Raw genomic sequence first — 144179 nt, forward strand, 5'->3', positions numbered from 1 at the left:
GTTACTGCAGCAATTGATAACTTGATCTCTTGACATAAAAAAAAGAAACAAAAAACGTGGTGCTAAAAACCGCATCAATAAATATGGTTTCAATCTTAAGAGAGAAAAGAAGAGGAACGTTAAGGATGACATTCATACCTGGATATCTATGATTCCAATTAAAACAAAATCCTTTCCTTCATGACTAAGGGCCTGATTCAGCATGGAACGCAGTTGCTAATACGCACGCAATCGGCCGATTGTTGTGTACTGCGCATGTGTATGAATCGCAGTGCGCAAACTAGCCATTGCCATCAGGTTTGCGATCGCAGTGACTACGCAGACTCATTGCAGAATGATTGACAGGAAGTGCCGTTTGTGGGTGGTAACGAGGGTGTGGTCGGCTGCATGCAGGTGTGCCAGTGCGTTTGAATGCCTTTGCACGGGCGTGCATAAATTATCCACTGCGATGCCCTACGCAGCCTGAGGCCTCGTAGCGTGCAATGAAGTTAGCAATTCCTGAGTAAGGTCAGACTTGTGCAAGTGTGCGTGAGTCTGCGATGGTTCTCGATTGTAGTCTTGCTTAACATTACGGATGTGTGTAAGGTAAAGTGGGCGTCCTTATGTAGTTCTGGCGTGGCATAGTGATCGCAATGGATTAGCATACTATCGCAGTTGAACTGCGTGCATAATCGCTATTGCATTCACAGTTTCAAACAGCAGTGAAACAGACCCTAAGTACACAGTGGGCCTGATTCAGACCCGGTCGCAAGCGCTCGCAACCGGGTCTTAGGTGGCCCACTGCGCATGTGCACCCCGGAGCCGGCTCCGACGTGCACATGCATGAGACCCGGCTAGCGACGGGCTCTCCTTCGCTCCGGGTCTCGCACCAAAAGGGGCGGCTGTCGATTTTGATCGACAGCTCGCACCATTTTGGAGGTGTGGTGTGGGGGTGGCTTCACAAGCGGAGGCGTTCCCATGCGAACGCCTGCCGTTTGTGGGCGGCCCCACTGACATCACCAGTGATGTCAGTGGGAGAGCTTCCGGCTCTTTTAGAGCCAGAAGCTCTCTGGGGCTTGCGGCCACAAGACCCTACCACAAGGGTCTCGTCGCAAGCCCGATGGTCGCGATGGTCAAGACCATCGCGACCATCATCCTGGACGCTCGCAACAGCTGTGGGTGGTCATCCACAGCTATGCGGGCGGCCACTCCAAAAAACAAAAAAAAACACCCTGATTCAGAGCGAGCGCTCTTTCAGAGCGTCCGTCTCTGAATCAGAGCCAGTGTTCACATTTTAAATCAATATTTTCAAGTGGAGGTTTTGGAATTGGTGGCAAGAAGACACCATAATGATTCACTTTTGAAATTCACAGCTATTATTGTGAACTATAAAGGGGTAAACCAGAAAAATGTTGCCGATTACAAAAACTAAACCTTAAATGTAAAGTAGTAATATTGTATAATGCCTCTGGTTAGGCTTATGCAAATCTCTGTTACAGGTTCCATCACTTCTGAGAATACAATTTACGTTATAGCTGTAAAAAAAAAGATACGGAGTCCTTTTAAAAAATAACAGTAATTGTTAGTTTATGCTTCTTTTTGTGATGCTGAAAAAAAGGAACATATATGGAACAGACATTTATAGCTAAACAAAACGCCGATCGGGAATGCTGTAGTAATATACAAACGCACGGGCCGAATGTATCAGGGTGAGAGATTAGCAGTAACCTGTCACATTGGTCGAGTTTTATCTTCAAAATGGGGAAACATCTGGATGAGAGTTTAAATCCTGAGAGGTTTTTGAGTCCAAAAATATGCGAGTTTGCCTGTTCTCGGGCTCTATTACATTGGGCATAGTTTAAAATGTGGGAGGGGTTACTGCTAAAATCTCAAATTTTCTAAACTCTCACCCTATTACATTTAGCCCCACAGGTCACAATGGTTATCATTATAAACTGTAAGGATATACTTCAAAGAAATCAGCACAGTTGAATTTCTGAGGATGAGGGGGGGGGGGGGGGGCATTGCATATATATATATATGGATTACCGACCCAATTATATACTCTCCTCGTAGTCTCGGTTTACCGTTGTTTTTTTATTTTGTTTAAATTTCATAAGATCTTGTTTATATTTCTCGATCTGACTGGTAAGTTTTATGATCCAATCACTGGAGGTGTCTGTAGATAATTTAGGTAGGTGTATCGTTTCAAATGCAGCTATTTTTTCTTTAGTAGCTTTTAATTCTTTCCCCGATTCCTCCACGACCAGGAGTATTAAGTCGAATGATGCCATATTAAGCACTGCAACCCATCTTCGACAGAAGTCGGTATTAAATCTGCCAATGGTAGGTGTGTTTCGTATCCGAAAACCACGGGGGATTTTTTAATCCCTGTAGTAGTCAGATAAAGTTATTCCGTGAAGCAGAAAGTCTATTTCTCTCTTCTTCAGTTTAAGCAGTTGATGATAGATAATTTCTATAGAATCAGCACCTGATGTAGATGTAAGGTCTTCTTTAAATAAGATGTTTTCGGCGTCTGTGTCCGAAAAATGACAATATGTCCCCCAATGGTAAATCAATATGAAGGAACCTGTGATATCGGCGTGATCCTGTGAAGTAGTCATAACAGGACCACCAAAAGAATCATAAATAATAAAGCGCTAATACAGAACGGTAAACCTCCAGTGATTGGATCATAAAACTTACCAGTCAGATCGAGAAATATAAACAAGATCTTATAAAATTTAAACAACATAAAAAAACAACGGTAAACCGAGACTACGAAGAGAGGAGAGTATATAATTGGGTCAGTAATCCATCTAATAAAGGGTCACAAGCCCGTAATTTCTTTAAAAGGAAAAACAAGCGGTTCGCCCTAGAAACTGATACCTCGAGTGGGGGCCCATCGAATAGTGACTGGCCCTTCGGGAAACATATCCACATGCAAACCCCCTTTAAGGGTTATGACAAGGGCCAAAAGAGACCCCGTCAAAGAGTTTATACTAGAAGAGGACAGCAGTGTCAAAGGGAGAGGAAGGCGCACTTTGAAAAAGAAGAAATAGTACATAATCTTTGTTCACGGACATTTACCAATGATGAACTTAATGTACTCAATAAAGGACTCAGCTTTGTGCCGACCACTACACATCAGGGTCTTGACAGCAAAATTGATTTATGCAGACTAAATCGTCAACTTAGACTGAAAGAATACTTTGGTACTCAGACGGAACCATTGAATATGAGTTCTATGGATTGCCCAATTAAAACCAAAAACCAAGTCTACCTTTCACCCAATATCATCAAACATGTCGATAAAAAGCTTTACCAAAATAGTTAATACATGTATCGATTCTCACAAAACAACTAAGGAGATTGTTCATTCAAACCTTTCTCAACGTGAAAAAATGGCCTTAAAAAACGTAAGTTCATATGATGACATCGTATTCCGCCTCACGGACAAAGGAGGCGGCATCGTTATTCAGGACATTGAGCAATATAGAACTGAAGCACTGAGACAACTCAATGATACGATGGTATATAAAAAATTGGAACAGGATCCGACACCTATATTCACTAAAGAATTGTACAATATTCTTCAGACGGCAGTAGAAGCGAATATCATTCCTTCAAGTACTGCTAAGGCTTTATTATGCGACTCTCCACGTATACCAGTTTTATATACACTGCCTAAGCTGCATAAACACCCCACTAGACCGCCTGGAAGACCAATCATATCGGCTCAAGGTTCGCTCTTCTATGATATTTCCAGATATTTGGACTTCTATTTACAATCAGCTGTGTAATCAGAGGGAACTTATTTGAAGGTCACTTTTACCTTTCTTCAAAAAATAAAAAATTTGCAGGATTTACTATCTCAATGCTGGATGTGCACGATCGATATCGTCAGCCTATACACCAACATTCCCCACAGCCGTGGATTGGAAGCCGTTAGACAACTGATTACTAATAACTTACATTATCAAGGACCCCATGTGACTTTTTTTCTTGAGCTATTAAATCTAACACTCACACGTAACTATTTTTTGTTTGATAAAAACATACAGTATATATCCAATTACAAGGTTGTGCGATGGGCTCATGCATCGCACCAACCTATGCAAATACTTTCATGTTTGATGTTGAAAGAGATCTGTTTTTTAGTCAACCACAACATGCCATGAATATAAAAATTGTTACCAGGTACATAGACGATGTCTTTTTGCTATGGTCTGGTACTGAGAAACAGTTTATAGAGATGATGGAACTAGTGAATTCTCAAGATGAGAATATTAAATTCACTTTTTCCATCAGTGACACCTCAATCAATTTTTTGGATGTACTCATTAAACTACATAATGGCCAAATTTCTACTTCAATCTACCATAAACCTACAGAATGCAACAATTTGTTGCATTATCAAAGCCATCATCCTACACCATTGAAGCGTGGTTTACCGTACTCTCAATATCTGAGAGTGAACCAGAAGATGAGTTACAACAAATGCAACTTATGACTGATACATTTTTACAAAGAGGTTACTCTTTAAAACTCCTCACAGCAGCCAAAAATAAAGCTTTAGCAGCGACAAAAGAGCAAAGCACCCCTTCAAAAAACACTTACAGGGGTATTCAATATGGGTGCGATAACATCGTTTTTGCGTTAATATCGGAGGTATGACGTCATTATAGCAGGTTTTACTTTTACACCGTATTCAATTTCAAAGACTTATCGCAGTTTTGAAAAGTCTTTGACAAAAAATGGGGATAAATTTTCACCATTGAATAGGTGTCGAAAAAAAGTGCAGAATTGGGGTTTAGGGGTGCAGGCTTAAAAAAAATAGCCTGCACCCCTGGGACTGACATTTAAAAAAGAACTGTTTCAAAAAAACTTAAAAAAAAAAAATAGGGACACCCCAAAAAATTAATAAAAAAATTGGGGTGAAAAAAAAAATGGGAAAATGGGAAAAAATTGTTTAACAATAGGGAAATAGGCTCAGGGCTATTCTGCAAGTATGCGGCAGATGTTTTCTAGAATAGAATTATAGCGGCAGGTGCACAAATGCAGAATTTTTAAAAACTTACTTTAGGGACATAAAAATATGCTAGTACCCATTTTCATGTACCCCAAATTTGATGGGTCCACTTAAAAAAACGAAAAAAATAACCTAAGTGCTCTTCTGCATCACTTCTTCAACGTCGGAAATTAAACACCTGCTGCGGCTATTTAAAGCCCCGACTTTCAATTAAAGGCTAAAACGGGGGTACCCATAGTGATCCCCCATGTTTTTACTACTTTAGGGGGGTCTTACAATTTTTTTAATGAAAAATTCGTAACTTTACGCAAATCCAACTCCTGTTTTCTTTAATTTTATATTGAATACGGGTATAAGCGGGAGCGCGCCCGATACTTTAACGCAGGTAAAAACTCCGATATGAAACGTTAACTTCGACAGTGAAGTTAACGTTTTATATTGAATACCCCTCCGAGATAATGCTATTATCTGGGTAAACAAATTTACCACAACAAGCAGTAATATTACAAGTACTACAAAAAAATGTTGGCCCTTAATCAATACAGATAATGAGTTACCATTACTTCACAATTCCAAATTGATTCCTTGTTATAAACGAGGTAAAAATCTAAGAGATCGATTCGTTCATGCTGACATTTCTAAACATTCTACAACATCGACATCGCACTTTCTTTCCAAAAAAACAGGCAATTTTAAATGCCTTGGCTGCATCACATTCAGCTTCTTAGAGGTTGGTGAAACTTTTGTCCATCCCCGTTCCTGGCAGAAATTTAAGATGAAATATACTCTCTCATGTACGAGCAAATTTGTTGTATACTACATTCGTTGTCCATGTGGCCTCCTTTATATAGGGAAAACCAATTCAAGCAACGTATGGCCTTCCACTGCTCTGCGATTAGACAGGCGCTGGATGGAAAGGAGAACGAGCAGCCAGTGGCTCATCATTTTCATCATCTCGCTACCATCCGTTATAAAATTACTGATTTTATTCCAGATGATCCCAGGGGTGGTGATCGAGCCCAGGCTTTGTTGAAAGCCGAGGCTCGGATATACAGACTCAATACTGTTCATCCTTATGGTCTGAATGAGACCTTGCCGCTCACATGCTTTTTATAAATCTAGAATAGCCCTCTGCATTATATGCACCGGTTGTGCCGTGTTGCGCATTGTTTATTTTACTATGACTTTCTTCTATACTGATTAATTATAAGATGCTTGGCTGTACTGTCTGTATTTACATACATTACCTGTATTTTGATATTGTGCTTACTATTGATTGTCATTTTTGGTGAAGGTGTATTTTTTTTGTCACTATAGCAACGGACCCTGGCCGCCTGCGTCACTTCCGCCTTGCCGTGCGAGTCGATCACGTCAGACAGGTCCCGGGTCCAGCCAGCACAGACACGGTGTATGCTTCTGTATTTAAGGTAAGATTTCTATGTACTCTGTATTCCTGACGAAGGTTTAAAGTACCGAAACGTTGAATGAACTAAGGCCCTCATTCAGAGCCGTACGCTCTGAGCAGAGCGCACGCTCTGAATGAGGGCCGGGCTCCATTTTCATGGAGCGTCCTCCTGGACGCTCGTATAGCTGTGGGTCACCACCCACAGGCTATACGAGCGTGCATTGTGATGGCCGCGATGGTCGAGACCATCGCGACCATCGAAATTGCGAGCCGGAGCCTGCGGTTGAGGTTTTCAACCGCAAGCTCCGTAGTGATTTTGGCTCTATCAGAGCCAAAATCACTCCCACTGACATCACTAGTGATGTCAGTGGGCCGGCTTTTGACGGGAGGCGTTCCCGTGGGAACGCCCCCGTCAGGGAGGCACGCCCCCGGCACGCCCACCAAAGGGGGCGTGCTGTCAATCAACATTGACAGCACGCCCCCTTTGATCGGACACAACGAGCGAAGGACTTTCCTTCGCTCGTCGCGTCTGGCGCATGCGCACGACGGAGCTCCCTCCGTCGTGCGCATGCTAAGTCCAGAACATTGACCCACTTGCGAGCGGACAGCCGCTCGCGAGTGGGTCTGAATCAGGCCCTAAGTGGACTGCTGTCCTGATTTCTTTTAAAACCGTGAGTGCCACCACCCTCCCGTACTATATATATATTATATATATATATATATATATATATTTAAGAATTGAAGAATCCGGCACTCTATGGATCTGGTATATATACTTACCAGGTGCCCTCTGAAGTAGTTGGCCCATAAATGCATAGATGAGGAAGTGGCGGCTCTCCGGACTTGAAATAAATGTAGACGATGCTTAGGTAATCTGCAACGTTTCAGTGCTGTAATGCGCTTTTTTCAAGCAATACAGTTTCAAATATATACAGCAGGTAAAATAAGTATTGAACACATGAACATTTTTTTCTCAGTAAATATATGTATAATGGGGCTATTGTAATGACATTTTCACCAAATGTCAGCAACAACCCATGTAATCAACACATGTAAAGAAATCAAACCATAGATGTCCATAAATTAAGTATTGAACACGCTTACTGACATGTATTCAATACTTCGTACAAAAGCCTTTGTTGGTAATGACAGCTTCAAGACGCCTCCTGTATGGAGAAACTAGTCGCATGCATTGCTCAGGTGTGATTTAGGCCCATTCTTCCACACAGTCTTCAAATCTTGAAGGTTCCGTGGCCTCTTCTATGAACTCTGGGCCTGATTCAGACCTGCTCACGAGCAGGTTGATGGTGTGCTCTGTGCATGCGTAGCGTCCGCACTGCGCATGTGCAAGCCCCGGAGCGAGAGAGAAATTCTCTCGCTCCATGGCTCACTATAAAAGTGGCGGCTATCGATTTTGATTGACAGCTGGCCCCGTTTTGTAGGCGTGGCGGGGGGGTGGCTTCGCAAACAGAGGCGTTCCCATGCGAACGCCTGCCGTTTGTGGGCGGCCCCACTGACATCACCAGTGATGTCAGTGGGAGAGCTTCCGGCTCTATTAGGGTCCCTACCACCAGGGTCTTGTCGCAAGCCCGATGGTCGCGATGGTCTTGACCATCGCGACCATCATCCTGGCCGCTCGCAATAGCTGTGGGTGGTCACCCACAGCTATGCGAGCGGCCAGGAGACCGCACAAAGAAAAAACACCCTGATTCAGAGCGAGCGCTCTTTCAGAGCGTCCGTCTCTGAATCAGGGCCTCTGATCTTTAGTTCTTTCCATAGATTTTCAATTGGATTCAAGTCCGGTGATTGGCTGGGCCATTCTAGCAGCTTTATTTTCTTTCTCTGAAACCAATTGACAGTGTCCTTGGCTGTGTGTTTGGGATCACTGTCTTGCTGAAAAGTCCACCCTCGTTTCATCTTCAGCATCCTGGTAGATGGCGAATGTCTCGGCACATTTTTCCATTCATGCTTCCGTGCCTGAGCATCTTAACGCCGTTTCAGAGGCGTGCATAATTAACAGTCAGCGTCATAGTACACATCACCTGGTTGAATTATACACTGAAGTGCTTGCAGTGCTTGCGGTAGGGTACAGTCAACCGCAAGCGCTGCGTTCAGTTCCGATGGAACCCGATGTACCGATGGTTGCATACACTTCCTGGAGATGACGTTCGCTAGTTGGCAGCTAAAGACAGGCTGGTGGGTCTCTGCATACAGAAAGTGATCGCACGCCAAGACATAGTGGGCGTGCTTATGCCTTGACGTGCGATCGCCTGCCTTGATGTCACTTAGCTGAATTTGCATACGCGCAAATACAGCCATCACGAGGGTGTGAGAAGGAAGGTCAAGGAGAGAATTTGTAATGGAAAATTTGTAGATATTTTTGTTCTTACGCAGGAGGCCAAGAAGGATTTTGACAAGGCAAAGAAGGCAGGTGATATAGGGGAGGAGGCTTTTAGAAGCGATCATGGTTGGATTAAGGGTATTCCAACTTTCTACTTCAGGGTCCATAGGGGGTCCACCGGGTTGACCTTGGGGTATAGCTGGATCTGGATCCACGGGCACCACGCAGTTAAAGCTTTGCTGCTCCCAGGATGCACTTGGGTCCGTCCTCCTCTATACCCCGCCCCCGGCCACAGGCACCTCAGTTTTAGTTGGTGCCCGGCTGGAGTCGGGTCACCCTGTTGCAGTGGGGCTGTTTTTAGCAGCCCCTAAGCTTTATTTTTGAAGATAGAAGATTTTATTTTATTTAATTTTTTACTCTTCAGAGCAGCAGCATCAGACTGTCCAGCTGGACGTCCACGCTGCCACTCCAACAACCCCGCTGGCGCTGCGACGCCAGTACTGATCTGGGGATCGCAGCGGGACCCCGGAGTCAGTACTAGCGTGGCTCCGGGACCTCCCACTGACTGCTGCCGGGCTCACGGGGATTCAGGTAAGCCGCGTGTAGCACTGTCAGCGCTGCACGCGGGGGAAATGCAGTCTCTAGCCGCCGGTCTCTGGGGACAGACCGGCGGCGCTAGTAGCGGCGGCGGGCTCCCCCCTCTGCAGGCATACCCCGCGCGTCCGCTGGACCACCAGGGAATAATGGCTGGAGGGGAACCAGCGTCCCTGGGGTTAATTACTAGCCAGGGGAGGCAGCCTTCCCTGGTTTAGCGGCTCCTCCCCTCAGCTCAGCGCACCTTCTCTCACGTGTGCTGGCGTCGCTGAGCTGTTCTTCATGCGGCCACTCCTCCTCAGAGCTCTCCGGCGGCCATCTTCAAGGCTGTAACGCAGACTCCCAGGCGGTGCATGGACCGGTCCCCCTGGGTACCTCTCCTCTGCAAAGGGACAGTGTACGCAGCGCTATAGCCCTCCCAGACACTGAATCTGGAGGTTGATTGTAGCGGAAGGTGCGGTGAGTCAAATCCTTACTGCATTGTATGTGACTTTTGCTAGTGCTGCTGTCTGTGACTTATTTCTTACTGTCAGCTTGTACCTATCCCTTTCCTTTTCCATACGGCCCGACAGGTGTGTGGGGGAAGGGCTTTTTTCTGTGGACCTCGCTTGTATAAATCAAGTATTTGCGAGGTCGGTCACATACAGTTGTGTGCTGCACACTTCCATATTGTGGGCTGTTTGTGTTGCATGCTGTGAGTGCGGAGGTGTTTTCACCATATTCCCTCTGGTGATACGTTTTCATTGAGCATTTCTGTATCATGTCTGATGAGGAGACTGAGCACTCCGGAGCTCCTGTGCTGTTTTCCTGCAGACGCTGTGCTGCTGGAGTTGATAGGGGGGATCTATCTCAGGATGGTCTGTGCGGGCGGTGCCAGCTGGTGCCTGGCCCCTCTGTGCCCCCTATTTCACAGGATCCTCCTTGGGCGATGTTTTCCCAGGTGTTGGCATCTATTGTGGACCGTTTAGCGGTGCCGGCTGCGGTGCCTGTTAGGGCATTGCCCCAGCCTAACATCCCCCATTCCCCGGGTATTCCGCATTTATTGCAGTCTCCCCCCGGGTCTCAAACCGTGGGTCCTTATGCGGGGGTGCCTGTGTATGTCCAGTCCCCCCCTGTGACTCAGCAGTCGATGGTGCCTTTTCAGGGTTATCCTCATGCTGCGCCTCCACCTTGGGTGGATGTACTCTCCAGCTCTGTGCAGAGTCTGGCGGCCTCATCCTCTGTTTTTGTGTTGCAGAGTGATTTGCCCCCTAAGGCGCCCAAGCGTCAGGTTGTGAGTTCTCTAACAGTGCAGCTGTCGGACTCGGATGTGTCTTCGGATGATGGAGAAGTTCATGAAGACACTGACTCTGACGCCGCGGCCCAGGAGATGGAGACTAAATCTTCCATTAATGTGCCGGCATTGGTTAAGGGCGGTGCGCGCTATCCTTCATATAGAGGATGATGCACCGGCCCCTAAATCTAAGTACCCTAACTTTAAAAAAGCTAAGGTTACGTCGAGTGTCTTTCCCTTGTCTGACCAGTTGATGGATCATATGACGGGGGCCTGGCAGTTGCCCAGTAAGAGATTCCAACCACTAAAGAGGTTGGCATCGAATTATCCTTTTCCTGAAGTGCATTGCAGGAAGTGGGAAACTCCACCGGCTGTGGATTCCCACGTCACTCGCTTGATTAAGAGCGCTACGCTCCCATTACCTTCTATTTCCTCTTTGAAGGATCCCACAGACAGGAAGGTCGAGGTATGTTTGAAATCCATTTACTCCCTTTCAGGGGTGGTGGCGCGCCCGTCCATGACCATTTCATGGGTGGCTAAGGCCATTGAGAGCTGGGCTAATGCTTTGGACGATACTTTTCCAGAGGATGCTCCGGAGATCCAGAGAGCGTTAATTGGTCAAATGAGGGATGCCGCTTCCTATGTAGGGGAAGCTTTGTTGGATGCTAGTCTGCTGACCTCTAGGGTGTCGGCTGCAGCTGTGTCTGCTCGTCGGTCCTTGTGGCTGAGGTCTTGGCGAGCAGATGCGGACTCTAAAAGGAGTCTGGAGGCATTGCCTTTTAATGGTGAGTTGCTATTTGGTCCGGACTTGGACAAAATAGTGGATACCTTGGCTAAATCCAAGTCGGCCTTTCTTCCTTCGGGTTCAGTGCCGGCTAAGGTTCGGAGCTCCGCCTTTCGGTCCTTTCGGGTTCAGGTAAGGCCAAGGGTCAGTCCTTCCCGAGACATTCGGCGACCAAGGCTGCACCCAAGCCCAAGAAGCAGGCATGGAGTGCTTGGCGCCCTTCTTCCAAGCAGGAGGATAAACCTGCTGCCTGATGGGATGGGCCTCTCTCTGGGGGACCCCAGAGTGGGAGGCCAACTTCTCCTATTCGCCCAGTGTTGGCACAATACCACCACGGATGCCTGGGTTCAAGAAGTAGTCTCTCAGGGGTACGACCTGTCTTTTCGGTTCAGGCCGCCCCGCCAGTTTTTCTGTATGAGTCCTTCTCTGGACAAGACCAAAGCGGTCCAGATTCAGGTAGCTATAGAATCCTTGCTACAAGCAGGGGTCATTGTTCCCGTTCTGCAGCCTCAGCGCGGGACGGGGTACTATTCTACTCTGTTTCTGGTGCAGAAACCCAATGGTTCTCATCGCCCTATCCTGAGTTTGAAGTCTCTGAACAAATACCTCAGAGTTCCCAGGTTCAGGATGGAAACGTTACGTTCCATCATTCTGGTGGTGGAACCCAGGGATTACATGGTCTCCCTCGATATCCAGGACACCTATCTCCATGTGCCCATAGCCACGGCTACGTGGGTGTTCACCAAGGTGATGGCAGTTATGGCTGCCCACCTTCGTGGTCAGGGTATACGGCTGTTGCCGTACCTGGACGATCTTCTTCTGCTGGCAAGCTCCCCAGAGGTGCTTCTTCGACATCTCCACCTGACCATTGCTTGTTTTCAAGCACACGGGTGGTTGATAAATTGGAAGAAGTCCTCTCTGATCCCATCACAACGGATGGTCCATCTGGGAGCACTTCTGGATTCTGGTCAACAAAGGATTTTCTTGACTCCGGAAACGGTGTCCTCCCTACCACTGAGGATACACAGTTGCCTGAGCAGTGGCAAAGTGTCGGTCCATTCAGCAATGAGAGTCCTGGGGTCCATGGTGTCGGCATTCGACATGGTGGAATTTGCCCAGTTCCATTCCAGGCCCCTGCAGGGGCAGATTCTATCGGAGTGGAACGGGTTACCTCAACGGATCCGATCCCAGATGCTGGTTTTGTCCCCGGAAGTGCGCCGGTCTCTGGCATGGTGGCTTCAGTCAGCTCATCTCGTCCAGGGTTGCCTCTTTTGGATGCCGGACTGGGTTCTGTTTACGACAGATGCCAGTCTCCAGGGTTGGGAGGCAGTGACCGGCTCGTTGGTCTGTGAAAGAAGCTCCTCTTCCCATCAACATTCTGGAATTGCGGGCAGATTATCGGGCCCTGCAGTCGTCCGGTCCCGCTCTTCATGGAAGGGCGGTTCAGGTGCAGTCCGACAACGCCACCACGGTGGCGTATATTAACCACCAAGGTCAGCAGCGATGTTGGAGGTGTCTCGCATCCTTGCTTGGGCGGAGTGTCACATTCCAGCGATCTCGGCAGTCTTCATTCCCGGAGTCCTCAATTGGGAGGCGGACTTCCTCAGCCGTCACGACGTGCATCCCGGGGAATGGTCGCTTCACCCAGAGGTGTTTCAGCTACTCGTGGACAGGTGGGGGCTGCCGGAGCTGGACTTGATGGCCTCCCATCACAATCACAAGTTGCCCGTTTACGGGTCAAGGACAAGAGACGCAGGCGCCAGTCTGGTAGACGCGCTGTCGGTGAAATGGACGTTTCACCTGGAGTATCTGTTTCCTCCGATATCCTTACTTCCTCGTTCTGCGGAAATTCAAGCAGGACAGCGGCACGCTCGTGCTGGTAGCTCCGGCGTGGCCCAGACGTCCTTGGTACTCCGATCTGAGGTGTCTCTCCATCGATGCTCCGTACCTTCTTCCTCAGCGTCAGGACCTGTTGTCTCAAGGGCCCTGCCTTTACCCGGATCTGGGTCGGCTGTCTTTGACGGCGTGGCTCTTGAGACAGCCGTCTTGAGGTCTAGGGGTTTCTCCGGTTCGGTCATTGGTACCATGCTTAGGGCACGCAAGCCTGTCTCCGCGAGGATTTACCACAGGGTGTGGCGCACTTTCAGTGGTGTGAATCCAGAAACTATGATCCTCAGGTGTTCCGGGTTTCCAGAATCTTGGAGTTCCTTGAATCAGGTTTGGACCTCGGCTTACGCCTGGCCTCTCTGAAGGTTCATGTGTCTGCTTTGTCCGTTTGGTTTCAGCGACGAATTGCTACACTACCGGATGTTCACACCTTTTTCCAGGGTGTTCTCCGGATCCAGCCTCCATTCGTGCCACCTGTGGCTCCTTGGGACTTGGCAGTGGTGCTACGGGTCTTGCAGGGTCCTCCTTTTGAGTCTCTTGAGGTGGTGGACCTCAAGTGGCTGACGTTCAAGACCGTTTTTTCTCCTAGCAATTGCTTCTGTCAGGAGGGTGTCAGAGTTGGGGGAGCTTTCCAGTCACCCCCCTTTTCTGATTTTTCATCAGGACAGAGCGGTGCTCCGCACTCGTCCTGAGTTTTTGCCCAAAGTGGTCTCAAAGTTCCACATTAATCAGGAACTTGTTGTGCCAGCTTTTCAGTCACCTGATCTTTCAGCTGGTGAGGCTTCCTTAGATGTAGTCCGGGCATTTAGAATCTATGTGGATCGGACTGCTTCGGTTAGGAAGTCGGATTCTTTGTTTGCCTCTTCGGTTTTCACAAGAGGGGTTGGCCGGCCAACAAGCAAACGTTAGCCCATTTGCTTCGTTCCGTTATTTGTGAGGCTTATGCACAGGAGGGTTTACCTGTGCCAGCCTCTGTTCAGGCTCATTCCACTCGTTCTGTGGGTCCCTCTTGGGCTGCTAGACGTGGCGCCTCCGCTGTTCAGCTGTGTAAGGCGGCCACTTGGTCTTCCATTCAAACGTTTTTGAGGTTCTATGCGTTTGACACCTTTGCCTCTCAGGATGCATCCTTTGGGCGCCGGGTACTCCTTTCAGCACAGGAGCGTCCCCGCCCTTAGTTGAACTGCTTTGGGACATCCCCAAGGTCAACCCTGTGGACGCCCTATGGACCCTGAAGTAGAAAACAAGAGATATGGTAAGAACTTACCTTTGTTATCTCTGTTTCTACGAAGTCCATAGGGTCCACAGGGCACCCGCCCTGACGCACCTTGCTTCAAATGGGCTGTGTGGCTGGTCACCGGTTTTCCATCTCCCATTTCTGTGAGTATGGTTTCTTGTGTGTTCCAGTCTTCCTTCTCTCTGTTTAGTCTCCTCCTCCGGCCTTAGCTGCTTACCAACTGAGGTGCCTGTGGCTGGGGGCAGGGTATAGAGGAGGACGGACCCAAGTGCATCCTGGGAGCAGCAAAGCTTTAACTGCATGGTGCCCGTGGATCCAGATCCAGCTATACCCCAAGGTCAACCCTGTGGACCCTATGGACTTCGTAGAAACAGAGATAACAAAGGTAAGTTCTTACCATATCTCTTGTTTTCTCTGTGTGTTATTTAGAGTCTAGGTCGGGGGAATATCTTAATGTTATCAAGTACCTATGAGATGTTTATGAGGTCTATAGGTTCAGTGTGGAAGGACTATGATGAAAAATGTCTATCATTCCTTACGTCTTAAAAGACGTGGAAGTCCTGGTTAGAAGTCACCCAGCAGGAGAGGAACACATGAGACGTTTTTCGGGGGAAAGCGTAGTGGGCCGATTAAGGCAACAGGACAGGCAGCAAAATGGAAATGTTTTATCTATATTGACTCCCGTTGTTTTAGGGGTTCAGGGTGTTGTTTTCAACATTCATGTCGTATCTGTGGAGGACACCCAGCCAGGGATTGTAAAGGGGGCATGGAAGGTGAACCAGGAAATAAACAGGACCCCAGAGGGGGCGCTTTTTAAAGCTCATTCACTGGTTAATGGGGGGGAACTAGAGAAGTGGTTGGGTTGGTATCCTTTGCGGGATAAGGCCAAATATTTGTTTAAATGTTTTACGATTGATTTTAGTTTACCTATTAATGGTTCTTTGCCTGTGGTTTCTTCTAGGAATTTTCGTTCTGCTATGGAGTATCCAGGGATTGTTATGCAGAAAGTTAATGCAAAGATTAGACTAGGGTGCATGTGTGGCCCTTTTCCTTCGGCTCCGTCGAAGAGTTTCTGTATTTCCCCTGTGGGCATTGTCCCTAAGAAAGAACCTGGAAAATTCAGACTCATACAGCACCTATCTTTTCCAAATGGGGCACCAGTTAATGACGCCACCCCTGAGGAGGTCTGCAGTGTGCGTTATCAGTTTTTTGATGACGCGTTGTCCATGGTAAGGACGTTGGTAAGGGAGCTTTAATGGCAAAATTAGATATTGAGTCAGCATTTAGAGTCCTCCCATTGCACCCAGAATCGATGTGATATATGGGTATTAAGCTGAATTTTATGTATATAAATGCTAGCCTATGGGGTGCTCAGTGTCATGTGAGTATTTTGAAAAATTTTATTAGTTTTTACATTGGTGCATACAGGCTGGCACGGGTCATGCCGGGATTGTGCACTATTTAGATGATTTTATTGTTTATTGGTCCAAGGGATAGTGACGTTTGCGGCACAGGCTTTGTTCAGGGTTTTGGGCGTGCCCATTGCTCTTGACAAAATGGTCCTTGTTCCCGTTTGTTGTATTTGGCCATTGAAGTAGACACTGCTGAAGGGTGCAGTAGGCTTCCATCTGATAAGGTCCAAAACCTTTTGGATTTGATCAGTTTCTCTTTAGTTTTAGGGAAAGTAAAGTTGCGTGTGCTTCATTCACTGTTAGGTTCATTTAATTTTGGTTGCCACATTATCCCAATGGGCCGGATATTTTGTAGAAAGGTAGAACGGGCCACCTCGGATGTAACTAAACCTCATCACCATGTTGGGATTTCTAAGGAGATTAAGGATGATCTTCAAATTAGGATAACATTTTTAACAGATTTCAATTTAGAAAGAATTTGGCATAGCAGGCCGGTGAACAATGCATCTTTACAGCTTTTTATGGATGCTGCGGGTTCCACAGGTTTTGGGGCTTACTCAGATGGGGATTGGTGAGGAGCACCATGGCCAGTAGCGTGGTGTCAGTTCGGTTTTGCTGCTATTATTGGAGTTATTTCCGATAATTGTGGCTGTAGATCTATGGATTGATAGGTTGGCTAACCAAAAAATTCTATTTTGGTGTGACAACCTGGGGGATGTGCACGCAATTAATAACCAGCGGTTATCTTCTCCTCAGGCTTTGTAGCTTTTGAGACTTTTAGTTCTGAGATGTTTATAGGCAAATATAGGTTTTAGAGCCAAGCATGTGCCTGGAGTTAAAAACGTGATAGCTGATGCTTTGTCGCGTTTCAACATTGCGAGGTTACGTGCATTGGCGCCCGACGCGAATGCCGAAGGTTTGATTTGCTCTCCTCATGTCTGGCAGATTATCGATCAAGCATAGAGGGTCTGGCACTGAAATTGTTGGCTCCAGCATTGTATACGGCAGCTTGGCAGGATTGGGCATCGTTCTTGGTCCGGTTTAGAGATAAGGGTGAGTTATTACATAAATGTCTTTTTGGTGTTTGTTTGGGGGCATTACTAGCGTGGCAGATCAAATGCGGCGATGGCCGCAGCTTTGGCAGGTATTTATTTTTTTTCGAAGGTGCACAAACTTTATGATCCTACAAAATAGTTTGTACTTGCTAGGGCGCTTAAGGGTTGGGCCAAGGAGTTTTATAAGAGCGCAAACTCCATAAAGCCAGTTGATTTGGGGATGTTAAAAAATCATTCTGCAGTTGTTAACTTTGCAGAATCATCTAATTAGGAAGCTCATCTTTTCAGATTAGCCTTTTTGCTTGTTTTTTTCTGGGCTTTCAAATTAGTGAGTTGGTAGCGGCTAGGAAAAATTCAGTTACATCAGGTTTATTCTTTAAAAATGTAATAATTAATGATAGGCATATTCTTTTTAAGATATATATTTCTAAGGCTGACCAGATGGGTAGGGGACAGTGGTGTAAATTGATAGCCCATGTTAACAGCGCGATTTGCCCTCTCCATCTTGCTCTAGATTATTCTGATCTGAGTTCCAGGGGAGATGAGTAATCTTTGGTTCATGAGGATTTATTAAACCCACCCACAAAATTTCAGTTTGCTGCCATTTTTAAGCGGTGTGTGGTTCATTTGGGTCTTAAGACAGAGGACTATGGCACGCATTCTTTCAGAATAGGCGTAGCGGCTAGCAGGTTGCTTCCGTCAGCCATGCAATGAGTTGAGAGATGGAAATCAGGAGCTTACGACGCATATGTGCGTTGCGATAAGTTATAAGTTTGTGCTCCTTGCGAAACCCAAAAATGCTGTTTGCATTAAAAAATCGGGGGTGTGAAGAGAATTTTTAATATTTCCTCTGACGGGGCCTCTAATTACAATTGGCTTATATATATAACGTCCACGAGAAGTTTTTTGAGTTTCCTCCTTCACTTGGGTTCATTGATCCCTATATTTCATTGGACATTGCTAGGTCTTTCCCCCGTTATTATTCAAATATTATTGGTTTTGGGTAGGGGTGAGCGGGTTCGGATTTCTGAAATCCGAACCCCACCCCGAGCCCCCCCGATCCGAGGCCGATCCGAGTCAGGCTCGACTTTTCCCGCCTGACTCGGATCTGAAATCGAGGCAAAACGTCATCATCCCGCCTTCCGGATCTCGCGGGTTTTGGATCCTATATAAGGTACCCGCGTCGGCGCCATTTTCTCACTCGGCTGTGGACAGTGAAGAGGGAGGGTGGGAGTTAGGGCTGGCTGGGCTGTGTAGTGTAGTGTAGTGCAGAGTAGTGTTGTGCTGCGCTGTGCTGCTGTTGTCCATAGGGGCTGTGTCCACTCCAAAGTCCTGTGCAGTGTCCCAGTCCTAAAGGGGTGCTGTAGTGTTGTCCAGGGGGTGCTCTGTCTGTCAGGGGTGCTCCCCCCAAGTGCTAAAAAAAATATTTTTTTTTTCTGTGTTTGTGAATTGTGTGCGCAGTAGCCGCACGTGCATCAACAAAGTAGTGCCAAGCGTGCGCCTGTGTCATAAGTAAAGGGCCGGCTGGCTTGACCGTTAAAGGGTGCTGTAACCCCCAAAGTACACTCCAAACGAAATAAAAAAATATTTTCTGTGTTTGTGAATTGTGTGCGCAGTAGCCGCACGTGCATCAACAAAGTAGTGCCAAGCGTGCGCCTGTGTCATAAGTAAAGGGCCGGCTGGCTTGACCGTTAAAGGGTGCTGTAACCCCCAAAGTACACTCCAAACCAAATAAAAAAATATTTTCTGTGTTTGTGAATTGTGTGCACTGTGGCTGCACGTGCATCAACAAAGGAGCAGCGCCAAGCGTGCGCCTGTGTCCCATAAGTAAAGAGCCGGCTGGCTCATTTCTTAAAGGGTGGTGTAACCCACGAAGTGCACTACTCTCCAGCAAAAATAAAAAAATATTTTCTGTGTTTGTGTGCGCCTTAGCCGCACGTATATATCAATATAACAGAAATGGAGGACCAAACTTTCTCCGATAAAAATAAAATAGGGAAAGATCAAGAACCACTTCATCCTAGGGCTGTTGCTGCTGCTGGGAGTTGTTCATCATCCCAGAGAGGAAGTAGGAACACCACTACTTTTACTAAACAATTGACCCTCCAACAGTCCCTAGCGATGAGGATGAAGTACGACAGCAGTCATCCTGAAGCAAAACGTATAACTGAGGCCTTGACTGCTATGTTGGTGTTAGACGTGCGTCCGGTATCCACCATTAGTGCAGTGGGATTTAGACAATTGATGGAGGTAGTGTGTCCCCGGTTCCAAATCCCATCTAGATTCCACCTGCATCCTCAAAGCAGCAACGACAAGCGTGCGTCTGTCTGTTAAAGGGTGGTGTAACCCTCAAAGTGCTCCAAAAAATAAAAAACTATTTTTTTTATGTGTTTGTGACTTGTGTGCGATGTAGCCACACGTGCATCAACACAGTAGCAGCGTCAAGCGTGCGCCTATGTCATAAGTCAAGGGCCGGTTTGGAAATCTGGTCCGGACTGAAGGACGTGCCAACAATTTCTGACAAGTCTACTGTCACTGCATTTGATACTGTCCTCAAAGCAGCAGCGACAAGCGTGCGTCTGTCTGTTAAAGGGTGGTGTAACCCTCAAAGTGCGCTCCACAAACAATAAAAAAATTCTTCTTTTTTTTCTGTCTTTGAGAAATGTGTGGGCTGTAGCCACACCTGCATCCTTAAAGCAGAAGCGACAAGCATGCGTCTGTCTGTTAAAGGGTGGTGTAACCCTCAAAGTGCACTCCACAAACAATAAAAATATTCTTCTTTTTTTTCTGTCTTTGTGAAATGTGTGGGCTGTAACCGCACCTGCATCCTTAAAGCAGCAGTGATAAAGCGTGCGTCTGTCTGTTAAAGGGTGGTGTAACCCTCAAAGTGCGCTCCACAAACAATAAAAATATTCTCCTTTTTTTTTCTGTCTTTGTGAATTGTGTGGGCTGTAGCCGCACTTGCATCCTCAAAGCAGCAGCGACAAGCGTGCGTCTGTCTGTTAAAGGATTACATCGGTGACAGCATCCAAGTAGGCATGTCAGACAGTCCGTACCTGTACTGGCAGGAAAAAGAAGCAATTTGGAGGTCCCTGTACAAACTGGCTCTATTTTACCTGAGTTGCCCCCCCTCCAGTGTGTACTCCGAAAGAGTGTTTAGTGCAGCCGGGAACCTTGTCAGCGAAAGGCGTAGGAGGTTGCTTCCACAAAATGTGGAGAAGATGATGGTCATAAAATGAATTATCAACTCTTCCAGGGAGACCAGCCTCCTGAACGTACAGAGCAACCTGTGGTTGTGGATTCCAGCGGGGACGAATTAATACTCTGTGAGGATGAGGATGTGCACAACACTGAAGAGGGTGAGGAATCGGTGGATGAGGAGGATGAGGACGACATCTTGCCTCCGTAGAGCCAGTTTGTGTAGGGACACATTAATTGCCAGCTTGTTTTGTGGGTGCCCAAACGAACCAATCATTTCAGCCACAGTCGTGTGGCAGACCCTGGCGCTGAAATGTTTGGTTTGTTAAAGTGTGCATGTCCTGTTTACACAACATAAGGGTGGGTGGGAGGGCCCAAGGACAATTCCATCTTGCACCTCTTTTTTTTCTTTGAATTATGTACTGTTTGGGGCCTAGTTTTTCAAACTGCCATCCTGTCTGCCACTGCAGTGTCACTCCTAGATGGACCACGTGTTTGTGCCGCCCACTCATATCTCTTAGCATAGTCATCCAGCTACCTCGGTGCAACCTTTTGGATATAAAAACACTATTGTGAGGTGTTCAGAATAGACTGGAAATGAGTGGAAATTAAGGTTATTGAGGTTATAATAGCATAGGAGCAGAAAAACACACACATTCTGTGATTTTTGCTGTTTTTATGCTTTTTTTAAAAAAAAATACAGATCCAAAACACAAAACCCAGAACCCAAAACACAGAAGGGTGGTTTTGGCAAAACCAATCCAGATCCAAAACACGAAGAAAGATCCAGATCCAAAACCAAAACACAAAACACGAAAAGTGGCCGGTGCACACCCCTAGTTTTGGGTGAGGATTCTGACTGTAGGGTTCTTTTTTGTTTTCAGCTCAATATTTTTCATCCAGAGAGGTGTGGTTTGTGGGCCACTCTTATTTTTATTGGGTGGAGAGGCATCCTCTGGCCAGATTGGCCTCTTTGCTATTGGGTGGTCAAATAGTTAGGTGGACTGGAGTTAGGGGCATTCGTCGGGCAGCGTTGCTGGATTTGATTTTTCCATCAGAGCAGAAGTGGGGTAAGCCAGATTGGATTGTAATTCACCTAGGAGGTAACGATGTTGGTCAGGTGAAGGGCATCGATCTCATACTTAAGATAAGAAAGGATGTCAATTGTTTACGAGATAGATGGCCAGCTGTGCAGCTAGTATGGACCGAGATCGTGCCGCGTTTGGTTTGGAGGGATAATGTAGCTCTGGAGAAGGCCAGGAGAAAGGTTAATAAAGCAGTATCCAGGTTTTTCAGTAGTATTGGTGGTTTAGTGGTCAGGCATCCTTTGATTGTTCTGGAATCAAAGCAATTTTATAGATCTGATGGGGCTCATTTGTCAAATTTAGGGCTAGAAATGTTCTTTTTGTATTCTTTGATTAGTTAATTGTTGTCATGGTGGCAGGCTGCGTTATTTTGTCAAACCTGGCTGTGGCGGGAGGGCGCTGCAGATCAGCGGCCACATGTGGCGCGAGAGGACGCTGTGGGGCACTTACTCCTTCAAAATTAGGCCAGATGTCCTACTCCTGCGGGGGGACCTGGGCGCCTTTCTGCTGAGGCGCTCAGACTGTGCTCGGGTAATGGTAGGTGAATCCTTCGCAGCGCGGTTGCGTCCTCAGGAGGGGCGTTATAGTCATCCCTCATATGGTGATATGTTTAGTTTGGCTAGAGCTGATCTCGTAGTGCCCCTCTATGCCACCTTTTTCAGAGTCTAATTCGTTCATAATCAATAAGAGCTGTGACCTTTAAACCAAGCAGTGGTTGTCCGTCTCTTTATTTCATTTTCGTTATAAGGTTGATTATTAAGGGTTAATCACAATACTGAATGGACGCTTTAAGACATGAATACAGCATATAATACAAGTGTAAATACATAACTAAACAGACCGTTTACACCACTATTGTCATTGTACTCTGCACACTATGTGACGTCCTATTTGCGTAGCATGTGTAAACTGCCGAAGAGGTAACACGCAACACAAAACAAAAAGCAGTTAATACACATCTGTGTCAAGTCACTTACATGGGTTATGGAAATGCACAAAATGTTATTCTGTGAATTGACAACCATTTACGTAAAAGCGTCTGTATAACATAAGTGAGGCATAAATAAACGGACCATAAAACTACCAATAAAAATTCCGAAATATGTTTGAAAAATGTAGAGTTGACCAAAACCCCGTTACAGTTTCGTGAGAATAGAGTTTTGCTGCGGAGAGGCTGTTTTCTCAAGTTGGAGTGATAGAGGGCCTGATTCATTATGGATCGCAAGTGCTAAGATGCACGCAAATGGCGCAGGGGCGTTTCTAGAGAGGAGGGGGCCCGTGTGAAGTCTCCGACACGGGCCCCGTCCTCTCCACCCGGTGGCCGGCAGAGCACTGAGCTGTGCGCAGCCAGCGCCGGAGTTATAGACTCTGGGCACTAGAGTGTGCCCGGAGTCTATAGTGTATGCACAGGTCACCGGGAAATGGCCGCGGCTGCCATTTTCCCTGTACTGCGCATGCGCAAACGACGGGAAATTGGCCGCTGCGGCCATTTTCCAGTTGTTTTACAGCGCTGGACCCCCGCATAGACTTGGGACTTCGGGGAGGTAAGTAATATTATGGGTGCAGGATGTGCTGTGCGGGGCCCTCTTGGACCCAGGAGCCCATGTTCCCCGCACACCCTGCACCCATTATAGATACGCCCCTGCAATGGCGATTGTTGCGTACTGTGCATGGGCATACATCGCAGTGCGTGTGCGCGAACCAGTCTATGCGCTCGGGAATGAGATCGCAGTGTGTAGGCAGACCTATGGCAGACTGATTGACAAGAAGTGCCATTCGGGGTGGGTGGTGATAGGAGGGTTGCCGGGCGAACGCAGACGTGCCAGTGCAGCGGCATGCATAAATTAAACACTGCGATACCAAATGCGCCCTGAGGTCTCATAGCGTGCGTGGCTGTTAGCAATTCCTGAGTAAGGTTAGGGCTTGTGCAATGTGCGTCTGTGTCCGATGTTACCGAATGTTTTGCTATTTTGTCAAAGTATATGGATGTGAGTAAGGGGAAGTGGGCGTCCTTATGTTAGGCTGCGATCGCAATGCGAATGGAACATTTACATATCCCCGCTGATATTAGCAACTGTATTGCGTGCGTATAAGCAGAATTGCGATCCTTAGTAAATCAGGCCCAGAGTCTTCATAGTCTGATTGGCTGTGACAAACTTCTCGTACAATGTTGTATAATATAATTAATCATTGCTATTTGTTTGTTTGTTTTATTGCAGGGTTTGCCCTCAAATTGTCATCCAGTCCCAGCACTAGACAATCTGATCACTGTGGTCTGTGGAGACATATTCATTTACTTATTAATTAACAATTACTTATATTGCACCAATATATTATTTTTCTTACAAAAACTACCAAGCCCACCAAGGTAAGCCACCTGTCTTCATGGAACAGCTTTGACATATAGGATGCAAAAGACATTACTAAAATTATCCCAATGTTGCAAACCACCACCTGTGATCTGGATCCTGCCTCAACCAAGCTTCTCACAGGGTGTATGGACATCAGTGGCAAACGCAGGATTTCTAGCGGGATTTTCCAAATGCTTGATTTTAGAGTGAGTGTGGCCAGTCCATGAAGAGGGTATAATTATCACTTATCCAGCTTTAATATGCATTATACAAAGTGTATTGTGTATCATAATTCCACCATCTACAGGACCAACAATCACAGTAAGCCATTAAATGCAGCAGTAGAGCCATCCTGCCTGAGATTAATGTTTTTAATTCAGATGTGGGTACCATTCCAGAGCATTAGAGCTAGTCCGGGCAAAATAACCTAGCACTGCCATGGACATATATCTACATATTGGTCTCTTCATGCACTGGATAGTGTATTATTATATGGTATTAATAATTAACCCTATTTATGGTCAATAGCAGTGCTCACCTAACTGTGCATGTTTTCCAGATATCCTAGTTGGTGCACAGGTATATTTACAAAAAGTCACAAAAAGTCCACAGGTGGTGCTAATGATATAATTTGTGATACTAAGAAGAACATGCAGCACTAATAAAATTCTATATTACTATTTCTATAGTGGACTTGGTGTGGCCTGGGGAGGTGGGTTTCCAGGCAACCAGAACCCCCCCCCCCCTGTGTTTGCCTATGGACAGGATTGGCTCTGCATTTGGATTCAGGAGAAGACATAGCACTGAAACAGCCCTGGTACATGTGCTTAATGATCTTATGATGACAAGAAGTAGAGATGATTGTTAAATCTTAATCCTTCTGGATCTCTCTGAAGCATTTGATACTGTGGGACACAGGATTCTAATTGAGCGCTTGAATACTTTCAGTGGACTGGATGGCGCAGTCCTTACTTGGTTCAAATAATTTCTCACCGGCAGGTCACAGACTGTCTCCAATGCTTTTTGTAGCATATATGCTATCATTTGATGAAATAATCCGACTTCATGGCCTGGTCAACCACTGCTATGCCGATGATACTCAACTCTACCTGTCCTTTGGTCCAGGTGCTGAGTATCCAATACCAACCCTAAATGGCTGTCTAGCTGAGCTCCAGGAGTGGTTGATTGAGAGTTGGCTGCACCTGAACCCTGATAAAACAGAGGTCCTTATTATTGGTTATAGGACAAGGCTACAGCATAGCCAACCAACAGGACTTACGCTTGGGGGCTCAGAACTACAAAACACTGAACATGTGTGGAATGTTGGTGTTGTCCTGGACAGTGGCTTGACACTTAAACATCAGGTGTCAGCCACAATCAAATCCACATTCTATCATCTGAGAAACATAGGGCCTGATTCAGACCTGGTCGCAAGTGATGAGAGCTCGCAACCTGGTTGATGTTTGCCCACTGGGCATGCGCACGATGGAGCCGGCTCCGTCGTGCGCATGCACGAGACCCGGCTAGCAACGGGCGGTACGTCGCTCCGGGTCTTGCACCGAAGGGGGAGAGCTGTCGATGGTGATTGACAGCTCGCCCCGTTTGGTAGGCGTGGCCGGTGGGTGGCTTCACAAACGGAGGCGTTCCCAAGTGAACGCCTGCCGTTTGTGGGCAGCCCCACTGACATCACCAGTGATGTCAGTGGGAGAACTTCCGGCTCTATTAGAGCCAGAAGCTCTCTGGGGCTTGCGGCCACAAGACCCTACCACAAGGGTCTCGTTGCAAGCCCGATGGTCGCGATGGTCTTGACCATCGCGAACATCAACCTGGCCACTCCACAGAGCACAGAGCATGCGGTCGGTCTGAATGAGGGGAGGACCTCTTGAATTTTCAAGACGTCTTCCTTTGCGGTGGTAAGGCTGTGGGTTAACACCCACAGCCTTACGACCGCCTAAGGTGATGGTCGCGATGGTCAAGACCATCGCGACCATCGAGGCTTACGACGAGACCCTAGGGTAGGGTCTCCCTTGTCGTAAGCCCCGGAGAGCTTTCGGCTTTGTCTGAGCCGGAAGCTCTCCACTGACATCACTAGTGATGTCAGTGGGGCCGCTCCCAAACGGTAGGCATTCCCATGGGAACGCCCCCGTTTGGGCTGCCACCCCCCCGGCCCACCTTCCAAACGGGGCGAGCTGTCAATCAACATCGACAGCTCGCCCCCTTTGCATTGAGACCCACTACGACCGGTGCTGTCAGTCGTAGCGGGTCTCACGCATGCGCACAACGGCGCCGGCGCCGTCGTGCGCATGCTCTGTGGGGGGCCATCGACCCGGTCAGAGCGCATCGGCACTAACGACCGGGTCTGAATGACCCCCTTAATTCCCTCAGAAGATCTGCCTAAAGCCATACATGCATTTATATCATCAAGCTTAGACTACTGCAATGCCCTCTACCTCGGTCTTTCAGCAAAAGTATTGCACCGCTTGCAGATGGTACAAAATGCAGCTGCCAGGCTATTAACCAACCAGCACCGTTCCAGCCACATAACACCCATTCTCTATTCCCTTCACTGGCTGCCTGTAAGATGGCGAATCGTTTTCATGATTGGCTCACTGACTTTCAAAGCCCTACATGACCATGGCCCAAGATACCTGAAGCAGCTTCTGATTCCTTACTTTCCCCCTCGATTACTGCGATCCGTTGACGAAGGACTATTAACAGTACATAGAATCTCCCAGAATTCATATGGGGTCGAGCTTTCAGCTTTGTGGCTCCTACTCTATGGAACTCGCTTCCCCACACAGTTCGAGAAGCCTCCACTCTGGAATCTTTCAAGAATAGACTCAAGACTCACCTATTCACCCAGCATTTCACTAATGTCCCTTGTTAAGCTTGTTTTGTATTTTGTGCTGTAAAGGCAAATGTAAAGCACTTTGAGCCCTTTAGGAGAAAAGTGGTATATAAATAACATTTTTATTATTATTATTATTATTATTATTATTATTATTATTATAAAGGTAAGAGGGCCCTGCTCGCAAGCTATAGGTGGGTACATGCCTAAAATATCAGATCAATTGATCTACAGATATATCTGCAGATGATGATTGTTCATACACACTGAACAAATATCATCTGCCATCTGGCCACAGGGCCCCGCCGGCCGAGGGTCGCGTCGCCCCCCTCCCTGCGGCCTCAGCAACAAGTGTACAGGCGGGCAGCTGACCGCCCATACACACAGCACGATGTGCAGATATATCTGCCATCGGCTGTGCTGCACAGCCGACACGATTTGTGTGTGATCTACGTGTTCACAGACATATCGTCTGTACACACTGGCCGACGCACCCTCAGTATATCGGACATTTAATTGAACAGCCCATATGTATTGGCCGTTTAATTGAACGGCCGATATATCGGCCAGTGTGTACCCAGCATTACACTCTATAGGGACACTGGAATTTAATACATGAGGATAAGTTATTACATATTGGCCGGCCAGACTGCAGAGGTTCCTGGTGGGCTGTGATATCCAGTCACACAGCAATGTTGGCCTAGGGTCAGCGGGATGTGTGAGTGTAAAAAGAGAACATATGTAAAGTTATGTGTGGACTGTACAAATAGGAGCTATTTGGAAAATGTAGGAAAAATGAAATTAGCTGTGGTAATTAATCATGGGCTATTTGATCCCTCAGGGCTATTCAATTAGCCCCGAAGTGCAGCCCTTATCGGGGATTTTTTTTCACCACTGCACAAGCAGTGAAAACAGAAAAGATAGCTAGGTGGTTAACGGGTGCCGTGACCCTGCTAACGCACAAATCCATGAACTTTTTCATGTATACTGGTCTGGTTCCCAGAGAGCTGACAACAACTGAATTTAGGAGTTCCGAGTTGAACCGAGTCCCGGCTTGGTTTCACGGTCAGCTCAGAACTCGGTTTTAAAATACAAATTTGGGTTTTAGATTGCATGTAAACACGTCCGAATTAAATAATTTTAGCTGTTAATTAATTCATAAATTTTTTTAAAATACAGATCCAAAACCAAAACACGTGAGAGTGGTCTTGCAAAAGCAAAACATGAAGATGTATCCAGATCCATGACCTAAACACGGGGGTCCGCGCACATCTCTAGTTAACGCCCATTAACTCGTGTTAAAGCCTGTCAACACATCAATTTAACGGGCGTTAATAAAAGTATTGTGTGAATAAGAGAGCCTAGTTGAATAGTCCTAGGCAATAAACCTCCCTTTTTTAATCTGTGAAAACTTATCAGGTGTAATTCAATTATCCCCTTAGTCTATGGAGGTTATGTGGGTGGTTTTGGAAATGAATAAGTCGCATGAATATGTGAATTCTCAGGGAATGCTTGAAGGTTTAGGAATTAGAAGAAAGTCTTGTTGTGTATAGAAGGGCATTTCATAGAGTGGGTGCAACCCAAAAAAAAGTCCTGTAACCGTGAATGGGAACAGGTAATGAGTGTGGATGAGAGACGCAGATCTTGAGCAGAGCGGAGGGGTAGATCTGGGAGATACTTTGAGATAAATGAAGAGAAGTATGTTGGTGTAGTGTTGTCTAAGGCCTTGTATGTTAGCAAAAGTATTTTATATTAGATTTCTATAAGATACAGGCAACCAATGTAAAGGCTGACAGAATCGAGATGGGGTACTTAATAAGAATGGGATAGGCACATTGCTATCTTAGGGATTCCAGTATAATGGACAGTGGTGCCAAAATATTATACCAATAATAAAAAAAAATTAACTATTTACCACTTTTTTAAATATTACATGCGTAGTGTGTGATTGGTACATTTTATTGTGGGGATTTTTTAGGTTTTTTTTTGTAGGAAGGAACAAACATGTTCCAGGAAATATTCAAAACTCTGCTTGTGAAATGCAGAATAAGGTCAGTATTACACGGTATAGTTAGGGACATGACAAAGTCACATATATTGCATATTAGCTGTGAATGCCATCAGTAGCCATGGCCAGTGTTTCTACTAGGTGAATCAAGCAGTCACCTAAGGGGGATGTAGTCAGCATTCTGGCATGCGAGATGCCAACGGCCGAAATACCGGCGCCAGAATCTTGACTGCTGGCATCCCAAAGGTAAGTATCGCGGGTTAGGGAGAGGGTTAGGCTTAGGCACTGGTGAGGGAGAGGTTAGGGTTAGGCACTAAGGGGGAGGTTAGGGTTAGGCACCGGTGAGGGAGGGTTAGGGGTGATGGTTAGTGTTAGCTTACTGACCGAGAAGAGTCGGGATTCTGACCGGCGGCATCCTGACCGCCGGGTTCCCATACCCATACCAACCTATGGCTGCATGGTTTAGGTGGCAGTCGGCAATCGTGCACTCGCAAAACAGCGAGGGGCTGCTAATTTGATAGACAGAATGTACCATTTGTTGGTGGTAACAGGGGAAAGTGCTTGAAAACGGGTGGAGATCCGAACGCAGGCGTGCCAAACGGTGAAAAGGGCGTTTAATGGGAGTGCATAATTAGTAAAGGAGCATCATCGACCACGTCACTTGGTTGTCTTTTAGCCTGAACTGCTCGCAGTGATTGCGGTAAGAAAAACCTGCCACAAGCACTGTGAGCAGTTCAGATGCCTTTCGATGTTCCCGATTAATCTAATAAATATCGGAGATGACGTGTGATGCGAACGGCAAAGGGGCATTTTTACAAAATAGCGAGCGCATTTTTCGTTCGCTCGCTCAGACATAGAGGCGTCAACAAACCGCAAAGAGCGAGTGCTCAATTTAAATAGCCGGCCCCTTTTTTGGAACGACCGTCCGCAAATAGCGTCCGGGTCTGAATCAGGCCCTGTGTACATGCTTCAGTTAAGCAGATGTGTGCAATACACACAACATTCTATGGTCGAAAATTTAAAAATAAAATACTCAAATAAATCTCACTTATCTGATTTGGGACAGTGCTGGTTTTATAGGCAATATTATTGCTTTCCGCTAAAAACAGGCACAGCTTTGCAGTCTTGCAGTGAGTGATGCGCATATTGGGGATCATTGGGCGTCTCCAGATATTAACAATGTAATTATTATCTGCAGTACCATTAGCAGAAGACAATGGCCCTCATTCAGAGCCGTACGCTCTGAGCAGAGCGCACGCTCTGAATGAGGGCCGGGCTCCATTTTCATGGAGCGTCCTCCTGGACGCTCGTATAGCTGTGGGTCACCACCCACAGGCTATACGAGCGTGCATTGTGATGGTCGCGATGGTCGAGACCATCGCGACCATCGAATTTGCGAGCCGGAGCCTGCGGTTGAGGTTTTCAACCGCAAGCTCCGGAGTGATTTTGGCTCTATCAGAGCCACAATCACTCCCACTGACATCACTAGTGATGTCAGTGGGCCGGCTTCTGATGGGAGGCGTTCCCGTGGGAACGCCCCCGTCAGGGAGGCACGCCCCGGGCACGCCCACCAAAGGGGGCGTGCTGTCAATCAACATTGACAGCACGCCCCCTTTGATCGGACACAACGAGCGAAGGACTTTCCTTCGCTCGTCGCGTCTGGAGCATGCGCACGATGGAGCTCCCTCCGTCGTGCGCATGCTCAGTCCATAACATCGACCCACTTGCGAGCGGACAGCCGCTCGCGAGTGGGTCTGAATCAGGCCCAATGACCGCTATTTGCATTTATTTCAGAAGTGGTGGAAAAAGAGACTGATTTTAGCAGCTGCGGTTTCCATAGCCCCACGCATTATTCACTGTCACTCCCTTGCTGCTTCCTGTAACAAGGCAGAAGTTCACACATTATTTATAACATGATTGTGTAAATTATTTTATAATCAACAGTTTCTTGTTGTAGTAACACATACTTAGTGACTTCCTCATTCATATAGAAATATGCAAACAAGGTAACATTACTCATGATCTCAGTGATCCGGATGTCGGGAGAGTCAGAACGCCAATACAGCAGGAAAGTCAGGGGGGATAATCGCATATTTTATGCCGAGTGCTTTCACACTTTTGGTAATGAGATCGATGAATATTGGCCAATCAGTGATGTAATGAGAGACCCAAAGGAATGAATGGAGAGTAATAAAACAAAATATAATACACTTAAATAAGCTGTCAGATAATAAATACTGGGCCTGATTCATGTTCAGATGGTATTGCAAAGCCACAATGAAGCAGACGCCTCCTGACAGCAATATCAATCCGAGTGCAGCATCTGTAGACGCTGCCTCGGATCCCCATGGCAACCATCAGTCGCAATGGCGGCAGCACCAGCCAGTCTGAGTAAGCTTCACCTGGCCTTGGCACTCCAGGAAAATGGGGAAGCAACGCCCCTGTTTCCGGGAAGGCTGGCCAGGCACGCCCCCGTCCGCCCCCCAAACACCGCAACATGTGTATCATGTTGGGGGATCAGAGAGCTAGATCTCAGAGCCCGTTTTGCACATGCGCAGTTTTCCAGTAATACGTGAGGCCCCCACAACAGCGCCCGGTCATGCATCACAAATACTTAAAATTGTGAATCAATTAAAAGGTAAAAGAAAGCATAAAATAATACAAATAGGATGAGTCTCACTCATTTGGAATCTTGCAACGTTTCACAGCTCAACCGCTTCCTCAGGCAGTGACTGCCAACAGCTCAGTTACATGTCTTTTATTTTGTTTTATTCAATTGTTCATTGTCTGTTATGCTAGTAGTTATATTTGCATCTTATATACTGTATAATATAAGATAAAATATCTTATTTTCACACCTACACTATAGTAGTGAACAATTCTCCTATTTCTTGTGGTCGCAGCTCGTGTAAAGGGAGTACAGAAAGAGATTGTTCATTGGACAAAGCCTTGGTCATACAGGGTATTATATATCCACATCTTAATGCCCGCTCCCCCGGAAGGTAGGCACTTCTCCCCCTTCCTAGTGAAGTGGGCAGAATGGGGAGAAAATTGCCGGGGATTGGCGGGTCCGTGCGTTGGGGGCGGGGCCTAATGATGCGATCGTATGATAATCGCGTAATTTTTGCCCCACAGCCAATTTTAAATATCCGCTGTTCATGGTGAATTTCCATGAGGGGGCGGAGCTTAATGACATGAGTCAGCCAGCCCCGCCCCTAACTCTGCCCACCTGCTTCTCCTCCCCAGGCTTCTCCCGGGGATGAGAATTTTTTATAAGTCGGCAAGCATGCGTATATCTCCTCGGCTGCGTTAGCTTTCGATGCTGTGGCGCCAGCCATTTCTGCGCTGACCCTAAATATTATATACTGGTAGATTTGTTTGTTTAATGAAATAATTGGCTCCAGGATAAAAACATGAATATCATATATTAATCCCGAAAACATTACAATAAAATAACATTAAAAATAAATAAAAACGTAATGTAAACATCAGTCAGCACAAGGACTTATTACTTGGTAAAGGTTAAGTTAGTTAATTAGACGACACTAGAGCCTATGAGAACATATAATCCTCCTAATAGATGATTAGGGTGTTATGTATCAAGCAGTGAAAAGTGTGGAGAAGTGAACCAGAGGAGAAGTTGCCCATAGCAACCAATGAGCTTTGAAGTAGCATTTATCAAGTACAGTCTATAAAATAATAGGTAGGAGCTGATTGGTTGCTATGGGCAACTTCTCCACAGGTCCTCTTCTCCATGCTTTTCACTGCTTGATACATAAACCCCTATTTACTGAGCAGTGTTAGGAGACAGAGTGAAAAGTGATAAGTCTGTGATAAGGTGCCAGCCAATCAGCTCCCAACTGTCATCTCACAGGCTGTGTTTGAAAAATGACAGTTGGAAGCTGTTTGGCTGGCACCTTATCACTTTCTTATCACTTTTCACTCTCTCCTAACACTGCTTAGTAAATAGACCCCTTAGTCTTTAATTGATAGGCAGATGAATTATAGCAATGTTAGCAGCAGCAGTTGCTCCTAATAAAGTCGGACAGACCTCTTAGCATCATAAAGGGTGAGTTTATGCATTTTTGCGTATCTCCGTACTATTCTAATTCACACAGAACTTGGCTGGATCTGCCTTTACATGAAATAGGGCGTTTTGGGGCAGGAACTTGGCGGTAACAATGTTATCGCATGTAACCTCCCTGACTTGTGGCGTGTCGTGTGGGTGTATGTGATGGTCTGTGTGATTCTGAGTGGTGCACACGGGGAAGAGCAGCCTGTCTCTGATGGATCTTCAGCACCTAGCATGGGGCTGTAGCCAGTGGTGATAATAATGACGGTTGCGGTGGCAGGCGTAACACCAATGGGCGGCACGGCCTCCCACATTAGTATGAGGTAGTATATCAGGCTTCCCACAAATACGGCCACTTTGCGTGTGACTTAGAATCAGCCCCGTAAGGAGGATTATATGCTCTTAATGGTCCCCATGTCCACTAACAAGTTGACTCCCAGATTTTACTTTCAACTAGGTGACCCATACTGATTCCTGGGGTAGGTCCTTCAGCCAATTAGGACACACTCCAACCTGCCAGATGCAGCCACTTACTCGTCTCTGGTAAGGGGGTGGTCCTGGGTCCTCATGGACAGTCCTGCTATTGGTGCTGGGCATTCACTAGTTAATTCTAGGTCCTGATTCAGAGGTGGGCGCAGGTGCAGCTGCGACTGATGGTGTGCCTAAATACAGATTAGCACCACAGCTGGTGGGCGTCTCAATAGTTCCCCTTATTCTGATCGGAAGATAAAAGTGAGGCCCCCTAGTGGACATCTGCAATATCAGGCTATAAAGATCCGCTGCCAATGTAGATCTGTGAACTGTGAGTATAAATAATAAAAAATATATTGCAAAAACCAAAGCAAGTGGTCCATAATAGTACTCTGGCTATTCAGGGGCTGGTTTGGGGAGGCCGACACAATGACGTGTATCAATATTTTAAAAATTATTCACTTAGGGATAGAACATGGGCTGTCGTGTATAGTAGTTGGACTAATAAGATTAAGTGGAAACTAAGATCTAACAGCCATTCATTCCATAAAGTTTTTAATAACCAGTTGTATAGTACATTGCACATAAAGTCTGACTAAGGATATTTGCTGTATCAAAAGATATTTAATAGATATCACAGGAGCAAGGGTCATAGAGGAGGACATTGAATACAGTGCATCAGTGACAATCTAGAAAATGAGAGACACATTTACCACAAAGCATGGGCAATGCAGACCAATGGAGAGGACAATGGAGGCCCAGGATTGGTGAAACTGTTTATTGAGCTTCCTCAAATGCTCATCCCTTGGTCCACTAGTTGGAGACGGTGTGTCCCTATGCCCAACATAATGGTTCCCTGGCTGTTTGTGATCCAAAGCAATGACTGACTTTAGCATTTAATAAATTAGTTCTGCAATGATCCTACAGGTGCTGAGCTTCCTACCATTATGGTTGTCTAAACAATCACCAAGCTCAATGCCCATGACATTAATATGTTCCTAGAGAGAGGTGTAACCAGTGCCTTAGGTCAGGTTTGGGTGTAGACGTCAGCGGTGATTGAGGACACTATACGTATCTACATAATCTACAATACTTTAAGTAGAATTTGTCACGACCTGGCCCTTGAGATGTTCAGTCAGTGGACTGGGAGTCGTGGTACGGGAGTGAGGAGCAGCAAATGAGGAGGAAGAATGTAGTTCTTCCTCATCGGCCAATTGTGGGTGTTGATGAGACCTGACCAGAGGTGCGGGGTCTAACTCGCTGGTAGTTTTCACCAGTGACCCCTCCAATTGCGATATGGTCTTCGCAGTGCCCAACGAGCAGGTTGCGGCCCCCTGGTCAGGTACCCAGGAATCAGCAAAGAACAGATGGTAACTGAGAGGCTAGAATATCTCTGGAGAACATCAGTAGGGACCGATGCAGATTATCACAAGAGAATATCAGTAAAGACCGATGTTGATTATCACTGGAGAATATCGGTAGAGACCGATGTTGATTATCGCTGGAGAATATCAGTAGAGACCGATTCTGGTAATCACTGGAAAATATCAATTGAGACTGATACTGGTAATCACTGGAAAATATCGGGTGTGACTGATGTTGGTTATCACTGGAGAATATCGGTAGTGACCAATGTTGGTTATCACTGGAGAATATCGGTTGAGATCAATGTTGGTTATCACTGGAGATTATCGGTAGTGACCAATGTTGAATATCACTGCTTCATACCATTAGGTAGCTGGTCATTGGACGAGAGAGTCAGCTGAGAGACAGTAAGGCTACCATTGGAGGAAAGACTGGTCAGGTGAGAAAGACAACATGGCTGTGCGTAGGACTGCAGCCGTGCGAACTCTGCAATGGAGAATCACATGGAAGTCTTCACCAGGCCCTGGGAAGAATAATCAGCGCGTCACCCGCTGCTGCACCAGGTGTCTGACCACACGGTTGATCAGGGGAAGCTGGCACAGCGGTGAGTAACGTCCTATCCAAGGCCAAATCCTGACAGAATTTGAATCATATTTTAGATTTTTCCACAATTTTTAGAAATTGCTCACAGTTATTACATTAGAGATAAAGTGATAATTATTTATATATGTATAACAGTTAAAAGAAAGATCGAAATCACAAGATTCTAGGTAAACGGTCTTAAACTCAGGGTTATTTTCCCATAATGTATTTTCTTTATTTGACAACTTCCTCTGCTCCATGATTGAAAACAGACCATAGTAAAAGTGGGTTCAGATAATGGTGATAACTTACATTCGAGAACACAAAAAAGAAGAACCTATGGATTAATTACCCCATCTGTTTATATTTGGTATTAGGAAATGGCTGCGTAATGCAGAGCTGTGATTGTAATCAGGTGCATCACTTCATACTGCATCTTATTCACCAGTGGAAACGAGGGGTCTCTGCTCCTACAGGTCCACCGAGTTCTCTGTGTTTAATCATTTCATCCACTTATACTTTCATTTTTATTATTGTATATCTGCCTTACACAGCATCTACTAGTAAGATAAACACTGACAGCTTTATCGCTTGCTAGTGCTATGTATTATATATTTTATTCTGTCACTGCTACAGCATATCGAATGGGTGATTTATACAATCTTTGCAAAGAAAATGTATTTTAATATAATTGGTTGTACCTATGTTTAATGAGTAATGGGTACATTGGTGGTGGAATAACACTCAGCCACAACCACAGTTTACAAAATGTATTTACGGTTGATAGCTGACTAAACCGATCGTGTTCTGATGGTCACTTGCCACCACTAACAGACAGGCCAACCAGCGGCCTGGCTGTTGATTGAAAACCAGGTCACTCACAGCCAATTAGCTTCCACTTACTCTAGTAGCGGCCTCCGATTGGCTGGTGGCCCAGCAAGTGCAAGAAACCACGTGGGTTCCGTCACTTGCTGAGGAAAAGCTGTATGTGGAAACAGGATGCTACTGGACAAGAGGACCGACCTGTGCCAAGAAGTAGGGTTGTATTCATTTTTTTATTAGGGAAAAACCTGGATGCTACTGGAGAAGGGGACCAGACACCGGGGACAAGGTGAGTATAGTGTGAGTGTATGTAATAAGCTTTTACTGTCTACAATGTGTGTGTACTGTGGTTATTTTAATATTTGTTCACAGTGGAGGTCTCTGAATCAGGCCCTTAATTTCTACATCCAAGATGGCTCCTGGACATGTGCATGGAATGGGATTGAAATGCCGACGGCTGTCTAAATCCCGACAGCGGATACCCGACAGGATCAAGATCCCAACTGGGGCAGGTAAGTACCCTAACACTCCCCTGTCCCCCCCCTAACACTAGCCCTCCCTTAGTAGTGCCTAACCCTAACCTCCCCCCTAGTGCCTAACCCTAACCTACCCTTGGGGGTGCCTAACCATAACCCCCCTTTACCGCTCCCTAAACCAAACCCTGCCGGGGGGTGCCTAATCCTAACCTCTCCCTGGGGGTACCTAACCCTAACCATCCCCCCAAGGGATGCCTAACCCTAATCTCCCCCCCAAACCTACCCCTAACCCCTCTAGACTCCCTAATTCTAACCCTCACACCCCCCCGCGTGGCTAACGCTACGGGCGCCCCGGACTTACCTTCGATCGAGATGGCGCCCTCGGTGTTCCTTTCGACTGCCGTTCACATGACTACATACCCATGTGCATGGCTCACTAGTACCAGGCTGCTGACGTTATAGAGCCAGCTTTGCCTCATTTTACTCACATATAAAGTTTTTTTTGGCTCGAATGATCTCGTGTAGGTTTCTATTCCTGATGGAGTTGGTGTATTCTTTCTGTTCCTGTACATTTTACCCTTGTCTTTTTGTCCCAGACTAATATTACCGGAACATGATCATCAGCCTGAAACTGTTTTGTCATATTTGTAAGCAATCCTGAAACTGACTTGTCACGAATTCCTAGTGTTGACCTTTTGGTTTGGTTCTTAGATTCTGCAAGTATTTGTAAACCCTATAAAATAAAGATATATGGTTATGTGCACTAAATATAAAACAAAAATAATGTTAATGCCTGCTGAAAATAAGGACATTTCCGTGAATACATGTTTAAAACCTGGATTATATCTGGAAATTAGGGATAATTATGTATTTGACAAACCGACCTGCTGTGTGGCTTGTCCTCTTTATTCATGAGCAGGACCACTTGTAACATTGAGGTAGATGTATGAAGCAGTGAAAGTGTGCCAATGGAGAAGTTGCCCATGGCAACCAATCAGCTTCTACCTATTGTTTTTTAGAATGTACTTGATAAATGCTACCTCAAAGCTGATTGGTTATTATGGGCATCTTCTCCATTGGATCACAGGGTTCCAAACCGGATCATACCCGGAATTTAGCCGTCGCTGTCCCAGGATATTCCAGAGTCAGCGCCATTCACACTGGAGCCGGGTCTGCAGTGATCCGGCTCCTCCGGTGGGGAAGTAGATGCTTGCAGATGACGTAATCTCCAAGCGCCACTGAAGCCAGCATGCGGCATGCTCCAGGTCATCGTGACCCGGATCACGCCGTCTACACAGCAGGGTTTCACGGGTCACTCCTGCGTTAAAGCCTGCAAGTTACCTGGGTTGGATTGCCAGGTCACTCGGCCCGGGAATCCAACCCTGTCCCTTTTAAGGAGCTACCGGGGTTAACCCTGCAATAACCCGGTTTTAGCTCTGGTGTAAAAGGGGTATTAGTAAGAGACCACTGAGAAAAAAATTATTTATATAAAAGTAATACTTTTTCAGTGCAGGTCTATAGGCCCTTGTTGGTGTTGAGTTCTTGATCAAAAAACCCAAATTCAAATGACATGTGATACCACACATAAGAGCCCCTGCTGCTGAATGAATATCACCTGCAGTGACAAAGAATCACAATAGCCACCCAGCCAATCACAAGCCTATTCCCACGTTGAGCACTTTGATTCGCTAGCTGCTGAAGGAACCCCGGTCAGGTCACAGTCATTTAACGTCTGGTGTTTGAAGTGAGTAGTTGTGTTGGCTTTTGTGTTGTTTTTTTTCTTAAATTGGACTACAAAAGTAGAATTTCTCATTATCATAAACTGTATTAAGACAAACACATCCTCAATAAACAGGGAAAACCCCTACCCATGAGATGGACTCCATCAGGCTGGTATAAATGGATATCACTAAACCATATCAAACTAGGGGTAGATGTATCAAGCCTTGGGGAGAGAGAAAGTGGAGAGAGACAAAGTACTAACCAATCAGCTTCTAACTCATTTTACAGGCTGTTTTAAAAAATTACAATTGGAGCTGATAGGTTGGTACTTTTTCTCTCGCCACTATATCTCTCTCAAAGCTTTAATAAATCTTCCCAATGTCTCACCACAACCCCTTCTCTGTTTTACCTGGGCTCCCTGGGCATTGATAGTCTTTCAGGTCTAATCAATTGTCACGCCACCTTGCTGGCAATGTCAAAAACCAAGCCACATAAGACCCTTAATGCACAAACACAATTAAGTCCTATTCGTGAGGCCAATACCTCCCAAAATCTGTACTTAAAAATGATAATTGTATTTTATATATTTTTTTCCTTATTTCACTGATTTGATTTAAAGTCTTACATTTTTGGGCTATATTTAATTGCAGACAAAATGTAAAAAAACCTTGCAGTGACTGTTTTTTCTCGCAGCTGTGAGGATTTTGCTATTCAATTGCCAGTGAGAAAATCAGGTGCGTTAATTTCTATAGAAATTAACACAGTTTTTTTCTCTCAGGTCTACAGCAAGTTACATTTTTCCTAAAATCTTTATAGCAAGGAAAAAATGTTGGGAATTGCTTCAGAACCTCTAAGACACCTACTCCCCTAATGACTAATTAGGCAAAGGGAATTTTCCAATTAGCTTAATTAGTCCAACAATTACATGTCATTATTCTATATTTCATTTTTTACTATATAAAAGCGAAAATTTGTCCTTCTGTCTTTCTATACAAATCCACAGTTTACAAGCCAAGATCGTGAAATTTTACATACGAGCGTAATAAAACACGGCGGAGGCAACTAAAAAAATTTGAAATCGAAATGAATTACTGTTAATTTTTAGTTAATTAAAAAACACAATTTTTGCATAGCATTCGCCCTTTACAGGTCAGGTACGGAATTAGAAAAGGATTTAGCTTATCTACTATTTTTTCTTTTCTAACTCTATTATCTTACTATATAAAAGCGAAAAATGTTCCTTCTGTCATTCTGTCTTTCTATACAAATCCACAGTTTACAAGCCAGAGTTTACAAGCCAAGATCTCTCATGGTTCTACACCTAAAACACCAAAGAAGAATAAAAGCATTGTCCTGTTTGGTTTATTGTTAGATGCAGATTTGGACACCATTCTTCTTGGGCCACCTGGAAGATCATTAATAAAAATATTAACATGTTATTTTTGTTTAATTTCATAATTTGATTTTATAACATGCATTTTGCTACATACTAAGGAATTATGGAATTTTATTCTGTAGTATATAATCTAAGTCTCTGAACATAATTTACTATGGCTCTCGCATGGAGTTTACAGTACCTTTTAAATGTTGTATGAATTTATAACCACTATTGATAATAAGCCAGGCTTATTATGAGTCTGAATGTGGTAAAAATGGCTATTTCCATCCATGAGGAGAGATCCATCTGATTTAGAATCAGGCCCATGAAGATGGCAACTATACTGGGATGCAAAAATGCAGCTCTGCAGCACAAAGTTTTATTTATACTTGCTCATGCATCAGCTTACTTAACTAGATGGTGTCAACAGTGGCGACCAAACTTTGTTGTCTACCTCCTTGGTTGCTGGACCAAACTATGGAATGCACAGTGGCTACTTCTGGTTCATTCCTTTGTCAGCCCCTGAAGGGTAAAACTGATTGGATGAATCTTATACACCATGGAGACCCTGAATGCTGGAAACAGCTGCACAAGGAACTGGAAGTAGTTGCTGTGCATTTCATAGTGCGATCCAGCAACCAGGAAGTACACAGTCATCCTGGTATCAGAGCAAAAGAAGCTCTTGGCCGTGTTTACACTGTAAATCTGACAAATTTTGAATGCTTCTATCTCCGAAGTATGCTTTACACCGTTACAGGTCCTACTTCCTTCAAAGACCTTAGGACTGTGGATGGGGAAGTTTGTCACACTTTTCGTGAGGCCTGCCTAAAGAGAGGTTTGTTGGAAATGATGTGTAAACAAACATTCTTAAAGTCTCCTGTAACGCTGGGAACTCCAACTAGTTGGTTGATAAAACAAAAAAATTACCTCAAATTACTCAAAAATCAACTTTATCATTAAATTATGCATCACAAATTTAATTAAAGCATTAATTTAAACAAAAAATATTGATTTATTATTTTTTATTTTATTTTTAAATTACCCCAAGTCTCCTTTTTTCTATGTTTTTATTTAAAATCAGCCATACAATGCATTTAAAATAATAAATAGAACAATATTTTTCTTTGGGACAGTAATAACCATTATTACCTTGTGGCCAATTGAATACAGTATACCCCTATTTATAATTTTTTTTTAAGTAGAAAACTTTATTGAAAACATAATTTTTCCATAGCGCATGGTAATAATTTATGGTGATTACAGGTTGGGGATGATATGCCTCCATCCCCAGACTCCATTATTTTTCTCTAGTCTTTTAAACAAGGGTTACCCCTTTTATGTAGGTGCAATGATGGGGGATATAGATTACATAGAGTCCCCTCTACAGCACTTTAGGATATACTTATTTTAAGGAAAATTACATAATCGCACAGGCACCTGACAGTGTTAATTCTCGGCAACTTTTTCCCTTGCTCAGTCCGATTCCCCACCACTTTTCTTATCAGTGGAGAGCAGGTAAGTTGTTTAATTCTCTTTTATAGCTCTCAATGCTGTGGACGATAAGGGGGGCGGATTCATTGTCCACAGTCTTGAGGAATACATGGACAGCAACTCTCACTTGTCGTCCTCAATGAAGGGATTAAAGAAACATTAACAGCAATAGTTCTGTGTTAAAGAGCACATACATTATTATTTTAAGTTCCATTCCTCATTTCTCTTAATTAGCACAGTTGTGCATAAGAAAAATATTCTGTTTAATGTAAACTTTGAAACCAAGGGATAAAAACTAATTGCAACCATCCTAAAGATGATTGCAAAATAAAGCTCCCTGTTAGAAAATGCTTCTTGGATGTGTGTACACTGTATGCTATTTTTCATATCCTGTAGTTTTTCTCATTATCTTAACTGTTTGCAACAGAGTCACCCTGTGATAAACTCTGTAAATGGAACCATCTGCATGACGGGATAGGTAACATGGAATGGGAATAATGCATGTGCTACATGAGATGTGCTGATAATATAGCTGATCCCATTACTGTGCATTTAAGGACATCTATAGTGCAGCAAAGCTGGAAAGAAACAGATGATGGGGGTCTGAAGAATTAATCGGACCTCAAAGCAGCACATGGGTGATATTAAACAAACAGGAAAATAAAGATATGTGACAGCTGTGAATGGAAATGAACAATCAGGGCATACAGGAAGTTTATCACATGAGATGTGCTTTTAAGAGCAAAATTAATTAAAAAAATTGGAAACTCAATGCCTGCAATTAATGTTAATGGGATAAATATAATAATCCCTCCACTAGACAGTGAAATTGTCCTTGGGATTACCCTCGCACCCACCCTTACTGTATGTTGTACTAGCTGTAGTACACGGCATTGCCCGGGATTTTAAGAATGTTTGTTTACACATCATCCACCAACAAACCTCTCTTTAGGCAGGCCTCACGAAAAGTGTGACAAACGTCCCCATCCACAGTCCTAAGGTCTTCGAAGGATGTAGGACCTGTAACGGTGTAAAGCAAACTTCGGAGTTAGAAGTATTCAAAATTTGTCGGATGTACAGTGTAAACACGGCCAAGTGCTTCTGTTGCTCTGATACCAGGATGACTGTGTACTTCCTGGTTGCTGGATCGTACTATGAAATGCACAGCAACTACTTCCAGTTCCTTGAGCAGCTGTTTCCGGCATTCAGGGTCTCCACGGTGTATGAAATTCATCCAATCGGTTTTACCCTTCAGGGGCTGACAAAGGAATGAACCGGAAGTAGCAACTGTGCGTTCCATAGTGCGGTCCAGCAACCAAGCAGGTAGAGAAAAACGATTGGTCGCCACTGTTGATACCATCTAGTTGTGTAAGCTGATGCATGAGCAAGTATAAATAAAAATGTGTGCTGCAGAGCTGCATTTTTGCATCCCAGTATAGTTGCCATCTTTATGGGCCTGATTCTAAATCAGATGGATCTTTCCTCATGGATGCAGATAGCAATTTTTACCATATTCAGACTCATAATAAGCCTGGCTCAATATCAATAGTGGTTATAAATTCATACAGCATTTAAAAGGTACTGTAAACTCCATGCGAGAGCCATAGTAAATGATGTTCAGAGACTTAGATTATATGCTACATAATAAAATTCCATAATTCCTTAGTATGTAGCAAAATGCATGTTATAAAATCACATTATGAAATTAAACAAAAATACAATTTTAATATTTTTATTACTGACCTTGCAGATGGCCCAAGAAGAATGGTGTCCAAATCTGCATCTAACAATAAACCAAACAGGACAATGCTTTTATTCTTCTTTGGTGTTTTAGCTGTAGAACCATGAGAGATCTTGGCTTGTAAACTGTGGATTTGTATAGAAAGACAGAAGGACAGAAGGAACATTTTTCACTTTTATATACTGTAGTAAGATAGAGATAGGAAAGAAAAAATAGTAGATAAGCTAAATCCTTTCTAATTCCATACCTGACCTGTAGAGGGTGAATGCTATGCAAAAATTGTGTTTTTTAATTAATTAAAAATGAACAGTAATTATTTTAAATCAAAAAATTTTTTAGTTGCCTCCGCCGTGTTTTAATACGCTTGTATGTAAAATTTCACGATCTTGGCTTGTAAACTGTGGATTTGTATAGAAGGACAGAAGGACAAATTTTCACTTTTATATAACCTTCAAATGGGTTCACCAGAGGTCCCCAAACACGGTCGTCAAGGCTCCCCAATAGTTTAGGTTTAAGAGATATCCATGGTTGAGCACAGGTGGTTAAATCAAATTGAGGTACTAATTAAGTAATCTGTTCTCAACCAAGGATATCCCTAAAACATGAACTGTTGTGGAGCCTTGAGGAGTGCGTTTGGGAACTTCTGTTGTACACACTACAGAGTAAGTGCAGCTCAGACTCTCACTTACATACAAGAACCTGTGCAGATTGCTAGCTATAGTGTCAGTCCCTGTATCTCCTCTTGACGTACATTTTAAAAGACTGGGGCTGGCTCCTATGGAAATTGGCAGTCAGCCAAAAACCTGTGAGAAAGCTACAAAAGTAACCCCTAACCCTACCTCTCAATCCCCCACAGCCTAAACTCACAATAACCTCCGCTCTCTGGAGCCTATAACCCCCGGGGCGTATTTAGAGAGGAGGGGGCACGTGTTCACTCATCATACAGGGCCCCCTCCTCTCTCTCCGGTGGCCGTGGTGTACTAACAGATTCAGTATACTCCGGGCACTAGATGTGCCCGGAGTCTACTGTGCATGCGCAGGACACTGGGAAAATGGTGCGGCATCCATTTTCCGGGCGATATTCCTACTGCACATGCACAGAATGCCGGTAGAGTGGCCACTTTACAGGCGTTCTGTGTAGCGCCTCTCCAGCCAATGTGGGACTTCGGAGAGGTCAGTTATAGGAAGTATGGGTGCAGGGTGTGCAGTGTGGGCCCCCCTGGACCCAGGGGCCCGTGTGCACTGCACACCATGCACTCATTGTAGATACACCCCTGCTAACCCCTCCCCCACGCATCCTAACCCTAACCTTTCCTACAAAATGGGTCGTTCTAAAGAGCTCAGTGACTTCACACGTGGTACTGTGATAGGATGCCACCTTTACAATAAGATGGTTCATGAAATTTCATCCCTGCTGTATATTCCACGGTCAACTGTAAGTGATATTATTTGAAAGTGGAAGCATTTAGGAAGAACAGCAACTCAGCCACGAAGCGGAAGACCACGTGAAATCACAGAGCGGGGTCAACGACTGCTAAGGCGCATGGTGCATAAAAGTCACCAACGCTCTGCTGATTCTATAGCCGAAGAGTTCCAAACTTCACTGGCATTAATGTAAGCACAAAAACTGTGCAGCGGGTGCTTAATGGAATGGGTTTCCATGGCCGAGCAGCTGCACGCAAGCCTCACATCACCAAGCCCAATGCCAAGCGTCGGATGGGGTGGTGTAAAGCACCCTTCCAGATGACATCCACATCTCCAAGGAAGTGGTTGGTCCCGACGTGATTTACAGTGAAACAAGTCAGCGGGGTCCTGCTCATGTGCACAATACCACAAATAGCGACTTTGTGCAGCAAGGGGTGTGACCGCAATGACGCGATTTCAGCACCACGCCACGTGTATGTGGCTTTATCCACAGTCATCCAGACCGCTCGCAAATAGACGATTGCGTCCGCTGATATCACTTTTCTGGAAGAACATTGCATGTTGTTACTATGTTACTACTGTAACTATTTACATTATTCAAGACAAAAGTGTTTTTCCTTCAATCCCACGTGAATACATTTAATTGTGTCAACAATGAACTTTATCTTCCACAAATGAGCCCGGATTCTTCTCATGTTTCCTAATATTTTTTTTTTCTGCAGAAAGACATCATGTACAACTTAGTACATGGTGTATCTTCCCTAACAATGATATTGTAGGCGAATCCCATAACTTGTGCCATCTTGTAATTCTCGTTATTGAATTTAAAGGGAGGGCATCAGAACTCTCAGTATTACACCACTGCGAACTGTAGTCTACATAGCAAGTCTTTGTTTCCCAAGAACTCTCTGTACTGAGCAAATCTTTGTTTCATCTACAAATTGGCCTTAATATGTGGGAAAAACTAAATTACTTGTTTCTAAACTCTATATATGAGTTACTGTACCTTTTGATACATGTACCCTTTAAATAATGGGTATTTAATACTGGCATAAAGCAATTTTGTAGTCCCAGCTTCGTCTCAGGGAGATCTGTTATTCTGAGCACTCTCCAAATTGCTGCTAATTATTAGCATGTATAGCACCATAATATTTTGCAGCCTATTATAATTGTAAACAAATGCAGTAATAGAATGCATGTAGGCTAAATAAAATGATGTTATAATAGAAATTTTATGCTGTGATTGGCTATTTTTTTAAGTGTAATTGTAGTGAGCTTAATTAACTTAATTTAACTTTTAGGGGTATATTTACCAAAGTGAGAGTTTTTAGAAGTAGAGATGTTAACCATAGCAACCAATCAGATTCTAGCTATTATCTTCTAGTAGGTGCTAGTTAAATGTTAAGTAGACTTTGATTGGTTGCTATGGGCAACATCTTCACTTCTAAAAACACTCACGTTAGTGAATATACCCCTTACAGTGGCCGAAATGGGCTTTAATTCTCCGCCCTTAAATATGGCTGCTGTGTTCGGGATGCGGTAAGCATGTCGACGGTCACAATGCCAACACTTATAATGTCGACAGTACAATGTTGACAGTTATGATGTTGATATTATTGAAATGTTAACAGTTATAATGACATCATCTGCAAAACATTGACATGTTCACAGTGTCGACAATGAAATACCTATATTTTGCAAAACATCAACATTAGGTTTAGGGTTAAGGATAAAGAAAAAACTGCGACTAAAACCACAACTGCTGGAACATTAGCCACAGCAGCAGTATTAGGGTTAGGCTGAGGGTTAGGGTACATACCGCCAGAATAGCCGCACCACCGATTGTCGGTATTGTTTTCATAACGACATTTCATCAATGTCGACATACTCAAGGCCTGCATGGTCAATATCGACATGACCAGGTTGACAAATTCCAACCATCGACAAAACATACCCAAACCCTGTGTTCTCCTAATCATGGCTGCTAGAGAGGATTCAGGTATTGTTTATGATTCCTCAGTTGCATGACCACTGCTGATAAAACTCCATAAGGACTCTGTTTGCAGGTTACAGCACTTCAGCATTCCGGTTATCCTCAGTGATGATGTCACTGGGGTCCTCCCAGGTGATCGCTGAGTCTGAGATGACTAATTAAGTACATACAAGGAAAATCATCTCAGCTTTGTTTCATTAACTGGAGATGATCTGCAAAATTCTGCTGCAACACAAAACAATAAAAAGGGAATAGACAAAGTTTCACAAACTAAATGCACCTTATTTTCTTACCCCTAGGATTTTCTATAAATTAACCTTAATAAACCTTAATAAACCACACATGAGGAATTCACTGGGGATGCACTCACTGAGCAGTTAAAGAAACGACACCAGTTTGCCTAGTGTACTGTAACTTGCATGATCCCACTCTGCACATTCTCATATACCGAACACAAACATATGTACCTATTATTATGGCAGCACAGTATTGTATGTATCATACCTTAGAATCAGAGCAGTGGATTGAGAGTGGGTAAGATCATGCTCACAAAAGCAAAGGTCCGTGAGGGCATGTTCAGGCACATCCGTTCCATGCAGACCTGCAAGTAGCCGCATATGTACCTGTTATGACGCCTCTCTTTTGCATGGGCTACAGGGCAGGTGCAAGTACATACTGATAATCAGGGCCGTAGCTAGGGTAGTGCGGCCGGTGCCATCGCACAGGGTACCACAGGTCAGGGGCGCTGTTTGGGCATGTCATATTTCTGTTTATTATCATTCTTGCTTGTAGCTTGCTCTTATTTCATCCCCAGCATCTCCTGGCCTCCCATATCTCTTCCCTGGCCCTTCCCCATGAAGCCATGGCCATTTTTTGGGTGCATTATGTCCCTTTGAAAAATGAGGGCGCACCAATGCTCTTTCTGGCACAGGGCACCAAAAAGTCTAGTTACGGCTCTGCTGATAATGGTGACGTTTCATAAACTTGAGCATATTCCACCAATGCACATTTGTTTTATTGTCATTTACGCCCCCATTTTGCTACCAGCTCAGCATTATCCCCAATTTGCCTAATTTAATTAATGTAATCTCACTAGCATAAAGTATTATTTCTATAAAGATAAGACCAAACAAAAGCTTTACTGGTCATGAGAAAAACAAAAAAAAGGCAAATTTAGTGGGATAGCAACCGTAAAATGTGTCTCAAAACCACAAGGGAATAAAGACCATACTTACAGCTTCGGGGACGGGGCCAGACTTTAGACGCCATTAGACCCCGTCCCTTTTATGGGAAAAGCCAGCGTTTCGATACTCGTCATTTAGCCCCGCCCCCCTCCCTACAGACCCGCAAATTTTCAGTAAGATCTCCCCATCCTGCCCGCTTCACTAAGTGGGCAGCATGTGGGAGATATAAATAGTTATAATAATTATTATTATAGAAAATAACACTTGTATATAAAATGACACAATTTAACAGCAATGTATATAAATCAATAGCAATGTTCATACATTCTACATCTCAACCTCCCCCTGGGTCCAGGTCTCGCTGACAGCAGTGTTCCTTGCTCACGTGGGGAAATGTCTTTTAGAGATCTAGTTACTAAGCAGTGTTAGGAGACAGAGTGAAAAGTGATAAGGTGCCAGCCAATCAGCTCCCAACTGTCATCTCACAGGTTGTGTTTGTAAAATGACAGTTAGGAGCTGATTGGCTGGCACCTTATCACTTTACACTCTGTCTCCTAACACTGCTCAGTGCTTAGTAAATAGACCCCTAAGTCTTTGCTGTATTAATCCCACTGCAGAGGAGGGCAGCTCAGCTTAAGACGACTCCTCTATAAAGTCCCAAAACCAAGGATCTTTCCGCCAGGTCTCTGCTGGTGTGGCTTTACCCCCTAATGCGTTTCTCCACTGTCCTTATTAGCGGTTACCTCAGAGGGATATTGTATCCCTCTGAGGAAAGGCGTTAGGGGCTAAATCCACACCGGCAGAGACTTGGCAGAAAGATCCTTGGTTATTGGACTTTAAAGAGGAGTCCTCCTAAGCTGAGCTGCTATCTTCATCAGCTTTGTCATCTATACACAGGAGCAGCTACATAAGAGCCGCGTACTCTCTCCCCTGTAGTGGATTAATACAGCAAAGCCTAAAAGACATTTCCCCATGTGAGTAAGGAACACTGCTGTCAGCGAGACTTTGACCCAGAGGGAGGTTGTGATAAAGCGCTGGTAAGCGGCCGTATAAACGGCATTATACCTCTCAGTCCACAAGGGCAATTGGAACTCTTGTTATATATTAATTTCCAATACATGGATGATTATATACATCTATAAGAACTGCCTAATATATGCCAAGAGTGTGTTTTTTTAATTGAAAGAGGCACGCTACAGTACTGTAAATGAGCTTTAAAAAAAAAATATATATATATATGTGTGTTTGTTTTTGCATTCTTTTTGTGGGTTTAATATTGCTTATATGTAGAATGTATGAACATTGCTATTGATTTATATACATTGTTATTAAATTGTGTCATTTTATATATAAGCGCTCCTTTGTGTAATATTAATTATTATAAATATGTAGTCATTTCAAGCTGTGATTGCAGAGTCACTTTTAGGAGCTGCTTTCTTTGTAATAGGAGTTCATCATATCCATTCAATTTTTGATTATAATTTTAGCACCTGAAATCAATTTTTGTTATATTGTATGTGGAAGATCTGCCTAATCTTTTGGGGGTGTGGGGGCCACCCGAAAAATCGTGAGCCTCCTGCTACTTCCATGAGGATAAGCAAGTATGGTAGAGACCGCGGCAGAAAACTATACATTGTGGCTAGTCATTCTGCCTATTCATTTATTAAAGTTTGTATTGTACATTATAGGCATTTATAAATGAGCCCCAGTAATACACTTGTGTTTCCGTATACAACAGTGCACAAAAATTTCTGCTTTTTGGAGCTGGTAAAAGGATTGTGGTAAGTAGCATTCCTGCCTTGGTGTGATAATGATGGAACAGATGCATCACAGTCCACCCTGCCCACCGTTCCACATTATTTTATAGTGTTCACTCTAGGCCCGGTGGCAGGCATGGCGCAGGACCTAGAGCAAGGACACTTCTGTGCGCGCCCAAAAAGGGGTGTGGCCAATGAAAAGGGGGCGTGTGTTTATGATGCATCCCCTATTCATCACTCTTTGGGGCGTACCCGGCAGTTACGGACATGCCGGGCAGCCCCCAAGCGCCGCGGTCACTGTGAATGGATGCGCCCGTCATCCATTCATCGGCGGTGACCGCTGCTCTGCCGTCTTCCCCACCTATGGGACACTGCAGCCCACAGGTGGAGGACAGAACCCGCAGGCTGTTTCAGGCTGAAACAGCCTAGCGGAAATGCTATTTTACAATTAGATGTACTGTACAGTAGAAATCTGATCTGAATTAATTGGGAGTGAGGGTAGTTTGGATATTAATTTTAATCTGATAATGTTTGGATATTTGGTGTTTCGGATAATGAATGTCTGAACAGCTGGGGATGTACTGTAATACATTTGAATTGATACATTTTGGTCCATTCCTCTAGTTGCTGTAAATCAGTAAGCATTTGTGTTACCTCTTTTGGGGTATCAACTCTCTAAGACATCTTCAATCATCTGCAGAGAGACATAACTTCACTTATTGACCACAAGTAACATAAGGAACACAGGAGTCCAACCCATGGCATATGCCATCACCCCACCTTATGCAGAGGGATCCTGCTGTAAAGTGGTTCCACTCCCACCATTGGCCATGCCCCCTAGGACAGGGGCATTTCTGAGGTTCTCTACTGGTTACCAGTTCTATTTCTGACCATACACCTTGACTTAAACACTGTACCTTGTCTGTTAACAAAACCTTGGCCCTCATTCAGAGCCGTACGCTCTGAGCAGAGCGCACGCTCTGAATGAGGGCCGGGCTCCATTTTCATGGAGCGTCCTCCTGGACGCTCGCATAGCTGTGGGTCACCACCCACAGGCTATACGAGCGTGCTTTGTGATGGCCGCGATGGTCGAGACCATCGCGACCATCGAAATTGCGAGTTGGAGCCTGCGGTTGAGGTTTTCAACCGCAAGCTCCAGAGTGATTTTGGCTCTATCAGAGCCAAAATCACTCCCACTGACATCACTAGTGATGTCAGTGGGCCGGCTTCTGACGGGAGGCGTTCCCGTGGGAACGCCCCCGGCAGGGAGGCACGCCCCCGGCACGCCCACCAAAGGGGGCGTGCTGTCAATCAACATTGACAGCACGCCCCCTTTGATCGGACACAACGAGCGAAGGACTTTCCTTCACTCGTCGCGTCTGGCGCATGCGCACGACGGAGCTCCCTCCGTCGTGCGCATGCTCAGTGCATAACATCGACCCACTTGCGAGCGGACAGCCGCTCGCGAGTGGGTCTGAATCAGGCCCCTTGTCCTTTATCCATTCCTCTCTTTGAGCTAAATCCAATTATTTCTTAATTCTGAATACATTCATTTTAGCAAATTCCTCACTAAGGTCCTACATCAGAGCTGCACACAAGTCTGTTTTGCAATGGATCTTTTTGATTTTTCGCACTGTGAATACGTCTGCACCGGGCTTGCGCAACATAGACCAACTACAAGAGATTCAGAGTAGTACATATCTCTGCTGCATCTCCACTTGTGTCTGAGTGGGTGTAACTGGGTAGCAATAGGGCTTTTGCATGTATTTTGGGGGCAACTAGGTGGAATTGTGGGCTTTTCAGGGGTGAGCGTATGCAGAGAACTGTCTGATCTCAGATGGACCAGGTAAAGGGCTGGTAAAAATGTACGCTGATAGTGAGGATGGCATCTTTCACAAGCAGGTGGACGGGGCAATGAAGCCACATAGCTGCGGCCATATCTGATTGCAGGTGAAGTCCACATTTAATATCTAAGCTTAATCAGGCCCTAAATCTAAATAAACTGTATCCCCTCACCTACACTTTAGTCACAAAGTAAAAAAAAATCTAGATTTGTTTGACATGATCGTTAAGCTGCAAATCCACAAAGATTGGATCGTTTAATTTGTTTGTCTCGATAATAAATTTGTTTTTATTGATTCCATTCATTTGCCTTTTGTTAATGTTGGATTTGCAGGTCTGCTTTCTGTGATTGGTGGAACTACATTTGCCATTCACCAATGACCCGAAACTGCAAATCTTCACTGTGACTGTAAAATGTTTTGTTAACTTATTAACAATACTGCAGTTTTAGTTAATTTATTGAAATTATACCCTCTAGACCAGGGGTTCCCAAACATGGTCCTCAAGGCACACTAACAGTCCAGGTTTTAAGGATAGATATACTTGAGCACAGATGTCTTAATTAGTGCTGCAGTTTATTTGATTTAACCATCTATGCTCAAGCATGGTTATCACTAAAACCTGTACTGTTACTGTGCCTTGAGGACCAAGGTTGGGAATTACTGCTCTAGACATATTCATTTATCTACTTATAATTTTCAGAGTTGAAATACAGTAACACCTGTTGTGTATAATATATTAGTGTGCAATCAGGTACTGTATAGTTCTCCTCTAATGAGTAGTGTAGATGACCTCTTTCAGTTTGCAAATTAAATATAGAGCTAAAACATGTACTTAGGCAGCCTGCAATATTTTGTCTCCTTCAACATTTCAACACCCTTAAGTTTTTATCCTTACTACATTTGTTGTTTTCCTTTCACTTATGTATCCAATGTTTGGTTACCCTTTTTTGTGTTGAGCTAAATGTTCTTTCTGTTTGTGCTTTAGTACAATTTATTGCATGTTTAGACTTATTCATGTATTAAACGCCCTATCAGTCTATGACTTGCCCCTGGAACATGATCATATCACACCAATATCTAAAATTACTTAATAACATAATACAAAAATTCCTTAATACAAATAAAGAGATGAAGACAGATATTGGCATTAAAAATGGTCAAAATTTCAAGGAAAGCGATTGGTAAGGAGAAAGTAGTATGGTGGCAAAAAAATAATTCATGGATTCTTCTTCATGCTGGGAAGAAAATGGAGCATGGACATGCTGCACATGCACAGTAGCGCATGTGAGAGGTCAAACCTCTCTTGGCTGAATGCCTGTGGGTCCTAGTGACTACCTGCTCTCTCCTACCAGGATAGTGCTGGAGGGAGACAGAATGTTGACAATGTGCTATTAGTCTGATTCTGTGCCAAATCCTAACCCTATCAGTAACCCTAAAGCTAACTCTAATGGAAATGTTAACATTATGACAATGTTGACATTGTTGATTTCGACATCCTGTCAATGTCAACATTTTGCAGGTGTAGATATTACTGATGCTGACATTTTACTATTTATCTTACATCTATTATTGTTGGGTGATTTACAAAAAGGATATTTTTAGATCTGTGATAAGTGCCTATGAACTGAAGATCAAATAAATTATTATTCAAGTGAGAAGTGAATTCTGTGATCTATTGTCCATTACATAAAAAATAATAAATAACATCTACATAATGGTGAAAGAAACACCAGGCCCATCTCAAGCATCCATCCACCACTGGTTGCTCATTAAAGAGACCCATGTATAGGTTGACAAAGCTCAGGGTAAATCTGGTACCCATGGCTGTGCCCAAAACCTGTAAATATTTAGTGCTATCAAAAATAGAATTATTGTGATAGAATACACCAAATCTAGAATGAACACATCCCGACTCTTTGAGAACTCCTAGTCTTTTAACAAAAAAAAACATTTAACCACATTAATATCATTATGTGGTATATTAATTCAAAACAAATGTTCATCGCATGTAGGACAATTATACAAATATCTGTTATCTGATTAACAAAATGTGTAGAGCCTCTGATAAAACTTTTCAGAGAGACAACATGTGGTTATAAATAATAATCTACAGCAAAAGTTCTCAACTACTTTCCTCAAGTATCGCTAACAGGTAATGATTTGTGGATTTTAATTTTATTATATAAATTAGAAGTATGTTCAGTATTTAATATATTATCTCTATTTGTACTGCCAAAATGTATAATTTCAGCTGAAATATATTTAAAAATATATTGTATAATTTGTAAGATTATTTTACTTATATTAAACTTATTTAAATAAAGGTTTTTTTTCCTCTTGTACTTATTAAGCTTGGGTACTAGGCATGCCCACTATGGTGGTGTGCTGCGTAGAGAGGTCACTCTAAAACATTGGGGGCCCCTTCATAATTTTGCTATGGGGTCCACAAAGTCCCTGTATAAACCGATCTTTACAAGTCTCTTCCTTATTTTGTTTTTAATTGCATCAGTCAGGTTCAATAACAGTTGCAATAAATACATTTAAATCTTGCCGAATAAAATGTTCTTAGGTGGTAAGAAAGAGGCCATCCCATTACAAACAAAAGATAACTGCAGATTAATGGGACTTCTTGAACACTGATAACTAAACAGTCCTTTTGATGGGTAAAGAGTTTCTGGGGCCATCCTGACCAGAAGAAGACCCTTAAAAAAGCACATTCCACCCTTTAATTTCATTGAAATATCTTCCACCGTAAAATAAAGTTTCATTTTTGCATGTGGTTATAATTTAAGAGGATTCACATGCCCAGCCTATCAGTGTCGTAACATTGTATAACCTGTCCATCTCAACAGGGCCCTCAGTCTAACTATCTGTACATGCATGGTGGCTGGTATATAGCCAGTGAAGCCCTGTTTGGGCTTTCAGTTCTGGAAGAGATGGCCTAGTGTGAGTAGATGGACCAGTATCACAGCAAGCCCGCTTACCCTTTAGGATTAACAGCTGACACCCCCCTGTGTCAATGGTGGTACTGGCACTGCCATCTACATACATCTAGGAATGCCCCGGTGCACATAGCTAATCCCATCAGAAAATACTTATATTTTACCACATTATAGAATCCAAATAATCCTTCGTTTACATTCAACTAACATAGCAGGATCGGACCTCATAGTGCTATACTAACACCTTTCACAGCATCATTATCAAACAGGCAATAATTTAATATCTAAACAATATAAAGATATGTGAAGGATCACCCTTAAAATAGGAAAAAGTCTGTACCAGGCCAGCAAGTCTCTGAAAAAATATGTTCCGTATACTAGTTTAGCAAATCCTTGATAGATAACAATTCCAGATCCTAATTTGGCTGCGTACCAACTTGGGTCTTAACCAAGGCACTAAGACAGCATGTAAGCAAGAGTCCCGGGTCAAATCACCTTCACACTGTAGATGGTCCACTTTCATAGGTCCCAAGAAAGGATAGCAGTTCCTGTGCTCCACCAATGCATTGCGACACTTTTATCAAGGTGTATTATACAGGTGGACCAATTTCCCTTATGTACCCTAGCCACTTCTTCATCACTTATGGTGAGCAGGGCCTTGGTTAATGCCCAAGTTGGTACGCAGCCATTTTTATCATTGTATTTAATTATCACTATATGAACTGGAAGTATATTTTTTAACATTATTTTTAACATAGAATAAATTGTTCAGTTTTACACTGAGAAGTATATATTTTCTGATTTCTTTGAGGTCCATCGGCACAAATGTATCATAATGACTGAAGTATTGCTGTGGAATATTGTTGGGTCCTAAGGCATATTTGGATCTGGAATTGTTATCTATCAAGGATTTGCTGAACTGGTATACGGAACATATTATAGCAGAGACTTGCTGGACTGGTACAGACTTTTTCCTAATGTGGGAGCGCTCCTTCATATCTCTTTATATTGTTTGCATATTTATTGAGTTGGTGGTAACTAGGGATGTGCGCCGACCCTCGTGTTTTGGTTTTGGATCTGTATCTCCTTCAAGGTTTTGGATCTGGATTTGGTTTTGCAAACCACCCTCAATTGTTTTGGTTTTGGATTTTTAAAATAAAAAATAGATAAAAAGTTTTAAAAACAGCTAAAATCATGTAAGTTATGCAATCCAAAATCCGAAATTCGGATTTAAAATCTGAACTATAAAAAGATCAGAGCCGTTACCCGGATTTACCCAGATATCCTCAGGAGATTAGACCTGCTCCTCGGATTTACCCGGATTCACAAAATTCGGGTGGATTCGGATTTCTAGAGAACTGAACCGCACATCTCTAGTGGTAACCTTTTTGTGCAATAGGTGGACCCTGATCTATGCACATAAGGTGTATTTTGTTCTTTCAAATAATCTAATATCTACTTTCAGTAGCGGAACTAGAGAGTGGTGGGCCCAGGTGCAAGAATGACGTCACGCGCGCCGTGTCATAACAAGGGGCCGGGCCGCGGCGGGTGTCTCTCATGTTGGAGCCGGAGCGGCCAGAGCGGGCCCGCTCCAGCTCCAACCATTTAGTTAATGGGGTCAGGTCGGTGGGCAGCGGCGCTGTCAGATGCAGGCGGCCATGGGCCCCTGCACCACAGCGGGACCCGGTGCAAGGCACCGGCTGCACCGCCGCTAGTTCCGCCCCTGTCTACTTTTAAGAGCTTTTCAAAGCTCGTGCTCTTCCCACTAAGCAGAATGATCTTCATAAAGAAGCAGTGCTGGAGGCATGTGCATAGGAACACAACTAAATGGGGGTAGCACAGTAGTCCTCCTGCATCAGCTCTTTCCAGTGTCCTAAATGAGCCGTGGCTATTTGGACACAGGACATGTTTGGACTACATCCCCCAAGATGCTTATGTTAGAGAGTCTCAGGAATGGGTGCATGTGCAATTGCCAGAATAGGGGGGGGAGGGGGCACTCAATAATATTGCGCCTAGAGATGGTCTGACCCCTAAATCCACCTATTTATAGAAGAGTTAAAATAAATTTTCAGCAATTGACTGCCAGTATAGTATTAATAGTCCTTCAAGATTGGTGTCTCTTGAAGGACTGAATTCTTTATTTTAAGATTGTGTGCTTTGAGGAAATACGAATGTTTCCGACAATTTTGGGTGGATTCCCTCCAGCCATATGGCCCTTTGGCTTTCATTTGATTGTGGCTATCACATGATTCACACACTAGTATCACTATTTTTATATTTGTAATGACTATAAGCTTTCAGGGACGTCACCAGTTTTAGTAACGCAAATGCAAAAATTCCAAATATTTGGTATTGTGTATACAAATGTTTTCCCCACCCAACAACATACAGTACGTGTAAGATTGTGGTAACAGTTTGCACACAATTCCTATCGGGACCAATCAATTGAGTGCAAGGGCTGCTGCAACGGCTTTCGGCAACATTGCGTGTTACCTCTCCCGCTAGCTGATTTCTGCCTATGGAAGCTCGAGCAGAAATCAGCTGCATGAGCTGATAAATGCACAGAGCGAGCTGCTGTCGGCATTTTGCAATTAATTGAATCTGATTGGTCATTAGCGGGAGCCAATCAGATTTAATTCTTAGATATGTCTGTTTAATTAATTTAGCATTACGCTGGTGAGGGACACTTTCCTGATATATTTTTTTTTTCTATTTAGAGGTTTAAGTTTTTCCACTGAACTACTGTATAACTGATCATAATTGTAATACTTAGAAACAGATCAAGGTATCCTTGTAGGGATGTGGACTTCAGACTAGTCAGAAATACGGGACAAGGAGATCATTAATGTTTGAGGGTTCATTTTACTGTGTTTTGTTAGTAATGCATACAAATCAGTGTTTTATTGACATCTGAGCCAAAATGTAAGACTTTGGGCTCTATTTATTAACATTATTTTACAGAGGCAGCAGGGAAGGGGGGGATAGGTTTAGGCACTTAGAGGGGGGGTTAGGGTTAGGCACCGAGGGGGAGGTTAGGGTTAGGCACCCCTAAAGGAGGGTTAGCATTGGAGGGGGGGGTAGGTTAGTTTATACTTACCTTAGTGCAGTCGAGATTTTCACCCATGTCGGGCCGCCGCTGTCGGGATTTGAAGTCGCTGATTTATTCCCACTCACATTTTTATATGGTGATCGTGAGTCACAAATTCTGACCTGTAAAATCGATGTTATTGAATTCTGAAAATGGCCAAGACCCTGCTCATGAAATATTGGTTGTCAACCTATTGTCCATGTCGACATTCAGAACCTGTCTGCTACCCGAGTGGACATCATTCTCATGTCCCCATTCTCATGTCCTTATAGAGCAAGTGTTATAGTACCCAACAATTAAGATGGCTGCTGATTGGCAAAGTAAGTGCAGCAGAGGTCCCAGCTATGTATAATTGCAGGGAAACTGATAAATGATGTAAATGTTAGCGGACCTGGGATGGGGACCCACAACTGTACTATTCTAGAGAAGGGAGGTGATGTCAGCAGAGGTGAAACTAGCAATGAGAATGGCTGACGAAATATGAATAGGATTGAGGAGAGTGAAGATTACTTGTTTTTTACTGATTGATTGGGTTTAAATGACAGCCTTGTTGCTGGGTAAATCTCTTTCAGTGTGGATGTGGTCAGCTGCTTCCAGGGGCCAGTCATATTGTTTGGGGGAGTGGTTAGAGCAAGCTATATAGGGGAACGTATTCAGTTGGTTCAGCCTCTTTTGCAGGATTCTCGTAACCCACCATCTCTCCCGTTGTATTTTGTTGTGCTGTAACTTTCTTTTACAATTCAGGTGAGGCACAGCAAGGCGGGAGGACACTGCAGCTCAGTGGCTTTATGGGATGCAAGATAATTGTGGGGGCACTTGCCCTCGATGTACATGGCGAATTTGTCCTGCTCCGCACGGGGGGACCTTTGCGTTTTTGCACGAAACGCCTCGGGTTGGCCCAGGAGGGAAGTGAGACCCTTGCAGTTTAAGTGCGTCTAGAAGAGGGAGCGTCCTAGTCGTCCCCATCAGTTTTTGGAGCAAGTTAAAAGCTAGAACTGAGTCTGCAGCGGCTCTTTGCCACCCTGGTTCGGTTGATTGATTCAATTATAAATAAAAGCTGTGACCTTTTAGCCAAGCTATGGTGTCTGTGTCTTTATTGTGTAGTTAAGTTAAGTAAGCTAATCAAGGTTGGTAAAGGTTTTGGAGGTAATAAACATATGTCATTCTTAGGACTGGTCCATCTCACACTGATGTCTAGACCATTTTTGGAGTGACCTAAGCCATTGTTTCGAGGGTTGCTTTTTAAAATTTGATTTCTTATTTATATTTGACAGGTCGCCCAAAGCCCCACTTCTCTGATGTAATAAAGACATGAAACAGGAAGTGTGAGAGACGGATCATTTCAACAATCGTATTAAAAGGTCTAACAATTAGAAATGCAGCTATTATACTCAGCCACAGGAATTTATGCTTCATCATAATCACTATGCCAGTTGTTATATGCTGTAATACAAGTTTCATTTCACAGAGGTTAATACCAGGCAACTCATTGTATTATTATTATTCTTCTACCTATACATAAAGACACTTGGATGTTGGAGACCAAGGTCCTTGGATGTTGGAGACCAAGGTCCATGCACATTTAATATTCAATATTGTTGATTCAGAAACAGCAGCAAGCATAATATAGTTTTCTCTATTTTTGTATTTTTCCATACATAGAAAAATTGTAAAATAATAAACTAAATTTATTGTAATAGATTACCAAAGGAAAGCCTTTTCAATTTGAAAAATGAATGCGAAACATGATGGGATAGATAAGAAAACATTGTACTGCCAATTCCTAAAGAAAAAAAAAAATCATTGATGTGGATGGTTAAACAGCCTCTGTAAAACATTCAGTAACATGTTGGTGCTATAAAAATAAAGGCTTAAAATAATCATAAAAAGCAGATGTCCTTCAACCCATAAGTAGTTGATAATTTAATAGTAGGATTTTCTTGTACAAATATTTACTAAAAAAATATATTTATTTGTACTTAATTAGCAAATAAGACTAATGCTGGCCATACACACTGCAATTATCGGGACGATCCGCCCGATATCGGCGGATCGCCGCGATAATTATAGCGTGGGGGGGCGACCGAGGGTTAAATATTGCTCGGTCGGGCATGCTGGATTGTCTCCTCCCCCGGGGGCGGAGCGCAGATGTCGGGCTATACACTGTGAGATTTCTCTCACAGTGTATGCCGCGGACATCTGCGGCTGGCAGCCGGCCAGATAAAATGTCTGTCGGTCTGTCGAGATAAATCTCATCAAATAAATAATGTTAATCAAAATATTTGTAAGAAATGTAGACTTGCTAAAAGCTGTGGGTGAAGACAAAACGCATCAGCGGAAACTATTGGAGCGAAACTTGTCTAAAAGAATCCGCACAGACTTCGAGATTACCAGCTACGAGAGTGATCTGGTTCATGAAGCGGTAACATTAAAACAAATTTATAAAGCATTGATGGTGAAATTACTCTGATCTTCCAGTGTTAGAGCACTCTACTGGAAACAATACCATTACCAGAAGTAAAGTGGTTTTTCACTACAGGTGAAACTAAAATAATGTGAAATGGGTGTGAAAACACCCTTTTTCACTTTATTTTAGTAAAAATAATGTTAATAAATAGAGCTATATGTCAATTTATGAGATCTTTTAACACTATCCTTTGGTGAATCAAATTTATTTTACATGATATATGAATATATGATTATTATTATTATTATTATTATTATTATAATATATTAGTATGTACTGTATATCTCACTGCTATGATTATGAGTACAGATTGTGTCTATTAAATTATATTTTATTATTTCACCTCACACGGCTCCTTAACAAACTGTTTTTACTACTAATAACTCTTGGTAATAAGAAATGTTATACTACGTATTATCTGTGCACTGTTTGCATACTCTTTTCAGTGCCGCATTGTTTTCTGTGGTGACTACCCTGGGTATATACGGCAGCACTAGAAAATTGTTCACTAGATATTTGAATGTACTGCTCATAGTTTTTGGATACCTATCTAAGGTGATTCTGGTAAGCACCTCATCTTTGCAATTTTCTGGTCCTGGGGGCAGCAGGATATGTGTGTGGTATTTTGGAGATATAACACAGCTCTGTCCTCATTGTCGTCTGTTTCATAAGGGGAGCAGGATCCAACCTTTTAAAGAGGAGAGGTAGAAAGTTACCTATAGCAACCAATTAGATCCTAGCTATCATTTTAAAGAATGCACTTGATAAATAACAGCTACGAGCTGATTTGTAGCTATGGGCAACTTCTCTACTTTTCCTCTTAGAATTTGTGGTGTCTATGTACTAAAGTCTTGGAGAGAGACAAGGTGGAGAGAGGTAACATAGCAACCAATCGGCTCCTAACTGTCACTTTACAGGCTGTGTTTGAAAAATGACAGTTAGGAGCTGATTGGTTGGTACTTTATCTCCATTCACTTTATCTCTCTCCAAGTACATAGACCCTTTGATACCCCAGAGTCTATTTTGATAGGTGCATACTTGCTTACTCTCTGGAATTTATGGGTGACTCCTGAATTTAGAGGAATTCTCCCGGGAAGTCTAGACAATCATTTTCAGTGAAGTGCGTGGGTTAACGTCAATTATGTGAATCGTATCAGCATGGCTGCACTCCACGCTCAACACAATGCCACACGGACCAGGATTGTGAGTTCACAATTTGCAGCACCACGTTCCCGCCTCTCCAGATCTCTCATAGCACAGAAAGATCTAGGAGGGTATCAGGAAGGGGAAGTAGCGATTACCCCTAAAAGGATTTGCGCCTCCGATACACATTGTTATACTTTCGTTGGTCTAATTTCTTTCAGTGCCTTTATTTAATTTATTTAGTTTGGGTGGGTCTAGCATGTGAGATGCATCCACTCACAGGAGCATGGCATAGCACCCAGCAGCTGGGACTAAAGTATTCACTATTAGGATGGCGGGACAGTCCCATAATAGCTGCTTTTTGTAGCAGGATGTATTTAGATGCTAAAATATAACACACAAAAATTAAAGCGCTACAACTTTATTATTTTCTACATCTCTCAAGTAAATAACACATAAATAAAATCTATTTTCTGTCATAGAGATACTGTAGATGAATGAAGGACTTAATTTTGACATAACATCAGGTCATCTTATACACACACATTCCGCAGCACATATCCAAACCCACTGCTCCATGCTCCTTCCTCACTACCTACCCCATGTGTGACACCCCTGTCTGTCTGCCCCTCCCCTTTAGAATGTAAGCTCTCACGAGCAGGGCCCTCGTCCCTTACGTGCTTCTCCTCCCCCTACTTATAGTATCTTTTAATCCTAACTCCCCAATTGGCACCTAACATTTGATTGCTGAGGCCCTGCTGCGTGTGTTGTGCAGCAATGTTTATAAACCATGTCCTTGTCCTGCATTGTTTTGTATTACTATTAATTGTTTTTCTAGTGTGCTCATTTATGTACTGTGTAAGGCGCTGCGGAACCTTTGTGGCGCCATATAAATAAAGGATAATAATAATAGTAATCTCTAATTGTTGTTTTTCTATTATTATACAGTATTTAGAAAAACCTCCGCCCCCTCCCCCACCCCCCAAAAAAAAAAAAACAGATAATGGTTCGGGAATATACTGTACTGAACAGAAGATGCGTGTTTTATTATAGACACATTTATAGTCCATTGAGTCATAATTCCACTTTTTGTTCAGCCATAACCTTTTCTCTTTAGATTACAATAGATTGTTAAGAAACACATAACACGTCACTTTAATTTACTTGCTGCTTGGCTCAGGTTTCATTTGGCACTGACCAGTTCTTTCCTGAAACAAAGCTGCTTGTTCTACGGTAACAACTGTAACATTTCACTCGTCCAATGGGGATTGTACGTATATCAAGAGGATGTAACACATCAATGATGCTGTTTGTTTGATCATGGTTTCCAAAATGTTTTACGTGTGTCTAAGGCACGTCTACTATCACGCCTGCTATCCTTGTACGTATAATGGGGGAACGCTGGTGGTAGGCGGAGAAACTGGTACGGATTGTTTTTCCGCTGGACCACAATACATGATCTAGTCGGTTGCTACGTGTTAAGAACACAGCTCGTTGGTTACACAGTGACACTGAGATATGCTGCTGTTGACTCTAGTGCAGTAATGTAAGTAAAGGTAATTGTGCTTCTGCTGCAATTTTTTAATTATTTACCCTTTTGAATGATCAACAACTGTTCTAAGCTTAGACGTCCCACCTACCTAATTCCTGGCGATGGGGCACAGAACATCACAGCACAGGATGCAGTGTAATACTAATTAGACATATAGGAGCCCATGCTGGCTTGGACGCAGTGATGTAAGTTCATCCCAGTCGCCCGGGAGGCAAGTTAGAGTTGTGCGCCCGAATCCCCAGAAAAAAAAAGGAAAATAAATATGGTGCATAATATATAGTATATCCATCTATATATACACACTCAATCGGATAGCTGTGATATAAAAATTACAATTATCAGGACTAGGACCTGATAATGAATACATGGATCTCTCCCAGTGTCCTCCCTGGCTCTCGGGTCATACGATGCATGTGCAGAGCTACTTCTAAGTCATAAATGGAACTAAAGATAGGCGTTGAAATCCCGATGCCTATCAGTAGCTCAACTACTAAATTCCAACACCCGGCTTACCAAATGAAGGTAAGCCAGGTGTCTTAGCGAGTAGCCACGGGGGCGGGGGAAGGGGGGTAGCTTTAGGGACAGGGGGGTTAGGGTAGGGAAAGGGGGGTTTAGGCACCGCTAGGGGGTGTTAGGGTTAGGCACTAACGGGGGGAGGTTAGGGTTAGGCACAGGGGGGAGAGGTTAGGCACCACTAAGAGAGGGTTAGGGTAGGGGAAGGGGAGGGTTAGAGTACTTACCTGCTGCAGTCGAGATTCCGACCATCGGGCTGCCTCTGACGGTATTTGATCCGGCGGCTAAACAGCCGCAAGCATTACATCCCGATTCCGTTCAAGCATATGGAATTACTAAACGCCGCTATGATTGTGATGAGTAATGGGATACTTAATGCATCCCGCCCCAAGTGCCATGCACATTAAGGGTCATCATGATACCTATTTGCAGACCAGGGCCCCCATTTATTAATTATTGCAATTGCAATGTGATCTGGGCATGACCGTACTGTCCATGATTGCATTTCAAAAATGCATCATTGCATCCCCCATAGAAACCTAGGGTGGTTGAGGCTGCCAGCAGGAATGGAGGGTTCTGGGGGAAACTAAATATTTGCGGTTAACCCCTGAAAGCACCCGTTTCAGGTCTCTTCCTGCAGATCTCTCCGGAGCCGGGCAGTTCGTGGTCGGTGCCGTTAGAGGATTCCGCCATGTGCAGAGGCACCGGCCGCACCACCCTCCCTATGGCCCTGGATGAGCGGGTCCGATTCTCAAAGAACCAGACCCGCCCAAACATAGTGAATCCGAGCGGGATCCGAGTCAGGCTTGGGTTTTCCAGCCAAATCCAAAACAAGGGAAAGCGTCATCAATCCCACGTCGGATTCTCGCTGATTTTGGATTGCATATAAGTCCCTCCCCGCGGTGATCAGCGCCATTTGCTGCTGAGTCTCCATGCAGGGAGGGTGGGCTGTGTGCTGTGCTGTACATCCAGGAGTGTGCTGTGCTGTCCATCCAGGAGTGTGCTGTGCTGTCCATCCAGGAGTGTGCTGTCCATCCAGAAGTGTGCTGTCCATCCAGTGTGCTGTCCATCCAGGAGTGTGCTGTTCATCCAGTGTGCTGTCCATCCAGAAGTGTGCTGTCCATCCAGTGTGCTGTCCATCAAAGGAGTGTGCTGTCCATCCAGTGTGCTGTCCATCCAGAAGTGTGCTGTCCATCCAGGAGTGTGCTGTCCATCCAGGAGTGTGCTGTCCATCCAGGGGTGAGTCTGAGCAGGATTCGAGTCAGGCTCTGGCTTTCCCGCCTTACCGTATTCAATTAGCGGCGAAAACTAGCGTATACTTGCACCTAATTTAACGTACCTCCAATTTACGTGGAACAGTAATTTCCTGGAAAAAAAATATATTTCTATTTTTTTCCAACATCCCCACATTTTTGGCCATAAATAGGGATTTTGGTTTTTTTCTCCTGGTCTGGGATGGAGAAACGTTGTCAGTTTCCGTCGCTAATTAAATGCGGCCCTTAGTCGGAATCCAAAACATCAACAATCCCACCTCAGGTTCTCGCGGGTTCTGGATTGCATATAAGTCCCTCCCCATGGTGATCGGCGCCATTTGCTGCTGAGTCTCCGTGCAGGGAGAGTAGGTTGGAGGGCTGTGTGTGCTGTGCTGTCCATACAGGGTGTGCTTTGTGAAGCTGCAGGCCATATTCCCCCAGTGTTTTTATATAAGCACCGTGACGCTGCAGGCAGTACTCCAGTGTATGCTTCTGTACCCCAGTGTATCCATATAAGCACTGTGACACTGCAGGCCATACTCCAGTGTATGCTTCTGTACCCCAGTGTATCCATATAAGCACTGTGACACTGCAGTCCATACCCCAGTGTATCCATATAAGCACTGTGGCTCTGCAGGCCATACCCCAGTATATCCATATAAGTACTGTGACTCTGCAGGCCGTACTCCAGTGTATGCTTCTGTACCCCAGTGTATCCATATAAGCACTGTGACAATGCAGTCCATACCCCAGTGTATCCATATAAGCACTGTGACACTGCAGTCCATACCCCAGTGTATCCATATAAGCACTGTGACACTGCAGGCCGTACCCCAGTATATCCATATAAGTACTGTGACGCTGCAGTCCATACCCCAGTGTATCCATATAAGCACTATGACACTGCAGGCCGTACTCCAGTGTATTCATATAAGCACTGTGGCTCTGCAGGCCGTACCCCAGTATATCCATATAAGTACTGTGATGCTGCAGTCCATACCCCAGTATATCCATATAAGCACTGTGACACTGCAGGCCGTACCCCAGTATATCCATATAAGTACTGTGACACTGCAGGCCATACCCCAGTATATCCATATAAGCACTGTGACGCTGCAGTCCATACCCCAGTGTATCCATATAAGCACTGTGACACTGCAGGCCGTACCCCAGTGTATCCATATAAGCACTGTGGCTCTGCAGGCCGTACCCCAGTATATCCATATAAGTACTGTGATGCTGCAGGCCGTACCCCAGTATATCCATATAAGTACTGTGACGCTGCAGGCCGTACCCCAGTATATCCATATAAGTACTGTGACACTGCAGGCCGCACCCCAGTATATCTGTATAAGTACTGTGACGTCGCAGGCAGTACTATTAGTGTGTTTTAGTAGTTTAGTCAACTGCCATCCTGTCTGCCACTCTGTTTCCTAGATGTACCTAGAACTACCATGTTGGAAGCTGAACTGCCAAATGTTTGACATCCACTGCTGTCGCTTAGCTTAGTCAGCCAGCTAGCTTGGTACACCTTTTTGGCCTAAACTGGATGAAATCAATATTGTGAGCTGTAGTGGTGGTCAAAATTGACTGGAAATTACTGGAAATAGATGTTATTGAGGTTACTAATACTGTAGGAACACAAACAGGCCCAAATTATGTGATTTAAGCTGTTTCTATGATTTTTTATCAAATAATACAGATCCAAAACACGCAAGGGCGGTTTTGGCAAAACCAAATGCAGATCCAAAATACGAAGGAGATACAGATCCAAAACCAAAACACAGGGTTGTCGTACATCTCTAGACTTTTAACAAATGAGGGGGGCTGTGGACAAATTGTGCCAGAGTACTTCTATCTTTTGTGTAGCTGCCAAAATTCTGGTTAATTCTTCAGAAATCTGCCTCAGCCCGATCACACTTTGTTTTGAGGTGCAGGGTTTGTGGTATGGGCCCTTGTTGAACCAGGGGCCGTGTGCACAGTACACACCGCACTTATTATATCGGAGATATGTAAAAAAAAAACAGAATGGCAATATCGTATAATACCATCAATTTTTTTTTTTTTTTTTTAAGAAAAATAAATGCACTCACCATTTACCGGTGGGTGATAGGCATTGGACACAATTTTCACCATGGTCCTGCGGTGGTTGCAAAATGCAATGTAGATCTGGATACCTTTGGGTCACTCCATAGATGGGGGAAAAACACATATGACAAGCTTCCATAGTGCAAATCAGTTAAACCCAATACAAGGTCCTACAAGGTTAAGTAGTATACTCACCTTGAATGGGGTGTGATGAAAGCCTTGGACATTTGTATTTTAAAACCGATGTCCGTCGGTTTAATATAGAGTTTGCTGAGCTTTGTTTAGATATTTAAATCCAACAAAATATTTGCTTGCAAATGTCCAGTAATCAAATAATTTATAGTTTATTCGTCTATAATGGTGTTATCTAATTACACCAGACGATTATAAAAATAATTTTCATTGTAAGTAGACATTGAAAAGAATTATTGCAATGAAATAAAGCAATTGGGATTAAAAAATATATATATTAAAAAAATAGAACAAAATAGTAAAAAAAAAAATTGTCTTTTTAAAAACAATTGTTTAAAAAACAAAATACATGGTTCAGAAATGAAAAAGTGGAGAGAACCAATGGGTGGTTACCTACGTAGCAACGCGTTTCACAGAACCAACCTCTGCTTCCTCAGGCTGACAGTTGAGGAATGAATAATCTGGCCTTTAAATAGGTAGCTGGGTGTTAGTTAACGATCATTGACATGACCCATGTGATGTGATTTAATTGAAGATAGGAAAAAAAACATTGCACAGAAAAAAGTGCTAGTAATGTGAGAGGGACTTATTAAAGTGATGTTACTTTTAATGTATAAATGGATGGATGTTGTATAGAATGATATATATGTGTGTGTTTTAGAACTTCAATAAATAAAAGAATAAATAGTTACAATTGGTCTCTATAAGTGTGTGAATATAAAAAATGTGTTGTATGTAAATTGTGAATATTATGGTCACCCATATATTGATGTGAAGTGCAATTGGGTTTGTGCCTTCAGAGGATGTAATTGTGCATGTATTTGTGACATATGGGCAAATAGTGTTATGTTAAAATTTTAATGCATTCTACATATAGACAGGCAGTGTGATTTACAGTATATGAGCAATCCTATATACAGTGTTCAAAATGCCTCGGAAAGTGTAATCCATTTCTTTGAGGATAGATGTAAAAATCCATAATCCAAAAGTGGGAAATACTGAAAAGCAAATAGCAAAACTGTACAGTAAACATGACACAAAATATAAAATTCTAAAAATGTAATTTGGCTTAAATGAAGGTGATTCTACATTTTTGGACTTACAGTTCGCATGTATTGCATGGGCAACAATAATGAACATGCTAGAGAAAAGCTGCCAAATCAATGTCGATGTTTAATCCATGGGAAGAGAGGGTCTTCATTTGGAAAATCCAATAGGTTTACTTTCGTGAAAGTCTATTCGATCTGTCTCCTCCTCTCATTCCTAGATGGATCCTGTCTATACCAATGACCTTTAGACCTTCCTGGTTACTTGAATGAACATCTAAGAAGTGTTTAGACACACTATGGGTGGTGAGACCCTTCTTTATATTTAGAATATGTTCTCTAGTCCTGTTTTTAAGTGGTCTGGATGTTTTCCCAATGTACTGTAGTTTACAAGGACATTCTAGCAGATACACCACAAAGTCACAATTGCAGTTGATGTTTTGGTTGATAGGATATTCTTTTTGGTTTGCAGTGCATTTGAATTTGTCTGTCTTGTATCCAAACTTGCATGCAGTGCAAGTAGTGCATGGAAAAAAACCTTTGTTTTGGATATTTAACCAGTTATCTGCCTTTTTGTTGAGGGATGGTGGAACTGTCAGTGCCAGGATGCTTTTCCTATTGGAAGCTTTTGTTATGGAGTTATCCCTTAGTAGTTAAGGGTTCACTGAGATGTACTGCAGCCCCCAAATAGATTTTTGTTACATTTATTATATGTTTCATTAAGTTCTAAGGGGGTTAAGTGAACTTTTAATGACCCTATCAGCAGGCTGTCACTGAGCCTGCATTGACAGGGCAAGTTTCCCCCAGTCCTGGCCAGCAACAACAAAGTCCAGGAAAATCCCTGGGGACTAAGGATATTGACTTTGAACCTCTAAATACCCCTGCCTATACCTTCTGATATCCTGCCTATAAACCTCTAAGGATGACGCTATTTTGCGTACGCAGTCACACAGTAAATAAAGTCTCCAGACCTAGAACCTGTGGTTCCAAAGCACAAAGTATTATTTAAGTAAAAGTACAGTCAGTTACACGCTGTGATCCTCATATAATCTTAGCGCAAAGAAATTATACAGACCCAAGTACAGTTATACATATGCAGCGCTCTGGGCCAGATGCAGGCTTCCGCAAGAAACCCCCGTCTATCAGCATTCAGCAAGAAGACTCAGACTGGGGTCACAACACACACGTTTATACTCTCACAGAAACAGACAACACAATAGAGAGGCTTGTCACTGATGCCATTGGTTCCCAGGAGGATGCATCTGTTGCAGAGCATTTAACAAGTTGATTCAGATAGACACAGTCCAGCCTCTAACAACTGGGGGTCTCTGGTTTCCTGTCATGCACATCCTAACAGTTGGTCATATAATGTACATTTCGGTGCTTTAAGTCTCTGCGGTCCATAAGTTGAGAATGCATGTTGCGATCTTCACACTGACGATATCAAAATGCTGTTGAAAGAGTGCAGATCAGTAAAATATCAAACATGACTTACTTATCATGTATTAAACCTTAGCTACTAAATAACCTTTATTTCACAGCAATTATAATAAGTGAACAAATTTGAATCTTATACTTTAAAGCTCATGAGACCTTTTATGTGAATATGTACTGTATAAGTATGTGGGGTTTGATAGAAAGACGCCAGTTAACTTGGGGCAGATGCGTGCGCATGAAGCTAATAAACAGCGTTTTCATACAGGATCTTATGCATTTGCGACTAGTTAACAGCGCAATTGTGCGTATTAATGTGTGTATGAGAAATGGTGAAAGATGCAATCGCAGGATGCTAAGAGTAATGTCGCCACATGTACTTAAGTGTGAGTTTACCTAAAATGGCGCTTGGGCGGCCATTCGCAAAATGGCGTCTTGCAATCTCATTTTCTAAAATGGCGTCTTGCAGCCAGTCGCAAGATGGCGTCTTTATTATCTAATTTTAAGCTGATCTTGTCTCAGCCAATTATCCAGCTTCGACAGGACCCATTGGTGGAGCAGGTTGCAGGGCAGAGGGCCCAGGGGGTGGGCTGTAGCTGGGGCCCCTGAGAGAGTTAGGAAGTAGGCATCTGAGGTGGGCCAGCCAGCCACTGTTATAAAAGAGGGCAGCGTGAGGGAGGAGAGAGCCCTGATGGGAAGGAGCTGGGCAGCAGGTGCTGGTATAGCTAATATAGGTTTTAGAAATCCTGTAGGAGGAGAAGCGGCAGAGGACACTGAGAGATGCCTCAGCGAAGGGAATCCCGGGTATTCAGGTGCAAGCTCCCCCCCTGCCGTACCCTGACTTCAGGGATGTTACTGCCGATCGCCGGCTCTAGAAGATGCCTGGACCATGGCTGTTATGGGCTGCTACTGTATGAGTGGAGAGGTGCCTGCCCCTGCCAGTTACCGATCAGAAGATCTGACCGCACTTATCACCTCACTGCCGGAGGACAGCTGAGAGGACCCCAGGGATTGTCTACTTACCGCTGCCAGAGATACACCACTGCACTGTATACCTGTCCCAGGGAAAGCTGCTGTGTTGCCCGGCTGTAGAAAGAGACAACCACAGGAATCCTTGGGAATGCTGAAGGACCCGGAGGAAGACCCCCATCAACGGCCGGCTGCTTGGGGGAGTGCCTGTGCACCAGCAAACCTACATAGAGGAGCCTGCTGCAGGACCGGGAGGGAGGAGGCCTGCGCCGTGAGGGTGCCCATCGCTGCTGCTGACATGGGAGATGCCTGTTGGAGGACGTTCCCGCACAAGGAGACAGAGGGACTGCCGGAGATCCGCGAGCAAAAGAGGGGACAGCCTCTGAAGAGGACCCTGGCTAGGAGAATGGGAGCCTGAGAACCTGACAGCAGAGGGGATGGCCACTGCATAGTCTCTGGATTTTAGGATTACCCTGCACTGCCTGTTTTAAGTGTGTGGCAGTACCCTCCACTGAGCGCAGCCTGGTGCGTTGCCCCGGGTTGCGTTGGATATCGATGGGGCTGAACAGCACCTGCTTTGGGGTGAGACCTCTGGTTCTGTCCCTTTAGTCCTATCCTTTCCCCTTTTATTACTCCCTTTAGTGTGGTCCCTCTGTATGTTAGTGTACCCAGTGCCAGTCTGGGTTTGGATCCCCTAAATGTGTCATAGTAATCCTTCCTTTACTACAGGCCTCTGGAGAGTCTGCTCTTGGGGTAGAAGTTAGTTGTTATTCGGTCCCTAGGGGTGGTTAGTATACTGAGTGGTGGGGCTATTTTAGGTTAGCTCCCAAGAGAACTAGAGTTATAGGTAGACTTGTATTTATTCACAGAGTATTGAAAGTTAAAAAGTGTTATTATTGCATTTACTTGCTAAAGTTTGTGGGAACCATTGCCCGCCGTGGCACTAACGCTGTCATTTATGTGATCTGAAATGCTGCAATTTAGTTTTGTCGTGTTTTGCAAAGTGTATCTCTGCCATTTCACTGCCCTGTTTCCTGCCATTGACCTGTATTGCTTCAGCCTAACAAAGACTGTCATTCAAGTGGCCTGCAGGTGCTCAACTTAAAGTTGTCAGCTGCATAACCAATTGACATTTATTTCTGCAAAGTGTACTGTATATTGTAAGTAATACATTGTTATAACCTGTCTATGGTCGCCCTATAGTTAATAAAATTGTGTTGTACCGTTTTAAATGTGTCTGTTGTTAAAAAGGGATACACATTGCTTGCCACTCTGATCAAATTCGAACCCGGGGCCTGATTCAGAGCCGCTCGCTAGAAGCGATCGCTCGCACGATGTGTAAGTAAATTGCATAGACATTGCTACCGCACAGCAATGCATTAGTACGCCCAGTATTTCTTAGAGGGCAATCACATAGTGCATGCAGACACCCACCAGCCTGTCTTAAGACGCCCACTTGTGCACGTCATGTCCCGGAAGTGTATGCAACCATCGGTACATCGGATGCTATCGCAGCGCTTGAGGTTGGCTATACCCTGCCGCAAGCACTGCGAGCACTTCAGTGTAAAAACAAGCCAGGTGACATGTACTATGACGCTGTCTTATAATTATGCACACCTCTAAGACGCCGTTGAGATGCTCAGGCACGCCTGCGATTGCACCTCCACTCCCCTGTTTTTAATGGCCAGCCCCTGTTACCACCTACAAAGGCTTCCCCTATCACTCACTCTGCTGGGCTGTCTATGCGCAGCGAGCGAATGCATTGTGAACTTTCGCTAAGGTATGCACATGTGCACTGCGATGCATGTGCACAATTTATACACACTGCATACCATCGACAGCAACGAGAGTATGCATCTTAGCGAGCGTGTCTGAATCCGGCCCCTGGTCCTTAGTAAAATGGGACATTACACATCCGTGTTTCAAACTGGGATCAACCTGTGTTGGCATTGCAACGTGAAGTCTTGCAAGTTGTGGAGTCCACTGGGAGTTTCTCTGTTAGGAGGAGATGTCTCAAATCTTCTACAGTACCTATCATTTTACAGAATGTACTTGATAAATACTAGCAAGAAGCTGACTGGTTGGCAACTTCTGGACTTGTTAATTTCTCCACTCTTTAGAAAGCTCATTATATCTCACCCTTATTCCTGTGTGCCCAGCTGAATACTATTTCAATGTTGCTTTTTTAAAATAGTAGTTTAAAATATGAAACTTATTATGCTTCTTTGTATGCAAATTATAACAGCAATAACATGTTTAAGAATTTTTTCTTTTATGGGTTTGATATATTGTAATATTGTAGCACAAACTCAGTTCAGCTTTAAGATAACATCAAGTTGCATATTACATATGGTACACCCAGAAGGCTGGCTTACTGTACTCGCTGTGTGCAGGCAAACAGATGAAGTTTTTAAAGATTATTCAATTATTATTATTATTTAAGTCAACAAAAGTGATTCAGCTGTGTTACAGCTCAGATTCCAAACTAAACATTTTTTTTTATTGGAAACTAAAGTATCATTCTCATAATGCATTTTATATTTTGATTTATATTAACTGTGACGTAAAAGAATATAACATTTCCATAGTGTATCCTGATTAGTTATGGAAGGGGGGGATGGGGATTTACGTTATGCACAATGTCAGATGCCAAAACAGTAAAGTCTGATGTTTATGCTGCTGGAGGTTAAACCTCGCGGTCCCAGTTCCACGTACTGTGACATAAAATAATATATAAAACAATCAAGTGAAACAGAAAAAATATGTTCACAGTTTTACAAATTTTCTAGTTAAGGTAACAGTGATCATTATTTGCATCCATCTGTTCTTGTGCCCGTGATTAACCACTTAACTGGCTAATATTTTTGATTGAATAAGGTCAAGAACATCAATTTAAAACGTATCCAAAACAATTTATTTAAAAAAAAATATATATATATTTTTTTGAAACACATAATATTAATATTGATAATCAGGACATCGCAACTGTATATACTGGAGATCCAGAACTACGGGTGTGTGCAGGACTCTGTGGACAGCACCACTGCTGCACCAAGGCCTTTTCTTCTGGCTAGCAGGGTGCCTGGAATGACACTCTGCAGCCAGTATCACTGGAGCAATGCTGTCCGTAGCGTGCTTTGAACACTCTGAGCATGCCAGGCACTCTGCCACCTGTAAGTACATCCACTTGGAGCATCCTGAGGAAGCTCAGGACTGTGCTGCATATCCAGGTGCTGGCAGCCTACCCCGTCTGTGCAATGTCATGTGCTCAGGGGGCGGGATCAGCACAGGGTGCTCGAACGCCCTGTTACAGTACTTGCTGCTTGATTTACATTTCCCCAGCGACTGCTCTTGTCTGCAGCTGCCGGGTGCTGCTGGGCTGCCCTATCAGCAGTGATTGGCTACATGGCAATACAAGGATGCAGAGTGGCCGGGGAGGTCCCTTTGAGTTTGGCTGACCAGTGGGCATTTCTGACTGGTTGCATCAGATGTGACCATATCAGGGAAAGCTCAGCTTGGTGTGGTTGAGTATTTGGCTTTTGCGATTTGCTTTTCTTATTTCATCAACTCACCGACTCTTGCAGAATTTAAAAATTTGAGGTAGCTTTGTGGAATAATATCGCGGCCGAGAATGGGGCCACCATCATTGGCACCACGCCACAGCCCTTCCACTTGGACCTAGGTATAGACGGTATGTTAATTGTTCCACGTATTAGGAGGCACTTGGTACAGTTTTTAATAAAAAATGATGTGGTTTCCATGGTTAAGATATTTTAAGCCACATACTGTTTGGGCTATAAATCTTCTATCGACTGAAGGGCGAATGTGTCCATCACTTATATAAACTTAACATACTATAAACTAAAGACACAGAGACATATATTTTGGCAGCAAATGGTCAGCTATTTATTTATGATGAAACAAAACATTAGCCATTTAAGTGGTTAAAAAATGGGCTAAAGCTGTATAAGCCTCAATGTGTTTAAATGTGCCAGTATGGAAGGCCTGTGTAGCCACAAATTGCAGGGATAAAATGTAATCTGATTAAAAATAGTTTGCAATTCATGTCATAGCTTAATATAGGCTATTTAAGATGCTGTGAAGCTACATGTATGCTATCATTTATACATCCACAATAGAGGAACAATGGGATCTTAAGATACGTTGCCCTTGGTTCTCCGCCCAACGTCCCAGCTACTGAACGGAGGACCAGACCGTGCCTATGTTACCCTAGATTACAAGAGAGATTAAATGTTCTGAGGATAAGAGACAAAAATGCAGTAGGGAGATCTTATGACCATTGGAGCGCTGACTGACATAAGTGTGTAGAAACATTTTGTAATAGTAATGTTAACATAGCAATCATCTAAGAGGTAGAATATGGGTGTAGTATATTTTGTCAACATTCATAATGTTGACATGAGGTGATGCAAAATTAATAGAATCACCTCTGAGACATCCCAGTATTGTACTGGCCGAACTGGGCATTTAAATGTCCCATTCAATACTTTAGAAAGTGGTTTTTGAGCTTAGGCTTTTCCTGACCTTCAACCTTTAGTCAAACTTTTGGAAAGCTGGTTTCAGACTTTGTTCAGTTTGAGTCTAAACCGTTATCTTCAAATTCTCTGATTGGTGTTTAGCGTCCCACCTATCCTATGGCCACTGAACAGACATTAGATCTAGAGATAGTGGCAGCTGTTACATGGCATGAGTACTGGACAGGAGACACCAGAATTGAGCTGTAATGAGTGAGGCATGTAAGCACTAGAGAGAGAGTCTGAATTCCAAGAGGGAGGAGCTAGTATTATTATTATTATTATTATTAAATTATTATTATTATCCTTTATTTATATGGTGTCACAAGGGTAATGCAGCACCTTACAAAGTACATAAACAAATGAGCACACAAGAAAAACAGTTATTAACAGTACAAACAATGCAGGACAAATACATGATTTCTAAACATTGCTGCATAACACTTAAATAAGCAGCACGGTGTCAGCAACCAAGTGTTAGGTGCCGATGTGGGAAGTTAGCAGTAAATAAAAGTGTAAGTAATACAAGGAGAAGCACATGAGGGTAGAGGGCACTGCTCGTAAGAGCTTACATTCTAAAGGGGAGGGGCAGACAAACAGGGCTGACACAGATGGGCCAGATAGTGAGGAGGGAGCATGGAGTAGTGGGTTAAGATGAGCGCTGGAAAGCTTTGAGGAAGAAAGGGGTCTTGAGAGCACATTTGAAGATTAGGAGCCAGGAAGCAAAATTATCAAGGAATTCTGAACTAAAGCCAGGTGTACAAAAATAGACAGGTACTTGAAGAAGTTGGAAGAGGCGAATATCATGAGCGTCGAATAGAAAGAATGAAAGGGAGTGTTCAGGAGGTAAGAGTTGGTAGGAGTGCCCAGAAGATAGAAGTACCCCAACTCCACTACCATGTCACGGGCCGCTCTGGAAAACCGCAGGGGTCCAGGAATTACCTGTCCGTGCACTCTGGTGAGGTCCGTTTGGCAGGGGTGCAGGCTGCTGGTGGTTAGCACGGTGTGTGGGCAGGTCCCTGAGAGGCTGGGAGTCTGTGCAAAACACTGCTGGGTGCTGGGCATCACCATCTTGGATTTGGTCACATGTCAGGAAGGAGCCAATCCAGTCTGAATGATTCACATGGGCTCCACTTCCAACTTCGGCTTTGACACACCACCACCACAGCAACCCCCAGGTCAGGGTGTGTGAGAGAATGTGAGGCCCCCAAAAGAGAAAGCTGCAAGAGAAATGGTGTCAGATGGACAAATCCAGGATTTGGTGATGGTTAGGAGATTCAAGGAGTTGGAGATGCAAAGGTTGTGGATGGGGATCAGATTATTATAGAAAGAACTGGCTTTCCAAAGGGCAAGAGGGAGAAAGGGACAGAGGGCATGATTCAGGCCCTCTCGCAAGTAGCCGCTCGCTCGTACGTGGCTGATGTTTTTCAATCTGCGCATGCATATGCTTCGTATTGCGCGTGCGCAAACTGGTACAAGCGATGGGGAAACTCTTGCTCACCAAGCATAGACACCCCAGCTGAATGAGTGATGGGTTGAGCCGTTTGTGGGTGGTAACAGGGGCAGGCCACTAGAAACGGGGGAGGGGAGGTGCGATCGTAGGCGTGCCTGAGAATCCAAATGCCTTTTCAGAGGCGTGCATAATTAACAGGCAGCGTCATAGAACACATCACTTGGTTGATTTAGACACTGAAGTGCTCACAGTGCTTGCGGCAGGGTATAGTCAACCACAAGTGCTGCGAGCGCATCCGATGGTGCTCGATGTACCAATGGCTTCTTGCACTTCCTGGAGATGACGTATGCAAGTCGGTGTATAAGACAGGCTGGTGGACATCTACAAACAAAAAGTGATCACTTGCCCAGACATAGTGAGCGTGCTTATGACTTGCCTTGCGAGCGGCTGCCTTGACGTTACTTAGCCGAATTTCCATACACTGGAAGCGAGCAAGCACATCTAGCGAAAGAGTCTGAATCAGGTCCAGAGTTAAGAGGAGAGAGGAGAATGAGATTATTAGGGTTGATGTAGTGTGGATGAGAGATTGATTTAGAGCAGGGGGATGAGGAGAGTGTGGGTTTGTGGCGGGCTTCTGAATGAGGAAGGTTGACAGCATGTGGTGGGCAAGGTGGAGGTTTAGTGTGGTGTGGGTGGAGAAGAGGAGAGGTGACTTGGAGAAAAGGGAGGGTGCAGTTCTTAGTGGTAGAATAGCAGGACCATGGAGGAAGAGGAGTGAATGATAGTGGAGTTATGGGAGATGCAGTGGAGAATACTAGATGGGATGAAGGGAGACAGAAGATGGAAGGAGGGGGATGAGACGGTGGAGGAGACTATGGGGAAGGAAAAATGTGGGAACTGGTGGTACAGGAGAAAATTATGTAGCTGCTGGATGAGGGGGGGAGTAAAAGAAAACAAAGACATAGTGTAGATGAGGGAGGGGGGGGACAGCAGAATTAATGATGAACATGAGATACAGGAAAAGGAAAGTTAAAATGTCTAAAAATCAGATAAGAGGAAGAACAGTGCTTGTAGATGTAAAGGCAAAACTACAATAGTACATTGTAAAAAAAATGAGTTTGGAACTGTTAAAGTTGCAGGGCTTTAAAGTTAGAATAAAGTATTCCTAATAATGTATAGATGTGAAACAATGGTAGATACTACAGTGGTATAGAGATAAATTGACAGTGGTACAGGAATGAAAAAAGTGTAGATTAGAAAAACATTTATTAAAAAAAAGTACAGCAACTAACTGGTAGTTGATTGCAATGCAGAAGCCGGGTGTTGCGTTGGCAAAAGGCGTGTCCAGGTTATAATGAAAGCAGGAGTTGCAGGGTATCCAGAAGCTTCGAAGATCCTTTTCAATTGGTTACAAGTTGTAGTAAGATTTTTTTAAATGTTGTCCTCCTGTGTTCCTCCTGTATAACTCCTGTCTAACTTTTTAAATTATGCTGTACATGTAATACTACTTAGAAAAAAAAACACTTTGATATAAAACCTATGCAGCCTTGTAACAGGCCTGCAGTCAGTACCCTACTAAATATATAGTGAAGCATGTGGAACCCAACATGTGGTGGAGAGGAGTCAATAAAAATATTGTGCATAGCAGCGACAGTTGAGAGATGCAGCCACACTAGGGACCTCATTCAGAGCCGGTCGCACAGAGCGTGCGGTCGGTCTGAATGAACGGAGGACCTCTTGAATTTTCAAGACGTCCTCATTTGCGGTGGTAAGACTGTGGGTTAACACCCACAGCCTTACGTCCGCCTAAGGTGATGGTCGCGATGGTCAAGACCATCCCGACCATCGGGGCTTACGACGAGACCCTAGGGTAGGGTCTCCCTTGTCGTAAGCCCCGGAGAGCTTTCAGCTCTGTCTGAGCCGGAAGCTCTCCACTGACATCACTAGTGATGTCAGTGGGGCCGCCCCCAAACGGTAGGCGTTCCCATGGGAACGCCCCCATTTGGGCTGCCACCCCCCCGGCCCGCCTTCCAAACGGGGCAAAGCTGTCAATCAACATCGACAGCTTGACCCCTTTGGATCGAGACCCGCTACGACCGGCGCTGTCGGTCGTAGCGGGTCTCACGGATGCGTACGACGACACCGGCGCCGTCGTGCGCATGCTCTGTGGGGGGCCATCGACCCAGTCCGAGCACATCGGCGCTAACGACCGGGTCTGAATGACCCCCTAGATGCTGTTAGACAAGCTTGTGAGGACTAGCGGCAACTTGAGGCAACTTGGTGGGCTTCACCTAGGGACACAGTCTCTAATAGCCATGGCCATTAATGATATGCTACCATATGCAATATATAATATAATCTTCTATTTTTACTTCTAGCATCTAATACGCCTGGTCATATATTTAAAATCTTTGACCTGTCGCTAAATAGGCTGCTTAAGATGGTCCCTAATAAAAAGGCCTAGACTGCTGCACTAGAGACAGCTTATTATTCATTGTTTGCTTAATGTGAATCAAAGATTTCATCTGTATATCATTTGCATTTAGGGTCTCTATAAGGAACCCATGTTTTCTTGTTTTTGGACCTTTTTTTACAATTTATTTGCATATTAACTCTTAGGGATATATTACTAAAGGTCCATTCATTTTTAATAGATTTTGATCAAGGGTAAGGAGGCAGCAGAAAGCCACAGAGTGAGAGTTATATTGTGGAAGGAGCATGGTCCCTAGCAGCACAGAGTATATCAGGAGATGAGTAATGTGTTACTGAGGACAGGCCTGCATATGACAGGGGCAGTGACATGATGTAAGAAGGGGAATAGAGGCAGCAGGAAGCCGCAGACTGAGGGCGGAATTCAATTGATTATTCCTCCCTTCGCACCCGACGGAGCTATTCTATTGTTGCTCCTGTCGGGTGCGATCAGCTGCTAGCGGCAGCCCAAACGGCACTTTTCGCGATCGCGCCCAGCACTTTGGTCGGGGTTAGCCGTCTTACGCGGCTAAACCCGACCACTTTGGATGCGATCAGCTTGAAACGCTGGCACAATTGAATAGCGGCCCGCGATCTCCTGTCACTTTAGACGGGAGATGCGGGCCGCAAAATCTATTGAATTCCACCCTGAGAGTTATTTAGTGGCAGGAGCAGGGTCCTCAGCAGCACAGAGTATATCAAGAGATGAGTGTTGTCAGTGAGGACAAGGCAACATGTGAGAGGGCAATGTCGAGGAATAAGACCGGTAATGGAGGCAGGAGGAAGTCACAGACTGAGAGTTATATAGATGAAGGAGCAGGGTCCCCCAGCAGCACAGCATATATCAGGTGATGAGTAATGTGTTATGGGGAGATAATTTAAGCCTTCAAGAGAGATAAAGTGGAGATAGATAAAGTACCAACCTATCAGCTGCTAACTTCCACTTTAGAGGCTGTGTTTGAAAAATGACAGGAGCTGATTGATTGGTACTTCACCTCTCTCCACTTGATCTCTTTCTAAGGCTTAGTACACATACCCCTTAGTGAGGGCAGGGCTAGTGAGGAGGGCAATGGGGGCAGTAGGAACCTAGACTGAGCATCAGATGCATTAGACCAAATCTGAAATTCATATATCCAACTTGTAAATTTACAGTCTTTCATTTTTAATGGAATGTTTATATTGCTCTTATCTAGAGCAGAAATATTTCAAATAATGATTTAAAACTAATTCTAACCTTAGCAACTGTTCATATAACTCTATTTTGTTTATTTTCCTTGCCTCCTTCCAAAAGAAGCACAGGGAATCAATCTCATTATAATAATACCTTTAAAAATAAATAGATTAGTAAAATACACAAATATAAAATGAAGATGTAATGTCATACCATATTCAGGGTATGTTTGGAAACTCTCAACTGTGGAAATATTTCCAATGATCCATTAGATCATTTACTATAACACATACAAATTATTAGCTGCTTTCACTGGGAATACAATGCGTACCTCCAATTACTGATGTCACTCAGACCCCAAAGATGTATGCTCCGAGGAAGTAAATTTATTACATCTGCTACAGTATGTTGGCTTCATTATATTCCCTTTTATTAGGCAGTTAATATCTCAGGCTAATATATTCACTCAAAAGGGCTCTTTACTAAAATTGCAATTACAGTAGGTGCACATCAAAGTTTACGCGTTGCATTATATTTGCTCGGACAATGCCCATTGGGATTGATGGGACAATTAGAACTTCTTGAGACCTTTATCTTTAGCAAGCCGCTATTGTGCTCATGCAGTGTTAGATCTAACGCATTTTGCACTTTTTTCTATTGCGCATGGGTACCAAAAATTGTAACATATTATTCTTAGCCATGCTGACAATGACGCATTTCGCACTTATGACTCTGCAACAAAGGGGCCAGGAAAGAGTGAGGGGGAGCATTTAAGAGTGATGGTGTGCACATTTGGGTGGTTCAGTGCATGTTTTTTTTAATTATATGCCATGTTAGCACACAATTATAATTAGGTAAGTTGTATGCTTTCATAGTTGGCAAATGTACTGGGCAGTACCAAGATGAGCAAAATCTCTACTGTATGATTTGCAGGATGTTTCATACTGTGGCAGTGGCAGAACAGGCTGAGAGCACGGCCACGAGGAGGACATGGAGGTCATTGATGGCCAAAGGACAAGGTGTGTGTACTACTGGGGGCAATCACCATGTTTGCATGAGTACAGTAACATGCCCAGGTTCAGTTTGTGCGTTGATGAGCTTTTTGGTACAGTAGGCAATAGTGGTGCACACATGACTCTTACCTGACCCTCTAACCTCCATCTGACTTCCCAAGATACCCTTTATATGAGCTTCTGACCTCCTTACTTGCCCCTAACATGCCCATCAGAACTTCCTATATGCCTCTGATCTCTTATATGCAGCCAGATCTCTTCACATGCCATCAGACCTTTTTACATGCCCCTTACATGCCCATCAAACTTCCTCCCATAGTTACCCTTAAATGCCACTCAGAAATCCCCACATGCCATCAGACCTTTCCATATGCTAACATGCTCATCAGACATGCTCCCCACATTACACTTACATGCCCCTCAGACATTTCCACATTCCCTTTAGAGAGACCATAGACCTCTCTACTTGCCCCTAACTTGCCCATCAGAGTTTCTCCCAATATTACTCTTACATTCCATCAGAACTTCATATATGCCTCTGATCTATATACTCCCCAGGACTCTCCATATACTGTACCCCCTCAGACCTCTCCACATGCCATCAGACCTCTCATACACTATGCACCTCAAATTTAAACAAGAAAAAGTTTTTGTTTTGTTTTTTAAACAACTGCGCTTCACTGTGGAGATATTATTAACTTAGTGGCCCTGAACCTACTGAGCGTTAGTCTTGTCATATCATGGGCCTGCCCGGCATTCAGTAAATACACACAAATTTAAACAAGAAAAATTATTATAATTTTTTTTTACACAACTGCGATTCACAGATATTATCAACATGGTGGCCCGTAACCTACTAAGCTCTAGGGGTAAATTTACTAAAGGTTGATTTGCAGGTCAATTTGAGGAGTGATTTAGCTCTTCTCAAATCGACTCAAATCGAATGCAGTGAAAACCGTTTTTTTCACTGCATTTACTATGATTCGATTTGTTTTGTGATTTGCAAAACAAATTCGATTCAAATCGGTTTTGAAGAGTGATTTGCAGTTCGATTTGACATGTTCATGTCCAAATCGAACGACAAATCACCCTTCAAAACGAACCGTAAATCCCTGACACACGAACTGCTTCATGCTTTCACTTTCAGCATGAGCAGTTCGTTGTCACACCGATACATGCAGACATCAGTGAGATGCCTGCATGTATCTGCTTGAAAAAAGTGTCTAAATAGTTAAAATTATGAAAAAAAAACTGTGAGATCCCCCCCAAAAAATAGAACCAGCCTGGACTGCAGAAACCAAGTTCTGGTTGACTAAGTACATGGAAAAATGACGTAGGGTCTCCCTGTACTCAGTACAACCAGCACTGGGCTATGGGAAGCAGGGCTGGTTTTGGATTTACAAGGAAAAATGTCCGTATGGTCTCCCTGTAAATCACAGAACCAGCCCTGGACCCTTTCTAATGGGGGACTGATGCCACAGCCAGGGGAGCCCTATCACTGGGCCCCCCAGCCGCAGCATCAGCCCTGACCGTTAGTCAGCCCTGGGGAGTTGGAGACCCCTTCAACATACATATACACTCACACATAAACTTTAGTTACCATGCAGCTCCCACCGTTGAGTTCAATGGAGGAACCGTTCATTGGCTGAGAGGCGGGGCCTGACCTCTCTCAGCCAATGAACGCACAGATACGGAGCTTCAAAGGAGGAAGCCGCGTCTGTGCCCTTCATTCGGAAAGGAGTAATCATTCTGGTTAGAATGATTACTCCTTAATGCGATGGTCGGGCTTTCATTATATTATTTTTACCCATGGATGCCTACTGGACAAGGGGACCACTGGAGGTAATATAGGTGAGTATGTGTGAGTGTGTATGTATGTATGTATGTATTAAACTTGTACTGTGTAAGGTGTGTGTGTGTTTCTTTCAACATTTCTTTACAGGTGAACTACAGGTTGTAGTGGGTCCTTAATGCCCCGCATGCTGGTACTTGTGGTTCTCCAAGTACCAGCATGTGGGGGAGGCTTTCTGGGACATGCAGCTCTACTGGAAAGACAATGTTTGATCACTTCTAATTTTACACATCACGGACACAATCAACCCGCCACCCACCACCCAGTGTTGGTGGGGCGAGCCCCGGGCTATCAGCCTAGGCTAGGGGTGCCCTGGAGAGGGAGACTCCTTTTTTTGAAGGGGTCTCCAACTCCCCTGGCTTGGGCTGACTAACGGTCAGGGCTGATGCTGCGGCTGGGGGGCCCGGTGATAGGGCTCCCCTGGCTGTGGCATCAGTCCCCCATTAGAAAGGGTCCAGGGCTGTTTCTGTGATTTACAGGGAGACACTACGTCAATTTTTCCCTGTAAATCCAGAAACAGCCCTGCTTCTCATAGCCCAGTGCTGGTTTTACTGAGTACAGGGAGACCCTACGTCATTTTTGCCCTGAACTTAGTCAACCAGAGCAGAGTTTCAGCAGTCCGGAGTTGGTTCTGTTTTGGGGGGGGACCTCACGTCAATTTTTTACTAAATTTAACTGTTTAATTACTTTTTACAGCCAGATACATGCAGGCATCTCACTGATGTCTGCATGTATCTATGTCAAACCGACCTGCTCATGCTCAAATCGAAAGCCTGAAGCAGGTCTATTGTATTTGGGATTTGAAGTTCGATTCAAAGTCCGATTTCAAGGTTTATTTCAAATCGAATGATAGTAAATAAGGATTTTGTGTGTTGGGCTATGTAAAAGTACCAATGTTTTTCCGATGGTCGATTTGAGGCCGATTTGACTAAAAATTCGATTTGAAGTCCGATTTTATATTCGATTTGGCCTTTAGTAAATACCCAAAAGCAAAGTCGAATCCAAATCGAATGAAAATAGCACCTCAAATCACTCAAAATGCCAAATTGACCTAAATTTACCCCTAGTGTTCTATCATGGGCCTGGCCTTCTTGAAGCTCACAGTAATAAGTTTAAACAAGAAATAGATTTAGCTTTTTAACTGCGATTCACTGCGCAGATATTATTAACACGGTGGTCCTGAACCTACAGAGCGTTAGTGTTGTGCCTGTCTGAAGTCTACAGTAGTAAATGCACAAAAGTTTAAAATAAAAAAGTTTTTCTTTCCTTTTTTTTTTTTTTAACAAATGATCACCAGTAACAGCAATAAACAGTAGAAGGCCTTTGTCTGTAAAAAAAAAAAAAATTGACAGACAAAGTGCCCACTGCCCCTACTTGAACACAGCTCCCTCCCTGAGTCCAGTCCACACAGGCGCAGTGTCCCTGCCTTATATATATATATATATATATATATACATATATATATATATATATATATATACAGACTTAAAGGGACACTGGACCTGCTTCAGATCCGCTCACTAGATGCGTATGCTCGCACCCAGCATATGTAAATCTGTCCAACCCACAGGAAGGCAGGCGATCGCACGGCAAGGTATTAGCACGCCAACTATGTCTTGGCGTGCGAATGCTTTGTGTATGCAGACACCGACCAGCCTATCTTAAGACGCCCACTTGCGCACATCACCTCCAGGAAGTGTTTGCAACCATCGGTACATCGGGTACCATCCGATACGATCGCAGCGCTTGAGGCAGACCATACACTACCGCAAGCACTGCGAGCACTTCAGTGTCAAAACCAGCCAGGTGATGTGTACTATGGCGCTGCCTCTTAATCATGGACGCCTCTGAAACGGCGTTAAGGCTTTCAGGCACGCCTGCATTCGCACTCCCACTCCCCCGTTTATAGTGTCCAGCCCCTATCACCACCCACAAACGGCTTCTCCTGCCACTCACTCTGCTGGGCTGTCTATGCGCAGCGAGCGAATGCTTCCCAATCTCTCGCACTGGTTTGCGCATGCGCACTGCGATGCATACGCATGCGTACAATGCGAAAATCGCCCAGCTACGAGCGAACGCATCCTAGCGAGCGGGTCTGAATCAGGTCCACTGTTTGACTGTGCAGTAGTTTAGGTGCTGCTAACTAACTACACTTGCCTTCTTTCACTTAGAGCCCTGACTACACTACCTCCCCCAATCAGATCTCCAGCGTGAAATGACGGGCGAACACATGGGAGGGACTTTTATATTCAATCCAAAACATTCGAGGTCTGACGCCGCGAAGATGACGTTTTGCCTCGTTTTGGATTCCGAGTCTGGCGGGAGAAACTGTGCTTGTGCTCAGAAGTACTCGTATATGCAAAATTCAAGTGGTGTTGGTTTTCTGAAAACCAAACCTGCCAGGGGCGTATTTATAACGGGCGCAGGTTGTGCGGGTGCACACAGGCCCCTGGGTCCAGGAGGGACCCACACCGCCCACCCTGTACTCATATTTTCTAAAACTTACCTCCCTGAATTTCCGCAGCGGCCCTGCACAAACGCCCGGAAAATGGCCGCCGCGACCATTTTCCCGGCATTCAGCACATGTGCGGCACTGTGCATCTGTCGATTTGTAAATAAAGCCCTATATCTATACTCAGCTAAACACAGCATAACTTTATAAGAATTATGAATGTTGGAATTTCCATTCCTTAACGTATTTGTATCTGCAAAATGGATTTAATGGAACACAGTAAAATAATAGCGATTTATAGCCCCCTGTATCATCATAAAGTGCCCTGAGGAAGGGGTTTAAACATATTTCATGGCTTCATTAGAAGAAGTAAAGCATTTACTTGTAATTCTTCTAGTAACCATGTTAAAATTCAGGGAATCAAAACCCACAGAAAACCAGTTTAGGGACTTTGCTGAAATCAATAGAGAACAGTTAAAACACGGTGTACAGCCAGAAATAATTTGGGCCAAATGTTATAAAAAAAAATTAACCATGGCTACAGTACCTCTCATGTGCAAAATATTATTAAACTAGTGAAGAGTGAATCAATTAATTATAGGAATTACTGTATAAAGAGTCTAAATAAGAGACATCCATTGCAAAAACAATAATGATAAACTGTAAGGAACAGCCTCTTGAAGAACAAAAAAAAAGATTTTATATATAATAAATAAAAAAACAGATCCACATTACTTTTTCTTTACCTGTAAGTATACAGAGCTGGATTGGGGCACGAAAGGCCCCCCTGGGAGAATGCAGTGAGGGGGCACCATACTTAGGGGTGTGGCCAGCCTTCAGAGGGGGTGTAGTCAGCATCCACAGAGGCTTGGCTAACCATTAAAAAGTGCATGGTTTGGACCCCTTAAAAAAAAAATAATAATATATATATATATATATATATATATATATATATTTATATATATATATAGTAAATACTGGTAGTGCATGCATGATAATGTACCAGATTAATAACAGCAATAGTTTTTTGAAAGTACACCATAGTCCCCTGAAGTATAATGTAACATATGTATAATGTATAATTCAAGTGTACAGTCTGGAACCTGATCCCTAGATGAGGGGGTGGGCCCTCAGAAAGTGAGGCCCACCGGGGGTTTTCCCTGTACCCCTGTGGGACAGTCCGACCCTGCCTGTATAAGAGTAATACATTTACCTTCATTGAAATTTTTAATTTTGAGGTTATGTTAAGCACAGTAGTCCCCAGCATTAATTTATTAAACCCACATCTTTAACAATTGTAAAAAAAATGGCACTAATTCTATCTATGGGCGCAGAAAACAGTCTGTTATAAGAAGACTTAAAATTACATCAGGGGGAAATTAGATGTTTTCTATTATTTTATTGCCCTGTAACTCTCTCTCTGAGTCTCACCCAACAAGCTGTTGACTCCAGTCCCCAGTTCTTTACGTCATATAATAAACAGCAGTTTTTGATTTAAAAGTCAGTTCATTCTGACACCGTTTCTGAGTACCGTACAGACAACTTACAATCCAGATTTACAGCTTCCGTCACTCCTAATGATGTGTGATCATAAACAGTACAGAAAGGTTATTTTGTCCTTGCTGCGCTGACGGTCTCTAGATGATATTTATAATAAAGGTTTTTTTGCTGCTATGGAGAGTTCCTCAATGAAACAATTAAAGTGGTTCTTCCTCCTTTATGACTAATTCAAGCTGGTACATCCGTTTCAATGGAAATTAGTTTATTGTTTGATTTATCAAAGTAAATTTTATATTATTTGGAGAGATTATTGTTTATTTTATATAACGCCAATCAAGCTACACAGCGAGAGTATGTATTAATTTATTCCCATTGTTCTACATTCAGAATTCCCCAATATAAAGTCGCAAACACATCCCCAACCAGTAAGACCATATGTCAGAAGCCAAGTAACCTACCAGTATGCGTTTGAGCTGTGGTGAACACAGACAGGGCAGTCTCTTGGGGCATTCGACCACTGCTCACTCCTCCCAACCATCCGTTTTTCGGACACTGTCCCGCTGTTCCACCCGCAGGACAAAGTGTCCCGCAGGCGGTCAGGAGTTTGGGGACCCCCACTGCCACAGCTTTGCTTTCCTATGCAGAGCGCGGTGGTGCTGGCGAAGCTGAATAGATGCCGCGCACATGTGGGAGCAGCTCAGCTACTGACAGAATGCTGGGCTTGCCCCCAGCCTGATGTGAAATAGGAGGTGTGCCATAAAGACATGCCCCCAAGTAACGTCATATAGGGGGCGTCCCATTCTTGCACAGGACGCGGCTCTTCCTGGAGCCGACTCTAAAAACAGAAGGAATGTTAATCATGGACTGATTATTACCCATATTTACTAAGCATGATTTCTGGCTGAGATTAAACACACTGGGCATCATTGGGACACATGAGAGTTTTTCCCAATCAAACACAGAAATTTACTAAGGGGTATATTTACTAAGTTTAGTGTCTTGCCGAGATTGCATTCCCGTGAGCAGTGGCGGGCTGGGCCGGGGGGCAGGGTGCCATGTACCCCCCGGGCCGCAGCGTCACGCGGGCCGGTGCAGTCTGTGTCACTGTGACACAGACTGCACCGCGTGTGTAGCGCTGACTGGATGGAGTCCGGTCAGCACTACACAGCACAAACACACAGACGCCGGAGCCGGCAGCTGTGTGTTTGCTGTAATCAGCAGCCGCTGAGAGTCTGTCAGACTCTCATCGGCTGCTGCTGCTCCCACTGCGGGAGCCATCTTCAGGCTCCCGCAGTGGGTAATGGGAGACACGTCGTCATGACGACGTCTCTCCCATAATGCAAAGTGGCCAGAGGAGCCGGTGGAAGCGTCAGGACCAGGAGCGGGAGTTTCAGGTAAGTGTTTTTTTATTTTTTTATTAAGTCTGTCTCTACTGGGGGCACTACCAAGGGGGGGATTACTATGGGGGCACTACCAGGGGGTGGATTACTACTGGGGGCACTACAAGGGGGGGGACTACTACTACTGGGGGCACTACAAGGGGGGGACTACTACTACTGGGGGAACTACAAGGGGGGACTACTACTACTACTGGGGGCACTACAAGGGGGGGCTACTACTGGGGGCACTACAAGGTGAGGGGACTACTACTAGGGGCACTGCATAGGGGGGAGGGGACTACTACTAGGGGCACTACATAGGGGGAGGGGACTACCACTGGGGGCACTGCGAGGGACCACTGCTGGGGGCTCTATATAAAGGGCAATACTGGGGGTACTGCATAGGGGGGAGACTACAACTGGGGCCACTATTTAAGGGACATTGCATAAGGGTTACCACTATTGGGGGCACTGCATGGGGGGGTGGACTGCTACTGGAGGCACTGCATAGGGGGTACCACTATTGGGGGCACTATATAAGGGGCTTACTACTGGGGGCACAAGAGGCACTGAACAGTGGGGACCACTACTGGGGGCACAAGAGGCACTGCATAGGGGGGGGATCACTACAGGGGGCACTACTGGAGGCCTGCATAAGGGTGTTATCTCCTGTGGCACACGGGGGCACTGCATATGGGCACTACGACAGGGGGCTGCCCCTAATCTTTATTTTTACCTTACATTAATCCCATATGGACCCGCCTCCTCCCTGAAACACTTGAGGGGGGGCGGCGCCGTAGCACGCACGTTCTTCGGGCACCCTGGCAACACGCTACTCCTCTGCCTGGGCCGCCTGCATGCATTTGCCCCCAGGCTAAAAGTTGCCAGCCAGCCCCTGCCCGTGAGAGTTTCCCCTGATTTCTGAACACAGAGATTTACTAAAGGCAAACACAGGTGAAAAGACACAATTCTATCTGCAAACCACGGCCGAACACACAAATAGAAGTCAGTACCATTGAACCAACACACAAGTACTTTCCACTGAACGGAATACAACACCGGGATTTACTAAGAATCGTGTTTGCAAGCATGGAGCAAACTCGGGCCAAAATAGAAGTTTTAAATACACCACCTCCACAGCAGCGTGTTCAGCAGAAGCACTGCACAGATCAGTGTAATCTGTGCAGTGTCTCTGTGCTACAGGTTACAGAAAGTGTCAAAATTCAGAGAAAAATAACAGCATGGGCCCCCCTCCCCAACAAGCATGACCAGCCTTGGACCTCTGAGCCCGTTCTGGTACAGGAAAATCTGGGAAAATACTACGTGGGGTTCCCCCTATATTCCTATAATCATAACTGGGCTGAACTCGCTGGGGTGGTAATGGCACACATAGGCAAACGCAAGGGGGGTTCCGGTTGCCTGGAAACCCCCCTCCCCAGCCCACATTAGAAATAGTAATATAAAATGTTACTAGTGCTGCATGTTCTTCTCACTATCACAAATGAAATAGTTAGCACCACCTGTGGATCTTTTAACATATGTCAGCCACTAATAAATACACCTGTGCGCCAATTAGATCTGGAAAACATGCACTGTTAGGGGTACACTGCTATGTATAGACCATCAATAGGCTTAATTATTAATACCATATAATAATACACTATCCAGTGCATGATGAGACCAATAAGTACTTATACTGTATGTCCAGGGCAGTGCTAGGTTCTTCTGCTGCTCCTCCAGACTCCCGGACTTGCCCCCATGCTCTGAAATGGTGCCAACATCTGAAATAAAAACACTCAGCTCAGGCAGGATGGCCCTACTGCTGCATCTAATGGGTTACTGTGATCGCTGGTCCGGTATATGTTGGAGTTATGACTCACAATACACTTTGTATGTCGCATATTAAAGTTGAATAAGTGTTAATTATGCCCTATTCATGGACTGGCCATATGCACTCTAAAATCCAGCATTTGGAAACCCCCCTCTAGGAATCCTGCGTTTGCCACTGGCACAGCCGGGAGACACACAGTGTGGGGTCTCCCAGCTAAAGCATTCACCTACCCCAAGCTGGTCAGCCCAGTGCTGTAAATCCTCAGAAAGTAGGGACCCCAAAAATAAAATGACACGGACACCGAAGGTTTTAACACCTTATTGCACATATGGCACCCTGTCCTCCCATGCCCCCGCAGCATCCTAAAGATGCTCCGGACACTGCTGTTCTTACCGCCCCTTCTGCATGACGTCATGCCCTCAGGGGGCGTGGCCGGAAAAGGGCGCTGGTCAGCCCTGTTACAGCGCTGGCTATATTAAATTAATTTCTGTACATAATCACATTATTTACAGTGAGACAGATTTCGTAATCAGTACCTCAGGATCCTCTCTGTCCTCCCCCTAAGCAAACACAAAAGTGTTAACCTTATCCACCACCTCAGCACTAGCCAGGTAAAAAAATGGTGTATGCCTGCACCACCTAGGACTTGTCCACCAACCCTGCATAGTACACGTCACTCCTTGCGGAACTTTAACCAACAGTCATGGATGTGCTCCCCAAAGACTAGAGGATCGATCTGGTGTAGACCATGTGCCTATGTAGGTGATGCTGGATCACAGGATGTCGAGATTATTATCATTATCATTTATTATCATTTATTTATATGACGCCACAAGTGTTCCACAGCGCCTTACAAAGTACATAAACAAATTGTAGACAAGCGACTTACAGAACAATACAATACAGGACCAGGACATGGATAATATATATTGCTACATTAGCGACCATAACACCAAGATAAGCAACATAGCATAAGCCACCAAGTGTTAGGTGCCCTAGTGGTGAGTAAGAAGTAGATGAAACTAAAGTAGGGAGAAGCACAAGAGGGCAGAGGGCCCTGCTCATAAGAGCTTACATTCTAAAAGGGAGGTGAAGACAAACAGGTTCGACACAGATGGGGTAGATGGGGAGGAAGGAGCATGTAACAGGGAGTTAGATAAGGGAATACCGACACCAGCCTGACTTACAAAATGTCCGCCGGATATCTGCCAGGGTAAGGGACAGGTGCTACCCTGTGATATTAATCTGCCATAATTCTAATAAACATCTCAACCAATGACCCAGAATTTTGAGCCACCATTGCTCGCCATTTTGGAAATGATTCAGGGATGGACACAAAGGCCGTCGATGCTGCTTCTACTTATGCAAGGGATCCTTTGTAAAGAGACCCCCACTACCGGCTTCTCCAATCCGCAGCAGTTCCTGGCGGTGACCCCCTGAAATGGTCGCAAAACGCCTGCGTTTTTGTCGCCACTCCACCATTGCCTCCAATAAACGGTCACTATCTGTCAATCAACCTACCTCAAGAGACGTGTACAGCGATTTGCTGTTTCCGAAATTCGGTCAAAGTTTGTTAAATTCGCTGCTTGCAAATTTGAATACAATAGACACCCACAGCTTACCACCCACAGCTTTACCGAGTGACTAGGTGATGGTCGCGATGGTCGAGACCATCGCAACCATCGGGGCTTTGCGACGAGACCCTTGCGGTAGGGTCTCGTCAACCGCAAGCCCCAGGTAGCTTCCTGCTCTAATAGAGCAGGAAGCTCCCTACTGACATCACTGGTGATGTAAGTAGGGCTGCCTACAAACGGTAGGCGTTCCTTGAGAAACGCCTCCGTTTGTCCGGCCACCCCCCACCCCGCCTACAAAACGGGGCGAGCTGTCGATCAACAACGGCAGCCACCCCTTTTGTAGCGAGCCCCGGAGCGAGTGCATTTGTCACTCGCTCCAGGGCTTGCACACGTGCAGTGCGAGCGCTGCGCGTGCGCACGTGCAGTGCGAGCGCTGCGCATGCGCAGGCCCCCATCATCGACCCGCTTGTGAGCGGGTCTGAATGAGGTCCATAGTTTGGTGACAATGACAGACATCGCTCATCGTCTTCACTGAAGTACAGTAAATGCTACTGCATCACCTCTTACACAATATGAGCCCACCCTTCACATGCAAGACATTGGATCCACTCCTGCCCAGGTTTCGACAGCAGCCCTGCTCTGCTCTGTCCATGTAGCTCCGCCCTCTGCTCACAAGGAAGTCACTCTCTCTCTCCGGGTAAAAAAAAGGCCCACTGCTCAAATTCAGCGAGCTGTGTGGGTTTGAGAATTTGTCAGCACAGCAAGGGGGGGGGGGGGGATTTGTCAGCACGTGTCTAGTGGGAAATTCGCCACAGACTGGGGGGCACGTTGTTACAAGTAACAACCTGCCTCCGATATTGTGTAACAACTTGCCCCAAGTGACATCAGATAACCAAGATGGCCACAGTTCGATTTCCATGCTTCAATTCACGATTGTAACAATGATATTAAATGCACTAATGGTCTGTGATTCTAACAAAGTGAATGATAAACCTTTACCTTTAACAGTCCAGCCAAGATACACCTTCAAATCTAGGTGAAAAATATTACTTTGGAACAAGAAAAACGAGTTTGTTTAGGTCCCTAGTCCCTGATTCAGAGCCGCTCGTAAGCGGCCGCTCGTTCGTTCTGACCGATGTTCGCACATCTGCGCATGCATACGGATTTTAATACGCATGCGCGAACCAGTCAGTGCGGCCGAAAATTGTTTGTTCGCTATATAGCGAATGCCTGCTATTTTGAGTGACAGGAAGAGGCATATGTGGGTGGTAACAGGGGAAGGTGCTTGAAAACGGGGAGTGGAAATCAGAACGCAGGCGTGCTTAAAGGTCAAAACGGGCGTTTTAAGGGAGTGCATAATTAATACAGCAGCGTCATTGACCACGTCACTTGTTTTTTTTTTATTCAGAACTGCTCGCAAAATAGCGGTTGAAAAAAACAGCCACAAGAATAGCGAGCAGTTCATACGCTGTTCGATGTACTCGATTAAACTAATAAATAGTGGACATGACGTATGGTGCGAGCGGCAAGGGGGCGTATTTTTCAAAATTACAACCGCAAGTTTTGCTCGCTCGTTCAGATTAGAGGCGTGAACAGACCGCAATTAGCGAACGGTTCATTTGAATAGCCACCCCTTGTTTTAGAACGAACGACCGCAAATAGCGAGTGGCTCTGAATCAGGCCCCTATTACATAAACACATCTGTGTTAACGTCGCTTCACTGAGCACTGACGGTAAAATGGTCTAAATTGTTCCCAATCGCACGCGGTGCGATGTAGGCGTGGTTTTAGATTCATTGTACCAGCTTGTCTCTATAACATAACAACTAGCCCCGCCTTTCCCTACAGTATATCAATGATGATATTCCTGCTTAACAAACAATATATTCAATAACAGTGTTTTGTCTATAGATTTCATATCCCCTCCATCCCCTCTGGCCTCCAAACTCTAATGGTCCCCTATAATGCTCTCAGCATTTACAGACAGTTATATTTAAGTTGAATTACAGAATTATTTAGAATGTATGTGTTATATTTTGTAATATTTCTGTGAAATGATCAAACCTGTAATGTGATCGCTGATTTCCCAATAAATAGTCTTTTTTTAAGCTAATATAACAGTAAATAATGTGACTTTAAAAAACAATTCTACACAACTTTATTATCATTTTTTTTGTAAAGAGTAAAATCAGATAGAGATAGCGTTATTTAATCTATCCGCAGATAGTACGTTACGTTGATGGGCAGCTCATGTATTGCTGCTTAGCCCACACACGTCTATATTACAGTGCTCTGGTTTCACACTTTTAAATTCCCAGAACAAAGTTACACGACTTCAGTCACTTCCTAAAGAAGTCAGACAGTCTGTTACATGTCAGACATAAGCAGCGGTCCGCTATCTGCACTGTACAAACTTGTCCAACGTAGTTTAAGCCCAGAGCCAAATTGTTACGCAACTTCATTCATTTCCCAAAGAAACTACTTGAAAGTAAAATCCTCCCCGACGGCTAAAAAGAGAAAGTCATTGAGTTTTTTTTTCTTTCTTTCAAGCTCTTCCTTGTAGTAAGTCATAGAGCAGCGTAAATACAGATCAACCACAGGATGTTTCTACATAAACCAAAAATACAACGTCACACTGTGTTATACAAAACCACTACTTTACGGTACGTCTAGATGACCTGGGAGTTTATCTTCATCTTTTGTAAATCAAATCAAATGACTTTTTGGTCTTTTTCAGGTACAATAAACACACCATACCGTGGAGTACAGTAATTCATGTCTCGGTTTTCAATCACCGACGACAAGCCGTGCTCAGTGCATTTCGGATACCTGCGCAAAGATAAACAGTGCTTTACCTGTGTCCACCCCCATTGTTTATATACCAGTAAAAATAATAGTATAGGCACCAGATTTAAGCCAGGAAAAAAACCGCAGTATATGCGCCTGGTTTACGCCTGGAGATGCAGCGTGCCAGTGTTACCAGTAACTGCTAAAGTCACATTACCCAATTTGTACACAATATAATTCTGTAGTGAAATATCATACACATACTGTAAAATAGATTAGTGTCTGAATTAGGTTATTACATGCTTGCCGACATTCTGTCTGTTCTCTCTGGGAGGGGGCAGCCGGGTCAGCATAGCGTGGGGGCAGGGGTGTTTCTGGAGAGGAGGGGGCACGTGCGCAATCTCCGTCACAGGCCTACTCCTCTCTGAGCGGTGCACGGCCAGTGCCGCACTAATGCAAAATGCAACGGTGTGTAACGGACAAGTGCGCTACTTTTGATATAGTGGTGTCACCCTTTAACCACACAAAAAGACAAGATAAACAAAAAATATCAACAAAATAGTCCCTCGGCTCTTTTGCAATAGGTTTCCTCTCGATAGCCCAAATCGTGGGTACCAGTCAATGATTTCACTCAAAATAGAAAGAAAAAGGGATATTTCATAGCATAATACTGTTATCATTAGTTGTAATATGCCTCCCCTACCAAATGTAGTGGTCTACAACACAAGTAGACAAACAGGTATGTATAACAGCAGATTTTGGGCCTGATTCAGACCTGGTCGTACGCGTTGTGCGCTCGCAACCGGGTCGATGGTGGGCCAGTGTGCATGAGCATGACGGAGCAGGCTCCGTCGTGCGCATGCGCGAGACCCGGATAGCAACGGGCAATCCGTCGCTCCGGGTCTCGTACCAAAGGGGACGTGCTGTCGATGTTGAGTGACAGCACGCTCCCTTTGGTGGGCGGGCTGGGGGAGTGGCTGCTTAAACGGAGGCGTTCCCATGTGAACGCCTCCGTTTGGGGGCGGCCCCACTGACATCACGAGTGATGTCAGTGGGAGAGATTTCGGCTCTGTTAGAGCCGAAATCTCTCTGAGGCTTGCGGCAACGAGACCCTACCACAAGGGTCTTGTCGCAAGCCCGATGGTCACGATGGTCTTGACCATCGCGACCATCTTCCTGGCCACTCGCTATAGCTGTGGGTGGTCACCCACAGCTATGCGAGCGGCCAGGAGACAGTTCTAAAAAAAAAAAAAAGACCGTCCCTGAATCAGAGCGAGGGTTCTGTCAGAGCGTCCGGCTCTGAATCAGGGCCACTCTCCCGATAGGCTCCCTTCTCTTATTCCTCCATTCTATGCATCCACATGGTATATATAGAAGAAAATATAGAGAGAAAGGGCTTCCATAGCATAATACTGTATTTATTCAAGATAGGACATATCAATAAAAAGTGATAAGAAAAGAAGGGGTGGTCTCTCACCGCATGTCAATGTCTATCAGATGTAATTAGTAGACAAAGAAAGCAATATAGAAAGATCCCCCCGGCGTCCCAGGTATGCTCCTGATATCCCAGGTGAGATCCCACAAGTCCCTTCAAATCATACTTGCCTACCCTCCCGATTTGGTCGGGAGCCTCCCGGAAATCAGGTGCCGCTCCCAACCTCCCGGAGAGGCAGGCAAATCTCCCGGCAGCTGCCGACCCCTCCTGCCCCCACCGCAATGACAGGAAAATACTCGGCAGCGGGGGGCCTGTGACGTCGAATCGCGTCATTTTGGCCCCGCCCCCACAAACTCTTGTAGTCTGGCCGGCCCCGCCCCCGTTTGCTGGCCACACCCCCTCAGTCAAGCCGATCTGGCTGCTCCCTCCCGGAAGGGGCAGCCAGATAGTCGGCAAGCATGCTTCAAATCAGTCTCTCCCACCAACGCGGTTCGATACGTTCTGTATGTATCTTTGTCAAGGCATATCAGGAGACTGTTTGGAGGAGTTTTATAAACCCTCTACTACATGCATAAGTAGGGGGGTATATAAACCTCCTCCAAAGAGGAAGTGGCATACAGAATGCAGCTTGAGCTCTCACTGCATGCAGCGAGGTTAGCAATACAGGTAAGGGTAGGGCTGCAGTAGCTCTGCGTGAGGGGTCGATGGCACTCGATGTCTCCGATGTTTGAGGTATGCAGGTATTACGGATGTTAGAGAGGGGAAATGGGCGTCTGTATGTTGTCTGTGCGAGCGCTTTGCGATCGCAGGCATTAGCATACTTTCATAGCAGACCTGCATGCGCAATTGCAACTGCGATCGCATTAGCGATCCTTGCTGAATCAGACCCATTGCTCATTAAGTCTGACAGTAAATGCTCATCTGTCCTACACATCCCATCCCGCAAACCAAAATCTAACAGAATAGTTAAAACTAGGGATGTGCAGGCTCGGATAGGTTCGAGTTTGCACGTGGAGTTCGGATTTTTCCCTCCAAAAAAACGGAACTCAGAAAGAGGCAAAACGTCATCTTACATGGACGAACATCATCATTCCTGGTTTTGTCCAGGAATGATGATGTTCGTCCATGTAAGATGACGTTTTGCCTCTTTCTGAGTTCCGTTTTTTTGGAGGGAAAAATCCGAACTCCACGTGCAAACTCGAACCTATCCGAGCCTGCACATCCCTAGTTAAAACCTCTCTAAAGAATATTTTGTTCCTATTAGATGGACAGTAAATAACATTTTCTGTGTTGATGCTTGAACATTCCCGGCATCCCTTAGATGCACAGTACCTTGTCTCCTGTCTCCTGTTACTCACTTGCAGTTGGGCATAATATATTCTTTACCAGTTGATTTCCCCTTTTTATAAGCCAAGATGATAGTTCTTTAAACAGCCCTGAGATGTTAGTATCGGTTACTCTTTTAAGATGCTTATTACAAACATAGGAGCTGATTCAGACCGTCTCGCTAGGATGCGAGCGCTTGCAGCTAGCCGATATTTGCAATCTGTGCATGCATGTGCTTCGCAATGCGCGATCCACTGCGAAAGATCATGAAGCGTTTGCTCGCCCAGCATAGACGGCCCAGCTGAATGAGTGACAGAAGATGCCGTTTGCGGGTGGTAACAGGGGCAGTCCACAAGAAACGGGGGAGTGGAGATGCGAACGCAGGCGTGCCTGAGTGTCTAAACGCCGTTGCAGAGGCATGCATAATTAAGAGGCAGCGACATAGTACACGTCACCTGGTTGTATTTCACACTGAAGTGAGCGCAATGCTTGCAGCAGGGTATGGTCAACCTCAAGCGCTGCGATCGCATCCGATGGTGCTCGATGTACCAATGTTTTCATGCAAGTCCAGGAGATGACGTGCGCAGATGGGCGTCTTGTGAATGACTGGTGGGCGTCTGCATACACAAAGTGATCACATGCCAAAATATAGTGGGCGTGCTAATGCCTTGCCATGCGAATGCCTGCCTTGCTGGGTGAGTGGAATTGCATATGCTAGGTGCGAGCGAACGCATCTAGCGAGTGGGTCTGAATGAGCTCCACTAATCCTGTCGGAGCATGCAGTCATAGGGCCTGATTCAGTATGGATCGCTATTGCGACTGCAACTGCGATTACGCACGCAGTCTCACTGCAAAAATATGCTAATGATTACAATCACAATGCCAAACATAAGGACGCCCCCCTTTACCTTACACACATCCGTAATACTTTGCAAGTCTGCAAAACCATCGGTAACATCGAGTGCAATCGGAGCCTCACACACACTTACACAAGCTCTGACCTTACTCAGGAATTGCTGCCCTCATTGCACGCAGTGAAAGCCCAAGCTGTGTATGGCATGGGAATGACTAATTTATGCACGCCTCTGCAACGGTGTTCAAACACACTGTCACCGACCACCACCCCAAAACGCTCACTTCCTGTCAATCCCTCTGCAATGGGTCTACGTAGTCACTGCGGTCGCAGTCCGATCGCAGTGGAGTCTTCGCACACTGCGCTGCATACGCATGCGCACAAAGCAAAAAACACCCAATTGCATGCGTAATCGCAGTTGCAATCAGTAATGAATCAGGCCCATAAATGTAAACATTGAGGGGTCTATTTTCTAAGCAGTGTTAGGAGACAGAGTGAAAAGTGATAAGAAAGTGAAAAGGTGCCAGACAATCAGCTCCCAACTGTCATCTCACAGGCTGTGTTTGAAAAATGACAGTTGGGAGCTGATTGGCTGGCACCTTATCACTTTTCACTCCTAACACTGCTTAGTAAATAGACCCCTTAGAATGTCGACATTGTGCAGGGACCAGGCAACAAGGGCTAGGCTACTAACTAATAATTCTAATTATGTCACTGTTGACATGATGAAGACAGACGTGGTCAGTGTCGATGTGATAAGCATTTCGACAAGCTGCGTGTTGACAATATAACCATGTCAACATTCGTCAAAATATACCACACCCTCCTGTAGGTACATTAGTTGGTCATGGGTTTGAATATAGGCCCTGAATCAGAGCCGTCCTCTTTTTTTAGAGCGGCCTCCTGGCCGCTCGCATAGCTGTGGGTGACCACCCACAGCTATAGCGAGTGGCCAAAAAGATGGTCGCGATGGTCAAGACCATGGCGACCATCCGGGCTTGCGACGAGACCCTTGTGGTAGGGTCTCGTTGCCGCACGCCCTGGTGTGCTTTCGGCTCTATCAGAGCCGTAGCACTCCCACTGATATCACTTGTGATGTCAGTGGGGCCGGCCCCAGACGGTAGGCGTTCCCATAGGAATGCCTCCGTCTGGGCAGCCACGCCCCCGGCACGCCCACCAAAGGGGGCATGCTGTCACTCACCATCGACAGCACGCCCCCTTTGGTAAGAGACCCATAGTGACAGCTTGGGCGTCGCTATCCGGGTCTCGCGCATGCGCACGACGGAGCCGGGTCCATCGTGCGCATGCGCACTGGGCCAGCATCGACCCGCTTGCGAGCGTTTAGCGCTCGCAAGCAGGTCTGAATTAGGCCTATAGTTTGTTGGTCTCCAAGGCTCCATTATATCTTGCGATGTGGGTCTCTCTCTACAGTCACCTCCTCAGTCCCTTACAATTATATATCTACTCATTTTATCAGCATGTTGTCAGTATCAGTCATCAGGGAAGGTGTTGGAGTGACCCTACTAACATTCTCCCCTTAAGCTCTATCTCCTATTCCTTTAACAGGGCCGAAACTAGGATTTTTGTCACCCGGGGCAAGGCAGTAATTTGGCGCCCCTCTGGTAATTCCCCATATTAATGCCCCCTTCTGCAGTTCACCTATAGTAATGCTCCCTGAGGTAATGCCCCTGTAGTAGTGCCCATATAATAATGCCCCCATAGTAATGCCCCTGTAGTGTTGCCCATATAGTAATGTCCCCATTGTAATGCCCATATAGTAATACCCCTGTAGTAGTGACCATATTGTAATGCCCCTGTAGTAGTGCCCATTTGGTAATGCCCGCATAGTAATGCCCCCATAGTAATGCCCCTGTAGTAGTGCCCATATAGTAATGCCCCCATAGTAGTAGTGCCCATGTGGCAATGCCCCCATAATAATGACCCTGTAGTAGTGCCCATATGGTAATGTCCCCATAGTAATGCCCTTGTAGTGCCACTTACACAAAAAAAAAACAATACTTACCTTAAACCCCTCTCCTACGTCCGCCCCTGCCCGGTTCACCCGGCTGCTCCTCGGAATTATGGGAAAGACGTCCCATAGTGCCAGTGGGGATAACCAGGAAGCTGAAGATCAGGAGAGAACTCCAGCCTTCAGTTACCGTGGCGCTGCAGGGAAGGAGGAGCCGGGCTTGGAGCCCCCCTGCGGCGCCGGGCTGGAGGACACTGTTGGCGGGTGCAGCAGTGCACCTGGTGCACGTTTACCTCCAGCCGCACCCTAGTTGCCGCCCTGCCTTTATTTCCCTAATAACATTATTTTATTGTCCATAATGCGCATGGATTGGATATGAGGTGAAGATCGTCACGTTTCCACTCTTCATCCATACTTGCTTTAGTACATATGTCTGTCTATCACTAGGAATACTCAGAGGAAGAGTTGGTCCAAAGATAGAGCTCTCATGCATGGCAATGAGAAGAAGTCATTAGCAGTTCTGTCGCAGGACAATAATGCGGCCTGGGCGGACCCCTGGACCCCTCCTTGCACATGTGATGTTATGAAGAGGTCGCTGGAACCCATCAGAATGAAAACATTGACCATCCAGAGTAAGCTGAGGGTTACCCAAATGGCTGATGGTCACGCAAGTGATCCCATGGCGGTGTCCTTCGACGCAGCAGAGGATCCCAGAAGCCGACTCGAGGCGTTTATTTATTACACAAGGCGCTTCCTGCGGCATTAACATATTATTGCATTTGTGAATATACATAGATAACATACATGTCAAGTTGTCATACATGGTATGATTCAATAAAGATAGAGGCCCAGATTCAGGAGCAATTGCAACTGCGATTACGCATGCAATCGGCCGATTGTTGCGTTCTGCGTATGAATTGCAGCGTACGTGCGCGAACACTCCACTGCGACTACGATCATAGTGACTACACAGACCCATCGCGGAGTGATTGACAGGAAGTATTGTTTGGGGGTGGTGATGGGGGCGTGGTCGGTGAAACGCAGGCGTGCCAGTACATTTGAGCTCCGCTGCAGGGGCGTGCATAAATTAGCCACTGCGATGCCATACGCAGCTTGAGTTTGCACTGCGTGCGATGAGGTTAGCATTTCCTGAGTAAGGTCAGAGCTTGTGCAAGTGTGCATGAGGCTGCGATGGTATAGTGGCATAGTGATCGCAGAGGATTAGCATATCATCACATGAGACTGTGTGCGTAATCACTATTGCGATCGCAGTTGTGATCCGTACTGAATCAGGCCCAGAGTGCGGACCGCATTATTGCACAGATGAAGGGCTAAGTGTAACACTTTTGCAGCTCTATAAGTTTATGACTTCCACGGCATCAGACCCTTCAGTAAATGAAAGGTCCTCTGTGGTCTCTGTGAGGTCATATTTTAAAGGATCGGAAAATTTATAGAGAAATAAACCACAATGACACATTTATGACTCTACTCTAAGAGCGCGGGTAATGGCTACATTGTGTGAAAGATTTATGGAGTAAAAGTGTAACTTAGTGATATATTCAGTTTCTTTATGGCAAATGGAATGGGCAATGCCATGTTCTACATATAAAATGTTCTTGCAACAAAAATAGTAAGCTAAGTACACCTGTCACCAACATCATTGAAGGCAGCCATTTTGTAGGCTGAACAAATATTCCTCGGGATGCTGCCTATCTTATGGAAATAGGTTAAGCCTACAAAAATGACTGCCACGGATGTCTCTCCCTGTGGCTCCTGCACCGGAACCCGATAACGGAGCCTTACTGGGTGTCCTCGCTGCAGTCTCCTCTACCAGTGGCCCCTCTGTATTGTTGGAAACTTCCCACTGTTGTCCTCGACCTCTCCTGGCTGGTTACATTACCCAGTGGATACCTGGTTGCTGCTCCTGTCTTCTGCGGGGGACCCACAGCAGTTCTAGCAGGTGGAGTGGACTGCTGACTTGGCTCTGTCTCTAGGGCCTCTGGACTGTGGTGCTACTCTCCCTTATCGCTCTTTCACTGTGGCTCCCATGGGCTTTATCACCGGAGGATGCCCTGTTGGAGCTTTCCTCCTGCAAGGTCTGCACACCAACCACTCTGCCTGAGACTGCTGCTCTCCTGGACTGCTGAGGATACAGCTTCAGCGCCTGTTTTTCTCTCTCATCTGGACTCCAGGTATGTGAGGCTTCTTCTTGCCTTTATTAAACAACTTCCCATACCCTTGTGGGTTGTTCTATCTCTATCTGCCATGCTGTTCTGCTGCTAATGCGGGATGCAACCCTCCCTTCTCCTACTATATGACTCCCTGGACTGGCTGGCGCTAGCCACACTATGACCCCCCAATGAGCAATGAGTATGGCTGACATCTGTGATCTTTTTGCAACTCTCAGCAATGTTATACCTTGTCTAATTTACTCCGACACACCTCCAGATTAATGATTGTTTTCAGCCTGAATCGTCTGACTCTCAGTCTACTATGCCTCCAAAAAAGGATCACAGAAAAGTGAGACATATGATCTGGCTCTCCTGTGGCACCACCTAGAGGTGATGTTAGCAATTCGGAGATTCTACAATATCCAAAAACCCTCCCTAATAAAACTCACCTTCAAGACATGGAGAATTACTTAAAGAGTGGCTGACTACCAAAATGTAGCTTCTCCAGGCGGATGTGATGCATATTGGAATCACTGGAGAAGGCCAAGGATGACCTGTAGGTTGGTTAAATGAGCTGTTGGCAACTCAGTTAATGGAGATGAGGACCTTCCAGTCTAGGTTGGATGACCTTTATAATAGAGGCCATTGCAATAGCCTCCGAGTCCGCAGTATCCAATGAAGACATCACCCTGCAGAATATTATTACTGTATTACTCCTCCCACACCCTGATTCAATTTGACAGAGCACACAGAGCCTTATGCCCTAGAGGTCTTCAGTTGGATACTCCAAGAGATGTTATCTGCAGGCATCACTATTTTACTGTTTAGGAGAAAATCTTATCCAAGTCTCGCCATCAGAAACACATCAAGTTTGAGAGCAGTAAGATACAGATTTTTCAGGAACAACTCTCCAATAGCGCTGTCTCCTTAAGCTCCTTCTTGCTGAATTTAAGAAGAAAATTATCAGATACCACTGGTACTTTCCATTCTATCTTCTGGTTCCTTAGAAAGGGAAGATTTTATGCTTGAGGGTATCATCTGATCTAGACTCCTTCTGTGACTCTCTAGAAATTCCTAAGATGGATATCTCTGGCTGGCCTTCCTTCTGCTCCAAATTAGATGTCCCTCATCTTCCTGCCTGGGAAGAGCAATGGCAAATGGTGTCCAGTTCCCCTGGCTCTCCAAGGAATACACATGCAGTGGCCTCCTCTGCAGACATGGATGCTGAGGACTGACTTACTTTGAATCATTACTTGGTACCAATACTTGTCAATTTGCCTAGAGTGTTGGTCCTATCACCCTTCTGAAATTTGGAGGACTAATTGTATTTTTACATGTCCCTCCTATGTTTTTCATGAGGGGTTCCATACCCACCCCAACACACTGCCTTGTCTGCATAGACCTTTCCTTCATGAGATGTTAAGAAATTTATGCCCCCATCTCTGGTGTCCCTGTCTCCTTCACAGTCCTTTTGGATACTGACTTTAACTACCCTGTTCCATTTTCTCCTCTACCTGTGGTGTGTTTGAGGGGGGTGCTTTGTTCAGAGTGCAACATGTTATATGATGTCATGTTCCTGATTGCGTTTTTTTCACGTTTTTTAATTTCATAGTTGATTGTACTTTTTGTTTTGTTTTTTAAATTTCACTGTTAAATTTGGTGTTGTTGCCTCCCCCCCTGGAGAGGTCATTTTTGCCATTACTTTTTTACTGGTTGTGGGTTGGCTGGTCCCCCACATTCATTGGGGTAGCAATGTTTTTGCTCTTTACAAGCTTAGATATTGTATTCCATTTTATTGCATTTTTATCTGTTTATCATGGTTTATCATTCCCCGCTCTTCTCATTCCCTGTCCTATCCTTTTTCATTTGTATCATGAAATGCTGGCATTTCTCCCTTCCTCTACACTAAAAGGTCCACATGGCCAAAGTATGGAGAGTATTATATTCCGTATGTGTTCTGTAGTAATAACCCCTTGGCCAAAATTGAAGGGTTGGCTATCCTGTTTTCCTGCAGACTTCACTTGACTGACATCTCTCTACAAATTATTGAAAAGGGCAGGGGATTAGTACTTAATTGTTCTTTGTTTACCCAAGATTTTATCTTTGTGTCTCTCTGCGCTCCAAACCAGGGTCAACCCTTCTTCTTCCATGTTCTAGATCATCCTGATCGTGGGTGGTGATCTGAACTGGCTTCTGGAACCACTCTTAGATACCTCCAGAGGTCACTCCAGACCCATCGTAGGGTCCAATGCACATTCGCAGACCATCGGCCGACTGACCTCTGGAGCTTGCAACACCGTCATGATAGGCATTACTAATTTTTCTCTGTCCCCACAATTATTCAGCAGCATTGACTATTTGTTTATGAGCCATAGATAGCCCCCACCTCGTCCTTGACTCTTCTATTGGCCCATTTACCTGGTCGGACCATGCTTCGATTTCCTGTGTGATTGATATCCTTAATTTTACCTCTAAGCAGTGGTCTTGGCAGTTGATCTAACTTCTCTAAGATCTATCTAGAAAACTTGAATTAAGGGAGGCTTTGGATGGCTATATGTGTACTAATGATACCTCTGGGGTCTCTCTTAGTTCTATTTGGGAAGCCCATCAATCTGTGATTCAGGAGAAATTTATACAACAGCGCCATAAAAAACAGAGGGTGGCGCAAATAGTAACTCTCTTAGATAAAGTCAAAACCCTTGAAAGCACCCACAAACAATCTCTGGCTTTGGGATACAGGAGGAGTTGCTTCAGACTCGATTGGCACTTGGAAAATTACTCAAAGATAAGATAAAATTAGCTTATTGTAAATGTAGATACAAATTCTTTAGTTGGGGCAAATACATGGCAGACTCTTAACTAGAGCTCTTAGTAAGCAGAGAAGCCTGCCTTACATTCAGAAAATAAAAAACATACCACAGACACTCTAGTCCACACTTCAGGTGACTTTGAGACCCATTTTCAATGATAGTATGAGGATTTGTACAACCAACCCTCTCCTTTCTCCTTGACCAGCAGATTGCCTCTTACTTTGATGAGGTCGCATTTCCTAGAATACAGAGGAAATGGTACCTCTGTTAGAAAGGCCTTTTCCGATGCAATAATTGGAGGAGGCTCTGTCCTTTGCCCCTTGGCAAAAGTCCTGGCCCGGATGCTTTTAGTTCCACCTATTATAAAACATTTAAGGACAAATTGCCCCCCCCTTGATATTTCAGTTGATTCCACTTTTCATCCTCAGGCTTTAGAGGTGCATATCACAAATATTACAAAAGAGGGTAAAGACCGGACCCAATGCTCCAACTACATACCCATATCACACTTGTAAATGTAGCTGTGGCTACTAGATATCCATAGAGATCAGGTAGGCTTCATCACCGGTAGAGAAGCTAAAGATAACACTACAAAAATATTTGGCACTTGGCAGGGAAGTCTCTTGTGTCTGCTTATTTTTATTTTGTGCATGGAAGCCTCTCACTTGGGCCATTAGAGCCAACCCTGATAATTCTGGTGTTTTAGTGGGTGGCATAGAGCATCAGCTTGTGCTGTTCACTGATGACTTGCTTGCTATAGTTTCCCACTCCACGGTCTCCCTCCCTAACCCCTCCTGAGAATTCCAGAGATTCAATTCCCTATCATATTTCAAAATAAATTACTCTAAATCCATAGCTTTGAAGCTTACTTCATCCCTGCAGGTAGTATCTGGTCTGAAACAAGCTTTTCAGCATACATGGAATTCATCACGCCTGAAATACTTTGCCCTGCAGAAGGTTAAATCTGAACTGAAAGGCTGGCAAGACCTCCATCTTTCCTGAATTTGGTACACTTGATGTTGCAAAATTGAACACCTTCCCGAAAATCCTTTATTTGATTCAAGCCCTGCAGATCCTGGTGCTGTTGGGATTCTTCAAGGAACTGCAGAAACTGGTGGGTGTCTTTACTTGAGGGGCAGTAAGGCTAGGTTGAACATGGAAACCCTCTGTAGGAGGAGGGATCTTCAATTCCCTGACCTTTTATATTAATATTATACTGCCCCTCTGTACCGGATCTTTGTCTGGACTCAGAAAGGGGCAGGCAAGCAATGGCCACAAATTGAGGAATTTTCTCTTGATTTATCTATAGCAGTGGCTTCCTGGCTTCCTGGCTTCCAGTAATCCCTCTAATTCTCATCCGACTATAGTCCCTTCCTTAACCTGTAGGAACAAGCTTCAAAGTTTCTCTGGTGTTTCCTCCACCATCTCCCTCTTGATGATACATAATTCTCACTTCTTTCCCGGATATTCAGTGGGGGATGGAGGCATGGAACTGGGACAGTGTTGTTCGTTTGATGTCCTGAAGGCCACATTGAATCTGCCTGTAAGGGAGTTCCAGACTTATTGCCAAGTGCAACATTATTTACTGCCTTTCGCCAAGGTGATGCCCCTGAAAATTGTTTCTCTTCCTCTGAATTATGATGAGCATCCATGACTCCAATGGTACACTCCATTTCACTGATTTATAAATTGTTGAATGATTACCATCATGAGGATCCAGAGGCAGGAAGAATGTAGCCTTGATTTTGATGAGTCGGACTGGTTGAGTTTCTTCCAGTACACATTTGTAAGTTTCTGTTCTCAAAACTCAGTATAAATGTTTATCCAGGTGGTACCGGTGCCCTACTGTCCCTATGCATTACAGAGAATATTCCGTAGTTTATCAAATATTTGTTGGAGGTGTGGCTCTCTCCCGGTTCTCCTTTCCATATTTGGTAAGACACCCCTGATACTACATCCTTCTAGCAGCTGTCTTTACAGTTACTCATTCTTCAACAGACCCAGATACTCAGACAGATTATATGTTTTATCTTTTTACTTTCACTACTATGTCAATCTCCAAATATAAAAAAAAAATCTCTACTGAAACATCTAAATAAGGCAATCATTCTGGAGTACTGGAGGACCACCACCTCTCCATGTCGATCAGGGAGTGGTATTGGAGAATTAACTTGTATATGGAGATGGAGGACATTGGCCTGATTACAATGCAGAGTCTACCTCAACATGGTTTTCTTGGTTGGAGTATAAATTGGCCGATAATTATTTGCGCTACGAAAGGTCTTCTTAACACCCCCAAGCCTTCCTTTCTATTATCTTTCTGTTCTCTTGTTTCATCTGTGTTTTTGTTTTTTGTACATGATTAAACAGTGCCACTGTCATTGTTATGTTCTGCTTGTTGTTATGTGACTACTGATTTGGTACATAATAAACACAGATTACAAAAAGAAATAGCTGCTACCAGTGGTGGACTGAAACACAAAGGGCCCTCTGGGGAATGCAGTGGTAGGAGCCCATGCTTAAAGGGTGTGGTGATCCACCAGAGGGGGTGTGGTGAGCCACCACAGATGCTTGGCTAACCAATGGGCAAATCTTGGTGTAATTTCTATAAAAGGGAACCAATCTGCCATGCTGATCAATATTCATGGTAACTGACCATCTGAGTAACAATCTATAATTTGCGGTCTGGAACCTGACACCTAGAGGAGGGGGGTGGGCCCACAGGCATTGGGGCCCACCAGGGATTTCCCCTGTACCCCTGTGGGCCAGTCCAACCCTGGCTGCTACAGTGCATAGTGTGCATAGGTGTTAGTTTCACTTTTCTTACTAGGCATCATGTTTAAACTCCTGTAAATAATACATGTTTTTGTTTATTGAAAAATAGTAATACATATAATTTTTTACATATGAATAATGGGGCTGGGTATGAAATCCCGGCTGTCGGGATGCCGCTGGTCAGAATACCGACATGCAGAATCCTGTCACCCATAGGCACTAACAGTAAGTGTTTTCCTTACCCCTACCCTAACCCTCCCTCCACGTTGTATTACCCTAACCCCCCCCCAGTGCCTTAGCCTAACCTCCCCCTCCCAGCACCCTAAACCTAACACCCCCTCCCCGGTGACTAAACCTAAACTCCCCCTAGTGCCTAAACCTAACCTCTCCCTCCCCGCACTCTAATCCTAACACTCCCTCCCCGGTGCCTAACCCTAAGCCTCCCCCTAGTGCGTAACCCTAACCTCCCCCTAACACCCCGATACTTACCTTCGGGATGCCGACAGTCGGGATACTGGTTGTGGGATCCCGACCTGTCGGGATTTCGGCACCGGTATTTAGACCGTCGGCATCCCGCACACCGGATATCCCGAATAATTGATATAACCACCATTAGCTGCAGTAACTTGCTTTACAGTATAAAAGCTTTCTTAATTTTGGTTGTAAGAAGTTGTCTTTTAATTATTCTTGCAGTTCTTCCTGCTCCTAAATGACTGCACTGCCTTACTGAGAAATTAATTAGTACACCAAATGCTGCTAAGTTTCTTTAAAAGTCCTTGCATTTTCTTATCTGGACAAATGGCACTTTTCTTATCAATAGTTTTTTATTTCATGGTGTTATTTGACACATCTGCATTCATATTTGCCCTTCTGTTCAGTGACACTAGTCCAGTTTTGCTGTTCATTTTAAGCCATCTTGAAACACTAGATTTACTTACTATAAATGAGCCAGCAATTTTACAAATCCTTTGATATGTGCTTTACTAATGAAAATGACAAGATACTGTATATTGTTTGAATATATACTGATATACTTATATGCAATATAATTTTCTGTAGTACACATAATAATAGATGTTTACTGTACATGCAATTACTAATATACTAATGATCTTTCATTCTATAGTTTGTTCCATTTACACATTGTTTAAGAAAGTCTCTAGACTCAAGTTTCCTGAAGACCTAATATGGGAAATTGTACTTTATTATTATTATTATTATTATTATTATTATTATTATTATTATTATTATTATTATATAATAATAATAAAAAATACTCAATTGTTGAATGTAAGCAAAAGATACAAAAACTAATTTTGTCCCAATCAATTTGCACACCACTGTAGAGTTACTATAGTCCCTACTGTAAAATTATTATGGAGACTAGAGGTTATATAGAAGATCCGTGAGCTGTATTAAAGTCCTGCAGCCTTGTGCTTCTACACCGCTTAGAATTTATTTATGACATCGACTATTTGCATTATTGCAAGCTGGATTACATTTTTCCATATTTAATCCCTTTTCATAGAGGTGGCACGTCATATCACTATATTGTTTTATCTAATTAAGGTCAGACCTCAGCTTTACATTTTCCCTAGACCCCTGCAAGTTCGTCATTGGTCCTCTACTCCCGACTGTGCAGTTAATTTGTTATCAGCTGTAAATACAGGGAAAACCCTTTTTGTTTTCTTAACCAGGTAGTCTTATTTTCCAGGGCCAATCCCTGCAAGGGTGATAAAGAAAGGTTATCAGTAACATTATATGCTGTGGGACTTTTCTGCCCTTTTCGGTATTTATCTATTACATACTACATTGCACTGTGAAGATATGTATCATTACTATAGTTTATATATTCTGAGCATTATTATTCTTTTTACAGAATTCTACACTTTGTGACGTCTTCTAACTCTTTATCCTCTAGATCGATTTCATCCTGAAGCTAAACTTCTGAGAATTGGAAGACGTATTTTATCAGCTACAATATATGGATATACATTATAGGGACAGTTAAAAATTAGCGTTTACGAATTACCGTCACTGGGACTATGAAGATTTTGTGGTACCAGTTGTTTTTTTTTTTTTGGGGGGGGGGGTTACCGCACTGTAAAATGGGTTTACTGGACAAAATAAATATTTATTTACATTATATGTTCAATTATGGCACACTGGCTATTCTAGCTCCATTTAAACCAAATAGGAAATAATTGAAAGAGACTTAAAACATTTCCTTTGCTTGTATTAATTATGTACTTTTTTTGCGATTCCAACTTATTGTTATTATTCTTCATTTACTGCTGGTCTGTTTGTCGTCGGTCTTCACGTAATCAGGGAGGCGCCTTTTGCTGCCATTTAAATTAATTACTTGTTCACAACAGTCCAGAGCAAATCAGGAGTAGAACAGAAGGATTAGAAATACATGATGTTGAGCCCAAATCCCTCTCTCTTGAACCACTGGATGGATTTTGATGAGGTTTTCACTATTCGATACAGCATTGGTCGAGGAACGTTTAGGTGTATGAACCATTCATCTGTGACAAAAGGGAGCCAAGCAGTGACAATTTTAGTGAAGCATTCACAGAAAAAAAAACAAATTGCACCACGGTTCTATACAGGAACTGTTTATGATGCTGAACAGTGTTGTGTGTGTCTGACTGCTACTGCAGGGGTGTGGCCTGTGGTCTGATTGGCTCTCTGAAACAGTGAGAGACAATCAGAGCTAGCAATATGCCATGAGAGGGGAGGGAGTCAGAGACTGAGCAGGGTCACGTCTGAGGCAGACAGAGAGTGAGAGACAGCCCCCAACAAACCCATGAAGATGCCCTGATGCGGTCACAGTAGTAAGGATGAGCCAGTGGAGCCATAGCTATCAGGAATTAAAAAAATATATAAACTACCATCGGAACACCATTAAATGATTTCCATTCCATGGTGGCAAACAACGGACTGCCATCATCAAATGGTAAAAACACTACTATCAGAACAAAAACATTGAAGGTTAGTTACCATCGGTTGTAGGGATGTCTATCCCTACGCTGAACCTGCAGATGGACTCCGGCCACTACTCCTCCACTGTGAAATGCTCCCTCTCCAGCGTGATGTACCCACTCAGCCACACACCCTTGGTGAACAGGAGGCACTTCCCATGGAAGTCAGCACTGTTCTCAGATAGGGCACCGCGGCAAGGAAGTTCAAGAAGAAGCCCAAGAAATACAGGGTACATTGTGCAAAGAGGACAATGCTCATCAAAATGTTCGGCAGCCAGGGAGTGGTGCACATGGAAGTCTGTGGAAAAATACAGAGGTGTCCCAGCCCCGGGGTCATGCTGCTGATAATGCTTATAGTAGCTGCAATACAAATCTCTCATCCATGATCCTCCTGCATTTTCCAGCACATGCCAGTGGCCGGGCTCCGGCCAGCTGCAGGGCAGCAGCAAGGGGGGTTGTGGTGACACTGATGCGATGCAGAGGCAGGAGTGAATAGCAGAGACCTGTGGTGAGATGCAAGGGGCTGTGGTGGTAGCAGTGAGGAGCGGTGGGTTGTGGTGACATGCAGAGGCCTGTGGTGTGATGCAGGGGCATGTGGTAAGAAGCAGGAGTGAGAATCAGGGGTAACAAAAAGATAGAGCACTTCAGTAAAGGTCACTCTGGAGACTCTTGTATGCCACTCACCAGAAAGGGGTGGCAAGCCCCTCAATGCAATAAATACAGAAAAAGAAAAAACTTGGAATGCAATAATAGTAAATACTCTTTTAATATTGAATTAATGTCTAATAATGCATTGCAAGTACCACCAAATATCCTCATATAAAAGCAACAATCACTCAATATACATTTGTCAGAATAGTAATAAATAAATGTAGAGAAAGAATCATACAGCTAATGATACAATGTATATTCTTGGTACCCAAAGAATCAGAATCAGTAGCACTGCGGGTGCTAATCAATGAGTTCCGTCTCATAAAAAAAGAGACACGGACTGAACAGAAGCCCTTGTTAGTATGGTAAGTGCATTAATAATGAGACCTCTGTATATGTACTTCAAAGGTGGTTAAAGGAACTTGTCCCAGAAAAATCAATAAAAGAAAAATCTTTATATCCAAATGTCAATATTGGTATGTACATATGTGCAGGGCAGGCTGGACAAATCTAATTGCCGGATAGACACTTGAATCCTGTGCCATAAAACGGACTAATATCAGTCACAGGGTATAGTAGAGGTACAAATCCATATATCAGCGGAATTCAATTGGTTCCTCATTGTTAATAAGTTCATTAGTCCGTTTTATGTCACAGGATTCAAGTGTCTATCCAGCAATTAGATTTGTCCAGCCTGCCCTGCACATATGTACATACCAATATTGACATTTGGATATAAAGATTTTTCTTTTATTGATTTTTCTGGGACAAGTTCCTTTAACCACCTTTGAAGTACATATACAGAGGTCTCATTATTAATGCACTTACCATACTAACAAGGGCTTCTGTTCAGTCCGTGTCTCTTTTTTTATGAGACGGAACTCATTGATTAGCACCCGCAGTGCATACTGTATACTATTGATTCTGATTCTTTGGGTACCAAGAATATACATTGTATCATTAGGATCTGTATGATTATTTCTCTACATTTATTTATTACTATTCTGACAAATGTATATTTAATGATTGTTGCTTTTATATGAGGATATTTGGTGGTACTTGCAATGCATTATTAGACATATATTAATTTAATATTAAAAGTGTATTTACTCTTATTTGCGCTCCCAGTTTTTTCTTTTTGTATGAGAATCAGGGGCCTGTTGTGAGATACAGGGGGCTGTGGTGAGATGCAGGGGGCTGTAGTGAGATGCAGGGGGCTGTGGTGAGATACAGGGGGCTGTGGTGAGATACAGGGGACAGGAGTGAGAAGCAGGAGGCTGTTGTGAGATGCAGGAGGCTGTGGTAAGAAGCAGGAGCGAGAAGCAGGGGCCTGTGGTGAGATGCAGGGGCCTGTGGTGAGATGCAGGGGGCTGTGGTGAAATACAGGGGCCTGTGGTGTGATGCAGGGGGCTGTGGTGAGATGCAGGGGGCTGTGGTGAGATGCAGGGGGCTGTGGTGAGATGCAGGGGGCTGTGGTGAAATACAGGGGACAGGCGTGAGAAGCTGGAGGCTGTTGTGAGATGCAGGGGACAGGTTTAAGAAGCAGGAGGCTGTTGTGAGATGCAGGGGGCTGTGGTAAGAAGCAGGAGTGAGAAGCAGGGGCCTGTGGTGAGATACAGGGGGCTGTGGTGAGATACAGGGGACAGGAGTGAGAAGCAGGAGGCTGTTGTGAGATGCAGGAGGCTGTGGTAAGAAGCAGGAGCGAGAAGCAGGGGCCTGTGGTGAGATGCAGGGGCCTGTGGTGAGATGCAGGGGGCTGTGGTGAAATACAGGGGCCTGTGGTGTGATGCAGGGGGCTGTGGTGAGATGCAGGGGGCTGTGGTGAGATGCAGGGGCCTGTGGTGAGATACAGGGGGCTGTGGTGAGATACAGGGGACAGGCGTGAGAAGCTGGAGGCTGTTGTGAGATGCAGGGGACAGGTTTAAGAAGCAGGAGGCTGTTGTGAGATGCAGGGGGCTGTGGTAAGAAGCAGGAGCGAGAAGCAGGGGCCTGTGGTGAGATACAGGGGGCTGTGGTGAGATACAGGGGACAGGAGTGAGAAGCAGGAGGCTGTTGTGAGATGCAGGAGGCTGTGGTAAGAAGCAGGGGCCTGTGGTGAGATGCAGGGGCCTGTGGTGAGATGCAGGGGGCTGTGGTGAAATACAGGGGCCTGTGGTGTGATGCAGGGGGCTGTGGTGAGATGCAGGGGGCTGTGGTGAGATGCAGGGGCCTGTGGTGAGATACAGGGGGCTGTGGTGAGATACAGGGGACAGGCGTGAGAAGCTGGAGGCTGTTGTGAGATGCAGGGGACAGGTTTAAGAAGCAGGAGGCTGTTGTGAGATGCAGGGGGCTGTGGTAAGAAGCAGGAGCGAGAAGCAGGGGCCTGTGGTGAGATACAGGGGGCTGTGGTGAGATACAGGGGACAGGAGTGAGAAGCAGGAGGCTGTTGTGAGATGCAGGAGGCTGTGGTAAGAAGCAGGACTGAGAAGCAGGGGCCTGTGGTGAGAAGGGGGCTGTGGTGTGATGCAGGGGACAGGAGTGAGATGCAGGGGGATGTGGTAAGAGGCAGGAATGAGAAGCAGGAGGCTGTTGTGAGATGCAGGGGGCTGTGGTAAGGGGCATGAATGAGAAGCAGGAGGCTGTTGTGAGATGCAGGGGGCTGTGGTAAGGGGCAGGAATGAGAAGATGGAGGCTGTTGTGAGATGCAGCGGACTGTGGTAAGAGGCAGGAATGAGAAGCAGGGGCCTGTGGTGAGATACAGGGGGCTGTGGTGAGATGCAGGGGACAGGAGTGAGAAGCAGCGGGCTGTTGTGAGATGCAGGGGACAGGTTTAAGAAGCAGGAGGCTGTGGTGAGATACAGGGGGCTGTGGTAAGATGCAGGGGGCAGGAGTGAGAAGATAGAGGCTGTGGTGAGATGCAGGGGGCTGTGGTAAGAAGCAAGACTGAGAAGCAGGGGCCTGTGGTGAGAAGGGGGCTGTGGTGTGATGCAGGGGACAGGAGTGAGATGCAGGGGGCTGTGATAAGGGGCAGGATTGAGAAGAAGGGGCCTGTGGTGAGAAGGGGGCTGTGGTGTGTGACAGGGACAAGAGTGAGATGCAGGGGGCTGTGGTAAGAGGCAGGAATGAGAAGCAGGGGCCTGTGGTGAGATACAGGGGACAGGAGTAAGAAGCAGGAGGCTGTTGTGAGATACAGGGGGCTGTGGTAAGAGGCAGGAATGAGAAGCAGGGGCCTGTGGTGAGATACAGTGGGCTGTGGTAAGATGCAGGGGGCAGGAGTGAGAAGATGGAGGCTGTGGTGAGATGCAGGGGGCTGTGGTAAGAAGCAGGACTGAGAAGCAGGGGCCTGTGGTGAGAAGGGGGCTGTGGTGTGATGCAGGGGACAGGAATGAGAAGCAGGGGCCTGTGGTGAGATACAGGGGGCTGTGGTGAGATGCAGGGGGCTGTGGTGAAATACAGGGGGCTGTGGTGAGATGCAGGGGGCTGTGGTGAGATGCAGGGGGCTGTGGTGAAATACAGGGGGCTGTGGTAAGAAGCAGGAGTGAGAAGCAGGGGCCTGTGGTGAGATACAGGGGACAGGCATGAGAAGCTGGAGGCTGTTGTGAGATGCAGGGGACAGGTTTAAGAAGCAGGAGGCTGTTGTGAGATGCAGGGGGCTGTGGTAAGAAGCAGGAGTGAGAAGCAGGGGCCTGTGGTGAGATACAAGGGGCTGTGGTGAGATACAGGGGACAGGAGTGAGAAGCAGGAGGCTGTTGTGAGATGCAGGAGGCTGTGGTAAGAAGCAGGAGTGAGAAGCAGGGGCCTGTGGTGAGATGCAGGGGCCTGTGGTGAGATGCAGGGGGCTGTGGAGAAATACAGGGGCCTGTGGTGAGATGCAGGGGGCTGTGGTGAGATGCAGGGGCCTGTGGTGAGATACAGGGGGCTGTGGTGAGATACAGGGGACAGGCGTGAGAAGCTGGAAGCTGTTGTGAGATGCAGGGGACAGGTTTAAGAAGCAGGAGGCTGTTGTGAGATGCAGGGGGCTGTGGTAAGAAGCAGGAGCGAGAAGCAGGGGCCTGTGGTGAGATACAGGGGGCTGTGGTGAGATATAGGGGACAGGAGTGAGAAGCAGGTGGCTGTTGTGAGATGCAGGAGGCTGTGGTAAGAAGCAGGAGTGAGATACAGGGGCCTTTGGTGAGATACAGGGGGCTGTTGTGAGATGCAGGAGGCTGTGGTAAGAAGCAGGACTGAGAAGCAGGGGCCTGTGGTGAGAAGGGGGCTGTGGTGTGATGCAGGGGACAGGAGTGAGATGCAGGGGGATGTGGTAAGAGGCAGGAATGATAAGCAGGAGGCTGTTGTGAGATGCAGGGGGCTGTGGTAAGGGGCAGGAATGAGAAGCAGGAGGCTGTTGTGAGATGCAGGCGGCTGTGGTAAGGGGCAGGAATGAGAAGATGGAGGCTGTTGTGAGATGCAGTGGGCTGTGGTAAGAGGCAGGAAAGAGAAGCAGGGGCCTGTGGTGAGATACAGGGGGCTGTGGTGAGATGCAGGGGACAGGAGTGAGAAGCAGCGGGCTGTTGTGAGATGCAGGGGACAGGTTTAAGAAGCAGGAGGCTGTGGTGAGATACAGGGGGCTGTGGTAAGATGCAGGGGGCAGGAGTGAGAAGATGGAGGCTGTGGTGAGATGCAGGGTGCTGTGGTAAGAAGCAGGACTGAGAAGCAGGGGCCTGTGGTGAGAAGGGGGCTGTGGTGTGATGCAGGGGACAGGAGTGAGATGCAGGGGGCTGTGGTAAGGGGCAGGAATGAGAAGCAGGGGCCTTTGGTGAGAAGGGGGCTGTGGTGTGTGACAGGGACAAGAGTGAGATGCAAGGGGCTGTGGTAAGAGGCAGGAATGAGAAGCAGGGGGCTGTGGTAAGATGCAGGGGGCAGGAGTGAGAAGATGGAGGCTGTGGTGAGATGCAGGGGACTGTGGTAAGAAGTAGGAATGAGAAGCAGGGGCCTGTGGTGAGAAGGGGGCTGTGGTGTGATGCAGGGGACAGAAATGAGAAGCAGGGGCCTGTGGTGAGATACAGGGGGCTGTGGTGAGATGCAGGGGGCTGTGGTGAGATGCAGGGGGCTGTGGTGAGATGCAGGGGGCTGTGGTGAAATACAGGGGGCTGTGGTAAGAAGCAGGAGTGAGATGCAGGGGCCTGTGGTGAGATACACGGTGCTGTGGTGAGATACAGGGGACAGGCGTGAGAAGCTGGAGGCTGTTGTGAGATGCAGGGGACAGGTTTAAGAAGCAGGAGGCTGTTGTGAGATGCAGGAGGCTGTGGTAAGAAGCAGGAGCGAGAAGCATGGGCCTGTGGTGAGATGCAGGGGGCTGTGGTGAAATACAGGGGCCTGTGGTGAGATGCAGGGGGCTGTGGTGAGATGCAGGGGCCAGTGGTGAGATACAGGGGGCTGTGGTGAGATACAGGGGACAGGCGTGAGAAGCTGGAGGCTGTTGTGAGATGCAGGGGACAGGTTTAAGAAGCAGGAGACTGTTGTGAGATGCAGGGGGCTGTGGTAAGAAGCAGGAGTGAGAACCAGGGGCCTGTGGTGAGATACAGGGGGCTGTGGTGAGATACAGGGGACAGGAGTGAGAAGCAGGAGGCTGTTGTGAGATGCAGGAGGCTGTGGTAAGAAGCAGGAGCGAGAAGCAGGGGCCTGTGGTGAGATACAGGGGGCTGTGGTGAGATACAGGGGATAGGAGTGAGAAGCAGGAGGCTGTTGTGAGATGCAGGAGGCTGTGGTAAGAAGCAGGAGTGAGATATAGGGGCCTTTGGTGAGATACAGGGGGCTGTTGTGAGATGCAGGATGCTGTGGTAAGAAGCAGGACTGAGAAGCAGGGGCCTGTGGTGAGAAGGGGGCTGTGGTGTGATGCAGGGGACAGGAGTGAGATGCAGGGGGATGTGGTAAGAGGCAGGAATGAGAAGCAGGAGGCTGTTGTGAGATGCAGGGGGCTATGGTAAGGGGCAGGAATGAGAAGCAGGAGGCTGTTGTGAGATGCAGGGGGCTGTGGTAAGGGGCAGAAATGAGAAGATGGAGGCTGTTGTGAGATGCAGCGGGCTGTGAAAAGAGGCAGGAATGAGAAGCAGGGGCCTGTGGTGAGATACGGGGGGCTGTGGTGAGATGCAGGGGACAGGAATGAGAACAGGAGTGAGAAGCAGCGGGCTGTTGTGAGATGCAGGGGACAGGTTTAAGAAGCAGGAGGCTGTGGTGAGATACAGGGGGCTGTGGTAAGATGCAGGGGGCAGGAGTGAGAAGATGGAGGCTGTGGTGAGATGCAGGGGGCTGTGGTAAGAAGCAGGACTGAGAAGCAGGGGCCTGTGGAGGGAAGGGGGCTGTGTTGTGATGCAGGGGACAGGAGTGAGATGCAGGGGGCTGTGGTGAGATGCATGGGACAGGAGTGAGAAGCAGGGGGCTGTGGTGAGATACAGGGGGCTGTGGTGAGATACAGGGGCCTGTGGTGAGATACAGGGGGCTGTGGTGAGATGCAGGGGACAGGAGTGAGAAGCAGGGGGCTGTTGTGAGATGAAATTACTGCCCCGTGTAGCTGGGATGGGTCGCTAGTTAGACATAAATGAAATATGGAAGAGGGGCAATGTTCCAGCTACACAATTTTCAAGTTCTGTTTTTGTGTCACTGTTCTGAGGAATGCCATTCAGGTCTGCATTTACACATCCTGCTTTATGTAGAGATCATAGTGTATAAATAGAGCTGAAGTGATGACCCTGACATTCTCATATGTAATTTAATTGGGGTTTATAAAGTTGAGGCAGAACAGTAATAATGGTGGAATGTCTGCTGGAGGAAACTGCGAATATACTTAAGTCAAAGGCGGAATGCGGCAAACACTCTGCTGTACAGTTTTATATCTGTTGCTCATCTCTAGTGCTGATATTTTGTTAGGCAGTTAATTGGGGCTGCATGTGAAATGGGGAGTGTCATAGTGTGAAGAGAAGGAATGTGATGGGAAGGAGAGATGGAGATGGGGATGTGATGAGAAGGAGTGAAGGTGGTTGGGATGTGATGGGGAGGAGTGAAGGAAGTGGAGATGTGATGGGAAGGAGTGAAGGTGGTTGGGATGTTATGGGAAGGAGTAAAGAAGTTGGGATGTGATGGGAAGGAGGTGGTGATGTGATGGGAAGGAGTGAAGGAGTTGGAGAAGTGATGGGAAGGAGTGAAGGTGGAAGGGATGTGATGGGAAGGAGTAAAGAAGTTGGGATGTGATGGGAAGGAGGTGGTGATGTGATGGGAAGGAGTGAAGGAGTTGGAGAAGTGATGGGAAGGAGTGAAGGTGGATGGGATGTGATGGGAAGGAGTGAAGGAGGTGGGGATGTGATGGGAAGGAGAGATGGGGATGTGATGAGAAGGAGTGAAGGTGGTTGGGATGTGATGGGAAGGAGTAAAGAAGGTGGAGATGAGATGGGAAGGAGTGAAGGAGGTGGAGATGTGATGAAAAGGAGTGAAGGTGGTTGGGATATGATGGGAAGGAGTGAAGGAAGTGGAGATGTGATGGGAAGGAGTGAAGGTGGTTGGGATGTTATGGGAAGGAGTAAAGAAGTTGGGATGTGATGGGAAGGAGTGAAGGAGGTGGTGATGTGATGGGAAGGAGTGAAGGAGGTGGTGATGTGATGGGAAGGAGTGAAGGTGGTTGGGATGTGATGGGAAGGAGTGAAGGAAGTGGAGATGTGATGGGAAGGAGTGAAGGTGGTGGGGATGTTATGGGAAGGAGTAAAGAAGTTGGGATGTGATGGGAAGGAGTGAAGGAGGTGGTGATGTGATGGGAAGGAGTGAAGGAGTTGGAAAAGTGATGGGAAGGAGTGAAGGTGGATGGGATGTGATGGGAAGGAGTGAAGGAGGTGGGAATGTGAAGCAATGCCATTGCTCTTTACAAACCCCCATCCCTGTGTTTGTTTGTCTCTGCATTGTGGGTATAATTTGTTTTGTGTTATATTAATTACTTAATATCTTTCCTTACATTTGCAGTAGTTTTAGATTACTGTTATTTACTACTTTTATATTTCTAAATTGGGAAGGCAGTGGTATTTGTCCAGCATGGGTATGGTGGAGGAATTGCTGTAGGATTGCGGAGGCATTTAAGTGAAGAGATTTTTGTGCATGCGAATGGGGTCTGGTGGCATATTAGGGGCTTGTGGAGGGGTATGATGGCATGAAAGGGGCATGTGGAAGGATCTTGTGTCAAATAAGGTGCATGTGGAGATGTCTGATGTAATTCTTTGAATACCGTTCCTTTAAGTCTGTGCTTTATACCTAGGTAGTGTTGTAAGTAGCTTTTGACAGGAAGGGGAGGAAACATGGAAAAATAGGCTCCCCAGTCCAAGATGTTTCCTTATAAGGCCCATCATACATCCCACATATCCTCCCCCATCTGATTAACTTGTTTTGTGCCCCCTCTCATCTGTATGTCTAATATTGTGCCCCATCTGCATATCCTGTATTGCACTCTCCCTCTCTCATCTGTTTGATATGTATTATGTTCTATACACCACCCCAAAAAACTGTATGTTCTGTATTGTGCACTTCCCCTCCCCTTATCTGTATGTCCTGTAGTGTACCCTCCCCATTTCTATGTTTTTGTATCATGTCCCTACACCACCTTCTGTATGTCCTGTACTGTGCGGATCCCCATCTGCATGTTTTGTATTGTTACCATCTCCTCGAGCTAAGTCTCTGTTTTGTATTGTACTTTCAACACTGCCCTACTCCCAGAAACATTCATTTACCTCGTGCCTGCCATCTTCTTGTGCTCTTCAAGTCCTGGCTGCCTTCGCTTTGTAGCCCCCTGCAGTCCACTGCAATGCTGCCGTTCTTCCAGTCACTGACAGGCAGCATCCTGACTTCATTACATCATGTCCACGATGCTGCAGAGCTTGGGATCCGGTCGCCTTAGGAGGTACGACACCAAGGGCATAGGTGCCATTTCAGAGGCGTAACTAAGGTCTTCGGATCCCAGGGAAAGATGAAAAGCGGTGGGTGGGCGGTGCGGGTACAATGCCCTTGCCAGCGGTGCCCCCTCTGCCGGGCTTGCCACGGCACCCAGGGCACGTGTCTGCTCAACCCCCCTAGTTACGCCACTGTGACATTTAGGTGCCAATTTTCAGCTAGGGGGTGTTTTCTCCACCTGTACCCCTCATTCTCCCCGGCTATGTGACTGATTCAAGGTAAATCTAAAGGCCCCTACACACTACATAATTTGGACACATCGGAACGACAAATCATTAAAATATAGTGTGTATGCAGTACATCGTGTAGTGCGCAGTCCTGTGGGGTCATCAGCCTCATCGCCTGATCTTATGTGCAGCATGTAAGATCAGGCAATGCGGCTGACGATCCCATGCAGCGCTATGCGGCGGGGTTGAAATATTGGGCGGTCAGCCCAGTGGGTACGGACCGCCCGATATATCGGCCCATCAGCAGTCGGGTCATGTGTCGCATCGCTGGGTACACACATCGTTTAGTTTGTACCCAGCTTAAGTTTTTCCTACAATCCACATACAGCTTATTTACTGGAAGAAAATTCAATATTATTATATTTAGTATTCAAAATCTCTTTACGCTTCAGTTACTCTCTTCCATTAACGTAAATGACATAAGACACTAGAAATGTCTCCTTCAGAATCAAATTGATTATTATGACAGAGGTTGGAATGAAATCCAAAATCCTATAGGAATTAATTATTTATTCCCAGATCAGTAATTCTCAATGGTTCACTTGTTCTACCCATCACTGTGTGTCTCTAATCAGAGATCCACTGATCAGCGAAACCCGCATAGGTCAACGTCACTTGCGTTATTACTTTGCATTATTAATTATATCAACTTTAAATCATTTTCATCCTTTACTCATTTTGACTGGCACCTGAAGACATCCTGAGTCATTTCATCATTAGCTGTGTAATTACTATTTTGAATACCAGTGCTGGAAAAAAAAAAATGTTCTATATATGAAAATGGCCCTCGGTTGGAAAAAGGTTTCCCACCCCTGATCTAGAGGACTGTTGTATCACTTTTTTGACAGCAGCTTTTTTTTTATTCTTTTACTTTATGTCAATAACTAATTTTTGCTTAACATCGTCTATTTACATTTTCCTTTTTGTTCTTTTGTTTTTAAAAATCGAGGCTCAATTTGTGACTCAGGACCTGATTCAGCATTAGACGCTAATGTGGTCGCAGCTACGATTTCGCATGGAGCGCAGCTACAAAATTATGCTAATGCCTGCCAAAGCACAGCCGGCGTAAAGACGCCCACTGCTGCCTTCTCATATCCGAGGCACATCGGGTAGTCACGCCGCATATACGGAAAGTCTGACCAGCCGCAAACACTGCAGCTCTCCTCACACGCAGAGATCTGTATGCACATCTATGAATTGGCGTTTACACGGTCAGACACACCTGCGTTTAGCTAACCACTTCTCCCAAACGCTGACCACATGACACTCACTTTGAGAATGGATCCTCTGTGCATACGTAATCGCAAAGCAATGGCGATGCATGCACAGTGCGAATGACACACATGCGCAATGGCAAATAATCGCTCGATCTGCGTAAATTTTGTCATTTTGTCTGCTGCTGAATCAGGCTCTCTGAGTCAGTATGTAGTCAGGAAGCTGGCGGTCAAAATGCCGACCACCGGCTTCCCGACAGTGCAATCCCGGCATGGGATTAACGATAGGCATCTAAATACCGATGCCTATCATCAGCCCAATGCCGGAATCGCGGCGCCCGGCATACCGAACGTAGGTAAGCCGGGTGACGGGTCCAGTTAGTCCCGGGGGGACTTAGGGTTAGGCACCCCCTGGGGAGAGTTAGGAATAGGATAGGGGAAGGGGGGGTTAGGGTCAGGCACCCCCGGGGGGAGGTTAGGGCTAGACACCCCCAGCCCTCCAATAGGGTTAGGGTGCGGAGAGGAGGAGTTAGGTTTAGGCACCCCTGAGGGGAGGATAGGGTTTGGCAATAGGGGGGGAGGATAGGGTTAGGCAACCCTAAGGGAGGGTTAGGGTTAAGGGGGGGATGAGGGAGGTTTAGGATACTTACCAGGCACCTTCGGGATCTTCATCTGCTGGACTTCCGGTGTCGGTATTTCATCCACCGGGCTGAGTCACATTTATTAAACCAGAGACTCTGGTATTATTGTTTGGTTTCGCGCAAGCAGCCGTCCACTCACCGTGTGAAAGTGGGCACTCCGGGGGGTCCAGTGACACGATTCGCACTGAATCGCGTCATCGTAGCCCTGACACCAGCTTTACAATGCCTGTAATATCGGCATTGTTTAGCGAGGGGGAGTGGCCACGATGACGTGAACGTGCCGCCACGCCCCCGCACCGCCCAACAGTGCCTCTGCCACGCACCATGCTACAGTACAATAGCTATGGGCAACACCTCCACTTCTATAAACCTGCACTTTAGTAAATATACCCCGAAGGCTTGATACATCTACCCCTAGTATGATATGTCGACACTTATGCTGTCAGCAGTCAAAACATAATGGTAAGCGTTATGTTTAAAGTAGGGGTGTGCACCGGCCACTTTTCGTGTTTTGTGTTTTGGTTTTGGATCTGGATCTTTCTTCGTGTTTTGGATCTGGATTGGTTTTGCCAAAACCACCCTTCCGTGTTTTGGGTTCTGGGTTTTGTGTTTTGGATCTGTATTTTTTTGAAAAAAAGCATAAAAACAGCTAAAATCACAGAATTTGTAGGTTTTTCTGCTCCTATGCTATTATTAACCTCAATAACCTTAATTTCCACTCATTTCCAGTCTATTCTGAACACCTCACACCTCACAATAGTGTTTTTATGTCCAAAAGGTTGCACCGAGGTAGCTGGATGACTATGCTAAGCGACACGAGTGGGCGGCACAAACACGTGACCCATCTAGGAGTGACACTGCAGTGGCAGGCAGGATGGCAGTTAGAAAAACTAGGCCCCAAACTGTACATAATGCAAAGAAAAAAAGAGGTGCAAGATGGAATTGTCCTTGGGCCCTCCCACCCACCCTTATGTTGTATAAACAGGACATGCACACTTTAACAAATCAATCATTTCAGCGCCAGGGTCTGCCACACAACTGTGGCTGAAATGATTGGTTCGTTTGGGCCCCCACAAAACAAGCTGGCAATTAATGTGTCCCTGCACAAACTGGCTCTACGGAGGCAAGATGTCATCCTCATCCTCCTCATCCACCGATTCCTCACCCTCTTCAGTGTGTACATCCTCATCCTCACAAAGTATTAACTCGTCCCCACTTGAATCCACCACCACAGGTCCCTCTGTACCTTCTGGAGGCTGGTCTCCCTGGAAGAGCTGATAATTCATTTTGATGAACATCATCTTCTCCACATTCTGTGGAAGCAACCTCCTACGCCTTTCGCTGACAAGGTTCCCGGCTGCACTAAACACTCTTTCGGAGTACACACTGGAGGGGGGGCAACTCAGGTAAAATAGAGCCAGTTTGTACAGGGGCCTCCAAATTGCCTCTTTTTCCTGCCAGTACAGGTATGGACTGTCTGACATGCCTACTTGGATGCTGTCACCAATGTAATCCTCCACCATTCTGTCAATGGTGACAGTATCATATGCAGTGACAGTAGACATGTCAGAAATTGTTGCCAGGTCCTTCAGTCCGGACCAGATGTCCAAACTTGGTCCTGCCTGCCCTGCATCACCGCCAGCGGGTTGCTTAGGATACCTAAGTTTTTTCCTGGCAGCCCCAGTTGCGGGAGAAAATGAAGAAGGAGCCGTTGACGTGTCACGTTCCGCTTCAGCTGACAGTGTGTTCACCAGCAGGTCTTTGCACCTCTGCAGGCTTGTGTCGGCCGGAAAGAGAGACACCACATAGGCTTTAAACCTAGGATCGAGCACGGTGGCCAAAATGTAGTGGTCTGATTTCAACAGATTGACCACCCTGGAATCCTGGCAAAGCGAATGAAGGGCTTCATCCACAAGTCCCACATGCCGAGCGGAATCGCTCCGTCTTAGCTCCTCCTTCACTTTCTCCAGCTGCTTCTGCAAAAGCCTGATGAGGGGAATGACCTGACTCAAGCTGGCAGTGTCTGAACTGACTTCACGTGTGGCAAGTTCGAAGGGCTGAAGAACCTTGCACAACACGGAAATCATTCTCCACTGCGCTTGAGTCAGGTGCATACCCCCTCCTTTGCCTATGTCATAGGTGGATGTATAGGCTTGTATGGCCTTTTGCTGCTCCTCCATCCTCTGAAGCATATAGAGGGTTGAGTTCCACCGCGTCACAACCTCTTGCTTCAGGTGATGGCGGGGCAGGTTCAAGAGTGTTTGCTGGCGCTCCAGTCTTCGGCACGCAGTCGCTGAATGGCGAAAGTGGCCAGAAATTTTTCGGGCCACCCAAAGCGTCTCCTGCACGCCCCTGTCGCTTTTCAGAAAATTCTGCACCACCAAGTTTATTGTGTGAGCAAAACATGGGACGTGCTGGAATTTGCCCAGATGTAATGCCCGCACAATATTGGTGGCGTTGTCAGATATCACAAATCCCCAGGAGAGTCTAAGTGGGGTAAGCCACTGGGCGATGATTTCCCTCAGTTTCTCTAAGAGGTTGTCGGCGGTGTGCCTCTTACTGAAACCGGTGATACACAGCGTAGCCTGCCTTGTAACGAGCTGGCATTTCTGAGATGCTGCTACTGGTGACGCTGCTGCTGTTGCTGCGTAAGGTGATACATCTACCCAGTGGGCTGTCACAGTCATATAGTCCTTAGTCTGCCCTGTTCCACTTGTCCACATGTCCGTGGTTAAGTGGACATTGTGTACAACGGCATTTTTCAGGACACTGAGGACACTTTTTCTGACGTTTCTGTACAGTCTCGGTATCGCCTGCCTAGTGAAGTGGAATCTAGACGGGATTTGGAACCGGGGACACACTACCTCCATCAATTGTCTAAATCCCACTGCACTAATGGCGGATACCGGACGCACGTCTAACACCAACATAGCAGTCAAGGCCTCAGTTATACGTTTTGCTTCAGGATGACTGCTGTCGTACTTCATCCTCCTCGCTAAGGACTGTTGGAGGGTCAATTGTTTAGTAAAAGTAGTGGTGTTCCTACTTCCTCTCTGGGATGATGAACGACTCCCAGCAGCAGCAGCAACAGCAGCAGCGGCAGCAGTAGGCGTAGCAATGCAGGATCCTCCGGAGGAATCCCGGATAGGAGAGTCAGTCATGCCAGTGATATGGCCTGCAGGACTACTTCCGATCCTGACTAAGGAGGAAATTGACGAGGAGGGAGTTGACGGTGTGGTTTGCAGGCGCTTGGATACAACAGGACAACGGGATTTAGGTGTCCCTGGACTGCTTACGGTCTGAGCCAAAGTTTCTGAACTTGACAGTAACTTTTTATGAACGCGCTGCAGGTGCCGTATAAGGGAGGATGTTCCTAGGTGGTTGACGTCCCTACCCCTACTTATTTCACCTTTACATATGGTACATATGGCAAGACAGTTGTTGTCCGGATTTGGATAGAAATATTGCCAGACCAAAGAGGTGGAATGTTTGGTCTTCTGCCCAGGCATGACCGTGATGGGCTTTTTCATCCCACGGACAACAACTGTCTCCCCCGGAGCCTGATTTAAACAAACCACATCACCATCAGAATCCTCCTCGCCAACTTCCTCCTCAGCGCCAGCTACACCAGTATCCTCATCCTGTTGTACTTCAACAGTGACATCTTCAATTTGCATATCAGCAAGTGGACTGTGGGTGCTCCTTTCAGCACTTGCAGGGGGCGTGCAAATGGTGGAAAGAGCCACCTCTTCCCGTCCAGTGCTGGGAAGGTCAGGCATCGCAACCACCACCACACTTGGACTCTCCTTGGGGATTTGTGATATCTTCTTAGAAAGCACAGTTCTTCGCTGTGCTTTTGCCAGCTTAACTCTTTTGATTTTTTTAGTGGGAGGAGTGCTTCCATCGTCATGTGAAGCTGAACCACTAGTCATGAACATACTAGGGATCGACCTTAGCCGTTCCTTGCCACTCCGTGTCGTAAATGGCATATTGGCAAGTTTACGTTTCTCTTCAGCTGATTTAAATGTCTTTTTCAAGGTCATTTTCCTGAACTTTGCCATTTGGGATTGTATGTGCCCTCTACTATGACATTGGGCATCGGCCTTGGCAGACGACGTTGATGGCATGTTATCGTCTATGTCATGACTAGTGGCAGCAGCTTCAGCACTAGGAGGAAGTGGTTCTTGATCTTTCTCTATTTTATTTTTATCGGAGAAAGTTTGGTCCTCCATTTATGTTATATCGATTTGATATATACGTGCGGCTAAACACAGAAAATATTTTTTTTTTGGTTTGGACTGGAGTGTACTTTGTGGGTTACAGCACCCTTTAACGGTCAAGCCAGCCGGCCCTTTACTTATGACACAGGCGCACTCTTGGCACTACTTTGTTGATGCACGTGCGGCTACTGCGCACACAATTCACAAACACAGAAAATAATTTTTTTTTGGTTTGGACTGGAGTGTACTTTCGGGGGTTACAGCACCCTTTAACGGTCAAGCCAGCCGGCCCTTTACTTATGACACAGGCGCACGCTTGGCACTACTTTGTTGATGCACGTGCGGCTACTGCGCACACAATTCACAAACACAGAAAATAATTTTTTTTTGGTTTGGACTGGAGTGTACTTTCGGGGGTTACAGCACCCTTTAACGGTCAAGCCAGCCGGCCCTTTACTTATGACACAGGCGCACGCTTGGCACTACTTTGTTGATGCACGTGCGGCTACTGCGCACACAATTCACAAACACAGAAAATAATTTTTTTTTAGGTTTGGACTGGAGTGTACTTTCGGGGGTTACAGCACCCTTAACGGTCAAGCCAGCCGGCCCTTTACTTATGACACAGGCGCACTCTTGGCACTACTTTGTTGATGCACGTGCGGCTACTGCGCACACAATTCACAAACACAGAAAATAATTTTTTTTTTGGTTTGGACTGGAGTGTACTTTCGGGGGTTACAGCACCCTTAACGGTCAAGCCAGCCGGCCCTTTACTTATGACACAGGCGCACGCTTGGCACTACTTTGTTGATGCACGTGCGGCTACTGCGCACACAATTCACAAACACAGAAAATAAATTTTTTTTGGTTTGGACTGGAGTGTACTTTCAGGGGTTACAGCACCCTTTAACGGTCAAGCCAGCCGGCCCTTTACTTATGACACAGGCGCACGCTTGGCACTACTTTGTTGATGCACGTGCGGCTACTGCGCACACAATTCACAAACACAGAAAATAATTTTTTTTTGGTTTGGACTGGAGTGTACTTTCGGGGGTTACAGCACCCTTTAACGGTCAAGCCAGCCGGCCCTTTACTTATGACACAGGCGCACTCTTGGCACTACTTTGTTGATGCACGTGCGGCTACTGCGCACACAATTCACAAACACAGAAAATAATTTTTTTTTAGGTTTGGACTGGAGTGTACTTTTGGGGGTTACAGCACCCTTAACGGTCAAGCCAGCCGGCCCTTTACTTATGACACAGGCGCACGCTTGGCACTACTTTGTTGATGCACGTGCGGCTACTGCGCACACAATTCACAAACACAGAAAATAATTTTTTTTTGGTTTGGACTGGAGTGTACTTTCGGAGGTTACAGCACCCTTTAACGGTCAAGCCAGCCGGCCCTTTACTTATGACACAGGCGCACGCTTGGCACTACTTTGTTGATGCACGTGCGGCTACTGCGCACACAATTCACAAACACAGAAAATAATTTTTTTTTAGGTTTGGACTGGAGTGTACTTTCGGGGGTTACAGCACCCTTAACGGTCAAGCCAGCCGGCCCTTTACTTATGACACAGGCGCACGCTTGGCACTACTTTGTTGATGCACGTGCGGCTACTGCGCACACAATTCACAAACACAGAAAATAATTTTTTTTTTGGTTTGGACTGGAGTGTACTTTCGGGGGTTACAGCACCCTTAACGGTCAAGCCAGCCGGCCCTTTACTTATGACACAGGCGCACGCTTGGCACTACTTTGTTGATGCACGTGCGGCTACTGCGCACACAATTCACAAACACAGAAAATAATTTTTTTTTTGGTTTGGACTGGAGTGTACTTTCGGGGGTTACAGCACCCTTTAACGGTCAAGCCAGCCGGCCCTTTACTTATGACACAGGCGCACGTTTGGCACTACTTTGTTGATGCACGTGCGGCTACTGCGCACACAATTCACAAACACAGAAAATAATTTTTTTTTTGGTTTGGACTGGAGTGTACTTTCGGGGGTTACAGCACCCTTAACGGTCAAGCCAGCCGGCCCTTTACTTATGACACAGGCGCACGTTTGGCACTACTTTGTTGATGCACGTGCGGCTACTGCGCACACAATTCACAAACACAGAAAATAATTTTTTTTTTGGTTTGGACTGGAGTGTACTTTCGGGGGTTACAGCACCCTTAACGGTCAAGCCAGCCGGCCCTTTACTTATGACACAGGCGCACGCTTGGCACTACTTTGTTGATGCACGTGCGGCTACTGCGCACACAATTCACAAACACAGAAAATAATTTTTTTTTTGGTTTGGACTGGAGTGTACTTTCGGGGGTTACAGCACCCTTAACGGTCAAGCCAGCCGGCCCTTTACTTATGACACAGGCGCACGCTTGGCACTACTTTGTTGATGCACGTGCGGCTACTGCGCACACAATTCACAAACACAGAAAATAATTTTTTTTTGGTTTGGACTGGAGTGTACTTTCGGGGGTTACAGCACCCTTTAACGGTCAAGCCAGCCGGCCCTTTACTTATGACACAGGCGCACGCTTGGCACTACTTTGTTGATGCACGTGCGGCTACTGCGCACACAATTCACAAACACAGAAAATATATTATTTTTTTAGCACTTGGGGGGAGCACCCCTGATGGACAGAGCACCCCCTGGACAACACTACAGCACCCCTTTAGGACTGGGACACTGCACAGGACTTTGGAGTGGACACAGCCCCTATGGAGAACTGACTGCACAACACAGTCCAGCCAGCCCCTATGGACTTTGAAGTAGTGGACACAGCCCCTATTAACAACAGCAGCACAGCACAACACAGCCAGCCCCTATGGACTTTGAAGTAGTGGACAACAGCAGCACTACACTACACTACACTACACAGCACTAACTCCCACCCTCCCTCTTCACTGTCCACAGCCGAGTGAGAAAATGGCGCCGACGCGGGTACCTTATATAGGATCCAAAACCCGCGAGACTCGGAAGGCGGGATGATGACGTTTTGCCTCGATGTCAGATCCGAGTCAGGCGGGAAAAGTCGAGCCTGACTCGGATCGGACTCGGATCGGGGGGGCTCGGGGGGGTTCGGATTTCAGAAATCCGAACCCGCTCACCCCTAGTTTAAAGTCATTAAAAAATGATAAATTATAAAGTCGACATTATGCTATCGACATTTTGGCTGTAAACGGGTACTTAGGGCCTGATTCAGACCCGCTCGCGAGCGCACCGCGCTTGCAAGCAGGTCGATGGCCGGGCAGTGTGCATACGCGAGCCCCGTAGTGAGTGAATTTTCACTCGCTGTGGGACTCACTACAAGACGGGGCGTCTGTCGATTGTGATTGACAGCTCGCCTCATTTTGTAGGCGTGCAGGGGGGGTGGCTGGACAAATGGAGGTTTTCCCTTAGGAACGCCTGCCGTTTGTGGGCGGCCCTACTGACATCACTCTATCCAGTAGGTGGACTGGGGCTTGCGGTGCATGAGACCCTACCACAAGGGTCTCGTCGCAAGCCCGATGGTCGTGATGGTTGCAACCTTCGCGACCATCACCTGGCTGCCTGCTAAAGCTGTGGGTGGAGGCCGGCCAAAAAAAACGAAACAGCCCGCCCTGATTCAGAGTGAGCGCTCACAACGAGCGTCCGGCTCTGAATCAGGGCCTTAATACAGACAAATACATAACGCTCCAATAAGATTTATTATGGGAAATTATGTCAATGTCGGTTTTTTAAGATTACTATTAGGAAGTAACCAGGGGTCTCTGTACTGTATGTTACCAGGTAACGATACACGGATCGCCCTTTATGGAGACTCTGTAGAGGAGACAGCCGGCATGTCCATCTCCTGGGAGCTGCATTACAGCCATTACTATTCTGATTGGCTGATATGACACTATTTAGAGGTGATAAATCATCATGATAATATTGCAGAGTTCATTTTTGTGGTATTCATCATTGGGCTTTCCTTATTACTAAGGGTGACTAATGGAGGACATTCTGTTTAATGTCAAGTGAAGTCATATATCTATTTTTAAACAATTAAAAAAGGAAATGCGACGTGGTAAAATGCAGTGTATCTTCATATATTTTAAAGGACGAATGGTATAATATGTTTAAAAATGTAATATATGGAAAAGTTTTAATATACTGTATGTTCTGTATTATTATTTTCTGTTATATTATCATTTACATTCTGCAAGTGCCCCTATTTCTCTGCTTAAGAACTGCCTCATTGGGGGTCTAATATTTATTCCACAACCCTTCTCTCTGCTAGATCCAAGCACCTGCCATCTTCACCACCAACACAACCGTCATCAACAAAATCAATCATGAAGCGATTGGTTTGTTTGGATCCCCACAAAACAAGCTACCAATGGGCAGCTGGCATTGCTGGCAATGATCTCTATGTGCACAAACTGGCTTTACAGAGGCAAGATGTTGTCACCATCATCATCTGATTCCTCACCCTCATCAGTGTGTACATTATCTTCACACAATATTCATTTGTCTCCGCTGGAATCCACCATTACAGCCTAAGGTGCCTCTGTCATTTTTAGATGTTATTGGTATAGATTTTGTAGTTCATTTTGATGGACATCATCTTTTCCACATTTTGAGGAAGTGGCCTCCTACACCGATCTCTGACAAGGTTCCTGACTGTGCTGAAAGTCTTTCATACTGGAGGGTGGGCAGCCCAAGTAAAGCATAGCCAGTTTGTGCAAGGGCCTCCAAATTGCCTTTCTTTCCTGCCAGGAGTCAAACAGGCTGTCTGACATGCCTATTTGGATGCCATCATTAAAAAACTGAAGGAGAAGCCATCGTTGCATCACGTGCCACTGCAGCTGACAATTTGCTTACCAACGGCTCTTTACAACTCTTCAGATCTGTGTCCGTTGGGAAGAAAGACACAACGTATGACTTAAACCTAGGATCCAGCACGGTTGCCAAAATGTAGTGATCCGATTGTAGATCCTGACAATCCTTGGATCCTGGTGAAGCGAATAAAGGACTTGATCTAAAAGTCCTACGTACTTAGCGGAATCGCTTTGTTACAGCTCCTCCTTCAGTTTCTCATCATGTACCAGCCTTACACAGTGCTGTTTTCAGCTCTGTCTGCAGTAAAACCATCGCTTACCAGAGTAACATATGTTTTAGCTGTACTGCAGTACATGTGTTCATAGAAAATAATAGTTTCTTTTCTGAAGAATAACCTATTTTTCATGTATATATCATGTACTGCAGTATGTACAGAGGGTCTAATTCATCATGGATCGCAACTGCAACAGCGTACGCAAATCGTCCGATGGTGCGTACTGCGCATGTGTATGCACCACATATCCCATGTGTGAATTAGCATTGCGATCACACTGCAATCACCTATGCAGATACAAAGCCATCATAGACCGCGGGGTGGGACGTCAGCATTTGGGGAGTGGTGTTGGGGGAGTGGCTGGAGAAATGCAGGTGTGCCTGTCCATTTGAATGCCGTTGCATGGGCGTGCATAAATTAGCCACTGCGACGGCATACGCAGCTTGAGTACTCTCTGCGTGCGACGAGGTTAGCAATTTCTGAGTCAGACCTGTTGTTTGTGCGTAATTGTGCGTGAGGGGCCGATGTTACTCATTGTTACAGATGTGTATGCATAACTGCAAAGTATTACAGATGTGAGAGAACGGTAGTGGGCGTCTCTATGCTGGCTATGCGACAACTTTACAATTGCATTCATTAGAATATTTTCGCAGCAGACCTGCGTGCGTAATCGCAGCTGCCATCGGAATAGCGATCCGCAGGGAATCAGGCAGAGAGAGCTGGTTAAGTATGATTGCAAATAAGTCTGGCGTTAAACGGCAGAAAATGGAGGACAATTTACATCCATCATGCGCGATTCGCTGTCTAACGCAGTTGTCTAGGATCATTTGTTTACATTATAAAAAAATTTATAGCAGCTGAAGTTAGTGAATTTCGGCTTGTTTTCTTTCTAGACAGTACCCACCATGCTGTTACCACCTCCCGCACCCCACCCATCAAACATTAGGCTAAGAAGAGTGCAGACAGATGCCTCCACCCTGAAAATCACCGTCAGAAGTTACACCCCGTGGCCAAAATTCCTCTAGAGAGTAAGTATTAAGCTATTAGTAATACATCTGGCGATTAAATGAGTTTCCTTAAAACATAACAACAGGTAATTGGATATGTGTGTGTGTATCAGGAACAGATTGACATGACAGCGCGCTGACTTAGTAAAGTGAATAACTGGGTTTTATTACTGACCAGTGTCTGCTAACAGAACAGTCAGCCGGCTGATCTCAGCCCTAATAAAGCGACATTGAAAGTGCCAATTCATCTCTCACACTCATTGCAGAGCAATGCTCAGGGCTAGGATTTCACCATGACCACTTCAGGTACTTAGCTCTGTGTTGCAATTCACCTATTATCTTTCTTAGGGCTCTATTTACTACAATCCGCATTTGTAATGCAGATTGTAGTGTGATATTATCGACTGAATTCGCTTTGCGAATTCAGGCAATATCACAGGGATTTACTACAAATCCCTTGCAGGGACAGAGCTTGTGATAAAGCTCTGTCCTTGTGAATCCCCTTTAGCAAAAAATACCGTGGCAAAGTGCCGACGCATGCGCCGACCGACCGTCGCTGCTACCCCCCGGCGCTAAGCCCTGCCCCCCAGTGCTAAGCCTCCCCCCGCGATCGCGGACCCCCCCGCGAGCCGCCCATCCCTCAATAGCGCTTACCTGCAGTCATCGGTGCTCCGGTGATGTCTTCCATGCCTCCGGTCAGCTGACATCCCGTACTGCACTGGGACACGGTCACCTGATGACCGGGCCGCAGTGCACTATGGGAGACCAGCTGACCGGAGGGAGAACATCACTGGAGCCCCGATCACCGGTCCCTGGAGTCAGGTAAGTAAATTTTTTTTTTTAGCAGAGATCAGCTTGCGGTCTGTTTAGACCACACAGCTGATCACTGGGACCGGCTCCGGGCTCTGCTCTGCCCGTTACAGCAGAGTAGGAGCCCGGTAACCGGGGGAGACCCTGGATAACGCCACCTCCAGGTGGCGTTATTATCACAGGGCCTCCCTAGGTATTTTTTTCACTATTTATTTTTAGTAACTACCAGGCAGATCACATTTCCCATTACAATTATGGGAAATGCGATCTGATTACTAAAAATAAGTGATACTTAGGGGTTGGAGTAGAATTTTACAAATTCTACTCCAATTGCCCTGTAATTACTATAGAGGATACTAAAATAATGTGAAAAGGGTGTGAAAACACCCTTTTTCACTGTATTTTAGTCAAAATAATGTTAATAAATAGAGCCCTTAGAGATAGTTAAGTTAATAGTTTGTAATTGAAGAACAGAAGGCAAAGTATATCTGTTCTCAGTGAAATCACGAATCTATGGACTGGATTGTGTGAGGTCACATTGGTTAATGTTAGCCAGTTAAGGTGGGTAAACACCTAGCAGATATATCTGTAGATAATGGTCGTTCATATACACTGAATGACCATCATCTTCCAGGCAGTCGCCAGTCCCGCTGGCCGGGGCTCAGGTTGAATCCCATCCCCTCAGTTGCCGCTGTGCCCGTACACACTTGCCGATATATGTCCATCTACTGTGCAGCGCAGCTAATGCGATATGAACGACGTCGCTCTCAGACATATCGCTGGTACACACTGGCCGACGGGCACCAGATATATTGGCCGATCAATTAATCGGCCAATATATCTGTCAGTGTGTACCCAGCTTTATGTTGTTTTAAAGGTGGGGTTATAGATTAGGTATTTAAGGTCATGTCACATGTATAAGGATCTGTTTTGGCTGCGTTCATCTTTATTGAAGTCTGAACCGCAGCACTGGGGCAGCACTACACCTCTCCGGGTGACTTATGATGCAGGGTTGAGCTGGATACCCGTTTAAATAAATACACTGGCTAATCTTTTGAATTCCATTTCCTGTCTCTGTGCTGTTATTTTATTTAAGGTTATGTGACTTATACACAAGTCACACATTAGCCTTTAGGAGGTTTAAGATGACCAGTGGATACAGTACATATTTGCCTACTCTCCCTGGAGTCGGGGGGGGAACTCCGGATATTTCGGGTAACCCCCCGCACCCCCAAAAAAGTAGGTAGATCTCCCGCTTCCCGCCCACTTCCTAGTGAAGTGTGCAGGATGGGAAGATTTTCCGAGAAATTTGCGGGTCTGTAGGGAGGGGTGGGGCTAAATTATGCAAATTGCATCATTTAGCCCCGACCTCTCCTCACGGACCCACGAATCACTGGATTTTCCTGTAAAGGGGTTGGGCCTAATGACAGCTATAGTCTGGCCCTGCCCCCCAAAGCTGAGAGCAGCAGCTTCTCCCCGTCTGCTCCCGGGAAGGATTCCAGAGAAGTCGGTAAGTATGACACAGTGCATTCCTAGTTACCCACACTCTCATAATGCTGCATGACTCACTGTTAGGCATAGAATATTGGGCCGAAGCTATTTTATTCTGTTGTGTGTCTCCCTTCATTTAATTCTCCCTGTCAGGGTCTGAGACTGACGCAAAGACCGAAGATGGGCAAATTGATTCAACCAATTCTGAAATTTGTCTGTCGCTCCTTATAGATCAAAAAGTTTGTAAATTATGGCAAATGGAGAATTAGGCATCTATTATATTGAGAATATCTATTCTGAAACCCATTTAAAAAATTGGTTGTATTCAAATGTTCTTGCTATTGGTCAGTTGCGGCCTATGAGAGCTTTTGGGGGGTGGCTAGTACTATGGTATATAAGACTGGTTGTGAGCTTGACAGCCATCTTGCCATTTTCTGCCTTCTCTCCTTCTCTCTCCTTTTTGAATTTGTTTTCAAGTGTTCTTTGGCTGTTTTACTTAAGGTGCCCATCCACTAGACGATTAAGTTGAGCGATTGAACAATAATGATCGTTCAATCGTTCATAAATCATTTGCAAATTGTTTGCAAAAATGTCTAAAACGACCAGCGATGCGCGAGCCCACTAGTCGTTTAGACATCTATCATCGGGCAAACATGCTGGACAACCTGATGATAATGTCAGATTGAACATGTTTGCAGATGATTGATGAGCCTGCACTGAATGACTGCTCGTTCAGTGCAGGCTCATCACAGACTGACAAACGACTGCACGATTACAATGTCGTAATTGTGCAGTCGTTTTCATGTCTGATAATGGATGGGCACCTTAACTCTGTAATCTGATAAGGTACTGTTGGGTGGGAAGGCGCTACAGACCAGTGGCCAAGTAGGATTTGGAAGTCGTTATGGGGCACTTTGGGGTCTATGTACTAAGCCTTGGAGAGAGACAAACTGGGCGGAGATAAAGTACCAACCAATGAGCTCCTAGCTGTCACTTTACAGGCTGTGTTTTAAAAAATGACCGTTAGGAGATGATTGGTTGGTACTTTGAGGTCTATTTACTAAGCCTAGGTTGGAGATAAAGTGAACAAAGATAAAGTCCCAGCCAATCTACTCCTAACTGCCATGTCACAGGCTGTGTTTGTAAAATGACAGTTAGGGGCTGGTTGGTTGGGACTTTATCTCCATTCACTTTATCTCCATGCAAGGCTTAGTAAATAGACCCCTTTATCTCCATCGACTATCTCTCTCCAAGACTTAGGCCCTCATTCAGAGCCGTTCGCTATTTGCGGTCGTTCGTTTAAAAACAAGGGGTGGCTATTCAAATGATCCGTACGCACATTGCAGTCTGTTCACACCTCTAAGTCTGAACGAAGGAGCAAAACATACGCTCGTTTATTTGTTAAAAACGCCCCCTGGCCGCTCGCACCATACGTCATGTCCGCTATTTATTAGATTAATCGAGTACATCGACCAGCGTATGAACTGCTCGCTATTCTTGTGGTTGGTGTTTGCTACCACAAATTTGCGAGCAGTTCTGGCTATAAAATAACCCAGTGACGTGGTCAATGACGCTGCTGTTTTAAATATACACACCCATAAAACGCCCGTTTTGACCTTTAAGCACGCCTGCGTTCGGATCTCCACTCCCCATTTTCAAGCACCTTCCCCTGTTACCACCCACATACGCCTCATTCTGTCACTCAAAATAGCAGGCCCTCGCTATATTGCGTACCAACGATTTTCGGCCGCACTGACTGGTTCGCGCATGCGTACTAAAAACCGTACGCATGCGCAGATGCGCAAACATCGCTCGGAACGAGCGTACTACCGCTAACGAGCGGCTCTGAATGAGGGCCTTAGTACATAGACCCCTTACCCTTTGAATGATGGCAAGTACAGCCTACCTCTGTGAGAGGACCTATGCCTTTATGAAGAGCAGTGAAACCTCACATTGCAGCTTACATTTTATAGGGGGGGGGAGCGTTTTAGTCGCAGTAGTCATCTGCCTGGAGCTGAGTGTTTTGTAGGGTCCTTCCTTGCCACCCATTTAAGTAAAACTAAGGGTCATTCTTTCAACAAACAAAGTTATGACCTTTAAACCAATGCAGTCTGTGTCCGTGTTCGCTATTCTAGTGGTTTAAGTCATGGATGTAGTTGTTCTGACAACGACTAGTTTGTTATTGTAATCAATGCGCTGTCAACTGGGGTATTTGCATGGAGAAATTGGCCAATTTTTGGCCGCATGAGAAAGGGAGTCAACACTTGTGCAATGCAAGAGACATTTACACAAACTCTTCAGTCGTTCATAAGCTAGAAGAGGAAATGTGTCAGAGAAAATATTAGTCAGTGTGCTCACAAAAAATAACCTCATGGCAGTGAACGCAGGAAACAGGAAAACCTCCCAGTCCCTACCAGTGAAAGAGGAAGCAAATCACAATGACGCAGAATGTTTTTGAAAAATAAGATAAACTTCTGACCAAATTCTGCAACCTATGGACAGAAAATGGCAGAAAGTACCTGTATCGGCCCCATGGAACGCCTAGCCAAATGCGATGCGCTGGAATATTGTTAGCAGAAACTCCAGCAGAGTCCAGAATTATCCAATTTGCCACTGAAACTCTTTCCTTTCATATTTTAGTGTATTGAACGATTGTGTGATGCTACTGGAATTGTAACCAAAAAGAACCCAGGGATTGAAGTATCAAGCAGTGAAAAAAAACTGAGACGTGGACCAGTAGAGATGTTGCCCATAGCAACTAAACAGCTTTGAGGTAGCATTTATCAAGTACAGTTTATAAAATGATAGGTAGAAGATGTGTTATTTGTTATGGACAACTTCTCCACTGGTACTTTTCTCCGGTCTTATCACTGCATCATACAACCACCTCCCTCCCAAAGCTAGTTATCCCTCAAAAATGCTCCACCACCAGCACCGCCACCACCATCAAATTCACAAGTATGCTATTGACATTACTGTACCCTGATAGATGTAATGTTAAGATGCATACACATGGTCAGATTTGTCAGATGTGTCAGATGAACGAATGAACGATTTGAACGATCTGAACATTTTGATGAACAATTTGACCAACGATTTGAACGATTTGAAAGATTTGAACTACAAACGATTTTTGACTGCATTAAAATGAATGGAATCGTCCAAATCTGACTGCAAATCAGATGTCAGCTATCGTTATCTGACCATCGGGAACGAGCATCGTTCATCGTTCAACCATGTCAGATACGTCAGATTTTCCTTCAGATATGAACGATTGAACGATTTTTTAAATCGTTATCATTCAGATCTGAAGAAAAATCTGACCGTGTGTATGCACCATTACATTGATTTGAAATAAATATTTTGTGTGAAGAAAAAACAAGGGCCCTCATTCAGAGCCGTACGCTCTGAGCAGAGCGCATGCTCTGAATGAGGGCCGGGCTCCATTTTCATGGAGCGTCCTCCTGGACGCTCGTATAGCTGTGGGTCACCACCCACAGGCTATACGAGCGTGCATTGTGATGGTCGCGATGGTCGAGTCCATCGCGACCATCGAATTTGCGAGCCGGAGCCTGCGGTTGAGGTTTTCAACCGCAAGCTCCGGAGTGATTTTGGCTCTATCAGAGCCAAAATCACTCCCACTGACATCACTAGTGATGTCAGTGGGCCGGCTTCTGACGGGAGGCGTTCCCGTGGGAACGCCCCCGTCAGGGAGGCACGCCCCCGGCACGCCCACCAAAGGGGGCGTGCTGTCAATCAACATTGACAGCACGCCCCCTTTGATCGGACACAACGAGCGAAGGACTTTCCTTCGCTCGTCGCGTCTGGCGCATGCGCATGACGGAGCTCCCTCCGTCGTGCGCATGCTCAGTCCATAACATCGACCCACTTGCGAGCGGACAGCCGCTCGCGAGTGGGTCTGAATCAGGCCCAAGGTTTCCTAAGATGTTAACCTGCAAATATATATATATTTTTCTCATAACTATTTAATTTTGCAGCAGAAATCTCTTGAAATATGTTGGAATGAACGTTTCATGACGTGAAAACTGAAAAAGCGCGAGGGAAAGTCCTCTTTGGTAACATTACATACTCAGAGGAAGATGTAACAAACCTTGGAGAGATAAAATGGAGAGAGATAAAAGTACCAGCCAATTAGCTCCCTAACTGCCATGTCACAGGCTGTGTTTGAAAAATGACAGTTAGGAGCTGGTCCCAGTGCGCATAGACCCAGAAAATTAAAGAAATACCATCTAGTGTAATACTGATTATTACAATTGCTAAGTTATTAAGGGCTAAATGTTATAGGGTCCAAGTTTGTGAAATGTGCGAGTATAGCGCTATACTCGCACATGGAAAACATACAACTCGGCCAATGTAACAGAGTGCTCGTTTTTAACTCACACAATATCACTGACGTAAAACATGTAAAATAATAGACCTGCTTTAGGCAAGTGAGTGTAGCCTGAGCAGGTGCGAGTTACACAGAAGTTACCCATCAGTGAGATTCGTGCATGCTTCTGTATGAAAAAAGCTAGAAAAGTGTAAAAATAAAAACTAAAAATAATGTAGGGTTTCCCATAAAAGCACAACCAGCACTGGGCTTTTCTGAGAAGGTCCTGGTTGTGAAAAAGCGGGAGAAAAGAGATGTAGGGGTCCCCCTTATTTTGGTCAACCAGCACCAGATGGCAGAGCTGCAACTAAGTTTTATTCCTAAGGGGGTGTGATCACACCTCCCATGATTAGACCGCGCCCCCTTTCCTCCAGGCCCAGGCCGGCTCTAAATGGCCCTGCTCGCACCCTACTACTTATGCAAGTTTAGGGACAAAATGTGCGAGAAGGTGCGAGTTTGTACTCGGACCCTATTACAATTAGCCCTCAATGTTAAAAAAACACATTTCATTAAATAAACATAAAATAGCACCAGTTTTCTTTAGAATAGTGCCAGTTTTATTTAGAATTGGCTGTCTTCCAGAAAACTGCAATATGAGCACCTTGAACAGTAGAAGGTAGGTTCCAGATGCCCACCCCTTTTTCCTGTTCCTTATAATGGATATCTGTGTTCAGGAATCCATGGCAGACTCCTCTGGGGGATTAGGGTCCAGACCATGCACTCAAATTATACAGTGCTACTCTACTAGAGGGTCAGTAACTACACCAAGGTTCGCCCTCCTGCCAATCACAGTGGGCGGTCCTGACACAGCCCTGTCCCCACCTTTTATAAAGGGGTCCTATTCTTTGCAGGCTGGCTATGTCCTCTCTAGTGTTTATCCAAATCCCCTGTGGTGTCTGGACACTGAAGGCTGACCACACCCCTTATGCTTTGGCCCCTACCATAGCATTCTCTGTTGGGTCCTTCATTCCCCAGTCTGACACAGTTCACGTCAAGTCGTCACACCCGTCGTTGCTGATGAGTTTATTGCAAGCGATCTTTTTTAAAGTGCGCCCGTTAAAAGTCTGAAATGTGCATTTCACATACAGCGGTCTATTCATCATCACTTAATTTCTACAATTAACATTTTCACCTGTTATTGAAGAAATTAAGTGTCCGGGCCATTCATCAAGAAAGTAAAGCAGGAGATATCACACATATATCCTGCTTACTTTTCTCTCCTGGAATGGACCGCTGTCCTCATACACTAGTATCACAGATATCTCCTGCTTACCATCCTCTCCTGGAATGGCCCGCTGTCCCCATACCCTAGTATCACAGATATCTCCTGCTTACCTTCCTCTCCTGGAATGGCCCGCTGTCCCCATACACTAGTATCACAGATATATCCTGCTTACTTTTCTCTCCTGGACTGGCCCACTGTCCTCATACACTAGTATCACAGATATCTCCTGCTTACCTTCCTCTCCTGGAATGGCCCGCTGTCCCCATACACTAGTATCACAGATATCTCCTGCTTACTTTTTTCTCCTGGAATGGCCCGCTGTCCCCATACACTAGTATCACAGATATCTCCTGCTTACTTTTCTCTCCTGGAATGGCCCACTGTCCCCATACAGTAGTATCACAGATATCTCTTGCTTACCTTCCTCTCCCGGAATGGTCCGCTGTCCCCATACACTAGTATCACAGATATCTCCTGCTTACCTTCCTCTCCCAGAATAGCCCGCTGTCCCCATACACTAGTATCACAGATATCTCCTGCTAACCTTCCTCTCCCAGAATGGCCCACTGTCCCCATACACTAGTATCACAGATATCTCCTGCTTACTTTTCTCTGGCGGAATGGCCCGCTGTACCCATACACTAGTATCACAGAATTCATGCTTACCTTCCTCTCCCAGAATGGCCCGCTGTCCCCATACACTAGTATCACAGATATCTCCTGCATACTTTTCTCTCCTGGAATGGCCCGCTGTCCCCATACACTAGTATGGGGACAGAATTCATCAAGCTCCGAAGATACAATATTTACGGAGATTGTCTGCGGGAGCATTCGCCATCTTCAGCTGGGGCTTTTGTGCACCTGCATGACCAGACAGCGTCAGAGTGAAACAGAGGCCAGGGATACTTGGAAACCCCCCTCTCAATCTGTAAGAACGGGTTGGAACCCCTTCAAAGAGGGCGAAATAGATGTTGGTCTGCTAATGAATGAAAGGTATTTTGTTTAGCAAAGATCTTACCTATGGGACCCTCACAACATTAGCAAAGGATGAGGGTGATGGTAAAATAATACATTTTACCAAAAATTTCGCTTATTTATAGAACTATGAAAATATTAGGGACTGCCAAACAAGTCAAACATGTCTGCCAGACTATTATTATTATTAATAAAACCATCCTTTATTTAAAATATATTCTTTGAATTGCCTCTAGCAAGTTCCCGTTTAATACAGTACTAATCCAAACAATACAGGTTACAGTGGAAATCAGTGACTTGTGTATCTATAATTCCTGAATCTTCGTGTCACACCCGTCGTTGCTGATGAGTTTATTGCAAGCGATCTTTTTTAAAGTGCGCCCGTTAAAAGTCTGAAATGTGCATTTCACATACATCAGTCTATTCATCATCATTTAATTTCTACAATTAACATTTTCACCTGTTATTGAAGAAATTAAGTGTCCGGCCATTCATCAAGAAGGTAAAGCAAGAGATATCAAAGATATCTCCTGCTTACTTTTCTCTCCTGGACTGGCCCACTGTCCTCATACACTAGTATCAAAGATATCTCCTACTTACCTTCCTCTCCTGGAATGGCCCGCTGTCCCCATACACTAGTATCACAGATATCTACAGCTTACCTTCCTCTCCTGGAATGGCCCGCTGTCCCCATATACTAGTATAACAGATATCTCCTGCTTACTTTTCTCTCCTGGAATGGCCCACTGTCCCCATACAGTAGTATCACAGATATCTCTTGCTTACCTTCCTCTCCCAGAATAGCCCGCTGTCCCCATACACTAGTATTACAGATATCTCCTGCTTACCTTTCTCTGGCGGAATGGCCCGCTGTTCCCATTCACTAGTATCACAGATATCTCCTACTTACCTTTCTCTCCCAGAATAGCCCGCTGTCCCCATACACCAGTATCACAGATATCTCCTGCTTACTTTTCTCTCCTGGACTGGCCCACTGTCCTCATACACTAGTATCACAGATATCTCCTGCTTACCTTCCTCTCCTGGAATGGCCCGCTGTCCCCATACACTAGTATCACAGATATCTCCTGCTTACTTTTCTCTCCTGGAATGGCCCGCTGTCCCCATACACTAGTATCACAGATATCTCCTGCTTACTTTTCTCTCCTGGAATGGCCCGCTGTCCCCATACACTAGTATCACAGATATCTCCTGCTTACTTTTCTCTCCTGGAATGGCCCACTGTCCCCATACAGTAGTATCACAGATATCTCTTGCTTACCTTCCTCTCCCGGAATGGTCCGCTGTCCCCATACACTAGTATCACAGATATCTCCTGCTTACCTTCATCTCCCAGAATAACCCACTGTCCCCATACACTAGTATCACAGATATCTCCTGCTTACCTTTCTATGGCGGAATGGCCCGCTGTACCCATACACTAGTATCACAGATATCTCCTGTTTACCTTCCTCTCCTGGAATGGCCCGCTGTCCCCATACACTAGTATCACAGATATCTCCTGCTTACTTTTCTCTCCTGGACTAGCCCACTGTCCTCATACACTAGTATCACAGATATCTCTTGCTTACCTTCCTCTCCTGGAATTGCCCGCTGTTCCCATACACTAGTATCACAGATATCTCCTGCTTACCTTCCTCTCCTGGAATGGCCCGCTGTCCCCATACACTAGTATCACAGATATCTCCTGCTTACTTTTCTCTTCTGGAATGGCCCGCTGTCCCCATACACTAGTATCACAGATATCTCCTGCTTACTTTTCTCTCCTGGAATGGCCCACTGTCCCCATACAGTAGTATCACAGATATCTCTTGCTTACCTTCCTCTCCCGGAATGGTCCGCTGTTCCCATTCACTAGTATCACATATATCTACTGCTTACCTTCCTCTCCCAGAATAGCCCGCTGTCCCCATACACTAGTATCACAGACATCTCCTGCTTACCTTCCTCTCCCAGAATGGCCCGCTGTCCTCATATACTAGTTTCACAGATATCTCCTGCTTACCTTTCTCTGGCGGAATGGCCCGCTGTACCCATACACTAGTATCACAGATATCTTCTGTTTACCTTTCTCTCCCAGAATGGCCCGCTGTACCCATTCACTAGTATCACAGATATCTCCTACTTACCTTTCTCTCCCAGAATAGCCCGCTGTCCCTATACGCTAGTATCACAGATATCTCCTGCTTACCTGCCTCTCCCAGAATAGCCCGCTGTCCCCATACACTAGTATCACAGATATCTCCTGCTTACTTTCCTGTCCCAGAATAGCCCGCTGTCCCCATACACTAGTATCACAGATATCTCCTGCTTACTTTCCTCTCCCAGAATGGCCCGCTGTCCCCATACACTAGTATCACAGATATCTCCTACTTACCTTCCTCTCCCAGAATAGCCCGCTGTCCCCATACACTAGTATCACAGATATCTCCTGCTTACTTTCCTCTCCCAGAATGGCCCGCTGTCCACATACACTAGTATCACAGATATCTCCTGCATACCTTTCTCTGGTTGAATGGCCCGCTGTCCCCATACACTAGTATCACAGATATCTCCTGCTTACTTTCCTCTCCCAGACTGGCCCGCTGTCCCCATACACTAGTATCACAGATATCTCCTGCTTACCTTTCTCTGGCGGAATGGCCCACTGTACCCATACACTAGTATCACAGATATCTCCTGTTTACCTTTCTCTCCCAGAATGGCCCGCTGTTCCCATTCACTAGTATCACAGATATCTCCTGTTTACCTTTCTCTCCCAGAATGGCCCGCTGTTCCCATTCACTAGTATCACAGATATCTCCTACTTACCTTTCTCTCCCAGAATAGCCCGCTATCCCCATACACTAGTATCACAGATATCTCCTGCTTACCTTCCTCTCCCAGAATAGCCCGCTGTCCCCATACACTAGTATCACAGATATCTCCTGCTTACCTTCCTCTCCCAGAATAGCCCCCTGTCCCCATACACTAGTATCACAGATATCTCCTGCTTACTTTCCTCTCCCAGAATGGCCCGCTGTCCCCATATACTAGTATCATAGATATCTACTACTTACCTTCCTCTCCTCGAATGGCCAGCTGTCCCCATACACTAGTATCACAGATATCTCCTTCTTACTTTTCTCTCCTGGAATGGCCCACTGTCCCCACACAGTAGTATCACAGATATCTCTTGCTTACCTTCCTCTCCTGGAATGGTCCGCTGTCCCCATACACTAGTATCACAGATATCTCTTGCTTATCTTCCTCTCCTGGAATGGTCCGCTGTCCCCATACACTAGTATCACAGATATCTCCTGCTTACCATCCTCTCCCAGAATAGCCCGCTGTCTCCATACACTAGAATCACAGATATCTCCTGCTTACCTTCCTCTCCCAGAATAGCCCGCTGTCCCCATACACTAGTATCACAGATATCTCCTGCTTA

Source organism: Taudactylus pleione, unplaced genomic scaffold (assembly GCF_031769625.1).
Source record: "Taudactylus pleione unplaced genomic scaffold, aTauple2 ptg000571l, whole genome shotgun sequence".
Taxonomy (NCBI): Eukaryota; Metazoa; Chordata; class Amphibia; order Anura; family Myobatrachidae; genus Taudactylus; species Taudactylus pleione.